A 142,137-nucleotide genomic window follows, 5' to 3' on the forward strand; every position below is an offset into this window, starting at 1 on the left:
TTAAGAATTAAGTGTTCCCTTTGTTCCCTGATAGCATTTATAAATAAATCCCTTGTGAATTTTCTCCTACAATTAAGGGACCCATAATAAACTAATAACATGGTTCATGCAAGCGCACAATAAGAAGATCAATTACGCCTGAATTGGCGGTTAAATACACTGCCTATACGATGAAACCTACATACATTTCGACAATATGCCGGTTCACACCCCCATAATAAAGTAATATGCATTTTAAACAGCATTTTAATCATGTTAATTACAAAACAGTTTAATCACCACGAAGCCAACAACGTAAACAATGGAATGCATTCGATTATCGAGCCGAAGACGTGTGAATTTAGCATAAGATAGTTTGGCTAACGGATAGCAAATAGCAGTGAATTATTTCCTGAAATCCCCAAAATAACCTTGACCCTTCTTCTAGACGTATGATTCACTCACACCCGCGAAGAGTTGTCAACTGCGGAATGCTTATCAAGTGACTTCCTAATCGTAACAGGCAATTAATGCCAGCGGCGACTTAATTAATTTTGCAAAGCTCATCTGCTGGGTGCCTTTATTGTTGCTTTTTGTTTATTTAAACATTTATTGACCTAGTCTGCGGTGCTTTAATTACGAGCCGCTGTTTTTTTTTCGCAGAATATTAATACATATTCAAGCGCAGAAATCGTCGGTCATCTAACCCGCGGCTTTGTTGGGATATTTTGAATTCGAGATTCCAGAAGAAAAAGAGAGTAGTTTAAGTTTAAGTTGTATCTACAAAGCCCACATGACCTGCAACTTGTCTCAATTACCACGGATATGCCACAAAGTGAATGACACTCGAGCCGGCGGCTTACAAATTAGATGTTTTGTATTTTAAATTTACTCGAGCTTTTATTATGATTTTATTATTCTTGTTGTTAGTGCACACGTATGGAGCAGATAGGTTTTGGTCAATGGCTCAAAGACAGCGCTCGGCAGCCAGGCTTTTTTTTTTTTTTGATAGAGATAGAGAAACCCATAGTGCCGGAGATTCGGAGACCCAGACTCAGTTGCGATTTGGACACGCGACGTTTTGGTTGTAGGAAAGTTTCGGTGCCGCGGTTCGAAAGCCGTTTACAGATCGCCCCCAAAGATACAATTGAACCCAATATAAACCGCTGATCCGTCAATTTGCAAAAGTGTTCGCTTGCAATAACTCGAAAATGTGGCTGGTTGTCAAGTTCAAGCAAAAGAGAAATTGAGTGAACGTGTACTAGTGTTTAAATATTTGCGAAGTGTGATATTAGCTAAATACGAATCAAAGAAGAGTGATTAAATAGTTACAAAATAGTGATATTAGCCAGATAAGAAAAAATTGTAAGTTCCAAAAACGCAGGGGTGTATTTCCACTGAAAAAATAAACTTATTTTTAATGAATTCTTACCCCATAAAAGTTAAAGTTATCTAAATATGAGATAGCTGTATCTCATGTATTTCTCTTTTTTTTAATTAATATTAATTTATTTTTCTCATTTTATTCCAAACCATGTATGCATTACAATCTTTCGCAGAAAGACTTTGTTATATGTATATTCCGATTACGGATATGTTTGTGAATTCGTTTTGGGGTTTACGACCAGCTTCGATTTCAAATTCGCTGCCCAGATAAGCCATCAGTTCATAATTTACCCCAGGCATTCTGAGCTTAAAAAAAGTTATAGCCTACTATATTCAAGCTCCATGGTATACATTTATTTTGTTTTGAAACAAAAATATATTTTTTGAAACCCATACAAAGCGTGCATTACAATCTTTCGCAGAAAGTAGCTATTATTTGTGTATTCCGATTACGGGTAGGCTTGTGCACTCATTTTGGGGTTTACGATCGGCTTCGATTTCAATTTCGCTGCCCAGATAAGCCCTCGAATCGCAATTCACTCTCGTTTGTCTTTCGTAGTGATTGAATTTGTTTGTAAACAAATAGCCGCCGTTCAGGGTTCGCACTCTATAGGCAGTGACACAAATTGCGATACCCAGTGCAATTGAATTGAAATTGAAATCCATTATTTTTTATACTTATATTTCGCCACTGCACCGTGGCCGCGCAGCTCAATTAATCAGAGATCTTTGGCGCTTCTTCGACGTGCCGCACCAGATGTTTCTAGTTTAATCGGTTCAATGTCTCTGGGCCCTGGGTTCTGGGTGGGATGAGAAACAAGCACGACCGCCGTTTGGCAATTAAAGATTGCGATAGGGAAATAAAGCCCAGATGTGACCTAATAGATCTTTTAAGCTGGGGTGCAGCAGAGGAAAGTTTTCGGAAGGTCGGCAACATCTTAGGCTTTTAAGAATCCAAATTAAGATCCCTTGAAATGATATGTGGAGTACCATAATGAATACCAAATGATTTATATACTATTTATCTCACTATATCTTTTTTCACAAGACCAAAATGACGGAATTTTTTAAGTGATAATGAAGTTAGATTTAAGATAGAAATAGAATATCTTAATATTTTCCTTCACTTACCATTACAATTTCCTCCCCCTTAGTATTATTAAATCCGGTTCAAAATGGTTGGAGTTGCAGCCGATGCCTCACGGTCGGATCAGCTGTCCTCCGCGAAGAACCCTATGATCAAGTACATGTTGAAGACCCGGGAGAATCATGCTCGTGAGCAGGATCGGGACTACTCGCATGTCTTCCGCCGGAAGACTAGGTTCGAGATGTTCCGTTTGTCCGCCATTGCGATGGCCATTGAGTTTGCCTATGCAGCGGAAACGAGTTTCGTATCCCCGATCCTGTTACAGATCGGTGTGGATCATAAACATATGTCCATGACCTGGGGACTGTCACCTCTGATTGGATTCTTCGTGTCCCCGCTACTGGGAAGTATTAGCGATCGTTGCCATCTTCGTTGGGGTCGCCGACGTCCAATTATTTCGATATTATCCTTTGGCATCATGTGCGGCTTGATCCTGGTGCCCTATGGCAAGGACTTGGGTCTGCTTCTAGGCGATGCTGGATATACCTACGCAGAGCCTGCCTTGAACTTCACCTCCTCTGCGGCAGGATCAGTGGCTGCTTTGGTCTCGGGTGAGAGCGCGACAGGACCCTCTGCTTCCAACTACAAATTCGCAGTGATCCTTACTATATTGGGAATGGTACTTCTCGATTTCGATGCGGACACCTGTCAGACACCTGCCCGCACCTATTTGCTGGACATGTGTGTTCCAGAGGAGCAGCCAAAAGCGATGACAATGTTTGCATTGTTCGCAGGATTCGGAGGAACCATTGGATATGCCATTGGAGGAGTAGATTGGGAGACCACGCACATTGGCAGTTTTATGGGTGGAAATATACCCACTGTATTTACCCTGGTCACCATTATATTCGCGGTGTGCTATCTTATTACGGTGACCACATTCCGCGAGATTCCACTGCCTTTGATCGAGCAGGATGAGCTGTTGAGACCCCTTTCCGAACAGGCCATCAAGAAGGAGTTGAAAAAGAAGAATAATACCATCTATTATATCCAGGAGACCACCCAGTTGGAACTGCAAATGGCCACCGATGATCCGAAGAGGGAGGAGGCATTGCAGGGTAGTTACCAAAATGGATATTCACCGGCCCTGGAAAAGCAAAACAAGGCAATGGATTTGGAGACCCAGTCGGACTACGATGCTCCCGTGTCCCTGAAAGCCTATCTAAAGAGCATATTTATCATGCCCTATTCGATGAGAATGCTGGCTTTAACCAATCTGTTCTGCTGGATGGGCCACGTCACCTATTGTCTTTACTTTACGGACTTTGTGGGCGAGGCAGTCTTCCATGGGGATCCCACAGCTGCTCCCGGTTCCGAGGCCGCCTTGAACTACGAAGCTGGAGTTCGATTTGGATGCTGGGGAATGTCCATATACGCATTTTCCTGCTCCATTTACTCGCTGTCCGTGACCAAGCTGATGAAGTGGTTCGGGTAAGTCCTTAAAATTAATATTATTTAAAAAAATTTTATTGGGTTCCATCCTTTTTCACTAAAAAACGTTTTTCTATGATTTCTTTAATCTTTGTTATAAAAACTGCACTTATTGTCTTATCAACCTTAAATAATGCTGATAAATTTGATAGATAGTCTAAAAATATACTTCAGTCATGATGATTTTTACATAGAAGTAAGGACGATGATAAGCTTTAATATGTTTTCCCCGACTAATAAAAGTTCTGACAATCAGAGTACTTAATATCATTATTTTTTACCATGATTTGTCAAGTCATAGTCTTATCAATCTGGGAAATTTGTTAGACTATCATGACTAGTCAATTTAAATTTATTTTTCCCTTTATCAATTTTAGCACCAGGGCTGTTTACATTAGTGGCATGGTCTACTATGGTATCGGAATGCTGGTGCTCGGCTTGTGGCCCACCAAATGGGGAGTCTTGGTGTTTAGTACATCTGCGGGTATTCTCTATGGAACTATCTTCACGGTGCCTTTCATACTGGTGGCTAGATATCATGCCAAAAATTGTGTAAGTAAAATGAAACTGATTGTTTTTAAGAACAATATCTATTTATTTTGTCTATCTTACAGTTCGGCATTAAAAACGGCGAGACTGTGCCGCTGAAACAGGCTCGAGGTCTGGGTACCGATGTGGCCATCATAAGCAGCATGGTGTTTATTGCCCAGTTAATTGTCTCACTATCCGTGGGTCCACTAGTATCCTGGATGAACACAACCTGTGCCGTGCTATATGCCTCGACGTTCTTGTCCTTTTTGGCGGCCATAGCTGCCATGTTTGTGTTATATGTCTAGGAATAGTTAACTACAGAGATTATACCCCAATCATATTCTACATGAATTTTACATAGCGTAAATGTAGCTGGCCGAGTATCTTTGCCTACCTTCTGGCAGTATCTGCGACTGCACTCACAATGTTGTGGCATACTTTAAGGATGATGCGTATACTGTACTTGTATTCATTTAAAACATTTATTTTTTTTGTAAACTGCATGTGAATGAAATATATGAATTTAATATTATTTGCTTTCTTTTTTATACTCGGTAGACTTCTTCTTGACCTAAGAAAAATCACTTCGTTCAGCAAAACAATGAGCTGAAGGGCGGATATTAGTTTTTACGCTCGTGCGTGGCATTCAAATGCAACTTTTAATTTCCTCAAGTGCAATTTTTTCCCAGATGCTGCCAATTTCCTTAGCAGCTGCACATGCCACTACCCTTCCTTGGCCTCCTTGGGCGTTCTTGTAAGTGTCAGAGACACATTTCCGTTGTCGCCAGAGTGATAAATAGCATTTAATAATTTTCCGTGCGCACAGTTCAGGTTCCACGTCGAATAAAGCAATTAAATTCTGCTTTTCTTTCCTGTGCACATTTCGAATTCTTGGCAGTGGGGAAAAGGTGAGGAAAAAGGCTATGAAAACATAAACAATAATTGAGAAATAAGTAAAAAGTATATGGCTCATCGCATAAGTTATGGGGCGGGTCGTAAAGTCAGCTCTCTTAATAAAACTTAAGGAAATTTCAGGCATAACACACATGCACAAAAACAATCGCAATAGAAAAGACATGAAAAGTGCAAATGGGCGACAAAAAGCGAGGTTCTCATCAAATTGAAAATGAACTCCTCAGGACAAGTTGAGAGCCGCACTAGCGTAAGTATTGGCCTTAAAAACTTTGACAATCAGCAGCGTCTTCGGATGGCAAATCGGGAGTCACAACACGGCGTATGCGTAATGTGAGATCCTGTGAGCACATCGCATGCCAGTTTTTATCCTTCTTTACTACTTCACTACTCCTCCCGCACTTAAGAGCAAACAAATTGAGTTTATCGGCGGCTACAAATCTACAGGAAGCACACAATCATCCATCATAAGACCAAACCAAGGACCATCCATCCATCCTACCCAAACCCCACAGCCACTCGTCCTTTTTCCCACTGAGCACTAAAAAATATTTACATTTGTCTTGAGCTCATTTCGAAATCCGAGCGAGCAATCGCTAGGGGTTTGCCAGCAAATCAACAAGCCACGTTAGTGTCTTGCTTGTATGTTTGTGTGTAATAAGGCAAAATGCAAAAGCCGTCGCAAATCAACAAAGGTAAATTCATTTCAGATTTGATTTGGGGCCCCATGAAAAGGGAAACACGTGCACCATTTATCCACCCGTTTCAGTCCTCTAAAAATATCTGGCTCCTTGACGCTGACGATCTGTGACTTAAGACCGCCATCTCACGCGTGCCGGAAGTGCAGCTCCCCTTCTTCTTTTCCTACCCTCTCTCCAGGAAACGATTCACCCAAAAACCCATCCAAAAGTTCCAGGCCAAAGCACATGCATTAGCATTGTTTACCTGCCGTCGAGGATTGCCGATGAAATGGGAGGCTCTGCCGCTGACAAGTGTGCAGGATATTGCTGCGGCACTACCAAGTCAAATACTCGACGAAAAACCGCGACTTTTGAATGGAATTTTAAGAATTAACATTTAAAATTTATACTCCTAAAATTAGATTGAAAATTTATTTTTAAAAACTCTAATTTCTTAAAAAAAATGTTTATATTTATTAAGCAGAGATTTCTTTGAATGCTTAATTTTTATATCAACAAATTCTTTAAAATTCTTTATATTTGAATCGATATTAAAATAACTAGATTTTAGAAAAATAATTTTTAGCATAAGGTATCAAAAAATGTTCTTTATAACATGAAAGTACCCTTCAAATTCCTCAAATCAATCATAATATGTTTTATATATTTTGTTGATTAAAGATATATTTGTGGGCTTGGTTCACTTTTTCCCGGAAGTGCCAATATCTGAGCTTGCTGAATTTATAGACCTGGAAAACACTTAAAAATGCATTTTAGATTGACATTAGTTTACATAACTTTTAAACTTTTATAAGCCAACAAATCTGTTAAATAAAGATATTAACACACTTTTATTCCAATTTATTTTAAAATATATTTAAGAATTTGTCAAACTTCACTAAGTAAAAATTCGATTCTATATTGAATGTATATTTGATCTTCCTCAAATGATTTTCTAAGTGAAGTTAGCCACTTCTAACCGGGAAATTGTCGGGATATTTATTGCTTTGCTCAGACTGCGGTATTTGAGGGATCCACTAACCTCCAGATGGGCAGCTATCACTATTTATTGGGACCGGGGAAGCGTTAAGACCACTTCCGTGGGGCATCAGTCAACACGCTTGACACCTTTGGCCCCCACGCCTTCAATCATAATTTATATGCAAATTATTTCGGTATAATTTTTTTCCACCAGAGACGCTTAACTTTTAACTCTTTTGGCGATGTGATGCCCTTCTTTGTTGTTGTTGCTGCTGCTGCCGGAAGCGTGCCGCCATTTTATAAACATTTCAGTGAAATAAAAATGGCAGTCCAAGCTGAAGGAGAAGCTGGGCAAAAAAAAAATGTGCCAGAGAAGGGTGCAAAAAATAAATGGTTTAAGGGTTTCCGCTGGTTTCGCCCCACCAAGTGATGGCATGTCAAGTTGGGCGACATGTGCAATAAAAGGGAAATAATATGCAAATGCAATTATAAGCAACTGGCAGCGATATGAGCAAGACATCCGCATCCGCATAGCCATCCGTCGGATCCAGGATCTGGGAACTGGGATCTGGGATCTCAAAATGAAGCTGATACGACGTTGGCTGCCAAGCACGAAAAAACCGCACAAAGTTTTGCATTTTTTGTTTGGCGTACTTTCAGTTAACTTCATTTCATAGCATAAACAAGCAGGATATAAAAACTTTTTGAGAGTAATTTGATTGAAATTTGAATATATGAATTTGCATTGTATTGTTGAGTTGAGGGGTTGTGGGTGTGTGCCGTGTCGATTAATCCTTGTAACAATTACATTTTTAAATTGCAAGTTTGCTGTCTGGCCATATAATGCTTCGATAAACTTTTGCCTGGCAAATCAGAGAAACTAACACGAGCCATAAATTAAGAAGGCGACAGTGTCGCCCGTTCAAACATTTTCAGCAGTGGACCAACCGACCGGTTGATGTGAAACTTTTGCTGACCCAAAAGCCGGACGTGGCCCAAAACCAGGACTCGTTCCAGAAGCAGGAGCAGGACTTTCGCCCCGACTGTCTGCCAGCCGGCCTGATACATGAAATGTAATAAATTTCGTTATCTATGCATTATTTATGTCGTAATTTGGTATTTTAGCCCCCAAAAACAGAAAAATGAAAAGCGTCGAGCCATGGCTGCTGGCAGGACATTCAGCCAGGACATCCAGCCAGGACCAGCCAGGACATCCCTGGCATCGGGTCAACATTACACATTTTCACTCGGCGTGTGTGCGAGTGTGTGAAGACGCATAAATTACACTTGCAGCCTGCCGCACTTCTGATGTGTGCAAAATATATTTTAAATGAAATTTTTCGCCACGTCCAATGAAATTTGTCCAACTCACCCCGTGTCCTGTGGCTAAGCGCTGCCAAATTGGCCTGACCACCATAGTTCGACGCACCCCCCTCAAAAAAAAATAACTACCCCTCAATCAACTTTATGCCCAAAATCTTCAAAATACCCCAACAACATCAAAAGGTTGAATTTTACTACATGTTCAGCGCAAAAAGAAAAATAACAACACACATACATGTTGGGGAATAAATTAAAATTTATTTGAACCGAAATTAAAATTTATTCGTTGTGCCATCAATATGCATAAACTTTATTCGGAAATTTCAAAGCACTCAAAGTTTGTGCATCGATTTGGGAGGCGGGTCAGAGGTTAGGTGAGCCACAATTAATTTGTTGTTTACACCAAAGAGTTCTCTATTTGCTTGTGGCCTTGGCCCAGTCGATGTCCATGGGAAAGGACCATCTCCGAGATGAGTGCACTTCCACATTGGCTGACATTTAGAAAGCCAATTGATTTTGGCACTTTCTTGGCATTGTTTATTTTACTTATTGAGTGTCTTAGATATGCATTTGCCACAAGCACACACACACACACACTTATATACTATGGTTGTGGGCTGGAAAGGCGGCATAAGCCATGAGTTGGCCAAAAGGAAAAGCCCAAGAAGCCAGGGAAAAGGAGAGGGGGCGGGGGGGGCAGAACAGCTCACTCTGCATGTGAAAGCGGTGCAGGGAAAATTGCATGAAAATTTTATTGGAATTTCTAGATGTTTTATATGGCAACGCTTTTACATGACTGCCTGCCACCGCCTGAGCCTGAGCCTCAGCATGTGCATGTGTCTACTGGCAGGGGAGTAGGCGGAACCATAAAAAAGGGGGTTTAATAATTTTATAATAATTTTTATAGGACTTTTAAATACAAAACAATTTTAGTACCTTCAAAAAAATTACTTGGTTCTTGGATCTGTTTATTATAACACTGTCTAGAATGGAAAAAAATTAAAAATATAAAATTACCGAATGTTTTTATTAAATCTCAAATCAAACCCAGTGAATCCTCAACTAAATTTAATTTTTCAGTTGTTTAAAAGTATGCAATATTATATTTACAAGTCAGAAGTACACTGAATTCATTCAGAAAAACGACTTTCCCGTGTTTATTGCAGACTTCTAGGTTCACAAATCACTAGGTTTCTTAATCCCAATTTAAATTTAATTTTGTTTCAGTTCCTAAAAGTATGCAACATTATATTTAAAAGTCAGAAGTAAGCCGAATTCATTCAGAAAAACGACTATCCCTTCTTTATTGCATACTTCTAGGCATTGTTTTTTTTATTATTAAATACTTTTAAAATCAATTATAATATTTTTGGAATGACAGGCCTAGCCCCCCTTAAATCCCCCTTGCCCACACCCCTGCCTACTTCTGTGCCTGCCGTTGTCTTCTTTGCTTGGATGGGGGTGCTAGCAGCAGCTACTTGAATTTCGCCTCAGATGCACTTACGCAATGTTTTTCCAACATAAATTGCATTTTCTACTATTGTCAACGTGGCGTATGAATAACTTTTGCAAATAACAACAACACCAGGCAGAACGGCAGCAGCAGGCGGAGAAAGTCGTTGGGTGGGTGAAAGTCGGTTATTGGAGCCACACATCGGGCCCAAAGACATGCAATCGAAGTGCATAAACACTTGCTGGTATGTGTGGGTGTGTGTGTGTGCTAGGGGTGTTGCTGTGTGTGTGTGTGTGTGTGTGCGTTGTAATTTTAGTAAGTACATGATCTTTAAATATATGTAGAAGTTGGGTCTGCGGCAACATCAAAAGGGCAGATTGCCGCTGCAGATGCAGCTGCTCTTGGCCCCCAACTCACTCATTTTTTTGCTTTTTGTTTGGGATTTTCTTTTCAGTTCTACTACCAAAGTTGTGTGTGTTTGGGCCGAGAGTAGGTACTTCTCAAAATGCATTTAACTCACTTTGTCATAGCCCGTAAATTTGAAATGTCATGGCGACTGTCGACTGGCATACAACCTTGTGGCTTTCATATGACATGGCACACACGCCGGGGGCGGTGGAGATACTTTTATACTGCAAAAGTAAGTCCGATTCTAGCTCCGATTCTCCGCCTGTTGCACTACCTACTTCGCCTTCTTTTTCTCCTGTCTGCTAAGTACACGAGGGGGGCGTGCCCCAAAATCCGACGGAATAAAAAAAAAAAAGTATATGTACACACATATAGAAAAGAAATAAAGCCAAGCTGAAAACGAAAACCGGACAGTCAAAAGTCAGTCAGTGACAGCTATGTTGGGGACATTTAAAAGCCAAAAGGCTGATAAATGAAAAAGTTGAAATGCGAAATGTGAAATGCAATGCGAAATGTGCTTGCCCTTAGACTATTCCTCATTTTTTTCCCGCCCCTTTTTCGGCCACGCAAAATGCTCTTAACGCTCTTTTTAAATCAGAAATGTAATTTAAACTTGCTGCCGGGCAGCACGAGGCAGTGATAAAAAAAAAATTAAAATTATATTCATTGTGGTTAAGGGGCAAGTGCAAGAATTTAAATCGCTGCCCTTTGATGCCAATTGCAAATATAAATACACCATTTAATCTGCCAGTCAGTTGAATCCTTAATTAACCAGGTAATCAAATGGCGGTCTTGAACTCGCGCCCCCTTTTCCATAGTATTCAATTTCGTGTTAGCTCCCGATCAGTTTTTTTTAAATCCTTTGCTCACCTGCCAGCTCACCTGTGTAGCACTGACCGCAAATAAATTATTTCTTATCAAACCGAACTGGCCGCAAAAGTTTTTTGTCCAATCCAACCAAGCGGTCGGTCTGCAGCATTTCCCATCCCATCCATCTGCAGCTCCTTGGCCACGATTCTTTCCTTTTTTGTCACACGATAATTTGTAGAAGACTGTCGTCGTGGCCGTAAATTGTCTTTGGCAGGCGGGCTGCCTGGTTTTCCCCTGGCCGGGGTCAGTCTCAGTCTATGCCAAAAGTTTTAGGGACCCTCGGACGTTGGCCAAAATGCCGAGTGCCTAGTGCGGAGTGCGGAGTGCGGGCTGGGGTCAAATCAACAAGCAATTGTTGCAGATAAAACACGTTCCTTCAGCTCTCCAGTCGGGCTGCGTGGTCGAAGATTTTAGCAGTAGAACTTTTAATTTTATAAAAACAAACTGCAGTCGAACTCAAACAGGGGTTAAAGGTTGCGTAGGGACGGATTAAAGGGCGGGTCTGGCCAGCAAAGATTATAATGATGTACCGCTCAGGCGGATAAAAAGAAGGGGGTAGATGTTTATATAAGCTTAACTTGCTATGAATATCTACGACGGTGAGCCCATACGAAATATTTTAAATGTACCCATGGCTTACTTCAAAGTAAGATGTGTTATTTTATTCATTGATAATTTAAATAGTTCAGTTTATTTTTGTGGAATGGGAAATGGGAAAGAACATAGTGCTAGATGAACTAGATGAAAGATTTGGTTTGCGTATCCATTATCTTTCACTAATTCAAATACCTATCCGTACGCATATTTTCCGTTGATCCTTTAAAAATTGTTTGAGACCTTCTCACCTTTCATTTCTGATATTTCTTCTATTATCCCTTTGCGTCCATCTCTAAAAAAAATACATCATTTTTTAATCAAGGCGCCATGCGTTCTTCCTCTTCCATAGATATGAGGTATGTTTTTTGCGATCCGGTAGCACCATCCACTTTTTTCTCTTTAGCCTCAGTAAAGTAAATTATCTTTTCACAAACGTTTTTAAAACACCTTGGAAAGCACAAAAAAAACCAATAGAGAATCCCACAACCGAATATCCTTAAAAGCTATTATTATCCTAAAAGCTTTTGCTCAATAGTTTGCCAAAGCTACAAGCTTTCTAAGGCAAGCTTCTCCAAAGTTTTTTATTGGATAGGATTTCGGTGAAATGTCCAAGTATTTTCCATTTCCCCATATTTTAACTGCTTTTATAGTGTTGTGAAGAAAGTGGCGAGGGGTTGCTATGCAGAATTTTGGACAAAGAGAAAGAGGAGGTTGGTGCTACCAGATCAGGAAAATTATAACTCATATCCTTGGAAGAGGAAGAACAAATGGCGCCTTGATTCAAAAATTTGAAGATTTGGTCGTGTCTAGAAAGACAATTATGACTTATGTGATGTCCGAGAAGAACAATCGCATTAAAGCTATATTATATATAATATTATTATATATTATATATTTTTATATTAATATAATATTTGCGATCCTTAAAATACTGTTTCTCATCATAACGTGTATAAGTATCACACTCAGTTAAAACTTTTATAGAAATGATTCCAGGGCATTTAGCATGACTGACTGCTCAAGGCGAGTCTTTCAATGCGGAGAACCGCGCTGGAAAATCATTAGACGCGGCAGCCATTTGGTTTTTCACTTTTGCCGCTGCTCGGTGTTGTTTTTGCCACTAATTGAAATGCTTCATTTATCAAGCTGCCATTGATGCCCCATTGCAAAAGCCGCAGTGCTGGTGCTGCAGTGCCGTCTGCTGCATCTGCCAGTCAGCCGCCAGTCGCTCAAAAAGCAAAAGCAGAAGCAGGAACAGAACTCCCATCTCCCCATCTCCCCATCTCGTTTAGCAGTTAGCAGTTTCATTTACTATTTGCTCGCTTTTTGTTTTTTTCTCAATAGCGGGGGCGCGAGGGGCGATTCGCAATTTCCTCTCGGCACACGAGACAAAAGAAAAATTGTAATGAAATTCGAAACTGCAACAGCAAACAGCGACGAAAAGCGGAGAAATAATGGATGAATGGGTGAATGGATGACAGGGTTCGCATAGAAATGTCATCTAAAATTTAAGCGAGTGAATGGCAAAATTGTCAGGAGCTTCCCTTCCATATATATACATGTGTGTATGTGTGTAGCCTTGATTTTTCCATATGCATCAGCAATCCGCATTCGGATCTGTATCTCTGTATCTTTGTATCTGAATCTGTATCGCTCTCAAACCGAAAATGACACCGAAATGCAGTCGCAATTTGCGGTGTATGGTTGAAAAATTTCCATTTCATTTCCATTTTAATGGAGATATTGATGTAACATCCAAGTGGAATCTCTCTCGGTGTCGTTGTGCAAATAAATTTATTTTATTTTTAGCTTTGGCAAAAATGTCATAAATTATCTGACACCAGCATTACACATCATCATTATCACTGGCGACAACCACACTCCATAGGCCAACCGAACCCGTGTGAGTGCTATCATTATAATCGTCAAATATTTGTATACGCTTGAGCAATATCCTGTGAGAATGCAAGGAGCATGAAATTTAAATGGAAAAAGGCAGATGGCTGGTTTGGTTTTCGACTGCCTTTCGACATCGACATCGCCATCGCCAGCAACTGTCAACCTTTGTCACTCAATTTGCTTGTGAAATACTAATCCAGTTAGGGGCATTCTGGCCCCTCGGCTGCCTGGTTTAATCAGTGAAAATGAGCAGAGACAGCCAGCGGAAACGTGTGCGTGTGACTGCAAAATTCCATTTCCGGTTGTCCCATCATAGCACACACACATAGACATACTCATGCAGTCACATACACCATCCTTTCCCGCAATTAACAAAGCTAAGCTGCGCTAAAAAATAACAATAACAATAGCAAATATACGTTTGCCCATGGAGAAGAGGATGTGGCCTCGTGAGTTTATGATGACTACGCAATGAAATGAGGCCAACCAGAAACTCATTCAGCCATCAATCAATCAAAGCGCGCGCCTTCCTTCGCAGCTTGCTTTTATTATCATCGGGGCGGGGTGGGTTCAGGAAGGTCCTGGGAGGGTCCTGGGAGGGTCCTGTTGGGGGGCCTGCTGGGGGTTTCCGAGAAACAGAGACCCTAACCCGACTCGCATCATCATCCCGCATAGGCAAATCCCCGCACGCTCGCAAAAACTTGCCAAAGCAGCGCACAGTTTAATAAAATATTTATAAATTCTTCAAACGTAGCCCACGATATAACAACTCACTAGGGGTTGAGCTGGGTTGGGTCTTGTGTTTTTTTTTTTTGTTTTCTGTTTTTTCTTCTCGCTTTTCCACTTTTCCCGATTTTCCTCCTTTTTTTCCCCATATTTTGTTTGACCGCCGCCTCTTGTTATTAAGCCCGCCTTTGTTGTTAGCGGGCGCTTAGGTGTCCGCCGATATCGGGTGTCGGTTCCCGTCTATTTTTAATATTCCAGCAATGTGTCAGTTTGCCGGGGAGCCTAAGCCAAACCAACGTTGGTCTCCTCTTAATTGAAAGTGATTAAACGCAAATGTATACATTAAGGCGGCTGTGCATTAGGGAAAATTGTTTTTAAAATAGTATTCCATCTACCTCGGTGATTTGAAAAGGGTTTTTAGGTCGATTATAGTTGAAGTGATCAAGGGAAAATAATTCCAGCCTCTTGGGTACAATATTAAAAACTCTGTATATGAATGGCTTGTTTAAGAGTATATAAAATCATTGAAATTCATATAAATAAGGATTTCTAAAGCGTATAAAGTTTTTACTAATTGATGCAGAAAGTAAAAATGACCCATTCATGTTTGAATTAGAGGCTATTACTTCTGTTCTTTTTTTTTTTTAACTGATTGTTGTTTTCAGAACCTGAAAAACAAATCTGATTAAGAGATTAAAATGGTTACATGACCAATTAAACCCGATTTTAAAGTGACTTTTCAACAAAATAAACCTTTTCATGTATATAAATGACGGAATTTATATTTTTCGTTAAAAACAGAATTGAGAAAAAGTGAAATAAAATGTGTGTTTAAACATCTAAAAAAAAAATAAAATTCGAAATACAGTTCAGAGCCTTCAAGGTTGATTTAGGTTGCGGAACTCCCAGGCGAAAACTTTAAGGACTTTCTGGACCGGCATCTGGCAACGCTGTCAACGCCCATAATCTGCAGAAATCCAAACTACCATATAGCACGTGTGTACTGCCGTGTGTTCCTGCGGCACACTCATGATGTGATGCCAGTGGCGGCTGTGGTGGCCTCATCATTTGCTCGTTTTATATTTCAACGCCAGGTCGGGACCCGCTCCCGGACCAGGACCCCGACCCAGCGAAGGACCCGAACCCGGACCAGGCCCATTATGGCATTACGGCGTTACACACACGCCTCCAACGGCATACTAAGCAGCCGCATCATCATTAACACTACGCCAGCGACGCGGCGACATTGGCCAACTATGTAGCTGGCTTACACACCTTACACCTTTGTTGCCTCTGCTGCCAGCGGCATAAATTAATAAAAATTTCATGTGCCAAATAATTACAATTAACATGAGTTCTTAATTAAGAGCTCGACGCAGCCTTTGGTCCCCCTGCTCCCCAGCCATCACCTGATGTTGCTGCTGCTGCTGTTGCTGTTGCTGATGTTGTGGTTGTTGCTTTTGCTGTAATCATTTGCTGTCGTCCTTGTTGCCGTTAATAGGCTCGTTCATTTGCCACCGCCCCCCCCCCTCTGGATACCCCTGTATATATCCCCGTTTTTGCCAGGACCTCTCGTCCTACCTCACCTCACCTTTAATGCAATACAACACACTCGGCTGCGCTCGGTGCGGTTCGTTAAATCGCCTCGGCTGATGTTGTTGTTGCTGCTGCTCCTGCCAGCTGCTTTATGGCCAATGTTGTTCTTGTTGTTGCCAGACATGGGCGTAGCTCGCCGAGGGGTTTCCGGAGGGGGTTAGACTACGGATCACAAAATAATACCAAACAAATAAGATCACATTTGGTACTGTTAAAATGTTTATGTTCGTTTTTTCATGGCACCAGAACATGGTTAGGAACCTACTCTTAGTTTAGCATGAGAATGAGGTATCGGACCTTAAACTGCTAACTAATATATGTGTATATATATATGTGTATATATAAGTGTATCTATTCGTATACCCCATTACAAAATGTTTTGATTTTCTAAATTTATTCCTAAGTAGTATTTTGTATTTCAAACCTTATTGGTTTTCAATGCATTTTTTATTAATTTTTTTTATTAACTTTTTCTTTGCTTAATAACAATGTCAGTATTAAACAACGAACATTAAAATATTTATATTATAAGTCTCAACTTTATCGTTCTTATAAAATCCCCCTCTACGTCTGTGCTTTGTTTTTGCTACTGGCTGCTTAATTTTCTGCCTGCCATCATTTTTTTTTTTGCAAATTAAGTGTCGATATTTTATGCCCTGTTCGTTTAATTAAAAATGCCAAAGGTTAACGCATGCGGCCCTCGACTCGACGCCCTTCTAACCCCTGCCACTGCCCCCATCCCCCTTTCCTACGCCCCTGTGGCGACCCCATCACTCGATGCTGGCGTTTATGAATTTTATTTATTTTAAGCACATAACTTTGCTCGGCTTTGTGGAGTACAATCTTGTTACTGCTCTTGCTTTGGGGATTGGTTGTTGCCTTTGTTGCAGTTTTAAGCAGCTTTGGGAAAAGGGTTAATCAAAGTCAGAGAAAAAACGAGATGCGAGAAAGTGGCACTCTGTAAATTAACCCATCAAAGCTACGGGTATATTTCTTGCTAAGCCCCTCTATAAAAATATGTAAAGGCCGCAAAATTGTTAACTCTTTGGAAGGTTTTTACACAACCGATTCGTGCATTTTTATTTTCATTTAATTTGCCACTTTGGTCAGCAGCGGGTTAATGGACGACAAGCTGAGAGCCACCACAGTGCGGCTACTTGATTTTTAATGCAAAGTGAAAGAACGCTTACCAGCAGGGGAGAGCCCACAAAAGTTGCGTTTTTGAGCAGAGTTCATAAAAGTTTGACACAGGTTTATTAATAGCTGCTGGTCGTTGAGCTATTCAAAGCACCCCGCCCCCCCTTTTGGCGAAACTATTTTTGGGGCTTTCACTCGGCGGCAGCTGGAAATGAGTTTTGACAACTGGCAACTGGTCTGTGTGGCGTAATGAAGCCGGAAGTGACGCTCGTGTATAATAAAGCCGGCGAGCAGAAATCTGTTTTATTAGAGACGAACTCAGAAGTCAGATGTGATGGTGATGGTCGCGGCGGCAGGAAGTCGGGTTCAGGTACATAATAAACTTTTAAGAGCGCACATGCGGGCCTATATAATGCACGTTCGTAATGGCCATGGGCATGTATGTATTCGCCCATAAAACTGTCCATTGCTCGGACGCTAAACCAAAGACAGGAGCTGAAGCTGATGCTAAAGCTGATTCTGGTCCTGATGCTACTATATGCTGGGTGCTGGCTGTTGGATACTGCAGATGGAGCTGCCTCTGACGCTGACGATGATGAAAGATCAGACAACGCCCACACCTAACGCTGCCTGACTGAAGGCTGAAGTGCAGGCTGCAAAATAAAGCTGCCAGACGGGGTGTGAGATGTTCATCGTGATGATGCTGGACACTCAAAGAAAAACTTGCAGTTCTATTTAAATTATTTTTCTAGCTCCCTCAAAAATGTATGAATTAATAATATATGAATTAGATATATAAAAGAAATGTTCGTACCTAAATAAAATAAAATCGAAAAAGTAAATAGGACTTATTAAAATAAAATCTGGACTCTTAAGAAATTGCACCAATAGTATTAAAATTTCAATAAATAAATTAGGAAATTATAAATTTATTAAATGCAAGATGGGTCATTAAACCTATGTATAGTTCTTACCCAAAAAATTGTCCTCTAGCTATTTGAAAAAGACATCTCGTTACCTTTAAACCTTTAGAATAATAATAACAATATGATTAAAAAATATTCCATGTAGTTAAGATCCTTAAACTGCCGATTTTTTTAAGACATTGCTTAATTAAATAAAAATATAAAAGAAATGTTTAATGTTATTATAGAGGATACAATTTATTTGTAAATTATAAATTTAAAATTCCACAACAAAAAATAGCTGATATTAAATTTTCTTATGCTAAAGTATAATCTACTGATTTTTAAAAATCTTCTGAAACAATTTCCAAAATGTGTCTCATATTTTCCCAACGTGTAGGCACCCTGAAGTGAGGTAAAGCAAACACAAAGGACCCAGGACCAACACCAGCCGTAGGAGAAGGAACTAGGAGCAGGAGGAGGATGAGGAGGAGCTGGAGCAGGAGCAGGGCCATCACCATCGCCAGGACCCAGTGAAGACAGCCAGCGGGCGAGAGTGAATGGCAGGCAAACACAGAAAAGGAAAAGCGGCGACTGCGAGATGTGAAATGAAGTGAACTGAAGCCAAAGCCAAAGCCACAGTGGGGAAAAGTGAGATGAAAATGGGAGGTGGTAGTGGAATCACGAGGCTGGAGCTAGGCAACCTAGCGACCAACTGACTGACATAAATATGTAAACAAATGTCAAAACGAGGGACAGAGATGGTGGCACAGGAACCAGCGACAGAGACAGATACAGATACATATACAGATACAGATACTGGAGAGGAGATGGGAGATGGGAGATATTTGAATGGTGGTGGAGCTGTTATTGTTGTTCAAGTGGCGACGTTGACATTTTGTGTGCTCTGCTATGAAAAATGCATGACAAACGGTCCCAAGCACGCATGGCCCAAAAAGTATGCTTAGGTTTTTGCTGCCAAAGTGATAAAATGCCAGGAAATATGAGTAAAAACGCGCAAATAATTCAAGCTCACACACATGCTCAGGTATGGTATGGTATGGCATCCTATAGTATATGCCATAGTATATCCTATATGGTATATCCTATCCTATGTGGGTCTGGCCAACACAAACAGAAACTGGCAGAACCAGCGACGACATCTCACGGATGCCTGGAGGCAGGGTTTCCATTTCGGCCCTGGCCGCCTGCTATTTCATATTTGAACAAGGTGAGGCTGTGCGTTTTAATGACGTCATAACTCAACACACAACATCGCGTGCAAGGGCCGCTAACCTGGCTAACAGAGAGCAAACTCTCTCTGATTTTCTGGCTCTCTCTCTCTCTAGCTATATCTCTCTATTTTGCAGCTATCACTTTAACAAAGCTCCAATCTGATTATCTCGAATCCTGTGCAGACTGCGAGAGAGCATCATCTCTCTCTCTCGCTCTCTCTCCTTTCGCACCTGTACAACAATGCGTATGCTTGATATCTCCCCCGTATCCTGGGTGTAAATGTAGGTGTACGTGTGTTTGTTTACACAGCCATATATTAGTTTTTATTATGAGACACTTTTGATTTTTCACTTGATTTATTAATGAGAATTTATAGCCGACAGGCGGGAAAAGGTCGGATGCATCTAATGAAAGCAGCGCTTTTGCATATTTATAGTATGAATTTCGGGGCGCAAGAATTATGGGGCTATCGCGGGTATAGCTTACGTCTGGCAAGCTGGTTTATAGTTTGCACGGTAAGCGAGATGAATATGAATAGGGTTTAATGCTTTTAATATACAATGTACAATGCTTGGTATTTAAGAAAATGTGGATAGAAGAAATATTTTATAGGGAATTTCTTAACGAATACATGGGGTTATTATCAAGTTCTTAAGTATGGGTGAATAAACAAATCTACAAAATGGATTTCAGTGAAATTAATAGTAGTTATAATAACAATAATAATAATAATAGGAATATTACAACTCAAAATATGTGAAATATTATAATGAAAAACAAGAAAGTAACCAGAAATTATAGAAAATGCAGTCTTATTAAAGAGAGATTTTCCATAAAAGTAATTCAAAACAATTTAAAAAACGTAAAGTAATGAGAACCTATTTATTGATATCTCACAATTAAATATGGCAATAAGAAAAACTGCTAAATAAAATCTAAATACGTAATATACACTCCCCACTAGAATAGCAGATGCCTTTTAATTACAATTCAATAAAAACAAAAGCAAGTTTTTAATTATCCCAAAAATCGTCACAGAAAAATAAACATTGAAATCTGTATCCGAAATAAATCATCAGCATATCTGCAATCCCCCCCCAAAAGAATTTCAATTTCACTTTTTAATTTCGGAAATCCACTCGACGCTTGCGACCAAAAGAGACCGCATTAGACTAATTGAACTGCGGTCGACTCAATCGCAAATCAAAGCTCAAACATTTTGATTTTAATAAATTAAAATGTCCCCCCCCCCCCCCCTCTCAACCGCTCAGCAGACCGGAATAAAGAAAATAAAACCGTTTGCGGTGGCACATCCTGCGGCCCCAACTCACCTGGCCAATTAATTAAGCCAAATGATTAGGCAAATGTGAATGCATATCGTGATTAGGGACGCAAAACCGCAAAATTCATGGGGTAGATGGGTGTTTTTAGGTTTTTCAAAGGGAGCGGTCGGTGTTGATTTTACAAAAGCCAAGACGACGACGCCGCTTTGACAAGAAAAAAAAAATCCATTATGCTAATTTGTATAAGATCTTTGCTGCTGCTGTTGCTGCTTTTTCGGCATTTTCTGCTTTTGCTGTGCTTCAAAGACGTCAGATATACAAAAGCAGATTTTGTGGTTCGCCTGCAATGAGGCGCAAAAAGGAAAACATTATGCTCACACACACACACACACAGGAAAATACTAAAAAAAAAAAAAGAAAAACAGAATACAAAACAGGCGAAACAACAATGCTGATGGCAAGTGAATGTAAAAATGAAAGAAAAGGTCACGCACTGAAAGCTAAGCAGCATATAAAATGAAAATGGCGCATACACACACATATACACACTCCTGCAATAACAGTAAAAATAAAAATGGCAACCACAACAACAACAACACGCAGCCCAACTAACACATGTATTTAACCTCAGATTAAGCGAAAAATGAAAGGGGGTGGGGGTGTGTGTGTGTGGGTGGGTGGGTGTATATATATGTATGTATTTCACGGCTGCCACACGAAAATATAATGTTGCAACAAAAATTAAGTTGAGTGCGTGGTGCGTGGGAAATTGTTTGGTCGTAAGGTGTAAGGAAAATGCACACAACAACAAAGCGAGAGAGATGGAAATCTACAAAGCAAACAGAGAGGGGAAAAGCGAGGGGAAAAGTCGAGGTGATTTCGGGCAGACACAAAAGCGCCAAAACGCACAACAAAGAGAGGAAAACTCGAAGGCGAGAGCCGGGAAAACTCTGCTGTTCTGCAGCATCCTCTCTCTCCCTCTCTCTCTCGCTCTCCCTTAGCTTTTCAGGAAATTCCCGGGGAAAACGCTTGCGCTGTAAGCTCTCGCTGTTTTTCTTGTTGCTTTTGGCCTGCTCAAACATTAATAAGTGTTGCCATTTTCTGTTTTACTTTTTGCCTCTTGGATTTTTACGCTTCTTGCTGTTTTTTATTTTTGCTTATTTTTTTATTTTTGGCTACCTGCGCTTGGGCGCTTCGCAGTTGGCTGCGTTTAAAAATTCATGCAGCACAGACGAAATTATGTATACGACCCCTTGCCCACCGCCCACCGCCAGAAAGAAAGGAGAAAGCCGAAAGTTTGGTCGGCAGCAGCAGCAGCGGGCTAGAGCCAATTTTCACGCTAATGGCTCGTCAGCTGTCCAACAAAAATAAGAGCAGGGCCGCGCCCATAACGCGACTTGGGGATCTGGAATACTTGGCAGTGGCTTTTGGGATCTGGCCACAGGGATTGGGATTGGGTATGGGTATTGGGTATTGGGATCTCTCGCTGTGTCGCGCCAACACTTTAAAAATGCAAAATGGCAGAAAGCGAAACTAGCGGAAAGTTCAGGCGCCATTTTGTATGCTACGTTTTCCCAACAGCCTGTTTGTTTGTGTGTGTGTTTGGGTCACACTAATAATTTAGTAACAGGCAAAAAGGGACGAAACAGGACGAAACATGCGAAAAGCGAAAGAAACATTTGCACTTCCTGCTCCTTTGTAAGCCAACTGCCTGTTTTTCTTTTCTATTTTTTTCATTCCATTTCAGCCACATTGAATATTGCTGGGCGGGTCGGCAGCATCAGGAAAATGTGCCAGCTAAAATGATATTTTTTTTCTCCTTCGTTTTGTTTTGCTCTTTTCGCTCTTATTTTGCCCATCTTTTGCTCCATTGACAAAGTTAAAAAATGTTGTTGTCGCCTACATTCGGTGTGCTATTCTCCATTTTTTTTCTAATTTTTTTTTACCCTGTTTTTTTGTGCTGTGCACATGCATTTTTCACTATGTCCAGCTGCTAAGTGCGCGCAAAGGCGTTCATGTCCTTGCCACGCCCACCCATCAAGAGGCGGCAGCTGGCACTGGCAATGCTGCTGCCGCTGATGATGATGATCGTCATGATGACCATGCTGGGAATGGAACCCCGAATCGGTTTGGGATGGCATGGGATGGTATGGTATGGTATGGCTATGCTATAGCAATGAAACGGGCCATGTCGGAGTTAGGTGTATGGCACATTAAAAGATGGCATAGGACCGGCAGCCAACACATGTTGGATATCTAGGTAAGGGCGGTTGGGGATTGGAAAAGGGAATCGGTATGGGATTGGGAATGGGAATAGGTAGGGACTATGGGGATGGGAAATGGATGCAGAGAGGAAAAACATCCTCTCAACGCCTTCCTATCCCATGCAGAGAGTTGGCACTCACATGGACACAGAGACACATTTATTGCTTATGCTGCACAGTGGACACAAGAGGTAAAAGGAATACAGATTCTTAAAGAAAACATGGATATTTAAAGTAAACCTCAATTTGTGAATACACTTGGTTGAATTTTTCTCTGTAATCTTTAAGTTATATATAAATTTTAAGAGTGTATTAAAATTTTTACTACTTTAACACTATTATAATTTTAAAACATATTCCTATGGTACGATTTTTGTTATTTCCTATATGATTAGATTTTAGCCCCTGATACCGTTGCTCTTGCTTTAAGTTCCTTAAAACTCTACATTTTCTAAAAACCCTTTATAAAATTTTCTTAAACTTTTGATTTTCTTTTTATACTTAAATAAATATATTTATTTTATAAGTATCTATTGTAATGGTATTTTATTTTTAATCCTGAGTAAAGTGCCCTGCCTGTTTCTGTGTTCTTTAGTTTTCAAATCTCTCTTGTACACACTTTTAAACCCATTACTTATTCAATATTCCCTTTAAGTCGCCCAAACTATTTTCACAAGTCTCTTTAGACTTCAGTGAGTCCATTTGAAGGGCTCAATGAGATGTAAATGAAATCCTTGGCAACACTTGCCAAATATTCTCCTAATCAACTCGCTTCATTTTGAGTTAAATAAATTATCTCCATTATGGTATAGTGGCGTGGAAATTTGTATTCCGATCAGCGGTCCACTGTTTTCGTGGCTAACAGTGTCCTGTCGCAGCTCCTGCTCCTCGTTCCTGCTGTTTTACAAATGGAAATATGGCAGGACCCCGCCCCTTTAGCCCATTACCAACACTGTTGCTGTTGCTGTTGGTGTTTTTGTTTCGCTTTTGTTTCGAACATTGTCGTTGCCGTTGTCGTTGTCGTTGTCGTCATTGCCCCTACTGGCCCAGTCCCAGAAAAGGCATTGTTGCGGGGCTGGCCCCGATTGTCGTTCTGCGAACGCCCCGAGCATAGACAACTTTAATGAATTTCCAGCGCTTCTCATGTGGCCTCCCTGCAGAATCCAACCTCGAAGGACCCCCCAACAACCCAACCCAAACCCAAAGTAATCTGGCGCAGCAGTAGCGGCGGCAACGGGGCCAACAGAAGGGTTAAATAAGCGGTTAATTATGTGTTTAAAATTTCTGACATGACGCAGTGCAAATTATTTATTCACATTTTATTTTTAGCGCACTCGCTGCGGCTGCCTTGTTGTTTTTTTTGGTTGTTGTTGGCCATGGCTTGCCAGCGATTTATGGCCATGCAAAATGCTCCATTCTGCTCCACAGCAATTTAGATACATAAATTTAAAAAAGAACAATAACAACAACAGGGAGTAACTGCCTGAACTAGGCGGCATATACGTATACGTAACGTGAACGCAGGCAAAGGCAATCGAGCATCGCGTATACGCAACGTGTGCTGCGCGCCACGTAGAAATGAACAGGCAGGCAAAGCCCTGGCCAGCAAACTTTCGCAAAAGTATTTATCTTTTTGGGTCAAATTTGGTAGCTGGGCATTACGTTTTATTTGTCGATGGCCAATGGCTACGGTCGCGGTCATTTTGTCGGCCAGCTTTTCGACGTTTTTCAACTTTGCCTCTGCCCTCTGCACCGGTGACCACTTAATTTGTCCTTGGGCCGTCGCAGCATCAGCCGCCCCAAACTAGCGGCAAGTGTAATTAATAACTTTGTTTGCATAAGTGACCCCAAAAAAAAAAGAGCAGAACAGCAAAAAATAAAAGAAAAGAACACGCCAGGCCAGAGCAAAGAGAAAATCCGCACTGGCCCCTCAAAAAAGGAGAAGAAAGTCAAATAAAATATAAAAAAGAAATGGAAATGGAAGTCGCAGTGAAAACGGAATGAATTTTCTTCAGGCCGTCCCACTTATAAAGTATTCCCAAAGACATACACAAGTGTATATATATGCAAAGTCAGCCAATTAAGAGTGACATTTTCAGGCGTCGGCGGCTGAGGAAACATTTAATATTTGTTAGCGGCAATAGGTCTTTATCTCTTCGCCGGCCCAATTAGTATGCCATATGGGGGCTTCCGCCCAGAGCCCCTTGCATAAACAATATCTCGGCAGAAGGAAACAATTTTCCCCACCAACTTGGCCATAATTCAGCTGCGGGTCTGAAGTTCCTACTGCTGCTGCTGCGTCGCAATCGTCGATAATACAGATTATGGCCAAAATATGCAAAACAGCACCAAATATCGCTGCGAATGAAAACAAATGCCGAAACGAAATCGCACAGCAGCTCCTTTGGCTGCGAAAAAAAGGCAAAAAAAAAAAGAAAAGCAGAGCAACTAACGCGCAGTATTCGAGGCGCATTCAAATGAGATAAGGCAGCATTTTTTGGCAGCATCATGCATGAGTTCATGTGTGTGTGTGTGCGTGTGTGCCTGGCTTTCGATGTGTGCGTGCCCCATTAGACGGCAGCCAGCAATTGTACGCAGTTACGTTTCTATTAAGCCAAGCAACATTCACATCCCACTTTGCGCCCTGCCACGCCCCCGCCCAGGACCTCTCCTCCCCATCCTTCGCCCCCGCCTTCGTCCTTGTCCAAAAGCCAACATTTTTCGGGCGCATAAAAGCAAATGGAAACAAGCAACAATGCCATCAAACTGCCAAAAATCCAAACTTAAGGGATATTCAGTTGGAAGCAGAAATCGGGGATCTTCGATATAGCTTGGTGGTTTTTAAGATGATTTTGTTCTTGAAATTCATTTTGATTTTGTAATGATTTTTTTTCTTGATATTCATTTTGATTTAGTGATTTGAGGATTATATTTTTCTTGATATTCATTTGGTTTTTGTGATTCTAAGATGATATTGTTCTTGATATTCATTTTGATTTAGTGGTTTTTGAGATCAAATTGTTCTTGATATTCATTTTGATTTTATAATTTTAAAATGCTATTGTTCTTGATATTCCTTTTGAGTTTGTGAGGATTTGTTCTTGATATTCATCTTGATTTTGTGGTTTTAAGATCAAATTGTACTTGATATTCACTTTGATTTTTTGATTTTAAAATGTTATTGTTCTTGATATTCCTTTAAATTTTGTGAGGATTTTGCTGATAAATAATTAAACTATTTTATATTTAAAACAAAACTAATTAAGAAGTTTACCTTATATTGCAACATCAATCTTTAATTTAAGCGAACTTTCAACATTTCAACTCGGTTTTTTTCAAATTCAGTAAAGGACATTCCCTGACCAATATCCCCGGTGATATTAGGATATGCATAATGCATATAGCTTCTGCGAGTCGAGAGTGGAATAACAGCTCACACACACACCCACTTGAGAGCGCGTAAATGGAAATTGTGTGCCTTGGCTGGCATTTTTCGGTTGGCAATATCAACCGGCGTCTTTAAAACGCCATCCATTCCTGTCACAGTCACAGTAAAAGTCGCAGTCGCAGTCACAGTCACACTTACACCCGCATTGAAAACCCACCGAAAGTGACATAAATCGCGGAGCACGCATTTTGTTTGGCTGCCTGACGTTAAGATTTCCGTTTAAATAATTCAAAAATTTGTCGAAATGACAAATTACGCGACTCTGCATGTGTTTCATTAATTTGACGCTGCCTCAGCCTCCGTCACACATACAAACGCACAGGCATAAAGCCCTGATTCCACATACACACACGTGCCAAGCGAATGCGGAAAAGCGGAAGAGCGGAAAACCGGAAAAGCGCTGTGTGGCATTTCATTTTCATAAATTTTGGGACCGCCACGGCGACAAATGACAACGGCAGACTCAATCAATTTGCGCCCCCTTTCGAAGGGCCGGGGGGGCGTGGCAAGTTGGAAGGCGTTAGTACGGTTAGTAGGTTTGCCAGTGTTTGCGAGTGTGTGTGTCTGCGGCTTACCCATATTGCTTTACGTGCCAAAATTTATGCTTATTAAAAAAAATCAGCAGTGCGCATCGAAAAGTCAACTTGGTTGACATCGTCGGCAAAAGGACTCGCACTCGCCTGCTCCCACATCGTTGTCCTGTGTCCTGTGGCCACAAAATGGCCGCCTGGATGTCCATTTGCCAACCGGTTTTGTGTGCTAACTCTGTGTATATAGCCATGTATGAGGTCGAGCCCTGAACGGAACGGAAATGTATTTAATGGCCGGCGATATATATTTTAAAAGCCATTACTGCATATGACAGCGGGAGATACATTGGGATTGCGGATAGCGCGACATTTAAATCTCTCTTTCGGAGCTGGCTTTAATCATTAATTGGCCTACAAATGGATAAAGGGGATCCTTTAACCCATAACAAGTTTTGTTTTCGGCATTACTGTGATTCAGAAATGATATTTTTCAAGTACAATTATTTTACTAAATATATTTATATCTACTTGTAAATGTAGTCTTGTAATTTTATATATTTTAAAGCTCAGATATTAATATGTTATATATAATTTTTGTTATTATAAAATTTAAATATTTTTGATTTGGAAAAAAGATCTTAGTTTCATCTTATATTTAAATTTTTTTGTTAACATAGTATTCATTTTTTTAAATTTTGTATACAAAACATACATTCAACGTGAATAAAGAACTAGATTTATTTGTATCTTAATTAAATAAAAATAAAATGTAGGTACCAAGAAAAAAAAAAAAGTATTTGTTTTAATACTTCTCATATTTAGGGATTACACAAAATAATCGCCCAGACTGGCATTCAAAGAGTTATACTAATGAGCAATTACAGGACGATTTAATTAACGCTGAGCTGGCAATGGGATTATAATTGAATATTTCAATAAGGCCGGATTACACTTGCCAAACATCAAGTTCAATTTCAGGCTAAAATGAAGTTTGCCCAGTCAAAATTTGCTCAGTCATGGGTAAACAGATTTGCCCATCAACTGCATTACGCATACGCCATGAGATCCAGCCACTAGTCACTGCACTCTATGCAAACCAGCCCTGTGCTTGCAGCTCAGCCCTCGTATGTTACTACTAATACAGTCCTTTGGACTCTGTGTATGTGTGTGGGTGTGTTTTTGTGTGTGTTTGTGTACTTGTATCCTGACGATTTAGCTGATTTATGTTGATTTGTGTGCGAGAAAGTTGGCAGTGGGAGGCAAAGCGATTCCCGGTAGTACACAAAGCCCACATATACAGCGAAGCAGTTGCGTGTGCTTAAAGCCTGCACCAACAACAATCCGCACAGATATAAGTGTGTAAGAATATGTATATTTTTGTATATATATATGGGCTATGGCTACAGGAGCAGGGCAACCAACTGAGACCTACAACAACTGTGCCAGCAGTGCGATGCCGAAAAGCTCTCCACTCGCTCGTAATGCGAAACTGTAAAGCCGAGCTCTACATTTCCCAGCCGAGAGAGAGTCCTTGCGGCAGTCGTGTCATCGTGTCCTTTCGGCTCCTTTCGGCCGACCCGGTCGCACCCTGAATTTTCGCGGCTTCGTGATGTAAGTGCCACTGTGCCAGTCGGTCTCGGTCTCCGCAAAAAAATCAAACACGCCCGAGCTGAGTCCGTGAGCGAGTTGAGTCGAGTCGAGTCGAGTCGTTAACGCCGAGCGGATACAAATTTTGTTAAAAAGCCCAGGCATAGATACATTTTCCACCTCTTTTTTGGTAACCATAGTCTGGAATAAATCCTAAATTTAAAACCTCTAAAAATCTTTACAATCAAGTGACCTCGTTCAAAAAAGGCAAAAATCAAATCAAACGCACTTTTGGCAAATGTCGCGAAAAAGGCGTAACTGCTGCAGTATTGGTGTGGGGAGAGCGCGATTGTGTTAGTGTTAGTGTGCATGGAAAATCAAAGCACGGAAAAGCGAGAGAAAACTGCTGGATATATTTTAAAAATACACCAATTGCGCTTTCTGCAGATAAATTATGAAAATTATAATTAAGTAAAGTAGTGCAAAGGCAAAGCGAAAATCAGGAATCAAATCAGTCTGCTGTGAAATACAAGAACCACCAACACGCACGTACGCACTCACACACACACACTAACAAACACACACATGTAAAATTTGGCCGAGTTTGGCTCACACACACACAGCCACACTCAAAGTCAAAGAAAAAAGCAGTAAATAAATACAAAAGGCAACGGCAAAAAGGAGTCTGTTCCTTCTGCTGCTGCAACGTGTGGTATGTATGTATGTGTGTGTGTATGATTGTAGGTGTGAGTATGGGTGAGCGTGGGCATGTGTGGGTGAGCGAATTTCGTAGACGTCTCTGTGTGTGTATTCGCTTGTTTGCTTGTGGTAGGCACTCTGCTTCGTCTTCTTCGTGGGCTTCATCGTCTTGGCAGCTGCCACTCCCCCTCCGCCCCTTTTTAGGGGAGGGGTGAATCCCCCTTTGCACGCCCTTTGCTTTGTTTAATTTTCAAGCAAATTGTTGGGGCGGCCTCGTTGATTAGCCCCAAGGAGGAGGCGTCCTAGCCCGCATATGCTTTTAATTGCCAAAAACGTGCCCAGCCACACATCAACAGGGCGTCAGAGTGAGACAGCACCAGAGGAGTGAAAGAGAGGTAGCAATGGAGGGCACAGGCTGCTGCTGCTGCTGCTGCCGCTTTCACCCCCTCCTCCTACGCCCCTGATGATGACAGCGGCCACGAGGTTAATGGCTTAAAGTCTTAGCCGATTCCAGCCCAGCACATGAATATTTGAATGGCAGTTGACTATGAAATCTGCCACTCGTCTCCGTTAAAAGCACAGAAAGAAAATTTGGAACTTCCTTAAAAGCGAGTTTTAGTATTTAACTGCTTATAAAAGTTATAAGGGCTTTGGAAAAATAGGAAATTAAATATTGAGCATAGAAGAATATATCAAAGACGGCATATCTTTTTAATTAAAGATGGTAAATATATCTTTCTAAATTGTTTATTAATTTTAAAGTTAGGATGAGCATAAACGTAATGATTCAAAGAACCAAAAGGTGTTCAAATAGTAAAACTTCTTGGTTATCACTTTAAACATTTTAAAACAATAGTTTATTATTCGTATAACATGTTTAAACACGCAGCTGTAAAATGGTATTAAATAGTTTTTCATAATGTTCAAAAAAAAAAAGTTGCACTAATAATTTACAAACTAAAAAAAATAAAAATCAAATTAACAACTAAAGACAAAAAAACAATAAAGATTCTTAGCTTTTATATTAAAAAAGAATATAAATAATATTAAAAAAAAAATCATATCAATTTTAGAGATCCTAACTATCCTATTTTTGATCCGTGGATATTTCGCTCAACGTGGTTCAGTTTTATGAATAGCCCAGCGCAGTTTTAAAAGCACTCAAGGATCCATATTTTCCACTCCTGATGAAAGCCGAAATTTTACATTTATTGAGCACTTTGGGCTAACAAACTGAAGACCTCTAGTTTAATTGGCGGATACTTAATCAGTTTTTAGGAAAGTATTTGCAAAGAGGAAGGGAATGCCTGGATTGCCCATGAAAACGTGGCCTGTAAAATCGGATTAAGTAATTAGAAAGTTGCCAACGCATTAAGTATGCAAGTTCAAGTTAGGGACTGCATATTTAAAAGCCCTGTTGTGGGCCATCAAAAATGTAGAAGAGCAAAAGAAAGGGGCGGCGGGAGGGGCAGAGGCCAAAACTCATTAATAACTGTCGTCGTTTTTCGCATACAATATGAAAGTATTTATGCAAGCCAAACAAAAGCCGTTTTAAAAACATCGACGGGGGCACGGCATAAATTTCCCGAGCTGCAAGTGAAATGTAAAATGTCGAATGTGAGCCCCGCACACACGCAACTCTTGCCATTTTAATTAATGTCAAACTCTTATCATTGAATATAAAATATGCACACACACACAAAGGGGAAGGAAAAGGGGAGAAAGCGGAGAAAGCGGCTCACATATGCATATGGAATTTACATACCAGCTCGCTTTTCTTTGTCAAGTTGAACAGGCTGCAGGAAACAATGCTCGGAAAGCCCCCTTTCCAACCCTTCTCCTCATTCGTTGCCTTGACAAATCCTTTCATTTTTTCTCGGTTTGCCGCAAAAAGCAATCAAAGCAAAGGCACAAGAAAATTTCCAGGAAAACGCATGCTTACCAATTAACGAGATATGTGCGAATGTGCAAGAAAGCGCGAGAAATTTAGCAAGAGGACAAAAAGCTTGAAGAGGGAGCCCAAGCCCACAAAAAGTGGCATACAAATCAAATGTGCTTAGGGAAAAACACATGCGAAAAAATTTATAAAAACAAAAAACCAATACAAAGGCAGGCCCACACACACACACACACATAGACTAGGTATAGACTAGGCTGGAAGGGGGAAAGGGAAAAAGGACGACTTTGGAGCCAAGTAGCAAGCGTTTATGCTAAACAGAGTGTAACTGCCGGGGTTGCCAAAGCTGAGAGTGCACGGTGACATTTCTGCAAAAAGCCCCGAAAGGATAACAACAAGGCAACACCAGAGCACACAAAAGGTGCCAGCCAACACACACACACACACACAGGGATAAAAGGTCCTGAGAGAGCAAGAGAGAGTTGCCTCTGCCTCTTTGCAGAAATTGTAGCACACTTTCTCGGGCTCAGGCTCGGGCTATTTTTGGCCGACTCTCTCGCGCTCTCTCTCACTCTCTCTCTCTCGTCCTGCAAGGACCTTTCGGCTCCTAGCTGGCCAACTGACTGCTAGCCAACTGGCTGTCCTGCCAAACGGTTTTCAAACGCTCAGCTGAGAAAATGTAACGGACGAACGCGGCTGGCAAAACTCACAGACGGTACAAGAGAACCAGAAAAAAGGACTCCACAAGAAACGGCAACTCGACAAAATCTATACAAAAGTGTCTGCCTCGACTGTGTGTGTGTGTGTTACTGAGTGAATGCTTATGTATGCGTGTACAAATTAGTTTTAGTGTGTGAGTGTGAGGATGTTCTTTAGCAATAGCGTGAAATTTTCAAGCAAAAAGCGACGCGCCCCGATTCCTGTTTTCGGCACTCAACCAGAATAAAAATAAAATTTAAAAAAAAATTAACAAAAACTGTGAAAATACAAAAAATATTACAAACTATATTGCCAAACCTACATTTTTAAATAAAGTGAGATAAAAACTTGAACAAAATTTACAACAAATTCGGAAAAAATGTAGTTTAAAGGAAAATGCAATATTACATTCGATAATCTCCTAATCTGGATCGCATTTGTGAAACAATCAGCTCAAAAAATTAATATTAAATCAAAGAAACTTAAAAAAAACATAAATTTATAATAATTTCTTTTATTTTACTTGAAACTTTTGCAGTGTTAAAGTCAAAGAACTAAGATAAGACTTTCAGATCTAGCAAATATGTCCCATAGTTCCCCGAGAAGCGTAGCCGCAGTCGTAAGCACTTAACAAACAATGCCCAAAGTTAAGGCGAAAGGAATCGCAAGCAATCGAAACCAATAAAATGAGATCCGTCGCCTGCAACACCAACATCAACATCGGTCACATCGAGCTGGTTGCAGGCACTCAAAGGACAATTACAGCTGGATTAATATCAACATCAACCGAAAACGGAACATCGACAACGATATTGAACGAGCGATGAGCGATGGAGCGTCCGATGGGATGACGATTTCAGGAACTCAGTAAGGGAGCTGCAACTGAAATACTGAAACGGAAACGGAAACACTCGGAATTAGAGGCGACGAAAATAGAAAATCCGTGGAAATCTGACCCAAAAATAAACGGCAGAGGCAGCCATGAACAGTGCGGATATTTTGTAATTATTAATGAGCGCATAGAGCGGGCAGAGTGAGCGGGGTGAAGAAGCAGCGCAGAACAGAGCGATACGTAGCGGGATATCACGATGTACACTCTGCTGGAGCTCGACTAGCACACTGACACACACACTCACCCCGGCCCCAGGACCCCAGGACCCCCCAAAATTCCGACAGATTCCCCACAGGACGAAAGGACGACGGCAGGCGGGCAGGCAGGCACAGGAAGGAAAGGCAACGAAAGGCTCAATTTCAAGGAATTTGCAAAGCGCTCGAAACACCAAACTCACTAACACACACACACACACACATGAGCGGGCATCCCTCTCTCTTTCTCTCGTCAGGATAGAAGTAATTAAAAGTAAATAAAGGAGGCAAGAGAAAGCCGAAAAAAAAAGAAAAGTCCCTTAGAGCTGGAAAGGCAGGAAGTAACCTGATTACGGGCAGAGCAGCAGCAGCAGCAGCAATTAATGCCGCAGGAGGAAGGAACCAGAATCAGAATCAGAATCAGCACCCGAATCAGAGGAATCGCTTCAGGATCTGCTACTGCCACTGGCCTAAGCTCGACTCGATCTCCCATCAGGACGCCACGGGAGGATTGGAGAAAGAAAGAAAGCAGGAGCCGGAGAAAGGAGTTGTCATAAGAGTCGTCTCTCTCTCTTTCTTTAAGCTCTATAAAAAAAACACCCACTCAACCATACACATGCACTGAAGTACTGACTGAATGCCTCGCTGCCTAAACAACCAACTAACTCACTGACTGAGAGACTTCAACAAGCGGAGAAGTACGGAGAAAGCCCTGACTAGAAAGCCCAAGTAGCCGAGCGGAGCAAAAAAAATAAATTAAAAACGGGGGAACCAGCTAGCAACTAAACTAAAGGAGCAACCTTGACTAATAACTGCAACAAACAAGAAGAACAACAACAACTACAACTTACTTTATACGCAACTAAAGAATAACAAAAAAAAAGAAAAGAAAAGAAAAAACCAAAAGCAAGCAACCAAAAAACGAATACTTCAATTTTTAATGCAAAACTACGAAAAGCCACGACAGCCATTTTAAATAAGCAACTCTCGCACCCTCCCGAAATTTCAACTTCCAACACCCGAAACAAACAAACAAAAAAAAAACACACACACAGCACCACCATGAGTGATTCAAGAACGGACAAATTGGCCCGGATGGCGCCCCTGCCCCGCACCCCCCTGCTGACCATCTGGCTGGCCATCAACATGGCCCTGATCGCCCAGGAAACGGGCCACAAACGGATCCACACAGTGCAAGCGGCGTAAGTATCATTCCCCTAAAGATATAAGTTAAGATCAAAAGTTCTCAATTTAAGAATTCGCGTTCTTACATTTTCGAGAAGAAACGTTCTTGAAATCAGGCATTATTTACCCAGAAACATTGAGATCGAAGAAACAAGATGATATGATCTCAATTTGAGAATCCGTCTACTCACATGTTCAAGCAGAAACGTTCTTGAATTCAAGAAGAAAGTATTCTTGATGTTGTTTTTAAAACTATTCAACTGAATTTTAGGAAATTCAGATTAAATCACTGCCGAAATCAAATGAACAGTTTTTTATTTTTTTAAATGCTCTGTAAATGTATGTATATGTAATTATGCAAAATCATAGCTAGAAGGGGCGTGTACTATTAACGGTGCCGTATTCAATGGCATTTACTCAATTAGTGACATTTACAACTATCAATTAGGCTAATAACATCATAGAGGGCCGAGCTCGCCTCTAATTCGCATTAAATTATGGCCAAATAATGGTTAGCATGGCCAGCACATGGCACCTCCCCATTTTCGGAACATTTGGGGACGGAGGCGAACAAAGAAAAACTACAGTTGTGGCAGTAGTTATAATAACAATAAATTTGCTTTCGGGCGCTCTGACACTTTGCTGCAGTGACCAGCCCCCCAGGCGACAGGTGCGTGATATGCGTGTGTTTGTGGCGCCCAACGTGGGGCCCATAATTCATGGTAATTTATGATTATTCAAATCATTTTGCTGCAAAATGCGCTTGAAAAACTTTTTGCTAGCCCGGCGCTAATTAGGCTGAATGACAGCCAGCTTGACCTGGCAGTGAATAAATGTTGAATTGCTCGGGCAGTTGGACTAAGTGCACGGTCATTTATTAGGCCACTCCACAGTCCGAAGTACGAGTTCGTATCTACATCGTCATTGTCACATTTGCATGTGGCAGTCATTAAAATAGCAGGCAGGCAGCGACTGAAAAATGACAACTGCCACTCGATGGTCTTGTAATTACTCACCCGTCAACGTTGGCGGGGCAGCGCTGTTTATGTTTGTTTTTGGAAACCCTTGTGCAAGGATTCGAAAGCCCTCTCCCCCCCCACACACACAAACTCATACCCAACTGACAGTTGTCAGCTGTCAACGGGGCAGCCGCTGAACCAATACACCCGCTGTTACCCTGGGGAGATCCGTGGACAGGAAACCCACCGCAACCGCACACAACACATTCGGACAACGCAAAGAAATTGCCGCAATTGTGGCATTAGTTGTCAGCTACTGTGGCGTTCTGTCAACTTAATCACACAAATTATGCAGAGCCCGAGCTCTGGTTGGCACTGACTGCCACCCATTTCTCTATTCCCCCTTTTTTTTTTTGCCTTTTTTTCCCTTTTGGGTTAGCGCTCATTAGTAAATATTTAGGCGCTACACAGAGGAGCCACAAACATTTGCATAACATGGCAACCTGGCAAATTAGGCAAATCAAATGGGGGCCACGACGAGAAACTCTGTAACCGAATCCTATTCCGAATCCGAATCCAAATCCGAATCCGAATGCGACTGAGACTCGAGTACAAATGCACGTTTACAGGATTACACGATCGCGTGCTGGGCACGCAGACGAGGACACGGAGATACACGCGACGTGGCATGATGTGACTTATACTTTATACTTTATACGTTATATGGGCTTATATAGCGTAACAAGAAGTCCAAAATCGAAAATGTCGTGGCGTTAAGAGAGACGGCAAAAGTCAAGCGACTCCAAGGCACAGTTGTGCCTGTGTGTGTCCTTTATTTGGGCCAAAACAGCAAATGGCAAAGGAAAAGGCACACATTCAGTGGAGCAAAGTTTACGCTACTTTTTCATGCAACATTGCACAGGCGCCGCCACAAAGTATGCAACACAAAATGACAGCCTTGCCGAGTCAAAGTCCCAGGGCCTCCAAGCCTCCTTGCCGCCAAGCCGCCTAGCCTCCTTGCCTCCTTGCCTCCTAGCCTCCTTGCCCCAATCCTCCAGTCCAATCCCAGGCCCAGGCAAAAGGTTAAAGGCCAGAGCGACACAGTTTGCTCACTTTACACGCTGCCACTTCCTGTGCGGCATGGGCTGCTGGGTTGCTGGGTTGCTGGGCTGCCCCCCCGTTGGGCTTCCCCGTTGTGCTCCACTTGCCACACAAGTGCCCACTTCACTGGGAATTTATTGATAGCAGATAATGCCAAAGTGGCAGCGACAAAGGCAGGACCACCCGGGTTCGCGTCCAACAAGGAGACCCACTATTTGAGCTTGCCAGCTGCATCATTCGGGGGCATGCGGCATGGGGCATGTGGCATGGGGCATGGGGCATGAGGCAGTGGCAGGCAGCGTCAACAGCTCGCCGTCGAGTGTCATTGAGCGTAAATTGTTGTTCCTTCACATTTTGAGTATGATTGAAAATATCTACAAACGGCAGGCAGGCCAGCCTCCTTCTGTCTGTGTGCCTTTTCCGAGCTTGTGTTTTGCCAATCGCCATTCCATTCCACTACCACTGCCACTCCTGCCTCCATCTGCTTTTCAAATATTTAATAAAGCCCCGACAAGGCAGGTCTAATTTTTTTCACATTTGCCCCGGCAAATACAATTCGGTGCCGGCAACTATTTTTATTGGCCCGCCTGGAGGCGAGAGATATTCTTAGCCATCGCCATCGCCATCGCCTGTTCATTTTGCAAAATGTCAAGGACTCTCGCCAATGCAATTCAATTTTTTATGCATTTACCTCACCTCGTCCGCTCAGCTGGCGCATAAGCTCGAATTTGGTACGGGGATTGGGTTTAATTTAATCAAAAGGCCAAACGATCTTTCCAAGCAAACCGAGTGCAAATTCGAAGAAAAAGGGTATTGAAAAAATGCCCATTTATACTTGCATCTAAATGGAATAAAAAGCTTTTGTTGGCAGATGTCAACATGTTCCTAAAATATTTTCCAAATAATGTATTGGATTGCTGCTGAAATAGTACGGGTTTAAAATTTTTAAAATATAGATATACTGGGGAGCCACAAAAATCGCTAGGAGTTTTAAAGAACTTTTAAACGTATCATTAAGTGTCTAAAAGTATGCATAATTTATTTTAAATTTGGGAGTACGATGATTTCAAAACCCGAGTGTATCACGTTCATAATAAAGGCATAATGTAGGTATACATATACTCAAAGTTATATCTAAAACAACCATATGCCATAGCAAAAATTTAGATAAACATTTAAATTAAAGCACTTACATTTATATACTTTTTTAACCAAGCTAAAATCAAAATTAAATTTTGTTATAAACGTTGTGATTTAAAAGAAGATCTTCAACAAAAAATTCTTTTAGAATCTGGACCGAAGTATCTACATAGGTGCATAAAATCGGCCTTAAGTGTTTGGTGACTTACAAAATACCTCCGATCATAACGTATAAAATATATGGGCCAATCCCCAACTATGACCCATTGTGGGTATACTTAAGCTATTCCCAGTGTGTCTGAAATTGGCTTTAGCAAGTCCATAAAGTGGGGCGTGGCCCAACTGCTGGGATAGCTCATAATAGTTAATGTTTCCATGTCCGAGCGGCTTTCCTGTGTGTCCCGGGAGCTGGCTGGCTTATTAAGCGGATGTGTTTATTTTTAGCGACTGTCAGGCGGCTGTCAGGCATCAAGTTATCACTTTATTAAAAAACGCTTACTCACACTCGCCCTCGAGAAAAAGGGGGGGCTAAAATCTGGATGGATGGAGAATGGAGGCTGGGCGACCCATAGACATTTTGCCAGAGTGTTTTACTGCGCAGCAGAAAGGCCTAAACCAACTTTTGCTTATCTCGGCGTAGGCGTTTGCCTCAGTCCCTGCAGCTGTCAGGACGAGAGGTCCTGAGGATGGTAAGCAGGGAAACCGGGGAAACCGGGGAAATGGGGAAAAACGGAGACAGCGGAGATGAAGACAAAGACTGCGAAAACGCTAAAAGAAAGATAATATTTGCTAGTAGTTTTCGCATTTCCGCTTTGTTTTAACGTTTCACTTGAATTTATGCAATGGCGCGTGTCCAACGCAGCGTATACGTAATGGCTGGCACTCAAAGTGCCACTAAAAACGACAGCGACAGCGAGAACGACAACAAACAATAACGACAATATTTCCCACAGCTTGGCGAGAGCACACACACACACACACACACACACTGCCGCACTGACCAGCCACACCCACCCACACATATATTTATGTACATATATATATATACCTCACCATATACCTATATATACATGTGGCAAACGTGCAGTGCCTCAAGATAAGGCAACAAACTGTGGCCAGCGATAAGATGGCGTGGCACTTGAGGCGACACGTTTTGGGCCTGGCTGTCGTGCGCATGACTTTGCATTTTGGTTTTGTTACCGTTACGGTTAGGGTTCTGGTTGTGGTTGTGGTCCTGTTTCTGGTCCTGCTCCTTCAGCTGCTTCCTCCAGTTGTTGCTCCTTTATTGCCCAAGTCACTCGGCCGCCTCGAGAGCTGGCTGGAAAAACAGAAATTGTTACCCACTTACGTGCAAGCGGCTAATTGCAAGCTGCACAAATGTGCACTTACACAGTGCAAATGCATCGGCAATTGGGTAATTTAGCTAACATGAATATTTTAAGGATTACAGATGTTAGATTTGTAACTTCTAAGAAAATTACATAGCTTACTTAACATGAATATTTAAAGGATTACAGATGTTAGATTTGTAACTTCTAAGAATTTTATATAAATAACAACAAAAAATTCCACAAATACCACTAGCAATATGAAATCCTTTAACCGATTACGCCTAAAAGTTTGCTACAAATAATAAAACATCAGCATTCGTCATCTTATAAATGTGATTTTGTTTATCAAAAAATATTGTTGCATACTTTTAGAAACATTTTCAAATGATTTTAAATTTAAAGTCTTTTATTGGAGGGCGACAAAGAAATTTATTATTGTTTTTTTATTTTCTCTCTGCTACTAAACCATTTTAGAAAGTTCTAAGTCAATCTCAGCATTGTCTCTAAGAATATTGAAGTCTAAGTAGTTGCATTCTTTGAGGTTCCGATACAAGTTACTCTAAAAAAGAACTTATTTCGATGTAATAAATTCGTTAACATTCAAACGAAAATAACATAACTAGCCTGTGTACTAATCTGGCCAGATATCTTTATAAATTACATTTTATAATATTCATTGGCAACTATTATGATTTTACCAAATATGACAGGCCCTCCAGGAACTATATAAGCTTATCTTCCTGTGTATCCTTTTGTGCGGCGGCACTTCTGGCGACTGCCAACTCGAGACGGGGCTCCTCTCGTATTTTTGTGCTCTTTAGTTGCCCTCGATCAATAGGCAAATATTTGACGCCTCAAGTACGACCTATTGACATTTTCTAGTGCACTTAACGACAAGCATGCCACACACACACACACACACACTCATATACTCACCAACTGGGGCTGCATAAATTATTTGACAATACGTGGGGCATAATATTAGTTTCACTTAGCCGTGGCAGGAGCACATTTGCATATTACGTATACGCCACGTTCCGCCTTGGGAGCGGCATAAGCGAAGTAATCGGAAAGTTTTTGGCGCGTCCTTCAAGTAATTTTTATTGCAGCCTGTCAAAAACTTATTGACAGCACCTGCCAGCAAAAGTAGCAGCAGTGCATAAATTAAACTTTAATGGCCAACGCGGCGAGAGGCGGAAAGTGTTGGAAGCCAGTAACCGTAACCCGTAACCCGAAACTCGAAACCTTTAACAATGAACATTGCGCATACGCAGCATTGTACACACACACACATACGAACCCAATCAAAAACTCAAATCAAATAGCAATCAAAACTTTTTCATTATCAACATCAGACAAGGGGCCCCGAAAAGTAAAACCGCATAGAACGGGGAAAAGCGAGTGTGGGTATTTTCATACGTATATTTATAAATAGGCTGCCATTTTTGCCGTCGGCTTTCGCTTTGATGCCCACGCTGCGTATACACAATGGCCCGCCATCGACTTGGGTTAAAGCTCAAGTGAAGCCAGAGAGGAAATCAGGGAAAGGACGAGAGAAATGGGGAGAGAAATGGCGAGAGAAAGTGTGGGCCACGGCACGCCCAGGCTTGATTACAAAAATTATGTTCAACTTTTGGGAGCTGCAAAATTAAAATCGCATCAAATCAACAAATCAGCCACAACAATTGACTTGCGAATGTGCAAATTGGATGAAATACTCCCCATATACATATATATAGATATATATATATATTCCAATCCCGATACAAATGGATGGCAAACAGGATATATGAAAGCCAAAAAAGAGACAGTGAGACCCCCGGAAAACGCGCAGGCGCACATCGGGAGACAAAAGTCGGGTTTTCTGTTTATTTGCAGGCGCAACTTTTATTAAATTGTGATTTTGCTCACCAGCACGCACACACATCGCTCTGGGGACCCCGGGTTCCTGAGACCCGGGTCCTGAGTTCCGAGTTCCGAGTGCTGTGTATCCAATGGCTTTCGCAGAGTTGGAATAACAACAAACGCGCTTTAATAGCACAGTTTAGCGTAGAATAGACGCAAATAAACAGGCATTGAAGTGCCTGGCGACTGGCAACTGGCAACTGGCGTATGTTTGTGCCTTCATTGCCAGGCACATGCAATAAATATTACATACAAACGCTCGTGTTGGGGCGCACTTGATGCCGCATAAAGCGAAAGTGGCACACCCACACAGAGTGCCACATGAACACTTAACCTGCAACGACCGCCGAGTCGCAATGTCTGTGTCGTCTGTCAGCCGCTTTTCCAGGAAACGCTGAACGCTCCATATGGAAATGATGCACAGCAACAAATGCCCCCAGCAAATAGGCACTCGCCCTCAATACAGTTGAACTAGGTTTATCAATAACTCCTTTGGCCACGAGATACGAACCAACTTTGAAAGAATATGTATGCAAAATATGATTGACGTAGAAACATGAATGAAGGCTGTCTTTTAAACTTATGCCAGAACTATGTTGTCTTTTAATTAAAAGTTTCCTCTGCTTGAGTGTAATTCCTAAGGCTTAGATAATAATGTTTTTTAAAAATGTTTATTAATAACCGTACATCGTTTCGGTTTGATTCGTGATGATTTTCGATAAATTGAAGAGATTTACTCCTATTTGAAATCTCTTGTATTAACAAAATGCCTTGTTCCCTTGAATATTAGAATATTTTGATGTTTTTTTTTTGCTTTGTTGGAGAGACTTAGCTTACCATTTTAAGATACTAACCCATTTTTAAAAATAATTATTTTGACCCGGCATCATATGCTAGCATTTAAGAAGAATAACTGATTTTGATGTAAAGACCTCTTTTTTGGTAGACCCAATTATTATTTAAAATCAAACTAATAACAAAATACCTATACTCTTTTTACAGAACTGGCGGTGGCAGCATGCTGGGTGACGTAAACATATCCGCTATACTCGACTCCTTTAGTGTTAGTTACGACAAAAGAGTAAGACCCAATTATGGTGGTAAGTAGACCAATATCCGGACACCCCATTTATCTAGCTACACTTACCCAGCTAAAGAGCAAACCCAAAACGCAACGCGACTTGAACGAAATGCAAATGGGGGCACAGCCCGGTATCCAAAATGTATCCAAAATATATATATATATAGGGAGGTTGAGGCGCAGTGGGATCTAGGATCTGGGATCCGAGAACTATAACACTAGACTAACCCTTTATACCTAACCGTACTATGTAGCTATGTAACACCTACTATAACATAACGTGTTTGCAGGACCTCCTGTCGAAGTCGGAGTCACCATGTATGTGCTATCGATCAGCTCGCTCTCAGAAGTGAAAATGGTACAAACTAATTGAACTTTGTACCTTTCTATTATCGTTAAGCGCTCTCTCGCATTCTATCTCTACTTATCTATCTACTCCTAACTCTATCTCTCTGTCTTTGGTCTTTGTTGTTGGAGTTTTCTTTCGAGTTTTCATTTCCTTATCGTACCACTAAACGCATTAGTTTGTTGCTCTCACACACACACACAAATGTCTTTATTTCCTGATTTCCATGGTACTACCAACTACCAACTGTTTCAACTGTTTTGCTTTGTATGAACTATCTCTCCGAACACTCTTTGATATAGATAGAACAATCTATTATTTCTAACCGTTGACCAAAGTACACCAGTTGAAAGCGTTATTTGCGAATCTTATCCACACCCGTACCTCTTGTGTTTCCTTCTATTTATATTGTATTATTTCCTTATCAGTTACCCTTTTGGTACCAAATCTCTCAAGCTCTAACTCTTCCGAATGTTTAGTTTCGTTTTATAGCCGCTGTGTTTTAGTGTTTCTTTCCAACAATTTCGCATTAATTTCCTGAAATGAATACTTTAGCCAAGGTCTGTGTTAGGAGCTGACGAGCCATACGAACCCAGAAACCCAAGAATTTTTTAGGGCCAAAAGTTATAGTACTTGCCACGATATTTTTCTCACATCGTCAACACATTGTAAACCAAATGTCAACTCTCAAAAACCATCAAATCCAACGATTGGCAAAAGCTTTTTATGTTCCTTAAGCTCTACAAAATGACTTTCTTCTGTGCTCACCGTTACTTTTACCTCTGTGTGTGTTTGTGTATGTCTAATTGGCCAAGCACATCGAAATTACCCGAAAATAAAGAAAACCTCACACACACACACACACACAACAACAGCCACAGTAACCAACAATCCATCAACATTTCAACCCTTCCGGATCTTGAAAAACCCCTCACATTCCAAAAGCAAAACTCTTGCCTCTCACTTCATGCGTATTGTTTTTTGTCTTCTTCTTCTTTTTCGTAGGCCCACATAAAACTCATAACAAGCTTCAAGATAAATTTCCTAACCTAACTGCTGCCAAATCGCAAAAACCCACAAACAAATCAATCAATCTTTCTAAATAAGCAATGCAAACGAAAAATGGTGTGTGAATCCGCTATTCAAAACCAAATAGTCCACTAGTTTAAAAAATAAATATTTATTTAATAGGCGCCTTTGTTTTTGAAATACTTGTTTTTTTTCCTTTGAGCTACTGCAACTCTTTTTCGTATAGCTGAAAATACATAATACAAAAGATACAACATCGAGTAGTCAACTGATTTGGTTTTCATTCGGCGCGTGCAATAAACAGAAGCAACAGCAAAAGCAAAAGCATCAAACACAAATTTAGTTAACAAACAAATAGATAGCCAAAAATACAACAGCAAAGCAATGCACACCGCTTGCCAATTTAAGTGTTAACCGTACCTTATATATTTAATTTTGCTAATGGAAATTAAACAGCACCCGACGAGCCCAAGGAAAAGGGTAGCCGGTAGTAGGCAGCGAAACGCGAAATATATGTCAACGTACTGCGTCCATTAACAATTACTAGTTACTCTTACCGTACCGCTGTGTGTGTGTTTCAGTTCTCATATAATATTTTGGGTTTTAGCCACATCTAACATGTACAACTACAACAACAACAACAACAACTACAGTATAACCATACCAAACGCAAAATGAAAATTCCATCAATCCGTGTGTGTGTATATGTTGCAGGTCCCCCTGTGGAGGTTGGCGTCACAATGTATGTCCTCAGTATCAGTTCGGTTTCGGAAGTTCTCATGGTACATACGTAAAAATATATGCCAAAAATACAAATAAAAATAAAAATACAACAACAACAAAAAAATACAATTTACCACAGATACAAAACAAATGTTCCTTCTATTTTTTTTTGGTAAAAGCAAACAAAAAAAATTCATAAATCTACTCGTATACTTCTTAATTTCTCTCAGTCTCTACCTCTTACCTGTAACTATCTCTCGCTCTCTCTCTATCTCTCTCTATAAATATCTCTGTCTCTTTTACTATATATGTTTATCTCTTTCTCTATGTCTGTCTCTGTTGCTTAAAGCTCATTTTGTGTCCTAGCATTTGTTATCCTTTTAATTTCGCTAATTGGCTAAAGACATACAAATTCATTACGATTACTTTGATTCACTTAAGATTGTGTTTGTTTCGACCATTGAAAAGCCAACTGCAAACCAATATCTATATACATATACCAATATAAATATACAAAGTTCTGCCAATTAAATGTTGTGTGAAACGAATCGTTATTGCAATGCCAACTATTGCCAACTATTAAAGTCCAATGTTGCATATTCGTTTTGTGTTTATCGTTTCAATGTTAAGCAATAGGCCATAATGTTCGCAAATTGTTTGTTGTTCCATTCCAAAAAAAACAAAAGCTTCTCGGCCAGAACAATGCAAACCGAAAAATATACGTACTTACATTGAAATTACCCCAAAATTCTACACATTTTGATGCTACTCTTTGAGTCCAGACCAAGTGCTGCTCTCTCTTTCGCCCACACTCTCGCTATCTCTATCTACTTCTCAACTTTTGACGCTTTGAAATGCCATTTCCATTTGTTCAGCTTCAGTTTTTTTTGCCCTCCATTTCGGAATTTTCATGGAAAGCAGTAACTGCGATAAAGTCAATCAATCTAATTGCTGTATAAATCTTTATTTATCGCCCCATCGAGTACATGGCCAAAGTTCATCCATTCCACACCCACATACACACTGACACTATGATGGGCCTCCCCCAAAACCCCGCCCCCCGCCCTCAGAGAAACGAGAGATATTTATGCCATATTCATATATCAACCCTATACCTATACTCCCATTATAACCGTCATTCTGTTTGTTGTGATCTGGTCAAATGCAAAATATTAAAATCAAATTAATCACAGCGGCCGCATTGACAAAGGCTGCGCGCATGCGTATTTGTTAACAAGATGAATATGAATGAATATCATAATCCACACAGCATATATAGCATATAATCAAGCTCGGTGTCGGTGTGTTCGTCAAACGATATATGGACTTAGCCTACTCGTACAAGGGACTACTCATTTATGCCTGTTTCTGTGTTTTCGTTTTCCTTGATTTTACTCTTTCAGAAAGATAATAATCAGAAATCCTAATTAATTTTCATTGTATTCTAAAGTTTCTTCTATAAAATAATATTGGATTTTAATATATTTCCCAAAAATAACTATAAAATTATCCATTCTCTGTACGCCGCACGTTCTTATTGGTTATGTTTTTAATTAAATTTTAAAGAGCTTTTCAAAATCATTTAATAAACTTATAGCCTCGGGGTTAAATTTGCATACATAAAAATATAAAATTGTAGGACTATGGATATACTCATTATTTTTATTTAATTTTGGTCATTTTTTATTCATTTTTATCGTCTGACTTTCATATACCTATAGTATCATTGAGTGTGACAAAAAGAGAGCATCTGACAGAAGGAAGATTATCACCTCAATTGGCGCACACGAAAATTACCAAGAACTCTAAAGATTTCGTTGAAAAAGTTGCAAAAACTGCACTTAATGGGAATTCACTTACACAAACACACGAATTTTGCTGCACTTTTGCTGCATACACATTTAAAAAAACACACTCTCACCGTTTTTACCTTAAGGAAATATTCGTATGACACAGTACAACCAACACAATCGCACCGTTTGGCTTTGGCAATCAATTTATGCGAAAATAACATGCCCAACACGAACGTAAACACGAACATACTGCCGTAAACAATGCAGCAAAGAAAACACGTTAACAAGGATATAAGCAACAAGAGCAACAACAACATGTCCATTTTCAGCCCGATCATGACAATTTTTCATTTCCACATTTTGCGACCCGGTAAAATAACAGAATTGCTACGCTGCTAATGAAAATAATTCAAAAACAAGGAAGAACGCTATAGTCGAGTACCTCGACTATCAGATACCCGTTACTCAGCTAAATGGAGATATGCAAGCAGCAAAGCGAGATTAAAATGCGACACCTACCGGCGGTATACAGATTTAAGCGTTATGGGCGTTAGAGTGGGCGTGGCAAATTTTTTGGATCAATCGATAGATATTGACGAGACCAATACATTTCAGTTAAAATTTTTTATCTAGCATGAAAATTGTGGGCGTCACAGGTTTTTGCGGTTTGTGGGCGTTAAAGTGGGCGTGGCAAACTTTTTTTTGAGTCAATCGATAGGTAATGACGAGACGAATACATTTCAGTTACAATTTTTTATCTAGCATAAAAATTGTGGGCGTCACAGGCTTTCGCGGTTTGTGGGCGTTAAAGTGGGCGTGGCAAACTTTTTTTTAGGTCAATCGATAGGTATTGATGAGAACATTACATTTCAGTTAAAATTTTTATTCTAGCATCAAAACTGTAGGAGCCACAGTTTTGGGCGGTTTGTGGGCGTTAGAGTGGGCGTGGCACTCTACTGAAACAAACTTGCGCTGCGCAGGAATCTCAGGAATCTGCGTGCCTAATCCCAGTATTGTAACTCTCATAGTTTCCGAGATCTCAGCGTTCATACGGACAGACGGACAGACGGACAGACGGACAGACGGACAGACGGACAGACGGACAGACGGACATGGCTAGATCGACTCGGCTAGTGATCCTGATCAAGAATATATATACTTTATGGGGTCGGAAACGCTTCCTTCTGCCTGTTACATACTTTCCGACGAATCTAGTATACCCTTTTACTCTACGAGTAACGGGTATAATAAACTGAGCCAATGCCAAACCGAAACAAGAACAACAACACGCGTACACACACATAGACACGGTAGCAGATACCAGTACACTGAGAAAAAAAAATCTAGGAAGAAATTTATCTATTGATATCATGACTGATAGTAAGCATTATTGAACTAGGAACATTGAGAACAAATAAATGTTTTTAAATAAAGTAGTATACCTATTAAAAAAATATTTTCATTAAAAATTTTAGGCTATCTTTAAAAAAACTGTATATAGACCCTTTCTACCATTTTTAAATTTTTAGACCAACCATGCCTTGTATAATTTTTAGGTGAAATTCAAGAACAAAACCTTCTTAATTGATAAACTTTAATATTTATAAAGTAAAGTAAAGTAAAGTATAACTATTAAATAAATAGTTCCATTATTAATTTTAAAATAACTTTAACAAATTTTAATCGTTTTTTTAATAAAATTTATAAATCAACCATGCTTAATATAATTCATAGGTAAAATTCAAGAACAAAACCTTCTTAAATGACATACTTTTATACTTAATTTTGTTTCCCTGCATAAACTGTAACAAAATTACAAGAGACAACCCGTCCAATTCAATCCAATCCAAACTCAGCCGAGCAGCGAGGCAGTTAAAATCAACATGACATGAGGTTACAAACAGAAAGCCAGTGAAAAAAAAAATGGTAACAAGGAACAAATATACATATACACCATACACACACATATCTATACATATGTAAATTGTAAATGGTATACTATCAAGAGATATATAAAAATAAAACAAACAACTCGATTGAACCGCTCACGTTTGGGGTTAATTGTGAACTATCTATAAATACCGTCATGCACATAAGTATTCGTATTTAGAGTTGGTTTTGTGTGTGTGCCAAGAATATAAAAATACCAAAAAATCCAGGTTGACCCCCAGAAACCCTTTTTGCAAAGCCAAAAACCCCACTAACCCAAAAAAAAAAGAGTTATGAAAATTGCATAGTCCACACAATATTTTATTTCCGTTTTTCGATTACGCTTGAGTTTTGATTCGTTCTTAAGTCCAGTCTTGTGTTTGAGTTTTTGTGTTTTGGGCGTGCCAGAAACCGAGTGGAAACCAAATCTGCTAGAATAAAGCCAGGAGAAGATTGCAGGCAACCCACGAGAACCGTGTGCAATTTTCGCATTATAAATAAAACACATAGCCATATAGAAAATACGTATACGCCATGTAGACACACATATGTACCAGCTAGCACCTCTCAGCGTGCGTTAAAGTACTGGCAAAGTACCCAAAAAGCAAGCAGTGAGCGCCCTATAAATATTTATAACTACTTACAAATGTTATTACCTGCTACTACTACAGCTACAACAACAACAACAACTACTATTATTATTACATTTGCATTTGCATTTACCTTTAACATTTACATTTACATGCTTTTCCGTTTAATTTTTGGTTCCTTGTCGGCCACGTGACGCGCTTGAAGATAATGATATGCAAGACTGAGAGAAACAACTCGAGTAGTTGTCCTTATCCGCCCCCAAAAAAAAAACAATACCCATACACACACACAATCCGCCACCCATACCCACAAACAGATACACACACAGATACAGAGCAAACACAAGCAAATTGTTTGTCGTTTTACAAACCAATCCAATCCCCCAATCGACTCCGATTCTAAACAATCCAATCGTAGCCCAAAACGCTTAGCTTCGAGGCACAAAAAGCAGAACAAGAACAGCTGAAACAAAAGAGCCTAGCCAAGCCAAAAAGCCAACTGTATACTGTATACTGTATAAAGCGTACAAATAACAACCTGCCAGCCTGTTGCCATAGATGCCGTAGTAGTCTAGTAATAATAACCCAACAACCCCTGTTAGTAGCCAGAAAAATGCCAAGCTACTTCACAATCACAGCAACGAATCCATACGAATATTTGTGAGAGGTTTCTGTACTACTTAAATGCTTACCCGAGATCCCGAGACCCCTTCTTCTATATTGCTAATGTAAATAAGCTTAGTGATTTCATTTAATTCAGTTACTTTTCGTTTATTCTGGAGATCTCATTACCGTCCCCACATCCCAAAAAACGCTGTATAAAGTTTCAATTCGATGTTTTTGCATGTTGTCTGGAGACCCCCCCTCTTTAAGTCCCATCTTTCCTATCCTGTATAAATTGATAATACAAAATGAAATTGTTGCACGTTATGAATTTTCCTTGGTTTCCATTTGACGCAAGTTTCTTTCTTTGTGTGTTTGTTAAGTGTATCTGTTGTGCCCAAAAGAAAATATAACTTTCCACCTAGTTTTCACAAATTCTCTCTATCGATTTCTCTATGAATTTTTTTTAGTTCATCAAAATAAATTTTGAAAAACACACAAAACTTTTAGTTACTAGTCCTTTAGTTAACTAGTTACGTAAGTGCTCACTGCCGATGTTTACTAATATGAATAACCTCTCAATCTCTTTCTGCTACCTTTCCCCCAATTTACCGAAAACCGTATCGAATCGAATCGAATTGAATCGAATTGTGAATTGAATAGGACTTCACATTGGATTTTTACTTTCGTCAATTTTGGACCGATCCTCGTTTAGCGTATAGAAAACGACCTGGTGTAGAAACACTATCGGTTGGATCAGAGTTCATTAAGAATATTTGGGTACCTGACACCTTTTTTGTAAATGAAAAACAATCATATTTTCACATTGCAACAACCAGTAATGAATTCATACGAGTGCATCATTCTGGATCGATAACAAGAAGTATTAGGTAAAAACCAACTCAACTACTGCAACTCCCAAACTCTACGCTCTCAATGAAAGCGAACATTAACATTTTTAATTGTCTGTATATGTGTATGTGTATTTACTATTTTACAACTAACCCTACAACCAAAACAAACCCTAACAAAACCAACCTAAACCAAAAACCAACAACCTACAACCAAAAAAGAAATATACTTCAAACATTCTACTCTATCGTTAACATTATCGTTTTGGCCCTTTTTGCAACTAACTTTTTTTCTGTGTGTGTAAAAATCGATGTTGTAATTTACTAAATCTAATTGAAAATGGAAAATTTCTACAGAACGAAAACGAGTTTTCTTCCAAGCGATTAAAACTAATCAAGTGAGTTCAATTGGCAAGTGAAAGTGAAAGAAAGTTGGCAAATTTCGAGCGATGCAGCTTCTAATGATTTGTACATTTCATGAAAGTCATCGGTTAGAGGTGCAAACTGTGCGATTGTACTATCGGTGCTATCGATTGTATCGATTTTTAAATGTATATCGTTATGAAATTGTATTTTAAGTTTTACTTTATGATGGTAACAATATTTGTGGCCACATTCAAACCCGATTGGCTGATGAAAACATAAATCATTTCATACCATCGATAGGATGGAACTATACTATCCATCACTTCGACATCCCCAATTGTGTGGCTCATGAAAGATACAAACGCATTTCCCCCCACAACAACCACAAGAATCAAATATCAAATATCAAGATCAAGAATCGTTAGACGACAACCAAAACCATCGAAAAGCAGGGATCGCATGACTATCGAAGGTACCTTCTGTCTTACGTGTTTTTGACACCGCAAAAAGGTTTGACTGGCCGAAGTAGCTCGGCTACTGGGCGCTCTTTTTTCTACTACCTTTAAACAAGAATCTGTCCAAAATCGCCACAAAACCCAGCAGACAATAAGCAACAGCCACCAAATAAGTATGAGTAGCGTTTAGTTTTCGTAGCTATAAGCAACTAAATAATTAAACCAACGACAAAATAAGTAAGCCAAATAATGTTAAACCCTGCGTAAGAGCCAATCGCCTCACTATCTACAACTAAACTGCCACTCAAAGTATCTCTCACTTACCAAACAGCAGCAAAAATATATATAACAAATAGCTCATATCCAATTGAACTCGCTCTGTATATGTAATGACTTGAATAACCCCCAGCCCCCAAACAACCCTTCGTAAATGTTGTGTGTATATAATATAGAATGTAATTTTTTTGAACCCTCTGCTCGTTTGTTTGTTGATGTACACCTGGTTACCCATGAATTCGCCACTAATCGTATAATCTCTCTTTCCCCCATAACCAAAAACCGAAAAAAATGTGAAATAATCCACTTAGATTGACTATTACCGCATCGTGTCCGATGAATCTACAATATTTCCCCATGGATCGCCAGCTGTGCCACATTGAAATCGAAAGCTGTAAGTACATTGAACTGACTAACTACTGAATTTTAGCCAAATAATTATAACAAAATATGATGATCATGATAAAATTGTGAAAATTGTCAATGAACCATGTGATCAAAGCAATATGTGAAACAAGAAATCAACTCATTCAGAATGTCGGCAGGGGAGTGGCCAAAATAAAGTGTTTTTTGGCCCAGAAAATTGCTCAATTATACAGTGTTGTCGAGTGCTTTGCAAATACCTGTTATTTTAGCCAGTAGCCTGCACCTTTTGGCCAACATCTGCACTCGGTTTTGGCCACTCCAAAAATGCCGAGCTCAACTCTCAAGCAAAGGCCGTGCGCTGTTTGTTCGGTGTGGGCAGAAAATCGAAAACAAGCTTATGTGAAAGAAACCAAACCAAACCAAACCAAACCGAAACAATTAAAATGCAAGCAAGTAAATTTTAAGTGCCACAGATACAAAACACACACACACATAGACAAATTCGATTGAGGAAAAAGCAATTAAGTCGCCTTTGATATGAACAATTGCGAACAGAGCAATTATGCTGCCACAAATAGCAGGAAATCGAATTGAATTTACGTCAATTAAATTGTCTTCAGGCAGAGGTTAGGCGACAAGGAATTTGTGTGCAATCTTAGCTCTCGATAGATTTAATTTTTATTTCGAATATCCCTCTTAAGTTCATTGTGCATTTTTTGTTCAATCAAAATTTGTCCCCACGCCCCACCAACCAACTCATTCAATTACTCAAATAGTTCAAGCCTCTCCACCTCAGAAATTTTAAGTCATTTACGTTTGTTTTTTGAAACCACCCGAAATAAAAGTTCAAGTGTCACATGTAAACCCAGTTCATGTGCATTATTATCTGCATCTACCCGAATGTTTTACCCAACAGCTATCAACCAGTATCAGTAATAATAAAATATCACTATCAACAGTTCACAATATCATGGCGCTGAAATCATGCAGAAGATTGGTTGGTTTTCGGTCGCCTTCTCAATTTCAGCAACCGCAGAAGGCTCCACCCCATGAATAGTATACGATGATCCTTGTGAAACCGAAAAAGATACTTCCATAATTTTCTGCCTCTGTCTTTCACTCGAATTATTCCCTTGAAAACCCGAACTAGCTTAAGTTTATTATTATACTACTCTACTGTAAGTCAAAACCCATACACAGCACGCTTTTGCTTAAGATCTATATATTGTATATACGTTCGATATGAATATCATTTACGTTTAGAATTTCTTTGTCAAAAAACTTGTCACAGAAATCGGTTCCAAGAAATGCCACACAGTCACACTCGCCCTATTTATAAGAATCTTTTATATTCCAAGACCAACATCGAGTGTGTGAGTCAAGTATTCTGTGTATAAGTCCCAGAAACCAACAAACACCAAACCCAAAACAGAACAAACAAACAATAACATCAATTAATTAACTACTGAACCCCCTTTTTGCAACAACAACAACAACTACTACTACTACAACTACTACTCAACAACTACAACAATCCAACAACAATGATCTTCAACAACATGAAGTCGGTTACACGATGCGAGATATCCGATATTTCTGGAGAGATGGACTGAGTAGTGTTGGCATGAGCAGTGAGGTCGAACTACCGCAGTTCCGAGTTTTGGGACACAGGCAGAGGGCGACCGAAATAAACCTAACCACAGGTACCCCCATACATTAAAAAATCATAACAAACCAAAAAAAAAAATATATCTATATATGCAAAAAAAATAAGTAACATCAATATAATCACATTACCATTTCCTTTGTTTTTGACAAGCATTTTTCAATGAACTTTTATCCGTTTTGCGTTTGTCATAATGGATTTTCGTAATCGTATTTTGATTTTGTGTTTCCAAAAAGGGTTAGCGCATATCCAAGTACCGAAACACGCACCTCTAACCAACCAAAGTTTTTCGTTCTTTTCCGTCTACTTCTACTTCTCCTTCACCAATATATACATATATTTGCCTATAACTCTTTTTATCGAGTGCTAACCGTAACTTGTGCTACTAACCAGATACAATCAAAACCAACCTCCCATCTAAACCACATATAAACATATATATATTGTGTTTGAAGTGTCCTCTACTAACCTCTGTTGTGACTACTCGTTGATTTGTTGTTTATTCTCTATTCTTCTATTTCTTTACCTTTACGTTTCTTTCGTTTAATTAACCGATCAGTAAAGCAGCAGTTAGTGACGTAGTGAGCGTTAGTTAGGTCCAGCGATTATGATTACTGGTTGCTCCATTTCCGTTTCCGTTCCAGTTTCAGTTCGTTTCGAGTCGCAAGAGAGTCCAGTTTCGTTTGCTTGGGTAGGCAAAAGCGACTAAAACGCTAATTAAAACTAAGAAACTACTTAGGTTAAGGCCCGAGAACAATGTAAAAGCCTTAACCTTTAAACAGAAGACACAAGAGCACCCATTTCTGACACCGAAACAATTAGATATGCTATAATATATAAGTTTTCTAGTCTTAAGCATACCCTACTACTGCCAATAAGAACAAACAGTAGCTGTAAGTCAACCAGAGCGTGCCTACTGAAAGCTCCTCAATCTTTAACCTAGTTTACGCTTTGCCAATGGAAATCTAACTAATATAATGCATTTTTAGCGCAATTGTAATATACGAACAACCATTAATAATCTTAGAGTTTCTTCTTGATGGAATAAATCAAAAAATATATTTTTGAACAACACTTAAAGCGACAAGTTCTGAATGAGACTATTAATGCAACAAACCGAATCGACAATGTTTAACCAAAAATGAAACAAAATATTATAACAAATAAAAAGAAAACACACGACGAATGAATTGTATTTAATTGTTTATGAAATTTTCTATTATAGAATAGAACTTATTAATAGTCTCACGAAATGTATTTTTTGTTTTATGCATATTTTTCGTCTACAACAACGACAACCTCACCACCGAACTGTGCCAACAACAACTACAACAACAACAACAACAACTGTAATATAAACTCGCCTAACAAAACTAAACCAAAAACCCCCAAAAAACCGAAAACCAAACACCAAACTGTACAAATTGCAACTTGCAAACATAACAACAACTACAACGAATACAACAATACCAACTATAACTACAACCCAACTATATACACCATATATAGTCGGCTACACGATGCGTGACATCCGCTATAAATGGAACGAAGGCCCCAACTCGGTCGGTGTCTCGAGTGAGGTTTCGCTGCCCCAATTTAAGGTCTTGGGTCATCGCCAAAGAGCTATGGAAATCAGTCTTACCACAGGTACCTGTAGACGGTTACCGGTTTTCTTTAAAAACTTTACTTTTACCTATATATATTTACGATAATACCGCTGATGACTTATCTATATATAACTACAATATATAAATATATCGTTTTGATCTTACGTTTTCGATTCAATTCTAATCTTCAGGTTCTTTATTTCGTTGATTTCTTTCCTCTTTTCGTTTCTCAAATTCGAAATAATTTTCAAGCAGCATTTTGTACAAAGTTCTCCAAATTCAATCAAACAGGCTTGCCAAATAACTTGGGCTAAGTATCGGTGAAATTGAAAAGCCTCCTTCAAGCACCATCTGATTGGATCAATCAGAGAGATTGTGCTTGAAGCAGACTCAATCGCCGATATGGAAAATGCATGCTAAGCATCTTAAGATTTTTACCTAATTTACTTTCCTTTTAGCTAGCGTTTGTTTCATCAACTAATCTAATCCATAGCATACCGAATACCAAAAGCAATAACGTTAACAATTAAAATAACTATAATATTAACAAAAGCATTCAACATTAGCCCACTTCATAGTCTAGACTCTAGACAGCCTGATATGGACTGAGACCAAGTCTCAGTCTTTTCCCACTTTTACTCGTACTCGAACCTACCGGATACTGTTCATATATCTTTAAACGCAAATTCAACGCATGTTACAAGCTAGCAACAATTTTCCAATTTAGTTCGTTCATCAAATGATTTTCCTTTCTGCTTACTTTTATTTTACAAATCTCAGTTGATTCCGCCTTGATTTCAACGCTCATAAGTTCATACTTTACAGCGAACCATGACAAGTACAGAAACCTAAAAAAATAAACGAAGCAAACAAACCCAATTTTTATCATTGGCAATGCCAAGCAAAAAACGACAAAAGTCAAACCAAATCAAAAAGAAATCAATATGAGATTGAAAAACAATTCACCTAGCGACCTTTGTATTATAAAACCAAATAAGCAAAGTGAAAATAATCTTATGCAAAAAAAAAACGAGAATATAAAGTAATCGATATAGCAAATATGAATATGGCTTTTCCTTAGTAAATCATGCTTTTGATTTATGCCTGACATTATTACAACATAATCAACCAATTTTTTAAGCTGCCAAAACACCCACACTCATACTCACACTCACACACGGAACACATAATTTTATTAACTAGTCACCGAAATTAGTTTTTACTACCAACAACATCAGCTATCTACAAACGTATTTACCAGTAATTTAAAACGCTATCGAAACTCATTAGCATAATCAAACAACAACTAAAAACAATCAACACCGAACCTTCTGTATTGTAAATCAAGAACAACAACTGCAAACAAAAGCATTAATTTTAAAATCCAAAATCGAAAAAGTTATGCAACATAAATTAATTAATTCCAATCAACTCTCCCATACGCAAAAAGAATTAAATCATTTGCAAAATTAATGAACGAAAGACAACGAAAAGTTCAATACCATTTATACATACTAAATATATATATATATTTATATATAACAAGTTAAAAATATCCAACAAAAAATATATATACATATATATCGAAAATACAAAACGCCCTCCCAAGCATGCTCTCATCTTATAAAGTTTCTTTTACAAAATCCTTAAAAAAAATAAATATAACTATAGACAAATAGCCACAAATTGCAGGCAATTCAAATGCTCCTTTTTAGGTCTTAGACTAGCTGCCTCTACTCATATTTCTTATCGTTTTATTTACCTCTTTTCTTGAGATTTGCGGTCAGTTTTAGTTACTCTAATGCAAGCCACTTCTGTTCCTCAAGTATTTGTGACTAACCATCTAATAAAACATTACTTCATTTTTTAATAACAACGATAATTTGCTTCGGTTTAGTCGAAGCGAAGGCATCCTTGCAGAATGCTTGGTAAATTAAGTAAAATTTATCTATAAAACTCGTTTATCATATTTCTCAGCTTACAATAAATTGGACCTTCTGCAAGGATAAATGTGGAATGCCTAGATTATTTTCTCAAGTTTAGTTTTTGACCTTAGCTTTGACTTGAAAACATGCCATTTCGTTTATAGCCCATATTTAAGTACATGAATATATGTTTATTGAAGTATTGCCTGCCTGATAACGAAGCGTCGTATAGTTCGAAACTAACAATATTTTCAGGAAGGTGCCAGCCAATCATAATTTCACATAAAAATGCGCTCATACTTAATTTATTTATTCTATTCTTAGAGTTTCTGTTACGTTTACTTTTGAAGTTCTAAGTTTAGTTTTGTGTATTTATTTTTGGTGATGAATACCTATTATCAGAGATGGCAAAACATCGAGGTTTAAATTAATAATCCGTAAGATTCAACATAAACTTCCATCAATTTGGAATAACAATCGATGATTTGCCAACTCTGCCAGCAATATTGTTTGTAAATATTTGCAAAACTAAATACATTTTAGCGAACTAAGTACTAATAATATTTTTGTATCTTTCTCTACTCTCTCTCTCTCCCTCTTTTCAAAAACACGCTGAACAAACCAAAAACTATAATTCGAAATAACTAACTAAAAAAAAAATCAAATAATCGCAATTGGCGCGGGCAGGCAACTATTCGCGTTTAGCCTGCGAAATTCAGTTCGTGCGTTCGATGGGCTACTACCTTATACAAATCTACATACCCTCTGGACTGATCGTTATTATATCATGGGTATCATTTTGGCTCAATCGCAATGCAACGCCGGCGCGTGTGGCGCTCGGTGTGACAACCGTGTTGACAATGACCACTTTGATGTCGTCAACAAATGCAGCGCTGCCAAAGATTTCGTACGTCAAGTCGATTGACGTCTATCTGGGAACATGCTTCGTTATGGTCTTTGCCAGTCTACTGGGTAAACAAACAACTACCGAAACTACCAAAACTACTACCCCCCCTAAAAAAAAACCAAAAAAACCGATTCCAAACAACCATTAGCAAAACGATTTTCCCCATATAACTCTCTCTATCTCTATCACACCAAAAACACACACACTCTCACACTCACAGGCAGTGGATCTGTATGGATTCCGAATTTATGATTTCGTTACCCTTTTCATTTCAATAATACTGGCCAAGTTGCGTGTCAGCTTTCAGTTTTACGTTACTTAACCCACACTTTTGCCAGCTTTCCGTGCCACGCTTAGCGTTGTGCAAAACAATCTTGCAGATACATCCAAAAAGAAAATATAATACACACTAGTTTCCTTGGCAAAACGATCTGCGTCTTGAGAAATTACTTACTGAATTTATATATATCTAATCTGGCCTATTAAAAACGCAGCTATGTTTTGCCCCAATCCACAGTAGTTTAATATCTATTTAAACTTAAACTTAAAAATATTTCACATTTCTTATGGAGCCAAAGGACCAGAAAAAGTCTATCCATAGGGAAATGCTGAAATGCACTGCACCTGTGGCACTGTAAAAGGGGTCGGGCACCTGAGTAAAGTAAAAGAAGTTTGATATATGCTTTTCTTATAATACATATTCGGTAGCTAACTCTCTCTTTTGAATAATCAGAATTTTCCAAAATTATCCCTACATATATATCTCAAGCTTCGGTGCTGACCCCGCCGTAATGCTAACTTTAACTTTCTCTCTAACTATCTAACAACTAAAACAATTCTCAAGCAACAACTTACACCCACAACTACAACAACAACTCCAACAAACAGCAACAACAACAGCAAGAAAAGAAAAAAAGAAAAGAATAAGAAAGAAAAGAAAAGAAAAGAAACTGCAAAGAAACCCAAAAGAAAACAAATCTCTTTTTTCGTATTTGTATGTTCTTGTTAATTTTTCAATACAAAGAAAAACTGTCATCCAAAGAAAATGTATGCAAATTCATAGATACGCGCCTGTGAATCGAGCGTAAAGGCACGAAAATTGAACCCCCAACGTCCCACCTGTCCCCCCAAAAAAAACTGTTTTGCACCTCGCACCTAGAATCGAAGCATGCTTCAGCCAAAAATGACAAAAAGAAACCAAATACCATCCTCCAAAAGCCTCTCCATATGTACGAGCTCTCGTACATATGCCCATCATCTCTATCTATTATAATAGCCGACTCAGGTTGAGTTTGTGTTCGAGCACCCGAGACGAGCAATTCGAACACACTTCAACCTGAAATGGTACCCAGATATCAATATACGCCCAGCTTCCGCCAAAATGCAAAACTGCAAGCTGCAAAAATCGCAAACCGAAAAAAATATGTACAAATCAAAAAAAAACAACGCACCTAAATCAAATCAAAATCAAACCAGGGTACGAGTAGAACGATCAAAAAAAAAATCTATTATCAAATAAATAAAAAGAGGGAGCGCATCAAAAACAATCAAAAAACGAAACCAGCATGCCCTGCGCCACACCTGGCTTGACTCGCGATTGAATTGAATCAAAAAACAAGTACGAAAAAATAAGAACAGACACAAAACACTGTAAATATGGTTCAACAAGTCGTCGATCAACAGCCAGAAGACGCAGCCCCCCACGAAGATTCTTCGAGACAACAGAGCCCCGATAGCAAAAAAAAACAGAATCGAAGAAAGTGCGTCAAAAAAACATAAAAGTATCTGAGAGATACAAGTGAGTTTCTGCGACTTGGAGCCCTCAAGTTTGGGTCATTTAAAGGGGTGACCCAGACATGAAGGCTGCCAAGTTGCCAAAAAATTATATATACTTAAAAAATCGCACTCGATAGTAACCCATCCGAGGTTAGGTAAGATATCATTCGTAGTCTGCTTTCTGTTTTGTTCTATTGGCTATTTGCAGCGATTGGTTACCTAGCTTGTTCCTGGTAAGTACTCTCGTTACTAGTTACTCGTTACTCGTTTCTGTTCCGCCCCTGTTCTATCCACCTTCATTGGCGAGTATGCGATTTCAAAGACCCCCTTTGTTATAAAAACCCCTTTCTGATAAACCTCCCCCCACAAAAACACCGCTCAATTGAAATCCGAACCCGTAACATAACCAAGGATAATAACATATATAATATGACAACTCTAGAGGCTGAAATCCTGGAACAAAGCAGCTAAAAACGCTGGAAATTTTCGTGTCCTTTATAACGGGCGACCCTGTTCAATGAATTTGCATTTAAGGCACGCACATGAACATTTTCCTTGAATGATGGTCTCAACTGCAGGAATAAATGTGTACATAAATCGTTTGGCTTACAAATGACTTTTTCCACTCATTTCACAAAAACAACAAAACAACTACAACAGGAACAACAACAACAACAACCTTAAACACGGACACTCACACTCACATTCACTTTCATTTAGAGACACACACACACACAGCCATACAAACACACACACAGACACACACTCCAATTGCTCTGTCTCCTTCTCTGTCTCTCTAGAATATTGCTAACTCACTCACACACACACAAGACTTGCTTTATTCGAATTTTCCTTTGCCTGGCTAAAATGGAGATACGAAAATAAATTCACCTTAATTTTTGATTTCACTTACCCCAAAAACCCAGAAACACTGCAATATTTGCCCCCAAACGACTCTAAATGTTACTTATAGTCTATATAGCCCCCGGAAAAACCAACCCCCCTTCCTGAGCTCCCCCCTTTCTCTATCTATTTCCCCCTCCCCCGCTCACCTCTTATAGACGTTGTGCATAAAATGAACTGAAATTGATGACAAAATTCTTCATGGAAATTAAATTTCTTTTGTTTTTCTATTTGTCTTTCCTTGTATCCGAAATTAAATCGAAACCGAAACCGATACCCACCCGCACCAAATTACCAAAAACTATACTATGCTACAATATATCCAACTATATATCTGACAACTACTACTACAACAACAAAAAAATATCATCCGAACATCATGCGGCAATCGACCACGACCACAAAATTCTTGAATTCTTGAACTGCATCCGCATATCAACCCCTCAAAAACCCCCCAAAAAAAATAAAACCACCAAACCGTATGCCAAACCGTCCATCAACAATCGAAAACAATCTATCCATCGACTAAATTCCAAAATGTGCACGCCCAAAATCTGTGTGTGCGAAAATTCGAATTGCAATCTGTTCAATCAAAAATCAAAAATCGAATATCAAAATCAAAATCAAAACCAAAATCGTTATCGTATCGTATCGCAATCAATAGAATACGCCACGGTCGGCTACATGGCAAAACGAATTCAAATGCGAAAACAAAGATTTATGGCGATCCAAAAGATAGCCGAGCAGAAAAAGCAACAGCTCGATGGGGCGAACCAGCAGCAGGCGAATCCGAATCCCAATGCGAATGTGGGCGTTGGAGGCGTTGGCGTTGGACCCGGCGGAGTTGGACCCGGCGGACCCGGCGGCGGCGGCGGCGGCGGTGGGGTCAATGTGGGCGTGGGCGTGGGCATGGGCATGGGACCGGAACATGGCCACGGGCATGGACACCACGCCCACAGCCATGGTCATCCGCATGCGCCCAAGCAAACAGTGAGTAACCGCCCAATCGGCTTTTCCAATATCCAACAAAACGTTGGTACGCGCGGTTGCTCGATAGTGGGACCCTTGTTCCAGGAGGTGAGATTCAAGGTCCACGACCCGAAGGCCCATTCCAAGGGTGGAACCCTGGAGAATACGGTGAATGGCGGACGCGGTGGTCCGCAATCGCATGGACCGGGTCCCGGTCAGGGCGGCGGACCGCCAGGAGGTGGAGGAGGCGGTGGCGGCGGGGGCGGACCGCCCGAGGGCGGCGGCGATCCGGAGGCAGCGGTCCCAGCCCATCTACTGCATCCGGGAAAAGTAAAAAAGGTAAAGGTAAAGATCGTACATGATGCGGCGATTCTAAAATGGTTTATCAAGTCTAGAATCCGTAACTAATCTATTTTTATTCACCCACTATCCTGGAACCTTAATACCTGATCCTTGATCCTTGATCCCCGAAATACAGGACATCAACAAGCTGCTGGGCATCACGCCCTCCGACATCGACAAGTACTCGCGCATCGTATTCCCCGTGTGCTTTGTGTGCTTCAACCTGATGTACTGGATCATCTACCTGCATGTCAGCGACGTGGTCGCCGATGATCTGGTGCTCCTTGGCGAGGAGTAGGGCGTCGTCCTCAAGCGACGCAGGCGAGGATTCGAGGGCGTGGCCCAAGGACACAGGAGTGAACAGCGCACGAGAGAGTCAAACTGTGCAGGGCGCTGTAAAACCACAAAAAACGGAAAAAATACCAGAAACCCAAAAAAAAAATACTGAAAAATACACACAAAAAAATAAGTGGAAACAAAACTAATTTTAACTAGCGATATGAAAATGCAGAGGCAACAGTTTATTGTTTAATACCAAAAGGATACACACACACACACACACATATTACAAGGTCGAAAGCAAAGAATATTGTTAAATAGATTTACACAGAATAAATGAAAAATGGGATAAAACCAACATTAGAATTAACAACCAAATGAGTATAAATGAATGAAGAATAATCAAAAGCAACAGATTAGCAAATTGTAGTGAAAATTATATAACGAAAGGCGTAAGTGAAAGTGTTTAGGAGAAATACGAACCGAATAAAAAACCCATTTAAAAACCACAAATATAACGATCAAAAATCATACGCAACATAGGCATTAAACGAAAACGATGGATGACTATGAGAAACCCTCGAAATAGCGCAGTCGAAAAGTTGATTTCAACACACCTAACAAATAGATGGTTAAATAATTTCCATTATCTTTGCGGCGTTCTGAGTTTAAGTTTAAGAAACGAAAGACCTTTGCTTCCCACTTCAAAAGCAAAACACCCGGAGAGTCTTCCTCTAATTTAAGTGCGTTCCCCCTCCTTTCAGCTGCACGCTCCCAGAAATCGATAACCAGATCTTACCCGGAACTTAAACAGAACTTACTATGTTGATCCATTGATAGCCCATTCAGTTGGTTGATTTGTTTATTCAGAACTGACTTAGCGCTTCCAAGTGAAATGGCCAAATTTTTTAGAAATCAAAACGTAGTGCAAGGAACATTTTCGAGAATAGCGAATCAGTTTGGCGAATGATTTCGTTAAGTTATATTTAAATGTAAATCGAAGACGACGACGAGACGGACACGTAAGATCGAGAGGTTTTTAATCATTTGCACACCACTCACACTCACGCCACATGATTCACAATAAACTCGTTACGGATATTATGAATTACTTTGGAGCGCACCTTTTATAAGCAAGCATCGGAGATAAGTCATACAAATAGTTAGTGCAATTGACATAGCGAAATAATAATATGAACGATAACGATTCATTTTAGTTACACCAATTTTTATATCAACTTTAAACTAACAAACAAATTATTCAAACTGCACTCACTCACTCACGAATACACAAGAATCAAACTGAAACAAAAATAAAAACAAAACCAAAAACTTTTCGAAGACAACTTTGCGGCACCGTAAGAAAACAATCTAAACTCTAAGTGAAATTTTCAAACGCAAGTAAGCCCAATAAATACCAGTAAATTAAAAAAAAACGAATACAAATAGAACATAGAACATAAAGTACACAAGTATGAATGAAACTGCCTAAGAAAAATAGCGTATAAGTCTAACAAATAGTTGCTAAAAGAAAAAAGAGTTAAACGAAGACAATTGATTTTCAATTTGTAAATACAAACAGAAGACACTCGGAACATTCTCAAAGCAAAGTAGGAGCAAAACTTCGCAATTAAACTTAGTTAATGTAATCGAATCTGGTTAAGCGATTAACTCGGATGCGTTCAAGCAGTCAATAAAGCGATAAACAAACAAAAGATACTTACGATGCACCGTCTTAAGTTAGCCTAATGACACACAGATACACACCAACACACACACAGATACCGACTGACACATACGGACAGACAGACAGACGAAAATGACACACAGATACTCGACGTATATATACATATATATTTGAATTTTCGCTCAAGTTCCTCGATGAATCACAGACACAAAGAGAAAGAAACAAAAGAGTTAAGTTAATTATAAACACATAATTAAAGGCAAGTGAGTTTAACTTTAAACGTAAAATAAAGAAATTAAAATACAATTTAGCACAATGGAGATAACTAAGCAAGCCATACCAAAATATCATCAATGAATTTTAATTTAGTGTTTATGATTAGTGCAAGGGCAGATCGTAAGGCTAAAGAATTTTGTACAGTTAGCTAAAGTTAAAGCTAGGATTTAGTTAAGAGCCATAATATGGCCAAAACAATAACAAACACACACACACAACCACACTTATATGTACATAGAGTATGGCTTAAGGCGACACAAGTATATGAGATATATATTCATATAACGTATTTAGGCACCTACGTATATGTAGCACGAGTTTTTTATATGTAAACCAAACAAAATTGAACCCTAATCCGAAAAACAAAAAATAAAAACACAAAAACAATTAACTGTATATACGAAAAGTACTTATGAATGGAACACTGGCAGTGTAGGCGGCGGAGGACGTTGGTGGTGACCCTTAATGGATCGGCCACGTAACCCTAGGCATACTTAAGGCAAAACCTTTAACCCTTCTCAAGGTCTACCTAACCAATTCAGCAGAATGACTACAGAAGAGACCCCAAGGAAAATTACTTTATTAACGATCTAGACAGACACAACACACACACTTACACAAGCAAAAAGTTGAAATAATGAAGAACGGAGAGTCGATCGTCGACTATTTGATACCCTTTAGCCAAAAAAAACTCTATCGTCTGTCTGCTCTATCGAAAAAACCCCCCAAAAAGTCCCTAACCATTTTTTACCATACGTTGGCTAAAGAGTATCCCAAATCTTAACTAGGATTCTGAGCGAAAAGAAAGCAATATAAGGTTTACCAAAAGGATAATTGATTTACTGATTAACCTATAATTTATTGAGCCAAGTGAAAAGGATTTGAAGCAAACTGCAATTGATCTACCAGCCATACAGAACATTCCCCAAGAAAATAGTTATAACCCGAGACTCGGCAACATAAAAGTGAAATCGGTGATAAAGAACATAATAGATTATATATATCTGCTTATAACAAATGGAAAAACACTCACACACATATATATAGATATATTTTGTAGCTATACAAGTGTCAGAAATCAATTATGTTACCGAAGACAGAAATCAAAATGTTTACAAATGGCTGAGGTTCGTTTCGTAAAAATGCTATATAATAATATCCCCTAAATGAGGTCAAATACATTTTTGATGCGACAACAACAACAACAAATAGCTGCTCAACGGTTTCGGAGCGTATTTCCAAAGAACGTAAATTAATGAAAAAAACATTTTAGTTGTAAACAATGCAAAGGCGAAATAGTTGACAAAAACATTTTAAGAGACAAAAAAGCAAAAAAACACTTAATGGCAAATTGATGCGTTTAATTTTTCATATGGAATTTTTTACTCTACAACCTAGTTTACGATATAATTTGTGGAAGAGAAAAACCGAGAAAAAAATAAATTTAGTTGCCCATAGTGAGGAGGACTTTTTTATAAAAACAAATTAAACGATGCAAGACGATGAAAATGCATATGTACGTGCTGCATATGCGAGAGCATTTAGGACAACAACAAAAAAAACAATGAGGGAGGAGCATTAAAAAAGCGATGAAAATATGTAAAATGTTAAATTATACACACAATGAAATGTTTGAAGCATTTTTGGTGCCGCTGTTTAGACGGCGACACCAACACCAACGTTTTATAAAGCAACCGAAAGGGAGAAATAAATAAGTAAATTATATGAGAGGATCGTCGATACATACGTGAGGCGATGTAATAATTACGTATGTATGTATATGATGTATATTTAATTATATATTATATGTATATGTATGGTGGTCTCAAAAACAAACAAGCAAAACCAAAAATGAAATTCTAAAGTATTTAGATAAGCAAACCAACAAGTTGAGAACCCTAGCGATTAAGTTGAACCACACAATACACAGATACAGAAACAGAAACAGATACAGATCAGTACAGCTACAGATACAGATACACTGATCAAAACCGGATCCCAGTTCATGCAGATTGCACCGAAAACGTAATAAAAACATTTTTAAAATGAATTCAAAGTTAATGCAAGTGAATATTATTATTGAGAAATAGTCTATAACCCTAGGCAGCAAGACGCGATATTGATTGAACCATGAATTGTTAGAATGATAAAGAAACACACTATTCACACACCACACACACACACACACTTACGGTTGTACGTTGCATACTCTTAGTTTGTTATTACGGAGCATTATTTTGAAACAAGCCCCCGAAATCATTATTTGTTAAACCCCTTTGCTCAAGCAAATTAAAAAAAAGCGAAAATTTGTTATTACATTTTAAGATTAGGGAACCCAGCACCCTCAGTTTCCCAACCCCCTTATAAAAAAAGAACTTCCCCGCGGGCCCTGGCTACCGAAATATATATGTGTGTATGATTTGTCAGCCATCAAATTACCAGGTTCAAGTCTCATGCCATCGTAAAGCAGCAACAGCTATATAATCTAGGATCATCTAGGATGAGTGTGTTGTCTATATAATTTTTGGTTTTATCCGTCCATCAAAAAGAGTTCCTAAATGCAATAAATGAACATGTTTTATGATTACCAGCCAGCCGGCCTGCAATCTGTTAGCCCTACCCCCATACCAGTTCACATTGGTCTGCTGTCAATTATTGGTTCCACAGCCCCTCAGACGATTATTTCCGAACACCCCCCATCCCCCCAGAATTTCGGTTGCTCAACCCATCAGCCTCAGAGATCCAAAAAGAACACCCACATAAGTATATAAGCAAGCATATGTTTGAGGAGCCTCGGGAAGGGAGGCAAAAACCCCCGGAGGAATAATTTAAAACGTAATGCGTATGTAATGATTGATCACTGATCACAAATTTTGACTGTGTTAATTTCGTTATATAAAATGAAAAACCAAATTAAAAATATAAAAAAAAAACTGAAATGAGAATAATTATCTATAGCATATAAAAAATAAACACACACATAACAAAATAATTAAAAGGGAAAATAATAAGAGATGAATGTTACAAGAAAGTAAATGATAAAACCCAAGAAGGAACCTATATTATTAAGTTAAATACTAAAACTAAAAAACATCCAAAGGGAAAAAATGCAAACCAAGAAGGAATATTATAATATTGCAATGAAGTGAATATAAATAAAGATATGTAAAAAAATTACAATCAAATGAGTTTTGAATGGGGGTACCCAAAGAAAATGCAGCTTCGTTTTTCTTGCTTTAAAGTGGAAATTTATTTTTGTTAGTTGTTCGAACAGAAGGTTTTTCAAACTATGACATAAAACTTTGATTAACTCACTGGGCGGGTTCAAAAAGTACATACAATTCAGTTTGCGGCTTACTTATATTTGGTTTTATCATTGTTATCTATGTTCTGTAATATCGGTTATGTGAATATGACAAGTTATCCAATTGGTGAGTTATGAACTTTAATATTTGAGTATCGCAAACAAAGTCTCGCATTGAGTAGGCTTTTCACTAATTTCAAATATCTTCTTTCTGGCATCCAACATTAACTTAGACCATTTAACTAGACACGGAAAACATTTAACTAATTAGGCTAGTGTTTTGCATACAATTACAACAATATATATCTGCCGGATCCGCTCTTTACGTTTCGAATACATTTCGCAATCGGCTTCGATTAATTTACTATAATGTGCAGAGATCCTAGGACTAAGTGGAGCGAACAGAAGCGAAAAACAAAACCAACTGAATTGACTTTGAAGTTGATTGGCTTTTGTTGGCGGCATATTTAAGCGAATGTCTAACTTAATGCTGCTAAACCGGACACTCTAATTTACTTAGATATATATACATATTATTGCTCGATTAGTTGTGGATGCTGATATTCGAAGACCCGTGTCTGAGTGCTACATAAGTAATTGTCTTTCAAAACGTTACAATATTCCATTTATAATATATCAATGTATTCCATACGCGTCTGAGGGTATAACACATTACAAACTAACATAATTATGTATATATTTATATATAGTAATATATATCGTATGGTGGTTTTGTTTATGAAGGCCCAGTTGATGTCTAACTATAACCCCAGAGGCAGTCAGAAGAAGTATTCAAATGGATGTACACAATTTGAGCGCTGTACGTGAAGTGGGTAGAGGGATCCCGACCTCATATATAAGTACAAATATTCTATATCCTGCTATTGTGTCGTTGTATGTGTGAATCGGGCAGCCAAAATAAACTATTTACTTATTTATGGCGAAATCCATATTGCTACAATCTATTTCCGCCACCCGATCGATAAGTTGCTAGTCCGTCTGAGTCTGGCTATATATCATCTGTGTGTTTGGATCTGTAGGATAGGTTGTGGGATGTGGTTTGTGAGATCAAAATGCTTTCAAGTGTTGTGGGGTTTTTGGTTGTGGGTTGTGGTTGTGGCTGTGGTGTTCCGCTGATCCGCTCTATAACTGTCCGTGGCTATAGTCTATATAGTATATATCATGCTCATGGTCGTGTGCCTAAAAGAACAAAAGAAACAACATTGAAGTGCCGACCAAGAGGAGGAGACCGGAGTGCTGAATCTAAGCGTTCGACTCCTTTAGATTTTGCAAACGTGCCAATTGATTTGAGTCCAATTCCTCGGGTATGCTAGCTCGCCCACCGACCACCTGTTTGGGTGCCTCAATATCCTCCTCGCCAGCCGCCGATCCTGTTCCTGATCCCGATTCTCCTGCTGCCTCTCCATTGATATCCAAATCGCTGGACTGCTCCCCACCGCCCCCACCTCCTCCACCGGATCCACCTCCGCTTCCGGCGAAGGCATCATCAAAATTGGCATCGAAGTTCGCCTCAAAGTTGGCCTCAAATCCCGATTCGCCGGCAGACTCGCCCTTGGTCTTCTCGTTGAACGGATCCTCGGCATCCTGCAGCGCCGGCACATCGGCCACCGAGGCCGAGTCGGAATCCTTCTCCGAGAAGGACTGTTGGTCCTCTGCATCACAGGATGGATACTCGGTCAGTGTAATGCTCACCACGGGCCTCACTCCAGCATTACCTTCTTTGGCCGCTGTTGCGGGAGGTGCCGCCACCTTGGTCAGCGGCTTTGGGGCAATATCTGGCTTCTTGGCCACCTCCGCCGGCTGCTCCTTGGACGCCTGCTCCTTCGGCTGCGCATCGCCCTCGCCTACTGGTGGGAAAGATTTATCGGCACCGTCTTCAACCATGGGGGTTGCAGCGGTAACAATTATTTGTGCCATACCTAAGTTCAGCGTGTTGGCCCCGCCGGCCGCCGCACCCTTTTCAACCTTGACCCCAGATCCTGGAGCGGATCCGCCCGCCTTCGTCAGCTGGGGCGGCGGCAATGACGGCGGCGGCTGCCCATCGTCACTGAGATCGTCCTGAAATAGGGATAAAATCATTAGCTAAAGTAAGATTATATGGTCAAAATTAAAGAAATTTACTTTAAGTAACAGTCAATTATTATAAAAAAAGTTGTGTCAGAATATGGGAAAAAATGTTTAAAGCTTTTTAATTTACAAAATAGTTACATATCATAGCTCCCTATCTTTAAGTTTGGTGATGTCTTTCTGAATATTCTCCAAACATATTTTATAGGCATTTTACATTTTGACCAATTCGCTTAAAAAATTTTGTAAAAACAAATTCTCGAATAATTTTTAAAATTTCAAAAAATTTAAATAGATTGGTTGAAGTCTGTTTTTCAAGTACAACAGATTTTGTAAGTACAACAACATTAACCTTTTTCTAATATTTATAATATTATTTTAATATTTTCCAAAAAATGTAAAAATCAAAAACTGTTTAGAATATGTAAGTTAATATTTTACCTCCATGCCAGGCTCTTGGATGAGTACTGAGTATGCGTTAAAAATAAATGAGAAAATATTCATTGGCTTAGTCAATAATCATATTTTCGGTAATATATATATTATGTTATTACAATTTATCGATCAAAATGTTATAGAGCGGTGAGGAAGAAACTAAAACTGCTGATTATCAAGTCAAGGCAGCCTTGGAACAAAAACTCTCTAAATACACGATTAGGTTTGGCAAGATGAAAATAAAAAAAATTAAAAGGTTTAGCAAAAGTAAAATTGCTAGGTACATTTATTCAGATCCGAGGCTGACAATCATGCGGGAGGTTGGTAGAACTCTAGGGTATTATATATAAATATCTTTGGTTTCCCAATTCAGTCTGGTAATAGCCGAACTACAAATGGAAATCGATAGGGTTATACATAAATATATACAAAGAATGGACCTTTTCTTTATTGGAGAGTATATATATTTATATTTTAAAATTGTGGAAAATATTTAGTTACAAATGGGTGAGACAAAAACCTCATACTGAACATATATAAAGTTCCTATATACCAAGAAGAAAGACTGAGTTTGTAGTTTTAACAAAGGTTAAAAGGGGTTTTTAGACATGCTCTCAAGCAGTGGAATGGAAAAAGATTTTCCTACACTAAGAATTACGGAATGAAGTAAAGTTTCGGGTATAAGATAGTTTTGATAAAAGAGCATATTATTAAATTACCCTTCTTGGCAGTGGTTTGGCTTTGGTTCTGGCCTTAAATGACACAAAGACACAATTACACTGAGAGAAAAACAATCAATGCAAAACGGCAATAAAAGAAAGAACGTGACAAATTAATATCCAATCAAAGCAATAAATGCAATTCAATTTAAATATCAGTGCCACACATATATATCACAGATATATCTTTAGATAATATAGATAAAGAGAAGCTGCAAAAAGAAATAAATCGAAGATGGAGAAATAACGATAACACAGCACGACACTTTCTGACAAGCAGCCTAAGAATAACACTGTAAAAAATCGTAGGGCATTTCATCGGTTGATTTCGTCTCTGCTGCGGAGACTTGCGAAGACTTTTGGAGACGAGAGACAAAATAGCACATTAACGGAGAGTAGTGGAGAGTAGTTACAGTGATAAATGGTGGTAACTGGTGTTAATTTTGTGGTGGTTTAGTGGTGGATTGGTGGTGGTAGTAGTGGTACGTAAGTGGTTAGTAGTTAGACGAGCTGCACTTTGGAGAATAGGTTTACCTCTAGAGAATATAGAAGCAGGTATAACAGTACTTTTGATCGGAAATGTTTTCGTTTTTTTATATAGTGGAGAGTTAAAAATTATACAAATGTTCGGTACTAGAGGAATTGATATCGAGTGACAGATATTGTATAGTATAAAAATAGATAGATAGATATAGGGGAAACGAAAGACCAGGTGGTAAGGAGGGGCGTGACATTTACCTGGCGGAGGAATACTCGGGGCAGCAGCGCCGTTGGGTATATAGCCGCTGTCCTCGTCTGTTAATGAATGCAGATTTATTATAACTCAGAAAATATTTCATATTTATAGTAACACACGGGCTATTTAGAAATTAAAGTACTTATAAAAAAAATTTTTTAATTAATGTTTAAATAATGTAAATTTTTAATTTAAATGCCCTTAAAACGAAAAAAGAACTGATAAATTCCTTCTATTCTCATAACTCAAAACCAAAAAAAAAAAATTTAAGATTCTTAGTAAGAAATTAGAACTACCATTATTAAAAAAAAAATTTCTCATCATTGGGAAAAATATTTAAAAAATATGTTAACAACTTTTCCTAAATAACAAATAATACCAGTCATCAATTTGAAGTCCGATCAGATACGCTTTAAAAGCCCCATTAGTATTTTTGTTCATCCCAGAAAACATTCTTCTCCTAGTTTTAGAAAAAGAGCTCAAGGATCGCTTACCTGCCGTGTCCTGGGAGCCGAACATGTCCTCCGTGAGCTCCAGTTCCAGCTCGTGGGCGTACTCTGGGGGTAGGGCCGGAGCGGGGGGCAGTGCAAAGCTGGGCGCCGCGGTGGGCGGAGGTGATTCGTCGCCGCCCTCGCTGAGCGGTTCGCCCATCTCGTCGCACTCCTCGACGACCAGCGAGGGGAAGTTGCCAAACTTGCCGTCCAGTTCGCCCTCCCACCAACCGTCGTCCACCCCGTGAGCGGTCTTGGTGATGATCTTGATCTTGTCACCCTCCTCGAAGGTCAGCTCATCCTCGGCGGTGGCGTCGTAGTCGTAGAGCGCAATGCACCATTCCACGTCCGACTTGACCCGCTTCTGGGGCGCCATGATGACCGACACCTGGTCGGGCGATTGCATCGAGTCCACCGTCTGATCTTCATTGTCAACGGTATAATCGACAGATGAGAATGAGATTTGAGAGCGCAATTGATTGCCGGATGTACCATTAAAGGCGCCGCCCGCTGTCTCCTGGTCGATGTCCAGATAGTTGTGTGGCACGTAGCCCTCCTCGCCGCGATAGTTGCGGGCCCTCAGCCACCCATCGCCATCGCCCTCGCCAACCACCTCGAGTTGTTCGTTCTCGACGATACTGAGCTCATCGGGATTCTGGGCCTGTAAGGAGGGAATATATCAAATGAGATTATAGAATAAAGAACTCATAAACGAGGTGCCACAGAATTCTCAGAAGATTTGAAATCACCTATAAAGGTTAAGGCAAGTTATAACTACATTTGTATTACCCATCAACAATTGTCAAGCTATACAGAAACTCGGGCAAAACTGTTCCCAATATCTTTCTTTCGATCTCAAAAACCGTTTGCAAGATGGCTTTCTTTTCAATTTAATTTTAAAATCTTTTCTGAACTCGATTCATTGGAAGAACTTTAAGAGCACTTTCGTCTTGATATCAAGAATGTTTCTTTTTAAATAAGTGAGAAGCCAAAGTTTTAAGCTGAGGACATTTGATTTTGACTATTTTCCCTTCCTATTTTTTCTATCTGAATGAATGTTTCTATGTGTTTTCAAATCCTTGTCGTTTTCGGTGGTTCCTCCTATAATAACTCCCTTACCGTATAGCTGTAGAGCGCAGTGCACTTAAAGATAGCCTCTTTGGGCTCTGGGACTATTGGTTCGTCCTTGTCCTCCTCCTCCTCGCCAGCTCCCCAGTTGACCTCAGTGGGATCATCCCAGCCACCGGCGCTACTGGCCATTACGGATGAGGATGCAGCGGCTGCCGAAGAAGTGGCCGCCACCGATGGACGCACCTCGGGCTCTTCGTCACTATCGCTAAAGGTGCGATCCCTGGAGAGCTGCTGCTCCGGCTTGGCCTTCGTCTGGGCAGATGCCTGAGCTTGGGTCTCCTCCTTGTCGCTGTCGTAGAAGGAATCCGAGCTGGGATTCTCCCCCTGTCCGGAGGCATCCGTGCGCATCGAAATGGAACTGGCCGAACGCGTCAGCTCCTGTACGCCCATAATCTCGGCCTCCTGCACCCACTCATCCACGTTGATGCCACCATCCCGCAGACACTGCAAACAAGCCTCCGCCTTGGTCTTCTCCGTCTCGGATCGACGGATTTGATCACGGAATTCCTCGATCTTTGTGTCCAGATCCGGTCCATTTGGATCGTTGGGATCGGTGCGCTGGCCAGAATCCCGCAGTGACTGGCACAGGGCCAACTTCTTGGCATTCTCCCGGATCGAGGCATTCTCCTTGACCACCCTTCCGGCCAGATTCTTGGCCTCCTTGGTCAGGGTCTCGGCGGCGGACTCGTGCTCCGCGGTAACCTTGCGCACCGGATCATTGTCACATGCCTCGAAGTCGTACTGGATGTGCTGCTTGAGCACCGGATAAAACAGGTAGCAGCACTGCAGGTTGTATTCCCGGGTCAACTGCTGCGCCTGGTCACGGATTTTACCGAAGCTATTCTGAGTAGCCGAGCAAGTCAACAGCTCTGTGCGTCTGGAAAAAACAATCGTAAAATGGTGATTCATTTCTATTATAATACTAAACATGTATACAAAAATTCAATAGTTAGGATCAATGCATAGCATTTTTTATAATAAGTATATTATTCATTCTTAACAACTCAAACATTAAAACGAAGGAATTTAGGTCTCGTAAAATTAAAATTTCCCATATCATACAACTATAGTTAACTTTGATCAAGTTAGGCTTGTGTAGACAAATATGATAGTTATCTGAAAGAGCTAGCCATGTAAGCGACGCCAATTATTATCAGAATGCAATTGCCGACACAACTAACCGATGATTAAGAAATAGTTTTGGACTAGTAATATTGATTATTGATTTTCATCAATACACTTTAATTTTAAAAAAACATACTTAATTTTATATATCCAAGTTCCACTAGACTTACCCCATTAGCATCAGGTACTCGGCGACCCGCTCAAAGACATAGTTCTCCATGGTGGTCATCGTGGTCTGCAAATCCACTGTGAAGTAGCGATTCTGATGGGCGTTGGCCGCTGCCAAGCTGAGTACATAGTCATTCCGTGCCCCTGATGACTTCTCCTCGAGCAATTCCTTGCGAGAGGTAACCCGGGCGCTGTTCTTCTGCAGCGAAGTGATTGACTGAAAGAAGGAGCCCTTCTTTTTCTTAAGCTTCTCCTCGATATCGCGGGCCTTATCCCGGACATCATGGGCACAGTGCTCCTCGTCAAAGTAGGATTTCTTGGTCTTGTCCACGTCACCCACACTCAAGTGGAGTTCTTTCTGTACGTTGACAATTCCGGAGAGCGAGCGCTTTGCTATGGCCAACTTATAATCCCGAAGGACCTTAGCCTCGTCTGCGATTTGCTGTTGGAAAACCTCTATAGCGGCCAATCGAGCCCGGGCCAACTTTTCGTTCTCCTCGAGAACCGTGCGCCAAACGCTCCACATGTTCCTGTAAGAAACGATATAAATATTTTAAAAGTTAAGATAGTTAAAATTTTTTAGGATATTATAGATTTCTTTGGAACCTTTGAACTTCAAATAAAGCTAAGAACGCATACCCACCATCGCTCTTCCATGCCATCCATCTTTATATCTGGTATATTGGGTATCTTCTTGTTGAGATACTGCGATGAGATCTTAAGCAGTGACTCGCTGTACGACTTCTCGACAGCCGAGCGCTTGATGGTAAACTGGCGAATGTCCTCCAACAGGTCGCACTCATGTTGGTTCTTCAGCTGCAGCTTGGCCACCTGCTCCGTGTGCAAATTCTTCAGGAATTTCACATAGTTTCCCTGGGTGATTAGAAGGTATACAATTATTGGGGAACTGCATTTTGTCATTTGAATTTTTTTCAAGCTTTACCTTACGCGGCGGCGGCTGCATCTTGGGGCTTTTTCTACGGCAATCGGGTCACTCTACGATTTGTTTTTTTTCTTTTCGAGCTCCGAAAAATGGCGTTACATTACCTCTAGCAACTGCAAAAAGTAGGATGATATGAATGCGATGTTTGGGATATAATAATACAATTTTAGCGAAGAATTCGACCATTACTGATCATCTTACATTCTATGGATATTATAGTGTTTATTATTCAAATGATTTTATTTTAATAATTTTAATTTATTTTCTTTCAAATGCTTTTTTATCCAGGAAATTATTATAACCAAAAATAAAGATTAGATATATTGGCTCTATTTGCATATGAATATTTTATCATATTATTTTTGTCTGTGTAACTGGGTGGTATATGTGGGTGGTTGTGTGGTTTTCTTAAGCCGTTAATGGATTGGCTACGCAGCAACTGTTCTCAAAACTTATGTAACGAAAATGCAATGAAAACTAGCATAGAAACTTTTAAGAATACTATGGATTTCTTCAAGCTAAAATTTGTGCTATTTTTAGCAGGACATTTTCACTGGAGTAGCCCACGCAGAAGCCCCTGTTTTCGGGTATCGTATCGATTTCTTAGCCCCCAGACTAGCTTATTATTTTCTCCAACTACGGTATTCAAAACACTTGGCTAACACTTTTTTTGGACATGGCCGGGTTGGATAGTTGTTTTTCAGCTGGATTAGTACTTTTTGGGGGTCTTATCGCTGGGTTTTTCACTGAAATTATTAGACTTTCTGGGCAGCTAAAATCCGTTGCTTACTTATCGATTTCGATTTTCACGACGTTTGTGAGGGGACTTTTTTCACATGCACCGTTAACTGCTGCTGCGCTGCTGCTGCGCAGGAAGAGAGCGCCAAAGAGAGCAGTGAGAGAAAGTTTGGGGGAGAGAGAGAGAAAGTAGCCGCGTTTCATTCATGGCGTCAAGTGTCTTGAGGGATGGGTTTTTTGTTTTTACCCCGTCAGCTGCTTGATAACACTTCGAGTGTAACGGCACTTCAGCGGAATTATAAAAAAACTAACGAATATACTACCTTGGAATCGATTCCAATATGATCTTGACACCTGGCGTACTACGACTGTTTCCAAAAATATGCGCCCGCATGGTAATACACATATGCTGGGGCAATCAAAAATGGTTTAATTGATAACTTCTGATATAGGCCGAGGCATATGATAAGATTTTTCCAGTCGCGCCCAAAAGTATGCTTCAAAATTTCATAACGTCACGGAATTTTTAGAACCTTTCTGTAAAATATTCGCTAGAGCTGCCAACTTGGCTATTAAAAGTCGTTTCCGATCATAATTTTTAGTCAATCCTTTGTACCTTAAGCTTTTTATAAGTCAAAAACAAGAGTAAAGTTTTCACTAGATTTATTAAAAATATAATCCTGACTTTTAAGTTTGTACATTTTTAATCTTTTTTGAAATTTGTTATAACTTTTATTTTCTTGGAACTAGCGACATTTTAAAAATATTTTGGCATCACTGCTCGTGACTAGCTATCGATAGAACACAATCGCCGGGGGAATGTGACCAGAGGGCGATAGTGTCATTCTTGGTATTTTAAAATCACTTAGCAATTTGTACTTTGTTGTTTTCATGTTTTCCCCTCGGAAATGGCCACGAAGCTAAATGTAAATATCCGGACCCTGCTGGCCAACTGCGAGGACCTGGCCAAGAGCGAGCAGAACTTCTGGCGCCTGCAGAAGTTCATCAAGTCCCTGGACACAATGCTCGCCGAGTTGGAGGCGATGGATGATCCGCAGAGTGCCACCCGTATCCCGGGCTATAAGGAGCGCCTGAAGGCCCTGAAACTATCCACGGGATTTACGGAAGCCCCCAGCTCCTCAACAAATACTTCCTCGCAACCTTCTTCAGTCAGCGAAGCCGGGGAAAATGCACTGAAAGAAATGAGGCAGCTGCAGAACAGCAAACATCACAACGAACTGCGAAAGGAGCTGCTGCAGGGTAATGAAGGTTCCAGAAGGCCGTTAGAAATAATGTTAATCTATATTAATTTATATTGTAACCTTAGCTATACGAAATCTATACAAATTTTTTTCTAATTTTGATAAAAATCCTTATTTTTACCATTTATATTTGTTAATTGGTGAGTAACTAAAGAGAAAACGCATCAAGATAGTAACCACTTCTATAGATCGGTAAAAGTAGAACAAATAGATCTTTAAAAGTATGCTTCAGTAGTTTGTAAATTAAGTAGTTCCTAAATGCTTTTAAGTAGTTTGTCCCTGATTTACAATCAACAAATTTTTAAAATTGTTCAATCCTTTTTAGATGGAGATGCCCTGCGTAGGCGTCGAGTTATAGAGGATTCGTCTGCTAGTCCCAGTGGTACCACCGTACAGACAACTTCTGGCGATAATATGAACGAAGCTGCCAAGTATTATACAAATGCCCAGGAAAAGATCACCGAGCACATGCTCTCGCTGACCAGGAATTTGAAGGAGCAGACGGAGACTGCTAACCGTATTATCCGGAGGGATACCGAGGTTGTGTCTCGATCCACCGGAATGGCTGATCGCAATATCAATTCCCTGGGAAAAGAGGCTGAGAAACTGGAGCAGCATTCAAAAAAAGCCTACAAGTGCTGGCTGTGGCTGATGATTGTCTTTGTAATTGTCACTTTCATAGGTGAGTCATGAAAAAATTCAGATTGGGATCTCAAGAAATAAATCCCCCTTTCGTAAATTCAACTTTGTATCTACCAAACTATATATTTTATTTTTATTTTAAATAGTTTCCTAGTTTCCAAGTCTAATGGCTTACTTTTAGTTTTCCGATATATAAAATCAAAGTTGAGCTTTTTTACTTAAACTATAAGTAGAAGAACGAAAAATTGTAACACTGAATTACATAAATATTTATTACCTAGCCAGTTAAATTTAAAAATAAAATCGAGTAAAAAAGCTTTTTTTTTGCATATATCAGAAAAACACGTTTTTAATGACTCAGCTTAAAAGCAAATTGTTTTAATTGAATCGATTTATTGCAGATTGACTGTTGCTTAATCATACTAATGAGTTTGTTCCCCTTATATTTTGCAGGTATGGTGTTGTTTATGAAGATTATGAAGAAAAAGAAGACGTAGGAACAGGATTGTACTCTAAGTAAGCTCTAAACGCTGGTTCCGCTCCCGAGTTCAAAGGTTATCCCCCAAGCAACGTGTAAACAGACCCACATTAAACGATCGAAAGCCGCCCAGCGATTTATTTATGAATAGTTTATGTACAAGCTAAAGCATTTAGAATATGTTTTTTGAGCATTTTGGTTCTTTCAATAAGTGGATCCGTATCTTTGTCTTCAGACCTATTCGGCGGCTATGAGCTCTGTTACGCCATTCTTCGTGATCAGCTGCAGCAGAGATCCAGTTTTGGGCCTCTCCTGAGCTTGAGTCCACTTGAGGAAGAGGCCGGCCACCTCGGTTAGAGGAGTCCAGGTGCCAAAGTCTGCGTTCGGCATCCATTTGCGGTTCATGGGAGTATCTAGGGTTACGGGAAGAATGGACACGGCCAGGGAGCCCGCTGGAAGACCGGATTTCTCAGCGCCCAGAGATCGGGTGAGCTGGTGGACAGCTGCCTTGGCCATTCCGTAACCAATCATGCCGGGAGTGCCCTCCAGAGCGGGCTTAGCTCCAGTCAGGGCCAGCAGTCCTCCCTCCTTGAGATGCTGGGCCGCCACAGCTGCGGAAATGGCCGAGGTCCAGACGCTCTGCTTCCACATGAGATCAGCATTCTTGGCCAGATCCTTCTTGGCATTGCCACCGGCCCAGCCGCCAGCCACGCAGATCACGGCATCCAGTTTCTCGCCGGCCAGGGATTCGCCCACCTTGGACACGACCGTTTCCTCCTGCTCCGACCAAACAGCATCGCGTGGCACCACGATGCTAACGTCTGCCTTCTCGTTCTCCGACAGGTCGATGCTGCCCACCCACTGGACGGGATTATCCAGGTGAAGGTCGAAGGGGAAAACAATAGTTAATGAGGCATTATTTTTGCTTATAATTATTTACACTTAAGTGAAAGGTAACTCACATAATTGTTGGCTTTGAAGTGATCGACACAGGCCGAGCCCAAGGCTCCCTTGCCGCCGTAAATAAACACTCGACCTGCGGACATGATGCGTGCTGCCAGTTTTAAAGCTTGGTTTCAACTAAATGCAAAGAAACACGAGAATTCCGACTTCAGTGAGTCAAAATCGGGCGGGAGCTTTGAACGCAGCTGGGGTTTTTAACCGCGAGACCAGTTCTACCGGAACTAATCGGAAGAATAAATTTGAAGTCGAGTTTAAGCTTGAGCTTCGGCCTGTAGCTTTTAATTTGTTTCGGGGCTCCGTGGAAAAATCAGACAACAGCAGCAACAAGTGGAAAATCAATAATATGGGCAAAGAACGGCTGGCAAGGTCACACTGGCGCGAAAAGGCGTTATTTTGGTATTTTTTTCCAGTATCCAACAGCTGTTCGATCACCCGTCTCACTCTCGCGCTGCTCGCTGCTCTTTTTTGAAAAGGGAAATGCGTGAAATTCGTGCGCCGCATTTCCACCAGACCAGAGTTACGCGCCGTAGCTGTGTTTTTCACTCAGTCCCACCAGTCGCCGTCGCGTTACGTCACGAGAGCAGTTGTAGAATTGTATATCGCCAAACGGTAAATATTGAAGGGAGTTTTCTTTGGCTTCGCCTGGGTTTTCCTTTGAAACTGCCCCCCCCATACCACCAACACCACCCGCGCTGAATTTTCCTTGGCCACCAATTAATTGGAGAAATAAAAATAAAAACACATGTGTCTCGCTCTGTGTTTTGTTTTTTCGGCTGCCCAAGTAGACGGCGCGTAGTTTTTCACTTTGACGGGAGTTTTCCTTTCGGTCATCGCCTCACACTCATTTCTAATTGTGATTCGTAGGAAGTAAGTTCTCTAGTGCAAAATAAATATTCAAGTAAAATAGTTATAAATCGGAACACAACAATAAATACAAGCAAACACCACCAAGTATCGAAAATAGAAAAATAAATTTATAAAAAAAAAAGAAAACAAGAAAATATCCAACTTAAACTCGTCGCTCCCAACGTCTTTTGGTCTTCTTGTTCTTGTTCAACGTCCGTTAAAAACCACGCATCAAGATTGAATAATATTATATGTGGATATCTCGAGATATATAACTATATATCCCATGACAAGCGTATGCAAGAGATATAGATGATAAGGCAGCAGCGTTCCGAGAAAGCCACTTGCAACTGTAACTGTAAACTGTGTCCCCTCACGTAAGACGCTACGTAACGACCACGCAGCCTGAGAATAACGTATTGGAAGCAATCGGAAATCTAACGGTGAGTTTTTCCTATAAAAGAAGAAGAGGGTTTCGGGGGGTGTACCTCCTATTGGGGAATGTCACTCGCAGGGAAAATGAAAAATGCCAGGCGAAAATTCTTGGCCATGCAACTCGTTTTGCCGCTCTCCCTCTTTCGCGCAATACTGCCTACGTGTGTGTTAGTGTGTGTGTGTTTATGCAGTGGAAAACGTGTATTCTTGAGGAAAACCAGAAAATCGAAGACCCGGAATTGGGTCAGTGTGTCATTCGCCGTCCCGCTCGCACCGATTCCAATTCCGATTCCGATTCGAGCTGCTAGTCTGGCTAAAAACTCTGGCTAAAACGTGTTTCGTGCTTAGTCAATTTGTTCTTTTTATCTAGTCGCAGCTGCCTCTGCCTCTGCCGCTGCCGCAGTCGACGTCGCTGCTCTGCCACTTGTCTAAAGAGGCCTAAACAGCATCGCCTCCAGATCCAGAATGCCTAAAAAAAAACAATCTTTACCACTACAAATGCACGTGTGCGAGCGAGAGGGCCGCGGAAGGTGGGAGGGAGACAGGGACAGAGTGTCTGATTGTCACCGGTGCGGCCAACTTAAATACCCTGTCCCTAGAGTGGGATTTGATGGAATTATCTATGGTTGAAGATCTGTTACAACCTTTAATGAAGCTTGTTGTTCAGCTTAAAGTTATCTAAATTTCAATCTTTTGTATTAGAGAAGTAATGTGAATCGTATTCTTTATGCAATTTTTAAAATGTAAAACCTCTGGCGAGCAGAAATAGGTTTATAGATTTATGTAATACTATTTCAACATGAAAGTTTGATTGTTTACAAATTCCCAAAGATTGGGATTAAAACCATGATTATTAAGGGGCATATATTTTCTTCTATGTAAATGTAATATGATTAAATATGCTGCTATGTTTCATATTACTAGTGAAATGATGTAGCTTTTAATAGAGTTCCTTAATAACCTCTTGGAATCTCTGAAAACCTCTTCAGCAGTATCTTAACCATACTACCTAAATCTCAAACTCCAGGCTATCTAGTTCAAGTAAACTTGCCTTTCGGAATGTATTTATAGAACTAAAGTACTTTTATGTGACTTCTGTTTAGTTATGGTAACTTCTACCAAGTATCTCCCAGTCGATAGCTTATCTTTTATAATGTAAAATGATAAATGGCTTGCTCTCTGGCTTTCGTAGTTGGCTCTCTAGTTTTTTTTCGGCCACTCGCTTCTCTTGATCTTGCACTCGGATTTCGACCGAAGGTGCAGTCGACGGCGCTGCTGGCGTCGGCAGCGACTGCGACTGCGGCGCTTTTACCTTGAGCCGCCTGCACTTGTCGCAACCCCTCCCCCTTACACCTTCCACATACCGCCCACCCCGCCCCACTCACCACTCACCGTTTGAATTTGAACTTCTGAAAAAAGCCAACACCTTTCGAAATTGTAGCCGCTTTTATTTCTGTTATTTCTTTTGCCACCGACCAGCGGCATTTTTTTTTATATTTCTGATGTTTGCTAATAAAATTATTACGACTTGGCCGACAGCGGCTGCTAATGCGTTTTAAGGTCGCCGCCGCCAGCGCCGCTGCTCTTGTTGATTTTGACCCAATAAAAGATCTGATGATGCCCCCGCTTACATTTCCCGGTCCATTTAACATGTGTCCATTGGGCCAGGATCCGATTTGATTTATTTCAAAGTTATTTATTATACAACCGGGCGCGAAACAAAACAAACAACATAAAATGGGGAAATCGAATGAGAATGGCAGACAGCTGGTGCTCATTTTCCGGGATGCAAAAAAAAGGGATCAAATTGGGAAGTGCGCAACAAGAAAAGGTCGAGAAAGGGTTAGAAATTAGAACATTAAAGTAGTCCCTAAAAATTATGGTATTCTAAACAAGTGTTACACTCGCAAGTAATCTTTGATACAATCTTATCAAAGCTGTACTTTTATTTGTACCTTATAAGATATCTAAAAGATTTATATGATATCAAATGTTTTATAACACTACATATTAGCTTTATAAAATTAAATTATTTTATTACAAGAACTAGAATTTCTAAAGGTTATCTAAAAAGAATAAAAAATAAGGTCGTCAGGTTAAAATATTGTTTATGCTAGGGGAAAACATTTCTTATCCCTATAGACAATTTATTTCACGCAAGGTAAAATAAGTATCCAAAAACGGTTCCCTTGACAATCCATCGTTACATCATAACGATTGCGAATTCATGACTAATGGTTGATCATTTTTCTCTCTGTGGGGAATACGGGGGATAGGCTAGGGATAACAACGCGGAAGAGGCTCCATTATAGGTTGCTGGTTTACTAGTTAACTGGGCCCAAACCGAGAGAGCGAAAGGGAAAGGTGGCGAAAGAAAGAGAGAGAGAGAGACGGCGAGGGGGGGTGGTGACACTGACAGTGGAGCGCACCTTCGTCATCGTCAAGCATTCGGACTGTATAAGAGCAATAAATAATGCACACGAAGAGCCAGTGATGAGAGCCAAAGATATGGCAAGATATCGGGGGAGAGATTCGCGAGAGTGATTTGAGAGAAATTCTAGAGAGGGAGAGAGCAGCTCCGCCGCTTTGGGGGGTTGCTTCTGTTTGATTTTTGCACTTAAGAGCGCAAAAAGTGGCTTTGATTTTCCGCCTGCCCTTCTCGCGGAGTTTGGGGCATGCACACTTTGACGGCCGATTTGGCCAACCCCCAGAAGGGAATTCCCAACTTGCCTCATTAAATTGATAACGTTAAGTATTCCTAATTTAATTTGGATTTTGATGGACGAAAATAACTTTGCGTTATTATAATACACAAATGAAAGGAAAGTGAAGACAAGGTTTATTTAAGGTATTAGTTATACGTTCATAGGTCAAGTTTCCTTATTTATAAGAAATATTTTAATGCTATGATTGTAAATCAGAGGTTTGCTTATTATAGGAGAAACATATTTTAAGAACATTACTTAAAGCGCAGTGTTGATTTTTTTTGTATACCAAAATATTTTTTATTTTTAGTATTTTGTCAGCTCATTAATCTATTCCATCTTTATGATATATTTAGAAGTGATCCGTTGAATGCGTTATAGATTTATTTTCTTTTACAATGTTTGGTTTTTATGGTTCGAAAAGTATACTTATATATACAATTTTAGCTGTTTTTATGTATGTAAAAATAATACATAGAAATAAGTGGTAATTTTTCGTAGTGCTTATACTTTTCCCAGCTAGTATCCACTGAAAAATATTTCCTCTTCTTTGGCAACATTGTTGTTGGCGGTGGGCGGAAAAGTGGGTGTTGCGTGGGCAGTCGTCCCACATTTTCATGCCCCCAACACGAACACGGCACACATTTTCTGGGTTCTCTGCGCTTCTCACGCGTCTCTCTCTACATTTCTCTCTCGCTCTTTCTCTGGATGCCGAGTATATAGCCCGAGTTCCAATTGGGATAGGGATGCGAAGGCTACTAGTGCTAACCTATATAATTTTTTTGTTCCGCTTCTAACAACAAGCACATCCTCTGCAAACCGAAAAAGGAAGCAAATCAAAACGCCTGGCAGTTGAAGGTTCTTTTTTTTACGATTTTAAAGCAGTTGCTGATTTTTATATGCTTTTTTTCCGACGTTGACTGAGAGGTAGCAGCGCAGCAGCAGCAGATTTTTTTTGCTTTGCTTCTGGCTTTGAATTTAATGTTAAGTATACGCATCAGTGAACTCAATTTAATTATCATGATTGTTTTGTCCGCTGTCTTTGCTTTCGCTTTGGCTTGCCGTTGATGAAATTCAAATTTTCCAACTTCACAAACAGACGCTCTCACATTCACAGAGCCATTTTCCAACGTGTTTTCCGCTTTTTTTCAGCTTATGTAAGTGAAACGCTGAGAGCTGATAAAACAAAAAAAAAATGGAATAAAAAGCTGGCTAGCTAGCTGGTTGGCCATAATTACGAGCTTTAGATTCGCTGGCCGCCCTTCGCCCATTTTTTATCAGTGGCGTTATTTATGCGTCCTCCCACAATGACAAAGTTCCATGGAGTGGGGAGCACTTTTTGATAGACAACAATTGAGCATTTGAAGTGCAGCGTAGCGCAAAGTTCTCTCAAAAGTGGCAGCTATACTGGAAAAACCCACTGGGATTGACTGACTGCTGCTGCTGTTCTCGTCGCTACCAAAAGCCCAAACGAAAAGCAATTAAGTTTAGAGGTTTACGCCGATGGTTTCAGCAGCGGCGGCGGCGTAGAGTTCTAAATTACCCAGCGGCGGCGGCGTAGCCGTTAGAAAGAACCGGCGGCGGCGGCGGGTACGCCGCCGGTGAAATTGTCGGCGGCTGGCGGCGTAAGCATTTAATAAACTGATTTTTTTTCCTTTTATTAATAAGTGAGTCAAGCAAAATAACAAATTAAACTAAAACTAAATAAGAGCCTTTTCTTGACTTGATAATTAATAAGTAAGTTAAGCGAAATAACAAATTAAACTGAAATTATTGACTTCATAATTAATAAGTAAGTAAAGCGAAATAACAACTTAAACTAAAATTAAAACAAAATAACAGTCTCTTCTTGATTTGACAGTTTTGAGATTCATTGTCTTTTCTTGACTTGACAGTTTTGAGATTTATTGAAATTGATTGAAATTGAAATTCATTGTCTTCATTATTAAACTATTAAAAAAAATTCTTAAGAAAAACTTTCCTTACATTTAATCGATAACTGAAAGCGATTATTGTCGAAATTTTTTTTAGGATATATTAATAATAACCTTTTTTATTTATAAAATGAATAAAAATTTGTATGACGCCGAACGCCGCCGCCGCCGCCGCCGCGCCGGTTTTTACGTGACTCGGCGGCGGCGCGTCAAAAAAGCAAAAAATCGGCGGCGGCGGCGGCGTGGCTCGGCGGCGTATATGTCTAATTAAGTTGCCTCGGATCATTGCACAATAAGTAAAGAATCAAAAAACTCGAAACATAACTGTGTTTGCCCGCCCAGCCAAAACCGTCGCTGTCGATGGCGACTGCGCTGCCAGCGGCGCACACTGCTTTCGGGCCCATATGAATGACAATGGGGCTACTTTGTCGGCCAGAACAGAACCCACCGAATACGGTTAATTAGTCTATGTTTGTAGAATGTAGAGCCCCAAAAAGTGAGGTGTCGGTGACCACGCCTCATTGACCTGGAATTTAAATAAACGCGGGATTAGCCCACAGTAGTCGCTCCCAAATCCAAATTGTATTGTCTAAAATGTTACCAGGTTGTATCTTATAAATTGCTTTTATGTAGAAATATCTTTCAGTATGAATGTAGGCAATATAATAATTTCGATTTCAAGTTTTGCTATTTAAATTAAATTAAACACCTTGTATGAATTTCCATAAGAAAAATAGATTAAAAAAAAACTATTTTTTATAATACCCATCAGTATAAATTCATGGTTATTATCCGAATTTTTAATAAATATTACCAATTGATTATAATGTTTCTTTAATTATTATCAATCGTTTATCTTCATATAATCATAAATTAATATGAATATTATTTTCTTCATAAGGTTCAAATTCCCTTCAATGTGTAAAGCAACTAGGATATAAGAATGATATAGGGATAGTATTTGTCATTTTTTATTCCAAATCCCTAGAAAGTACCTAATTCTAGTGCATTTGCATTTGCCGCTTTGTTTCCAGTTGGATTTGTGCCGCCTCGCATTTCCAATTGGCATTTGCCAATAAAGGCGCACAGTTCCAATCAGATAATCGCAACCTTAACCGTTATTAGATCACTGTACAGCTGCGTCGCAGTCGCCGTCTCTTTCTTTTAAGCGACAACAACAAACTCTAATCGGAACGGGAGATTGTGTGATTGAGAGAGCGGGTTGTGGTGGGTGGTGGGCGTTGGGCGGTTGACAGTGGGAGGTGTGTTTAATAAATAGGCCAAATATGTAATATTGCTAAAATGTGTTTATTGTAATCTTTTTCACACACACACACACACCCACACACTTGAAACAACGCACGTGCATCATTGCATCCCTCGAATTTCGCTCAAAGAGAGCAAGCGCGGCCATAAAGAGAGCGGGGGAGAGCCAATAGCACTCTCTTTGCTGCCGCAGTCGCAGTCGCTGTCGCTGCTGCTCTGTCTCTGCCTCTGCCAGCGTCGACTGCGCAGCTGGGGGCCCCCAAATCGGGAAACTATATTCGTTCCACTCTGAGTCGTTGTTCTACCGTCGCTGAGATTGCAACACTTCTCGATTTCGGGTTTTCGGAATTGGAATTCACAAAATAACAGAAAACCGCCGTCGCCATTGCCGCTCTCCGCTTCTTTTCGGCCAAAATATAAAAACTCTCGCGTCGCACGTAAAGTAAAAAAAAAAGCAATAAGAGTTCTACATTTTATAACGCTGTATGTGTGTGTTTGTGTGTGTGTGTGTGCCAGTTTTTCATGCGTTTTCTGCCGCTGCAACAACAATTAACAACAATAACGACAACAAACAGTTACCACATCGCCCTCCATCTCTTTCTCTCTTTTAAACGTTTCTACTACAGACTTTTAAACTACGTTTTTTTCGCCAAAAAACCCATAAAAAATATAAAAACCAAAACAAGAGGGAAAAAATAAAAAGTCTGATTTTTAAGTGCTGGCCGCGGACAAAAGTCAACGACTACTATTTTGGCCCGAAACAAGGCAAAAGTTGATGTGCGAGCCACAATAAAAGATGCATATATACAAACATATATATATGTATATATAGAAGTACATATGTAGGGGGAAAATCGTGTGAGAACGTACTTGATTTTGGGCTCACAGGCGGCAGTTTGGATTTTTCGCCAGAAAAACAAATTATGGCCAGAAGGAGGAGCGTTAGTTGTGCTTGGCCTGAAGGGGAGAATGTGTTTTTTATGCGTGACACACTCGGGTTCCTGCTGTTGTTGTTGTTTATTGTTCTTTATTGTTGTTATTGTTACTGGCTTGTTCTTGTTTTTGGCCAGTATTTCTGTGTATACCCAAGCATTGGCAAAAATCCGCCCACTTCTTTGCAGCCTGGCCCTTTATAATCGCTGCCCTTTTCCCTTTTGCCACCTTCAAAAAAAAAAAAAAATGAAAATAGTCACAACCATATCAACGAATCTTCTCTCTCTTGCTCGTTTTCTACCCCCTCCCCTAGCAGTTTTTCCGCCCCCAAACCTTGTTTTGCCTTTTTCGCACACGTTGCGTATACGTAATGGCCATAAACAACAACAAAAACGGCAGCAGCCGCACTAGCTGGAAAACTCGCATAGTTACAACCCTTCGCCCACATTTCCCAACCTCCAACCCCCAACCCCTCACCCCTTACAGAAACCATCCCCACACATATTTTTGCCCCATTCACATGCAGAGAAAGCTAGAGAATTTGTTTATTCAAATTTTTCCTGGCTGGCCTTTTTTTGACTGCCATTTGATGAGTGGCTAAACGTTGGACCAAATAACATCTCCCCCACCCAAAAAAAAAAAAGAAATACCATGCAGTCCAAATCTAAATCCCAGTTTTATTTGCCCTACAGTCGCACATCTGAAAAACCAGAGAGTCAAATCATCGAAAAGTGATAAAAACCTAATTATTATGCAAAATAATTGTTGAAATCTTAGAGCGCAAACGTTCCACAACAAAACAGGTGCTAATTTATATCTTTAAAGATCCAAATGTTAAGTTTGAACAACAAAAAGCAATAGAAAACCAGCCAATAAGTGAATCAAAGTCAAAAAAAAAAATAGAGAAAAATCACATCGAGCGGAAAGTTTTAAACGAGGAACAAGGAAAACAAAGAAAAAAGGTAAAATACTGTATGCCTTAATATATGTGTGTAATGTATTTTTAGTTGCATTCTGTGATGAAATGCTCGGGAATCAAAAAGTCGCATAAAGAACTGTGAAAAATGCCAACCGTTTCGAAATAACCCACGCCGCGAATTTTCCTCGCGAGCATCTTTAGACAAATCTAATAAGTTGTCGAGAGCGGGGAAAAACAGGGAAAGCGACTAAGAAAAAATAACAGAACCAATGGGAAGTGTCGCCTGGGAATAGAGACTTTTCCTCACACATTCGGCATAGAGGGTGCCAAACCATCCCGATTGATTTGTGAACGGAAAAACATTTCAATCGGGAATGGCAAAGGAATTTCTTTAGAATTAAATCTGGGTAGCAGAGATGTTTTTAAGATGTTCGGATTGACTGAAAACATAATCATTACATCATTATCCTGTGAACAATATGGTATAATTTTAAAGACATGGACAATATTTAATATTAATCAAATTAATCTACTTTGATAGAGACATAATTAATCAAAAATCTATAAAAATTAAAAACCTTTAGACAATTAAACGATGATAGATATTCCCGTTACAGGAATTAGATATTTCCCATAACTTTCATAGATTGTTATCAAGTTAAAATATAATGGTAACACAGGGAAAGTGTATTTATTAAATAAGATATTTGACTAGGCGACATTTTTGGCATAACAAACAGTGTGAGGTCTTGTGGGAGTTGCCTGATTCCCTGATCCAGCTTTCAGCCCTCGAGCACTGCTTAAAGCTTTCAATGCCGTAATTCTTATTTTGGCAGCCCGCCTGCCTTTTGGGCTTACATAAATATAAATAAGTATTCCCTCCGGCTGGCACGCTGACTTTCACATCATCCTCTCTCATCCCCGACCAGAGTTCCCAACTCTGGGACACCCTGTACATAAATCTAAAATTATAATGCGCTCCGCTCTTCAATATTCATTCTTACCCGACCCCCGTCGCCGTCTTTTCCCCTACTTTTTTTTCTGTCGCCTAGGCTACAAGTGAATCCTCCGCTTGTTACTCGAGAGATTTTTCTTTATAAGCGACAACACACGCATGCCAAAAGAGCTAAAGTACTTTTGCCTATATAGTATGTTTTCGTTTAATTTTCTCGCTAAAGATACAAAAATGGCGAAAAGTCTTTGCTATTCCGCCATCATTGGCGACAGCTGTTTCAAGGAGAAAAGCGAAGGGGGCGGCGACACGCCCCTTTCCGACGGCGGCTGCCGTTGGCAATAAAAATATATAATATGCCCGCCAGGCTATGTTATCGAAACGATTCGCTGGATATCGCTATAGCTATGCGACTTGGCTAACAGCCTGGCGAGAAACTCGTAAACGACGTCAAAGTTCAAGACTAAAAAAGGGGGGGGGGCCTTGGAGGTTTGGGGATATATATGTGTGGCTTTTCGGTCGGTGGTGGGTTAAGACCATAAAGAAAATCTGTGTCAAAAGGAAACCAGGCGAGGAAATGCCTTTAAGCTTTGACTTTTCACGAATCAAACTAATCCCCCGCCATGCGTGATGCCAACTTTTACACACTCAAAAAAAAAATTATCATAAGATTTCGAGATACAAAAGAGATGTGTTTTTGATGGATCGTTCTTTTTTGGCCTTATATTCCAAAGTAGTCGTAATTATAAAACAAGAGATGTGGTGTTTATAGATCCTAACTAGTGGCTTATAATTAAGTGTTGCCCTGCCGCATGAAAATTAAGTTTATTTTGTTCTCAATTATTCGTGTAGAAAGTATAGAAATATATTAGGCAATGAAAGTATGAAAGATTATGGATACTACCTCCGTTCTAATGTTTTTAATAAAATTATTTGTTCTTGAAAGAATACAATTAATAAAATTCTTGTTCTTGAAAAAATAAGAATAAGAATTTCTAAAATTTTCATACAATAAACCTAGTAATTATAAAGCCTTATTTCTTTCTCTGTAATGGGGTGATTTTAGGGTTCAGGTTTTGGGTTCGATGCGTTAGCCCACATGCAAAATGGTCACCAAACGGTAACCGAACTTGCACTCTACCGTGGCGCGCTGGCCATTTGGACCGCAACGCAGGCCACAAAATCAGAATACAGACCAGTAGAGAGTACGGGCATTGGTATACAACTATAGCTTTACAGATACAGATGCTACGGATTCAGATACAGATACAAAGGTAGGGGCAGAGATACAGCTACGGACACACCCACCTGAATAATCTATATGCTAAGAGGGCCGAGGCCCCCAACCCGTCAGCATGTGTGGGTCAACTGCGTGCGGCTTTTATGGCCGCCATTCGTTGGGGATTTGAAAAGTGTGGCCATAAATAGAAGCAGACTGCTGCACGCACTGCTCCCAATTTTCGTTTGTACTCTCCAACTCGACGGGTCTCTAACAGAGCAATTATTTTAGCTTTTTTGCATACTCTACGCTCCGGGGTTCGAACTCACTGGAGCTGCATTGAAGCGAGTCGTGGGTCTAGTTCTCTCCCCATTCATTCATTCATCTAACGAGCTAACTTTTTTTTTACAACTATTCCGTTTCCACGCTTCATTCATGCATTCGAACAAAAAGTTAATATTAGTTATCTGCATATTTTCACGGTTCTCAAATCGCTTGCGCTGCCCACCAGCGGATGCTCACACACACACGTCAAGACTCAGATAGATAGCGAGATTCCGATTCAGATACAGAAACAGATGCATAGTGCATATGGAAATTGAGTTTGCGCCACCTGACAAAAGTTTCCACTTGGCTAATGTGAGAACTTTGCGGGCTCCCCAGCAATTTGCCATCGATTCCATAGACAAAGTTTTCAATTTTACCTTGGCGTTAAACGTTATTCTAAGCATATACTTTAAAGTAGAATATTAGATAATTCAACACGTAAAAAATTTGACCATCGCTTAATAAAAAAGTTATGGAGAATTCAACCATAAATTTAAAGAGGTATCCCACGTCTAAATCGGAATACAATAACTCAAGTTATGGAATCTCGAAGTATAGTTTTGGATTCCCATTCTGAAAGCCTTTGGAAATACGGAAAAATTGAACATGAAAATGGGTTAAAATTTGGACCCTCATATAACGAAAATATTTAAATGCAGATTATTAGAGAGTTCCACCACAAATTCATAGAGGTATCCCACTTTAAAATCGGGATCCATTTACCAAAGTTATGAAAGTTAGAAGATCCGTTTTTTGGGTTCCCATTCTGAAAGCCTTTGGAAATGCGGAAAAATCAAACATGAAAATGGGTTAAAATTTTGATCCTCGTATAACGAAAATATTTAAATGCAGATTATTAGAGAATTCCACCACAAGTTCGTAGAGGTATCCCACTTTAAAATCGGGATACATTTACCAAAGTTATGAAAGTTAGAATTACCGTTTTTTGGGTTCCCATTCTGAAAGCCTTTGGAAATACGGAAAAATGGAACATGAAAATGGGTTAAAATTTGAACCCTCGTATAACGAAAATATTTAAATGCAGATTATTAGAGAATTCCACCACAAATTCATAAAGGTATCACACTTTAAAATCGGGATCCATTTACCAAAGTTATGAAAGTTAGAGGTCCATTTTTGGGGTCCCACTCTGAAAGACTTTGGAAATACGGAAAAATCGAACATGAAAATGGGTTACAATTTGGACCCTCGTATAACGAAAATATTTAAATGCAGATTATTAGAGAATTCCACCACAAATTCATAGAGGTATCCCACTTTAAAATCGGGATCCATTTACCAAAGTTATGAAAGTTAGAAGATCCGTTTTTTGGGTTCCCATTCTGAAAGCCTTTGGAAATGCGGAAAAATCAAACATGAAAATGGGTTAAAATTTTGATCCTCGTATAATGAAAATATTTAAATGCAGATTATTAGAGAATTCCACCACAAGTTCGTAGAGGTATCCCACTTTAAAATCGGGATACATTTACCAAAGTTATGAAAGTTAGAATTACCGTTTTTTGGGTTCCCATTCTGAAAGCCTTTGGAAATACGGAAAAATTGAACATGAAAATGGGTTAAAATTTGAACCCTCGTATAACGAAAATATTTAAATGCAGATTATTAGAGAATTCCACCACAAATTCATAAAGGTATCACACTTTAAAATCGGAATCCATTTACCAAAGTTATGAAAGTTAGAGGTCCATTTTTGGGGTCCCACTCTGAAAGACTTTGGAAATATGGAAAAATCGAACATGAAAATGGGTTAAAATTTGGACCCTCGTATAACGAAAATATTTAAATGCAGATTATTAGAGAATTCCACCACAAATTCATAAAGGTATCCCACTTTAAAATCGGGATCCATTTACCAAAGTTATGAAAGTTAGAAGTGCCGTTTTTTGAGTTCCCATTCTGAAAGCCTTTGGAAATACGGAAAAATTGAACATGAAAATGGGTTAAAATTTGGACCCTCGTATAACGAAAATATTTAAATGCAGATTATTAGAGAATTCCACCACAAATTCATAAAGGTATCCCACTTTAAAATCGGGATCCATTTACCAAAGTTATGAAAGTTAGAAGTGCCGTTTTTTGAGTTCCCATTCTGAAAGCCTTTGGAAATACGGAAAAATTGAACATGAAAATGGGTTAAAATTTGGACCCTTGTATAACGAAAATATTTGAATGCAGATTATTAGAATATTCCACCACAAATTCATAAAGGTATCACACTTTAAAATCGGGATCCATTTACCAATGTTATGAAAGTTAGAAGTGCCGTTTTTTGAGTTCCCATTCTGAAAGCCTTTGGAAATACGGAAAAATTGAACATGAAAATGGGTTAAAATTTGGACCCTCGTATAACGAAAATATTTAAATGCAGATTATTAGAGAATTCCACCACAAATTCATAGAGGTATCCCACTTTAAAATCGGGATCCATTTACCAATGTTATGAAAGTTAGAAGTGCCGTTTTTTGAGTTCCCATTCTGAAAGCCTTTGGAAATACGGAAAAATTGAACATGAAAATGGGTTAAAATTTGGACCCTTGTATAGCGAAAATATTTGAATGTAGATTAATAGAGAATTCCACCACAAATTTATAGAGGTATCCCATTTTAAAATCGGGATTAATTTACCCAAGTTCTGAAAGTTAGAAGTCCATTCTTGGGTTCCCCTTCTGAAAGCCTTTGGAAATACGGAAAAATCGAACATGAAAATGGGCTAAAATTTTGACCGTCGTATAACAAAAATATTTGAATGTAGATTATTAGAGAATTCCACAACGAACTCATAGAGGCATCCCACGTCAAAATCGAAATTCAATAACTCGAGTTATGGAATATAGAATTGCTGTTTAGGGTTCCCAATCTGAAAGCCGTAGGAAATATGGAAAAGTCGAAGCCTAGCAATGCTAAAAAATAGTACTTTAAATGTCTCGCCAGCTTTTAATTTGCTACATTTATTTATCGATTAGACAGCCATCAAATAATAATAATTTCAGTAGCACCCGGGAATTTTAAGTGGGGGAAAAGTGATTAAGAAAGATTTGTTTACTCACCATTTCACTCGTTCATTCATTGAATGGGTTTCCTGCTCTCAAAAGGCTAATTGGGTGTTTCGCTTATTTTGTTTACAACTTGATGATATTAGGCGGCTGCTAATCGAGTAAATTTCACGCTGTTCGCAATGATGATTGTTATTCCCCGGGTGAGACTTTCATGGCTTTGTCGCCTTGTTTGAAATTCTTGGCCAGGCACAAAGCAGTTAAGCCAAAAATATCTAATAGGCACGGCAACTACAATGGCACACACTTAGCGCGCGTCGAGATATATATGCAAATGTGTAAATGCAGATGCAGATACAAATACAGATATAGATACAGATACGCTTACAGATACACAGCCATCAGTTTTATGCGAGTTGGCAACTTGAAATATTTCATTAACTTGAGAGGAAATGCACACATTTACATTTGTGCGGGTGAAAATGCCAATGGTTGTAAGTATGTTGTGCATCCCTCGGATATTTAGAAATTCTCGTATCTAAACAGCATTTCGTGTGCGAATCTCGTTTGCATAACTCTATATAAATTAAAATTTCTCATCTGATTTAGAACCCTTAACTGGGTCGCCAGACGTAGCTTAACTGCAACGAATTTAAGGCGCAATTTTGGCCAAAAGCGTTGCCAAAAAGAAAAAATAAAAATTAAGAGAAAGAACGGCATAAAGGGGCGCGCTGCAGCTAAAAACAAAAGCGAAAAATGTTGGTCGCGCGTTTTTGCGAGCTGAGAGACAGCTGCAGATGCAGATACATTCGGGTAGTTTTGCAGATGCAGGTACATAGTATTCGCATGCATATGCATATGGATGGGTGTTCTCAAACGAAATGATTGAAGTGAGGCAAGACCAACAAAAAGCAGAAGCCTGGAGGAGCACGCTGCCTTTGAGGATGACGTGCTCAGCTGCGCTTTTTCACTTTTACACACAAATACACTCGCTAGCAGTCGCGTAGATACGCGTTTTGCACAGGGGAAAATTATAATAGACTTCCTATCAGTAAATATTATATCTTTGGAGGGAAAATGTAGTCTCTCAATATTAGGTTAGGTTTTATCTGACTGCTGAGGGCTTTTAATCAGCGGAAATGTTCTAGTTGAACTTGTCGGAGAAAAAACGACGGGTTATAACCAACTATGTAAAGATTTGTTGCTTGAAATATTACATCACATTTGAGAACTATTTTAACCTTCTGACAAATAATAAAGTATTACTTTAACATGACATTAAGAAATTGGTACTCACCAGATTAAAGTGGTACAATTTACACAGTATTAAGAATTTTATGAAGTTTGTTACCACTGATACCATCTGGATTTTTTTTAGTAAACCCCAGCTACAAATTCAGAGTTATACAGACTTGCGGTTTATAAAATGTTTAACAAATAACTAAGTTTATTTTTAATCATAACCTTTTAAAAACAAAATGTATGCACCGAATGGCGGAGCAACTATTTATTTTTTTTCAAATGCCTTTCAAATTATTTTTTGCAATGGGTAATTCTTGAGAACGGCCCTTGTTAACCATAGTCGACTCTTTAGGTCGACCCATTGTCTGCATTTTCGCATTTTAATTTTATGCTTTTGGCCTAGGCAAAAGATGGCAACAAAGGAGGCAGCAGCAGCAGCAGCGGCGGCACATTCAGCTGCGTCTACAGAAATAGTTGGCAACCTCTTCACGCCCCCACCTACACACACAAACACCCCCACACACACACACTCGGACCCCCCTTTTGTAAACCCCCCTCGCAGACCCCCATCTTTTGAGTCACACTTTTACGTCATTTCTTTTCACTTTTTTCTTATTTGTTGGCCGCCTTTGGCTTTTTACATTTCCTTTGGCTCTTCTCTTGCTTTTTGTGTGATTGCATTTTTATGGCCGTCTCCAGTTGGAAAATGCCGAATTTGCATATTTATTTTTTTGGCAGTTCCACCTGCTTCTTTTGGGTTATGGTGGATTGCGTATACGCCCCGTGGCCGATTCAAAAATTGTTTTTTAATGACTTAATTTGGCGTAGCATTTAATGGATAGCTTCGTTTCGGCTTTCCGTACTATACGTCCTTGCCTGTATCCTGCGGCTGTATCAAATTCCGCTTAAATCCTTTGTCAGCATAGACAATAATCCGCCCTGCGAGGGAGGACATCAGCCATCGCTCATACGCAACGTTGTCGGTCTCCCGCAGCTGAAGTGGCAATAAATCATCCAAACGAAACTTTTTCCACACCACACACACACACACACACACACACATAGACACACAAGGACATGGGGATGAGTTAGATGGATTTGTGTATATATTTGCTTGAAATTAATTCCAACAGACTTAAAGTTACTGCGACTCGAGGGCAAATATTGGACAAGGGCCAGAAATAAAACTAACACAAATACAAGAAGTTGGACACTGGCAGCACAAGCAGAAAAGTTTCATTGTTTCGAACAAGTTTTTGGCTTAGCAAATATATATATAGAGAGGGATATATGTATATATGTATATAGGAACGATATGTGTGTGGAAAACATATGTGTGAGTCGATTTACTGACACAGTGGCAATTTGTGCTCGCGCTTTAGTAGTTTGGCGTTTCCCTTTTGCTGCTGCTGCTGCTTTTGGCTGCTCCTTCAGCTTCTGCCGAGGATTATGGATTTTTCTGTGCCACATATACATACGATTGGGGGGTGGTAACTGGGTTTTCTGGGCTTGGGTGGGTGGGAAAACGTTGATGTGGGATGGATACCCCGATGGCAGGCCATCAATTTAGCTGCTGAGGCCGCCGAGCCTGCGATGATGATGATGATGATGATGATGTTTGTCTGTTGGTTTGTCTGGCCCAACCTCTTCGGCTTTGCTCCTCTGGCCATTTTCCATACCCCCAACCTTTTTCCCTTCACCCTACTTTCTGGTGTGCTACAATTTCCTTTCACTTGACTGACACCCAAAAGCTTCGTCCTCGCTCTCGCCGCACTCAAGGATTGTATAACATGTAGGCGAAAGGCAGCCAGCAGTTTTCCTTCTACATTTTTTGTTGTTCTTGTTTTTTATTTTCCTCAGGTGAGGGAAGGGAGGGGGTGGGCGGTGCGCGGGGGCTGCACTTCCACTTCCGGCGCACTGTCAGTCAGTCAGTGCATCCTTGGCTGTATGTGTGTGTGTTTGAATTTGAGCCTGTTTTGCGCTTTCCCGCTTTCCACTTGACTCGGCTCCTCTGACTCTTGCTCTTTCGACGCCTTCTCAAAGTTTTAGCACCGCAACTTCAATTGACCTTTGCTTTTCCCACAGCCCACAGACCACCACCCACTTGCCACCCATCCATCCATTTTCCATTTCCCTCTTCCCTCTCCTGAGTTCATCTTCACCCAGTGACTTTCTTTCGTTTTATGTTATTCACCAACACGTACGCTTTAACGTCATCGTCATGCCTCAGCCATCAACATGATTTCCTCGCCCGCTTTTCGCTTTTCCAACTCCCCCTGCCCCGCTCCTAATTTCCCCCGTCCACCTTCAGTGGGTTTATCCCCCCCCGTCGGCAGTTATGCCCTCCTCAACTCTTTGAGCCTGGGCTGGCTAATTGTCCTTATGTGACTTGGCTACGCTTATCTGGCCAACTGAGGATACGGGAGTCGGTCGTCGGTCGTCTGCTGCCCTAGTCATCCCCACCTGGCGACCTAAAGGATTTGTCCTGCATCCCTTTTTTCCAACAACTTTGGTACTGGAAAAAATATATTATAATGTTGGATCTTAAAGTAACTTTTTTGTATCTGTGGAATTATTTTTCATGAAATTGTGGATACTTTTTGCTTTAAAATATAGTGATTGTAATAATATATGATTATTAATATATCTGCTATTAAGTTCCATTAAGACATCTGTTTCTATTAGGTGTAAGTTGTATTTTGTTCCCCTAGCTGTATCCTATGAATTTGAGTATCTAATGGCTAAATGCTTTAGTGTTTTCAATCGATATCCTTTGGTTTTTTCGGTGTACGCTTCATATTTTGTGTAGCATACTGCCTGGCGCATTTGGTCCTGTTTCGCCGAGGTTTCCTCTGCGCTTTCCCTGTGTCAGCGTTTATCGCTCGCCTTGGGGTCTGCTCTTTATTGTTTTTTGGCAAGGACGCTTACTTAGACGCACACACACACACAAGGATGCAGGTGTGCATATGCAGGCTATAAAAAGATACAGTGAAGGCCCGGTAGCAGAACTCGTTTCATTCTTATCTATAGGGTTTTGGTTTCAAGGGGGCAGTTTGTGTTTCCAATAGTGCTCATGCCCTTTTTTGGGGGTTCTATCTCCGCACTCCTTCCTTCCGGTTTCAGTTCCCGTTTCGGTTTCTACCACTTACCTGCCCTTTTCCCTTTAATTTCCTTTCCTTTTTCCCACAGCTCTTCGTTTTCCTTTCCTTTTCGCAGCTGTAAGTTAGCTTCATTTCCCTTTTTTTTGGACTCGCTACTTGCAACTGCTTTTCGTATCTGTGCCAAGTGAAGCGCGCCCACGTTGCCATTTTATAGGTCAAACTTGCACTCTCTTCAGCAACTACTCTGCGTCGACTTTCCCACTGCCCCGCCCACTTTTTCACTCTCTCCCACCGCCGCCCCCTTTTCCCCTTTTTCCCTATTTTCCCACAACTACAAACTGCTACTGGCTACGCAGTCTGGTTATTCAATAGTTTGGCGCTCACTAATTGCATTGCCCTAATTGCCCAAGTTACGCTTGAAATGTGCCAAAAAATGGACGTAAAGGGGAAAAAACTCAACCAGCTAACAGAATGTTTTTTTAATCCCTGCGATATCAAGTATTGAACGGCAAATTGTTAGCGAATTGGGGATTAATTCTCCATTTACTGTGTAAGGGAAGTGAGTCAGCCTTGGGGACTTTCGTTTTGTGCGGGTCCCTTTTTTTAATGGATTGTCTACAAATTTATATTTCTATTTTCCCAAATGCTGCTCTGGCAATATTTACAAATTATTTGAAGGTTTTTTTTAAATCCCATTGTTGAGTTAACTAAACTAATTTATTTGTTCTCATATTTTTTCAATTGCATAACCGTGGTTTACACATTAATCATAATCTCCAAATTCTTTTCTTTTTTCAAATGTTTTCCTTTGTCAACATAATCCCCTAGTTTTTCCCTTCATTATATCAAAATTCTTCAGCTGTGTGCCCTCGTATTTGTGGTTTATTTTTCGCCAACATGGTTGTGGTTTTAACAAAATTTCGTAATTATACGCGCGTATTTCAACCCTCAGGGGTATGAAATTCTGTCGTTTTTTTTTTACTGCTTTGCTTTTCCCTATTGTTCAGATCATATCTCGCCATAATCGCGGACGTTCAACAGACGTATCTGTGGCACGAACTCTTTCCCGCTTTTGGCAATATAAAATAAAATTCTTTGACGGTTCCCGTTTCCATTGGCATTACTCGCGCAATTTTCGCACGTGGAATTTTGCAATATTGCTGAGCACCTCAACTGACTAACTGACTGAATGAGTGACTGACTAACTGACAGCTTTGTGGGTGGATGGGTGGATGGAATGGTTGTTTGGATGGGTAGGGGATAGATGTGATGTGGGTGGGGATTGTGTGAGAGTTTTGAGCTGCTGGCTGCTGTTGATTAAATTCCATTGATATCGCTGGCGCTGTCATGCTGCGAACACACAACAGTAGCTTCACTCCGGACCTCCTGACTCCGTGATTTTCCGGCTGACCTCAGTGGCTGTCGCTTTTCCTCGTACTGATACACTCGTTGCCATGGCCTGAAGTAATGAACATTTTAATAATTCAGCTGCTGGCATTGCTCCGTATTCCTTCTTTGTCGCCATTTTACTATCCAACCATCATCAATTCTGCTAATGCCAAGGCATAAAGTTCTCAAAAATAATTTCATAATATTGTAAATAATTAAGAGCCGCACATAAATCATGAGCAGCAGCAGCAGCCCTGTGTGCCCATCATCTCCTAGCTCATCATGAATCATGTCAGGGGCACTTAGGCATCGGCAAATCAGCTTTCGCCTCACCCACTTTATGCTGGCCACATCCGCTCGAGGAGTCTAGAAAATCTATGGCAAAGCTTTTAGTTTTTCACAATTTTGCGTTGGCCAAAACCAATATAGCATGTACGTATATATATAGGATATATATTGGGCAGACGAAGCAGATTTAAATTCTCCTATTTTCCTAATGCCAACGTCACTTGATTTTGTTTTTCTCATTTCTAAATATATATTTCGATTATATTTCTTTTTTAATTGTGACGCGTTTTAATGAGCGGAAGATATATCTGTTATTTGGTTTTGCATTTATGCATATGTACATGTACGGGTTTAGTTTTAATTGCGCCTAAGAGAATTTATTGCCTTGATTTATACAAGCACTTATATTTCGTTAATTTATTTGTTTGAGATACGGAAAATGGGTCGAAATAGAGCCGTATAATCACGTGTTGCCAACAGCTTTCCCACACAGTCCATTAAATTGATATCTCATACGTGCATCCGACTTTCTGTGTATATATACATATACAATATGTGTATACCTTCATATGTACTATATATCTTTAAATCGATCGGGTCGTCCGACGTACAATTGAAATGCCTGGCATAGCACAACTTCAGCGGGAACGCCAACAATTTTGACATTTTCATTGTTAATGAAAATTTAATTATGTTTTCATTGCTGCGTGTGTGCGCCAATCGAATCCAGCCGTACACACTCAGATTGTCCGACTGACGGAATACTTTTCGAACGCCGGACATTCAGTACAGAGATAAATAGCCAGCGATAAGCGAACAGCGACCAGCAGCGTTGCCCATCATCGATGAGACAGATACGGATACTTCGGATTGAGATACAAATGCCGATATGGCCAGGGAGATACCTACATGCTACTCAAACTGCTCAATATGGATCATTAAGCGCTGGTTTGGGGGGCGGAGGGGGGGTCAGCAAACATGCGACGCCCAGAACATGCAAACATCATCTACAAAACCATCTACATACTTCCAAATGAAATGTTTGACGAAGGCTGCGAATGTATTCCGACTCGAACTCAAATTAGTGCATGTTGGAGTTTCCTCGATCGGAATTATAATGGGCATCTGCAGCTCATAGCAACACGTATGATTTCTAGATGCACTGGGAAAAACTTTGGTCATCTAAATGGTATTTGTTTGTATAGGTGAATTTGATTTTATTTGTTTTTAAAAATGTCCCTTGTATACCACTTAAAATAATATTTTAAAGATCATTAATACCTTAAATAGGTTTAGACAAACAATGGAAAGTATCTTAAGATCCAAAACATCTTTAGAATGGTTTTTAATAGTTAGGTATGTTTGGAATCGTATATATGGCTTAAATTGTTGTGTATTATACAAAGATATAGGGTTCTTATAGAGTTCTCGGTTGCAATACGAAAACCAAATAAATTCGATGTACTTTAGAGATTAATTAGAAATATCTAGAGAGGGCTTTAAGGAACTATTGTAACATTTTCCTATGTGCATTTGCCTCTCGTGTGGCCCAAAAACTTTTTCAAACCGTGTTGTTGACAAGGCAAGTTTATTGTTGCTGCTGCTGCTGTGATGTTGCCTCTGCTGCTGCTGCTGCTACTGCTGCTTTCCGTTGCTGCTGTTAAAATTAAACTCTCTGTGCTATTTAGTTGTCTCGCCGCCGCTTCTGAAGGTGAATTTATGGTGCACACATGGTGCCCGACTACCTCTAGTTTTCCCTGAGAGTGTGTTGGTGCGTATCTGTGAGCCTGCCTGCGCTGAGTTTTCCTCGTGTGACATATGTCGACTGTGCCAGAAATAGATTCGTTTCGAAATGTAGGGGGCATTTCTTTAGTTTTTTTTCTTCTTTTTTCCCCGAGATTCAAATGTTCTCCGCTCTCGCGCACTCTCTCTCTTTTGTTTTGCTGGCCATGTGGCTGATTATTTTAATGGTTTATTAATGAGCTCGACTAATTTTGTGATTAATTATGGGCTTCTTCTTTTACAGATTTCAAGTATCCGCCAGGCAGCAAGGAGCACATCAAACTGTATACATGCGTGCTACAACTAAAACAGTGGAAACCATCTCGATAGTACCAGCCGCCGCATAAACGCCATCCAATTCGATCCGCTTCGATAAAGTCCAATCTCAGCCAGAAAAAAAAAATAGAAAACTAACCGAGCCGCTCGAACCAACGAACGGCAGCGAGAAGAACCTCTTTGGCCAGCGCGCACCCCCACTCTCCAGCAACAGCCTCAACATTCTGCCCTTCGGAGCCCCCAACTTTCGTCTGGAGACGACACCCGCAGAGATGCACAAGATCGCGGCAGCGCCGCCTCCGACGGCAGCGCCCGGCGGAGGACTGGAGACTCCCCTGGCGGCGCCCAAATACGGCACACTCATACCCAACCGCATCTTTGTGGGCGGCATCAGGTGAGTTTGACCTTTGGTCACTTAGCCCAGGGACCTTTAGAAATCTCCAGGAATTTAGTAATCATTATTGGATCATTTTTCCAGAAACACATTCCCTTTGAAATGTTTCTTGGAATATAAATGTACTAATTAAAAAGCTTACATTTTTTTATAGTATAGTATCGTAGAATTCTGTAGATAACTTTTCGTACTAGAACCACTTTTGCAGACCAACATTCTTTAAAGTAATCACTTACCCCAGGAATCTTTAGAAATCGATTTAATAGAATCCTGGAATTCTGTGGATCATAATGGGATCATTTTTCGCTTTGAAATGTTTCTTGGAACATATATAAAATAATTAAAATGCTTTCGAGCACCAAAATTCAATGAAATGTATTAAATTATTCCTACTGGGACTATTTTTTCAGACCAAATTTCTTCTTCTTTCAATGAAGTGTTAAATAACTAAATATATAATAATGCATGTTTAAGTGCGTTAAAGGAATTTTAGAATCGAAACTTAATTATACAATTAAAGGTTCATACATAAAAAGTAAGACCTTAATTATTATAGTATTATCTCCATAATCATTCTGTATTTAATCTTACGAGACTAGATATTCCAGTTCTTAAAAGCTTAAGCCTATAAATATGATTTTCCTAGGGTTTCTTAAGTACTCCCAGGCTTTTATGTACGTAAATAAAACCACTTTATATCTCCCTATCCCAGCGGCGATACCACCGAGGCCGATCTGACCCGCGTCTTCAGCGCCTACGGCACGGTAAAGAGCACCAAGATCATCGTGGATCGGGCTGGCGTGAGCAAGGGCTACGGATTTGTCACCTTCGAGACGGAGCAGGAGGCGCAAAGACTGCAAGCGGATGTGAGTACCACTCCTTTGACCTGTTGCTAATGTCGCCTGTTAAACGTTTACCATACAAAGAAAAAAAGAAAATAAGAAACTGCCAGTATTATGATTTTCATACCGATGAAGCGATCGTGAACATCACCAACAAACTACAAACGATTGAACGAACGAACCTTACAACTCTTTTAGAGCTTTTTCAATTGTCGCGTTACGAAAAGATATAAACAAATCTCACACTCCAACACAACTTAAAATTGTGCTCCGATCTTTTAGGGCATTACCTGACCCATCACACACAAGTACTACTACTATGAGACGTCGGTTCCTCCTACTACTGATACTACTACTACTACCACTACTACCAACACTCCCCGCGGGGGGGGTCCCACATAAGAAATACCTCATATGATTGTCGCCATTGTGCGATATATGATATATGATGATCAGATGTACCGCCTTAGGTACGGACGGCACTTTGTTCTTTTATAAATTTCTTCTTATTGCGTTTTTGTTGAGTTTACGTTTCCGAGTTACGTTACATTTCCGTTGCGTTGCCATTCCGTTACGTTACATTCGATTCCGTTGCGTTCCTTATATCGTTTCATTGCCAGAAACAACAAAAACCCAAAAACAACCACACATTTTTTACAACACACAATCAACACTCACCCAGTTATATAACCCACATTACTACTCTCCCCAGCGTAGGCAGCCTTACTTTTCCTTCTATATTTCTTTGATCCCACACCACCCACACACCACGTATCCAAACCTATTGATATATCGAAGTTTGCCCGTTAAGCTAAAAACAAAAAACAAAAAAACCAAAATCAAATGCAAATGCAAAACAATGTTGAGTTCGTTGCACCGTTTTTAATGCTCATTTTATGCAATCAATTAAACAATTAGCGATTTTGCTCTTTTGGAAAGCGGTCTCCATAGACTTTATAGACTAGACTATATAGACAATACCTTAGTGCGTTGCCTTGTTGCCTTAATTCGTTTGATCCAGTCTTGAGTTCCGTTTTTGAGTTATTCTTTCGTGTAAAGTTGCATTGTTGGCACATCTTTTCCGTTTTGCCTAATTTGCTGATTACAAATTGAAACGATTGTGTATTGCACATTTTTCCAATTGTGGAATAATTAACGATCCAACGGCAGCAGTAACAATAATAATAATCCAATTCCAACCCCCAGCAAGTAAGTGCGCGCCGTAAAAGTTCCTGGGGAATGTTATATATATATATATATCTTTTGAACCCAAAGTTAGCAGTGCAATCATCTGCTCTCCAGGGCAACCCACGTTCTATCCCAACAGAACCAAACTACACTGGAAAAGCTAATAGTAAGGCAATTGAACTTTTTATTTAAGAGGTGTAATATATCTTGCAATATAATATAGGTATATATTAAAAACAAAAGATTTAACTAATGATATTATAAGGTTCTTAAGCTCAGATCTGTATATGTTGATTTCTGACCGTGTAGCTTGTTGCTACTTGTTTCCTGACTATATAGAGTCAAGATCTGGGCTAGGTTCAGTTCGGTCCATAAAAAGTTCAGCCTCCAGGTGGCTCATTACAAAATGAACTTGTCTGCCATATTTTGTTTTGGCATACTAATTGATTATAATTATTGCATAAGCACACTGGCCTGCCCGAGTGATGCAACTTTTACCCATTTCAGGGAAAATTCCCTTACCCATTTTTACTTTTTTTTTTCCACCGCTCGATTCTGATGACGATGTGATGTTCAGAGGCTGAAGCTGCTGAGGCTTCCGCCGTGCTCTGTGGCATATTAAGTGAAAAACTTTTGCCGCTCGTCATTAATATGCATTGTTGTCGTTCTGGTTGTTGTTCCAACTCTTGTTGTTGCTGACTCTACTGGTTGGTAGTGCTGCCCGAGTCTGGGACACGAGTGTCCTTGTGAAAGCAAAGGGAAAGCAGAAAGCAGAAAGCAGAGAGCATAATGCCCGGCGGCAGAACAAGGATAACAACGACCACACTCTATGCAAAAGGCAAAAGCTGAAACGGGCACGTCAACAACAATAAAAACAAGTCCTGGCAACGTTTAACCAAGTTTTATAATTTACACACACCACCACCATCAGCAACCCAAACAGAGTGTAGACAGTATAACACACATTACACTAATTAAATTTCATTTAGAAAAGTTTAGCATTTAGTTCGAGTAGTTTTTTTTTCGACCACTTGTACTCATCAAAAGCCACAGCATCCAGCAAAACTGGGGGTTACGCTTTTTGTTTAGTGTTCTCCGGTGACCACAATCCCAAAACCATATAGGAGTATATATCATATCGGTCCACTCAAAACCAAAGAGACCCTTTCACCACCCCACCCCCACCCACTGCGTATACTAATTTTTGTGTATATGTGTTCTATAATGGCAAACTAATCCCTACCAAAAACCCATTGTCACCTCATACATGCATAATTACGCAACACAAATACATACATATAGATTAGAGCCAAATTTGGGTTCGGTAAAATAAACTCGAAACGCACATTTCGAATGTATGAGATTTGCCTACTTCAACAGGAGGGAAGGCTCTTCAATTTTAAATCATTTTAGAGTGTAGAGCAACGGGGCTTTGTTGTCCTTTTTGTAGGCTTGAAACAAAAGGGCACCACCGTAAAAGCCAGCCACCAAAAGGATTCTTAATTAAATTCAGCCAAGACAAGAAGTGGTTAAATGGATGATGGGGGAAAGTGGGGCTGTACCAGGGGTTCCAGGGCCTCCTTTACGCCATACGTTTCATCTTTAGTTTACTTTCTCAACTGTTGGCCCTTTGTTAAGGCCCTTATCCTTATGTCGCTGGCCGAGGACGATGGCTCGAGGGCGGCCAACTCGAACATAAATGAAAAGAATGTTTGCCCGGCGGCGGTCAGAAAAGGATACGCGGTGGCAGCGGCGGCGTCGGCGGCTCAGGTTTTCCGTGCCTCGTCCTCGCTTTTCTTTTCATTTCATTTTCCACATTTTCTCCGCTTTATTTTTTTTTTAACGACAAAGTAGCATCTCCTGGGCCCGCAAACATTTGCTTAGGTTAATGGTTATTACCGCTGCCAAGAGGGGTCACCACTCAACCAAGCGACTCCCTCAAGGAGTCTGGGCTTATCTCTTTGTGGAGCGGTGTCCTTTTCATGCATTTCATGCGCAAATCACAAGGGTATCAGCCGGTACTAATTGGCAATTAAAGACGAGCTGGCAGGCCTGCCTATCTGCCTATCAGCGTTGTTAGTTTTGCCGGAGGAAAAGGTATTAAATGTAAATTGGCTGATTTATTGGGTCGAAGAGATGCTAAATGCATTTTTAAAATGGGATTACTTTCAGCCAAAAGGAACTTGTTGAAAAGGCTTTGTGAAAGAGGTTTATATACACACGAAGATTTAAAACTGCCCCTTTATATATATATATTTCTCGGGCTATATATTTACATCTTTAACTTGGTGTTGGTGCTATAATTGGTTTTACATTTGTATTATCGTTTGTTTTTTGTATTATATTTAATTGATTTAATTATTATTATTGTTATCCAAGTTGGCAAACACGAGTCGAGAGAAGAAACGTTACAAAAAGCAAGCTTTGTTTTCCAAATTGAATTTTGTTCTTTAAATGCTTTTGTGCCTTTTCAGTTTATATACATTTTTAAATGAGTTTATTATTCTGGTTAATTAATTTTTTGTGTTTATGTATGTTGATTAAAATAAACATGATGTTGTAATTTTGTGCCGCGAAAATTGAAAATGAAAATTACGAAACAAAGAGAACAATATAAGTTGGCGATTCGATTTGCTTTTTGAAGCCAAATTAAACAACACAGCAAAAAACAGCGCAAATCTATTTATGCAACATATGTACATGACATTTTGTAATAAACCTTACTTAATTTAAACACACAACACACACCACCACACACACCCCACAGTATAAACATTTACACCTATATATTTTATATATATATATAACTTTGGTAATGGTATTTTTTGCCTTGGCACGTGTTTCTCTCTCTCTTAGCCATGGCCGTGCCATAAAAAGCAAAAAATGAACAGAAGATTAAAAAACCAAAAAAAAAAGACACAAAATAAAACCAAAAGCGTTGCGCATTAATTTTTAACTATTTTTTGAGAACTTTTGATGCTGCTGCGTTCGATTTGAATTTGAATTTCTTCGTTCGGCTTGTGTGTTGATAATGCAATAGATTTGATATTAATGCTCCTCCATTTATGCTTTCTCCCTCTGTCTCTCTCTTCCATCTCTGTCTGGTCGAAAAAATACAGGGTGAGTGCGTGGTACTACGTGATCGCAAACTGAACATTGCACCGGCCATCAAAAAGCAGGTGGGTAAAGCTAAATTTTTCAAAAATATTCTTCAGATAATAAAATCAATTTGTATCTCAATCTTAGCCCAATCCTCTGCAGTCAATTGTGGCCACGAATGGAGCTGTCTACTATACCACCACGCCGCCGGCACCGATCAGCAACATACCCATGGATCAGTTTGCAGCCGCTGTATATCCGCCAGGTGAGATACAGATCGTTCTGGGCGACTTCAAATCCGATAATCTATTGTAATCTATCTGCGTTGATGGGTCGTCATCGTTTCTCTAAGTTTCACTTGGTTTTGATTGACATTTGTTTTTCTTTTCTTTGTATTTCATTACTCTCTCTCTATTCGACAAAAAAAAAAATGTACACTTCATCAACACCACCAACAACTACAACCAAAAACACCAACACCATCAATTGGGAAACAATTAACCAAACCTAGTTACTGACTTTACAGCCGCTGGAGTGCCAGCCATCTACCCACCTTCAGCCATGCAATATCAGCCATTCTATCAGTACTACAGTGTGCCAATGGTGAGTGCGATTGAAAAGAGTGCAGATAAGGTCAGAATAATAGCGCGGGAGATAGTGGTTTTGGTTCGATTTGAGGGCCAAAATATTTGTTTACTAGTTTTTGGCTAATAGCCTTTTAAAGATAATTGTTATAGCCTCAAAGTATTTAAGTTTCATATCTATAAAATAAGTTTAGAAAAAGTTTTATCAAACTTAAAAAAATAATGGTCATATTATAGGTCAATTTATTTGTTTATTAGTTTATGACTTATAACCTAGTAAAGGTGATGGTTATAGAACTAAACTATCTAAATTTCATATTTTTAAAACAAATTTGAAAAATATTTCTTTGAAGTTCTTAAAATATTTGGTCATATTGAAGGTTACTATAACTAAATAAATAATAAATTTGAGTTGCTATCTATCGTTTGATTGCTGAAAAATACATTTTTCTACACCGACTTACCTTAAAATATATTTAAATCTCAGTGCTATTATTCTCACCACAACTGTATAAGCAAAAAAGACTTATATAATCATTCTTAAATTTTCCCTTGCAGAATGTACCCACCATTTGGCCTCAGAATTACCAAGGTGAGTCGCATTGAGCCAGCTTCACAGTATTTAGTATCTCTCGCTGGTCGTTTTGCCGTTTATCGTAGCCTACACATATCGGTATTTGCTTTCTTTTCTTTCATTTTTTCTTGGCGCACCACCACCACCAACTACAACAACAACAACTACTACAACCACCAAAAAATCAACCACCACAAAATAGGTTAAATCCAAAAAAAAAAAAGAAACATAAAGTAAACAAATTTTCGTAGTCGCCAATTTTTCGTTGAGAGCTGCCCTGAATAATAAAACCATACCAACAACTAAAACTACAACTGCAACGACAACTACAACAACAACAACAACAATCTGCGACAACAACAGCAACTACTACAAGAACAACAATACCACGCTATATGCTATATATATATATGCCCCTCAACTCTGATCGAACTGCAGCAGCAGCCGCACTCTTAGTTTATAATTTTAGTTGTTTACGATTATGTTAAAAAATGCCTATGATTTAATTTAATTTATGCTAAGTTTGGAGCTTTAGTTTTGGCCACACACACTAAAAAAAAAAATATGTACATGTAATGTAAATTAGTTGAATGCCATAGCAAGGGAAATACTAGCTATATTTTTCTGTATATCTTCGATTTCTTTCGATTGGTTTCCCATTTTTTTCGGTTTTGCTTGCTGTAAATAGCAGAGAATGAATGTAAATAGTAGTAGTCGGCACAATCACTTTGCTTCTATATCAATATATATTATAAAAAAATACCGATATAAACCATATAAATTCCTAGATATATGAAGTTTTTGCCAATTTTTTTTCCAAATATTTTGTAGGAATTTATCCATGTTAACTTTGAGGATGCAGCAACAGCAACAATAGTGATGCTACTACTACTACAACAACAACAAAAACAACAACAACAAAGCCACAACAACAAAAGTAAACTAAAAAGCATAAATAGAATTTATATAAACTCACCTACACAAATACGCACCACACCTGCAATTTCGGAAATGTTTAGTCAAAGGAAATCATATATTGAAGGTAGAAAACAGAAGCTCTGGAAGGACACTCACCCACACCAGCAGACACGCACACACACACACACATAGGGAAAGCAAGGAAACCATTGCAAAATGCTGTAAAGTAAGCTGCTTATGTTATTAGAGATGTGGCGGTGTGCTAGTGTGAGTGATGAGTGATGGGGGATAACATTTTGGTAGAGGAAACATTTATGATGTGCAATTAGCGGTGGAACAGGGGAGGGAAAAAGGGGGCTATAACCATACGGAACGTTGACAAAACTGCAGTGTGTGTGTGTGTGTGGTAAGTCAGCAAGTGAAAGACAGAAAAATATATATGATGTAGAGGCAGCGGGGAGGGGGAGAACTTAAAACCATATTTAAACTATACTATATAGGAAACATCATGCTAAATACACACAACTGGATTATACAGAGGCAGCAAATGTGGAGAGCACTCACTAAAACCAATACACCGCAAGCACACACACACACACAGACGCACTCACAGGACACTCACGAACAGGACAAACACACTTATATGTATGCTATATAGGGAATAACTGAGTAAAGTGCATAACACACACACGCATACATTTACTATATATGGTAGCTAAGAAAGCGGGGCAGCGATCGAAGATTAAAGACATAATATTATGCATAAATTAATTTATATACATATATACAATACATATAAAGCGTAAAGTAATTGTAACTCGTAACTGTAACTGTCCTACACAGACACATACAGCAATACAAAGCAAAAAGATGAATAAGCAAAGGAGACGACAAAGTCAAGCAGCAAAGCGAACACACACACACTAAAACACAAGCACACGCACACTCACTCACACACGCACACGCACACACTAACGAGTCCTGAACAGAGGGTCAAGGATATTTTATAAGAACTGCCCTTAACTCTCCGATCAGAATTCGTTCGAGAAGAAAAACCTAACTTGTAAGCCAAGCAAAAGAAAACTGAACGAAATTTTAGTCTAAACGAAAATACTAAAGGGAGGACAAAGTAAAGATCATAAAATCTAGCCACATAAGCCAAGCAAAAAGTGAACTAAATACAAAAAAAAAAAAACAAAAAACTACAATAAAGATATTCAAAATATGCTAGCTAAAAAAAAATGCGAAAAACATACACATAACTCCCGGCCAGTATAAACGGGAGGCATATATTAGAGAGACTATTAAAGGAAAGCTAAACTCAAAGCTCTAGCGACAAGGAAAATAGATAAAAAAAACTCAAGCAATACATAGACACTCATAGGTGTGTGTTACACAAGAATATATAGTTAAATATATACAAAAAGCAAGCAAACGTAAAATAATATAAATAATTTAATAAACTAATGTACAAGTGTGGAATCAAGCAAAACACAAACTCTGCGAAAATGTTGATTTTTATCAATTCTGTTTTTCTACCACTCACTTAAGATTCTGTTGTATCTATTGTTATGATGATGGCATCAAACTAATCAAAAACACGGAACGGAGAAAGCGAGATGTGTTAACCAAAATTATTTAAAGTAATGCAAAACGCGTTGGCCAACAATTTGCGGGGGCAGCCGGCGACCTGGGAGCGAATTCCATTCAAAATTGGTGCATAATTTGGCTGAAAATGATGAATACCTTAGCGGAAAATTCGAAATGAATATTTACATACATTAACGTATATGCCTTATTGAACGAAACTAAATTATTTGCCCACTAAATACTGTTATCGTATTGTGACGAACGTAATAAACCAACCCAGAGGTTTCAAAAATACCTGCTAAAAACAGATGTCGCCGAGGTCGCCCCCAAAATCTAAAAACTTGAGACTCGCTGCCACCGCAAATGGTCAGCGCCGTGAAGTTGTTGACAAATTTTTACTAAATTGTTAAATAGTTAAATACAAAAAACATTTTTAAATCGAATTGTAACAATAATTAGAAATCACTCTTTGTTGAAACGAAGCAAAACACAAAATGTAATGAAATGGAAAGCAATAATTCACTTAGGCATGCTCTAGTTAAAAACTAAAAACTGAAATCAAGTCGAAGAAGCAACATAGAAACCACCAACCAAGAGTACTTACATGTATGTCAGTCAATAGGGATTTTATTTAGTTCGAAGGCACGGGTTCGAATCCTGGGCACACACGCCCGGGGAATCCAAATTGCTGGGCGGGGGGAAAAGTGTGGGGTAGAAATTGAAGAGACGGCCTAATTTCGAAATGAGTTCAATTCACTCTTTTTATCCAGCCATCCCAGCAATTTTATCTTCCGCAGACTAATCAGATAACGATCAGATCATAACTAATAAATCCAAGGCATAACTTAAGTATATACGTGATATTTTGAAATGCGAAAATTCATAAATAAATTGTTTAGGTTTAAAACAATATTAAATATATTATACAGATATATACATACATACATATATACATTATAAAGATAATGCCGAGGCATAATTAAAACCATAACGATTAATTAATTAAAAGTAATGAATGAACATTTTTGCTGACAAAACAAACAAAACAAAAACAAAAACCGAAGAGACGAGTAAAATGTTTGTAAACTCAATTTATTGTACGACTTGAATGAAGGAGAGCGAAAAGAAGTTCTTAAGTTTTTACTGAACAGCAGCAAAGAGCAGAGAGCAGATTGTCCCATCGTAAAAATCTATTTAGTTTATATATAGTGAATATTTATATTATATATACATATATATTAAATGAACAAATGGCAAGTAACAAACAAACCAACAAAAAGAAATAGCAATTAGACGAAAGTAAAAGGAAAGTGAAAAATTATATATATATACAATACATATATATCATAGCGCAAAGAATAATATATATTTTAATGAAGGAACATCAACTGATTAAGTGCAGCTCAACTAAGAGCACAAAAATGTTTTTAGACTAAGTACCTACCTACCTAAATGAATTCAGCAATTACATAATATACAAGAGATAGACGAGAACGCTGAAAAAACGCGCAGGCCCAGAAGGCAGATTAGTTTCTACTTCTATGGAGTCTAATTTGTATAATTATATATACGTGCATATTACGAGGATAATGCCCCATGATCATCACAAAAAAAGAGAAAGTAAAACGAAACATATTTAACCACATACACACCCACAAACACACACACTATACTACCTATAAATATAGAAATGAGAAAGAAGAAAAGAACGCATAAATAGCAATAACAATAAAGCAACAGCTACTTAATAATTTTAGCAAAATGCAAAACACAAAAATACGAGATGAAAAAAATGAATAGCAAAATATTTGGTTTGCGTTTATTTGATTTTTTCCCCTCTTCGCTTTTCGTTTGGTCATATTATACTTGGATTTTTACCACGTTTATTGAATCTCGAGTGAGTTTTTTTGAAACCACCACTGGCACTACTTCCCCTCTCCCTTTCCCCTCTCAGATTTGTAATTCAGGGCACCATATATATATATTTTATACAGAGAACCACTCACCAATGCTGCACCCGACGCCCACGAACCCACATCAAACGCATCCCCAGTCGCACCCACAAACGCCCTGCTGGAGTATCGAGGATCTGAGAGATACCATGCCCAGGGTATAGCTTCCGATGGATGATGGGTTATCGACGGTAGAAGTTGCAGAAGAGGGGGTTACGGCAAAGGAGACACAAAGAACTCGGGACAGAAGACCAAATTCTCCAGAAAAAATCAAAATCGGAAAATATCAAGGAGGAGGAGTAGGGGACTGGAGAACGGGAAAAAGAATATGGTGTCTGAGGGTAGAGAACCTGAGAAGAATGGTCTCGAAGCGAATACGAACCGAAACCTTGGCCATAGGAAGTGGGATCCTGACGAAAATGGCGACGCCCCATAAAAGCCCCTCGGTTTCTAGTTACTTTCTTGTTTTTTTTTTTTTAATTTCGAAACTTGCCCCACCAACCCAAAAAAAACTTCACGCTTACCACCCCATCGGGGACCTCGTTACTTGTTCCCAAGTTGAGATTGTTCTATTCGTTTTTCGTTACGTTTTGTTTTCCAGTTTTTCGTTTTCGGGCAGCAAAGGGGTATGTGAGCGAATGAGCAAAATGTGAGGGCGAGTATATAGAAAAGGGAAAGGATTAGCAAGCGGGTTAACATCATCATCATCAACGTCGTTTCCCATCACATGTGACAACACCATAGCCATTCTGAAGCACAACCGAAGCATATCCTAAACTTCTTCAAAATTGGACGCCCCAAGTGACTATACAACAGCCAATCATACGAACCGCCAAACCCGAAGCTATATCACCCGATCTGAGCTCTCGACCGACCCCCAAGCAATCCTCTTGACTGATGGACCCGCGCCTTATAAGCATAGCAATCTGAAAAAACGTTTCGGGTTCTGATGCCTCTTCAGGGTATTCCGATAAATAATATCCCTGTGTTCTTTTGAGTTATATTTTCAAAATTTATCCAGTTTCATCTTTAATCTTGGTTCTTACTTGATTTTTCGGACCTAATGTATTATCCAAAATTCGTTTTAGTTTCTGTGTGTATAGAATTTATTCCAAATTATAATTGAAAGTGTTAATTTTCCGATTTAGATTCTGATTATCGCATGTCATTCCTTAAAGCTAATAAAAAAAGAACCCGAAACAAAAGCTACCCTTGGTTTATTTTCTTATCTTGTTTGGTTTCTTATATTTTCTTTTCAGTTCTTCCTGATCAAGTGTAGCATACTTTCCAGGTGCTGCGAAATACAAAAAGCAACGAATCTTTCAGTAGCATGACAGTCGAAAAGCAAATCGTTAGGCAAACGATATGATAAAATAGTTGAATTAAACGGTTGTGTCAAATTAGCTCTAATCTCAATGTGGAAAATCAAGAAAATCGAAGGCAATTTATTAGGACTAAACTTGTCTAAACTCTAAATGTAGTTCAATTACGATTGGTTTGCTAAGCTCGCTCGTCTTTAACTCCTATCTCTCACTACCGTGTGTAAACTTTAATCTTCCCGAATGCGATCAACCAAAGTAATTATAATCTATACGAGGCATACTAAAACAAAATACACTTAGGCGATGGTTAGTATATGCGAAAATATATACATATATTGAAATGTACAAGAACAATATCTCAATGGCGTCTCAAACACAAGAAAAAAAGAATAGGCGGTAATCGGATACCAAATTATAATATTTACGAATGGGTCAGATAAGAAATGGAAAAGCCGAACATTTTTACATAAGAAAAATGCATTTTTTAACAAACGTCTACGTGTGAATTGAATAAACCTTATATGTGTATACACGCATATATTATATATACATTTTATTAAATATATATATATATATATGTATATGAGCAGCAATTTTTTATAACAAGAAGCGGCCCGAGGGGAGCGAGATGATGGATTCAAGAAAGCAGCAGAAACACCCTGCCCAGTGGGCGTTCGTGCTACGAGGCTTCACTGTGCTCCGTGTGTGCGCGTTAAAACGTTTTTTGAAGTAAAATTTAATTTACACAAGACTGACGCTAAAAAATAACTAAGAATATTAAAAGTGTACTAACCGTTTACGAATTTTTCAAATGCCACACACGGAGTGGGTGGAGGTCAGAGGTCAAGAGGCGCACGGAGGATGCAGATTGGAGAGCTTGCTGTGGGCGCCGCTTTGTATATGGTTATATTATATTGTACTTAATAAACGGAAAACCTGAGATATATATTATATATATTTATATTTACAATAAAGAAAAAAACCAAGCGTAAAACTAAAACCCAAGAACTACAAAGGCATAATTTATGAACAATTAAAAGAAGCGAAATGAAATTAATGGTAAATAACAAAATATACAGTGTTATTTTTATTTTTATGATATTGTACTTACATTAGTAACTAACAAACGTAACGGCGCAGCAATAATAAATAAATTAATTAGCAACCAGAACTAGGCAAAAAAAAACAAAATAAAAGAAAACCCCACAAGAAAATGTGATGAATATTGTATAAAAAATAATTGAAAAGTCCCATCATCCGGAAGACACGAAAATCTGAGTTTTGGTAGATCATTATTTGGCAGAGTAGTAGAATCGCTGGATCGGACGAGCCTAAGAATACAATAAACGTGCAACGAAGTCTTTTTAGATTTATCAAGGATTAACCTTAACCACACATAGGTGCATTACGTAGTTCTCGAACCGAGGCGCATATGGCGCTTAAATGTGTTTGGATTATTGTTGTATTTAGTGATCCGTTGGGTCCTTAGCCACAATTACACCCGCATTATGATATCTGTTTTGGATCGTTGTTGTCAGCAAAAGTATCTTTTTTAAATTACGATTTCTAACATATACAGAGCAATTTCTAGAGCGAGATCTCGATGTAGAGGCAAAACATGGCAAATGGTGAAAAGCAAAACGACAACAAGAACAAAACAAAGCGGTTTTTCTATCAATGTTGAAAGCGAAATGTGTAGGAAATATTTAACCATATATACAACAAATATAAATTGTAGCTAAAATGGTTTCATGTAAACGAAATTGTTGAGTATTTTTAGTCACGAGAGAGAATCGAAGTAAACGGAAACAACAGACACCCCAAAAAAAAACAGATGCAGATAAAACGAAGAATTTACAAACAAATTTTATGCAATTTTCTTGGATTTCCCTTTCGGTAGATTTATTAGTCGACCTTGCTTCCACAAATATTTGCACAGAATTTCGTTTATTGCCTTCTGCTGACAAAACTGTCCACTCATTTGATTTACATACCCCCTACCATTATCCTGCCTTCCGAAATGCCGAAATTCTGTTGCAAAATATATAGAAGTATTAAAATTAAATCGAAGTGCATGTTGCACATTGTGAGAATCTGTGCTGAAGCCGATGCAGGATAAATAAAAATACACTTGTAGAAAAAACCGAAAAATACCGACGCCGCGATACAGATACCGATACACCTATGTTAAGCCAATTAAAGCGCCCAATGAATGTGCTATAAACCGAGAGATAGGATTACCAAAAAACGAAAATACATAGCAAAGATTAGCTGAAGAGTAATGAAAATACTAGACAAATTATACTTTTAGCTAAAATCAAGTGGAACTAAGAAAATGTATCCAAATTCTTCCGTAAAAGAAACACATTTCTAGCAAACAATTTACCGTACATAAGAGTCTAATATACATACACTATACTGAGCAGCATAAAAAAAAGTAGAGTCAAGGAAATACGTAAATCAGACGACACACACATATAGACACTCCCGAGAATCCAGAGAATCCAGAGAAGTTACAGATCAAGCAATTGCAGCCCACTACGGAAATGATATCAGCATGGCGAGGGGAGATTTGAGGGGGCATAGAAGGAGTACGGAGTAGGATTAGCGATAGCAGAGGGGACAATTATAGAGAAAAACCCAACTGATCTCTACTGTGTTCTATGCTTTAGAGGGGACATACATAAGTAAAGTAAAAGTATAAAAGTAAATTAATTAAAGTTGAAAAACCAAAGTATTACAATTTTGAGCTGCAATATTTTTTAATCAAAAACCGAATGGAAAATGGATTTAATAAAAGTAAATTACAAAGATAATAATTAATATATATTTTTCTCTTTTGAGATAAACCAAACGAAAACTGTTTTGATGTGAATTGAGTTAGGCAACAAATAAACGAGGTCATAAAATAACATAACATATTCCAAGAAGTATCAAAACGGAAACCAAAGCTAGCTAAGAAAATGCACAAAGTTTTGTGTGTATTTTTTCGGTTTTTATTCATGTGTGTAAATCTTCCGTGTGCAAAAAAAAAAAATAAATGATGGAAAATGAGGAATACCAGAACTACACTACACTACAAAAGCAAAGCAAGACACTAAGCCCAACTGAAATTGTCAAATATGAATTAATATATATGAGGTCTATATGAGTATATATATTTAGATAACAATTATATTATATATATACATATATATATACATACATGTGTGCAAATTATTCAGATCCATCAAAATACGATGCGGAAAGGAAAAAGTCTCTATATATATTTAGTAAAATTATAACGAAAGAAAAAATGAATACGTAGTACAACGGCAAGCGAAATAAAAAGTATAAAGCAAAACATATAAGAGAACTCAAAATTCGAGAAAACGGAAAAGCAAAAAAAAGGAATAGCGTAAAAAAATAATTATTTATAAAGGCTGTAATTTTAAGTAAAAAGATCAACCCGATAAACATAAAAAGGCGCAAAAATTAAACCAAAAAAAAAAAGAAAACCAAACCAAAAATTTAACGTCAACATATTTCACCCACAAAGCAAATTAAATTAACTAAAACCAAAAGAAAAAAACTGAGAATATACTATAAAAACTAAGTAAGAACGATATCTAAAAACGAAATTATAAAGCTAAATGAAAAATTATATGAAATAATTACATACAACAAAGAAACTAAAGCATAAACATAAAACCCAAAAAAATATATATACGAGAACTCAATGTATGTAATAAATATAAAACTAAATAAATAAAATCTTAAAAAAGGAATAAACCGAAGGAATGCTTAGACTTTTTATTATAACAGATCATCTGATCATCTGAGATTTATGTCATTGCCTTTGGAGGTGATGACGCATTTTGTAGACCCCTGACAGACTTCGATCGAGAAAAACGACAAGTAGTATTCTCTTATCTATGCGCTAGAATGCATTTATTTAATCGTTGTTTGTTTTTTTTTTATATAATGCCAAGGTACATGAAAAGACGTAGCGCCAGTTTGATTTAGATTCGATTAACTCTTATTGCCTTACAGAATACTCCGTTGAATAAATACAAAGGGCCCAAAAAAAATTATGTCTATTGCGACATTAGGAACATGTCAAGGTCGGAACTACAACTATTAAAATTCTCCATTAATCCCGGATGTAGCTGCGGTTGTAGTTCTGCAGCCGGACACTTTGTGGGGCCTTTTGGCTGCGATCGAAGTTCTGCGACTTGTTGGTTTTCAACATCCGGGGATTGGGTCCCGCAGAGGTACGCCAGTAGACCGTCTGCACCGCATTCCGTCCGGCGATATAACGCGTGGTAGCGCCGATCAAGTGGTTCACCTTATTAGCCGAAGACATCTTGGGATTGAGTGTTGTTAGATGTTCGTTTGGTATCACAGTTGGATTGCTTTCGCTATAGAGTGGGACTCTATATTTTGGTTTTATTTTAATGGATCCGTCCGATCATTGGCGCGCTCGTTTCGTTTCTGTGGCCTCAGTTTGCTCCGGATCCGGTATTTATAGCGATGCCTTATCAGCACTTTTGTACTGGCGTATGTATGGTCATTATCTTCCAAGTAGTTGGGGCTTATCAGGTGTTGCTCAAAAGGGTTGCCAATTGATTAGCCAACGACCAGGCCATTATTTGCAGGCCATGCAACCGAATGCAATGCGAAATGCGACGCACTTTCGGCCCAAGTTTGTTGTTTGTTTTTTCAAACTGTTTCTGTTTACCCTCAGAGGATAGTGTCTAGACTTGTATCCGTAACCAGAAGGAGAAATTGCCTTCATTACACTTCCCAAGTGCAGCTCAAAGTCCAAAGGCTGATCTCTACAGCTGTGCTAATATTGCACAATTAAATACATACTCCTCGGGCGATGACGTAAATCGTCATTAAAAGTATGTACAGTCGAACATCTGCAGACCGATCTGACCTAATTAAAAAATGTTGACCCATTTGCTTAGGCTCCGAGCAAACTAAGATTGTTAGTTGAACTTTGTTGAACCTTATGAAAAATGCTAATAACATTTTCAGACCTGCCAGTATTTTAAAAATGTTTTAATTACCTTTAGTGGTATAATATACTTGCAATATAAAGTATCTTGGAAATATCTATAAATACTAAATAGTAAAATTCCCAAAATATTAGAAATGTACTTTCATCTTCTTTAACCAAAGTTAATCTTAGTCTGAGATATCTGTATCTAATAGATAACATCCTAGACTATTTGCTGTCTTAAGTTATCTGAGAGGTAAAGAAAAGTGTTGTAGGTCAAGAGTTCTGCGTTAGAGGGGTTCATCTGTAAATGAAACGATTCCAAGACAAATTTAGCTGCCTCATGCCACGACAAGGGTCAGATTAACCTATATTAGACACATCCTCCCCGGCTGATTGTGCCTCCGGACCGGGGTCTAAGATATGCTCCATCTACTTAATTCTCGATTCTTTTGTGTAGTAATACTATCATGAGCCCTCTACGTGTGCGGCGAGCTCTTATCAGTTCGTGAGTCGCCGGCAGCCTGTGAAATATTATTTTCAAAACAAAACGTCAAGCAGGCACACGGTCTATGACTGCAATCAGGCGTTGTAAAATCCGGCAGAAAGTGTGCGGGTGAAGAATCGTTAAGTATATGTCAACAATAACAAAAAAATACAATAACCTATGATCGCACACCAAGTTCAAGTGCGATTCAGTCTCAGCGGGGGCTGAGCAATATCAATTCAAGCCCTTATCTAACCCTGGCACGTTGTCTGGTAGTGCTTGAGGAACCAATGCATTCTGCTTTTGGAAAGCAAATTAATCATCGCGATCATTGGGAATATTTTAGTGCCAAAACTTTTCCACACAACCAGGGAGAGCTTGTTTACCTTTTTACGAGTGTGTCCAGACTTTTTAGAGTTTGCCCTAGGTTTTTTTGGACTGATAACAAAATGGGTCCCCATCTATGCCAAAAACCTTATCAACAAAGAAACAAGAAATAAGCATTGTTTATAAAAATAGCAATCGCCAGACTTTTGCACTTCGGCAAGCTCTCATTCGGAGATCCCAGGTAAATCGCGTGAATTGCAAAGGCTATCGACCAGATTGTATGGCTTCGATTCCAGGGGGCCTTAACACTTTTTTATTCGGAATAAAATCCCCTGATTATATGATTTAGCAGATGCCCGTTGCCTAGGCCTGATAAGAATCATCTGCGCTTTTTTTTCGGTAACTGCTGATAGTGTAAAAAACGAAAAGCTAACAAGGCAATCAGAGCGGCAAGTGGCATTGGCTTTGATGTGTGTGACTGTGTCACCACGGCGTATGAGTAATATGTATATATCAAATTTAGGCAGTACATTTCCGTTGTCTACTTTTGGGGTCTGGCAATCTATAAAAAAAGGAAAAGAGAGCGAAAAACCCCTTATAGGGTAAGAACCGAATTAGTTCCGGCATTAGTGATACCAAAATTCCAATGAGCGGGTGGAGATCCCAGCTAATTGAATTAAGCAAACACTTAACGCCTACAACTAGCCAACGGCTAATGCCCACTTAAGTCAGCCCCGTCTCCGTCGTAATTGAATTTAATTGACAAGACGACCAATTAAAACGGAAGCAATGTGAGTTAGTTTTCGACGATCTCGGTACTGTATTGCTTAAGTAATTTATACATCAATTAACGTAATATGGCTGGAATCATTAAACACGCCGGCTGAAGATCGGCGTTTTGGCGATCCCCCTCCAGCTCACTGGCCACGCCCCCAGGCAAAGCGGACGACCAGGAGAAGGGCGAAGAGGGCGAAGAGACTACCGCCCAGCTGCCCACATCCGTTGCAGACCTTGCGAATGGTCTCCGTGTAGAGACCACGGCGGGAAAGCAGATTCCTTATGCTGCGCAGCTCCTGAAAAATAAGGAAAAACAGTAAATTAATTGGTATTCCGGAAGACATTTCTAAAGTTTCTTATCATTTACTAGTTTATATGCAACACGCAATCAAGTAAACTTTGGTAACCTCTTGATATACAATTGTTTTCCATATAATTTCCTTATCAGTCAATACCTTTCACTAAAAATGTATTTGCAATTCAAGGAAATAAATAACAACTCGACGTAGTTTCTTTAATCATAAAAAATATTTGTAATAAGTTTTTGTTTTTATAACGCGGGTGTTTTTTTTTTTTTTTTTCTTTTAAGGCATATATTGATAATGTAAAGTGTAGAAAATCTATCATTATATTAATAAGCAGAACCTGTTTAAAAAATAGTCGGCCTGTTTGAATTGTTACTTTCGAGAAATTTTGTGGAATTCTTTCGGTCAATATTGTTATATCATCTGAACCGGTCTAAAGTTAAGATAACTTATTAAATCCTTTTCCTAAGTTTCAACTAAAACTTCTTAGTCCCAATCACAATATCAATGAAAATAATCAAATATCAAATATAATCAAAGTTACTCACATCTGAACTTAGTCCAAGGCGATTGCGGGTAAGGACCACCGTGTAAATAGAGCTCTTCACATCGTTGCCGCAGAAGGTGAGTACCAGATGATCGTTGACGGCTTTTACCACCTGGACGGTTCCCGTGAACTGGGTGTACGTGTTCAGGGCGACCAAGGATCCTCGCTGATCCCCGATATTGGACCACTGACCTGGCTGAGAGGTTGTGTAGTTGAAGGTGTACTCCAGATTGCTGTCCCGCTCGCTCCACACCAAACGCAAATACTTCTGCTGGCCCTGATGGGATCTCAATGGGTACTCATCGCTGTCCTGATATGAGGATTGAGTTGTGGTGGTGCGTCCATAGTTGTTCTGATTCCTGTTGTAATCCTGGGTTCCATAGCCATAGCCGCGATTTGCCTGGCTCTGACGGATCTATGATATATTCAATATGTTTAGTGAGCTGGAAATAGGTTTTCTGAGGTTTAAGGAAGCTCACCTGTTCGGTAACATCGGCCAGATGGATTATCACACACGAATCGTACTCGTAGGTCCCAGGAAAGTCTTGAGTATGCACGATGATCTCGCTGCCGTACCAGAGGCCCATTATCTACATATGCAGAGAGGCTGGGCATTATTACACACTCGTATGAAAGCGAATGGGGGTCATTTGTGCGATTTGCATGCCACTCGCTGTGCGTTCAATTAAATGCCCACAATGAAAAAATAAATGAGCAGGGCTCAGAGCTGTACAGCATTGACATTGGGCGCACTCTGGGCGCAAAGGGTTAATTAGAACAAATCGACCATAATTGCATTAGCCAGCAATGAGTGTTTCGTATTTAAATGAGCCTATATAAAGAAGCTGGCTATATTAGAAGCTAATAGTTCCTAATTTTTTAGAATAATTGTATTGTATTGTAGCTTATAGCCCTTTCACCTGTTCCAAATCCACAGAGTTCTGCGGATTGATGTTCATGCAGCGCAATTCCGCGTTACTACGTTCCGTGGTGGAAAGTCCCGAACCACCGTATAACCCATACTGATCCACTGCCATTGAGCCCCAAAAGAGACCGAAGATCACTAAGGAAGCCAAGGATTTGGTAAACATTTCGGAAAATTGTACTCTTGCTACTGATAAGCCACCGAATCCGATCTGTTCCAGATGAAATCTCACAATCAACTAACAGAGAGATCCAACGTGTTGATCGCTCAGTCCGCAGACCGCACTCAGAGAGAGATGAGATACCCCTAGGAACCGCCCGAGCGCACTCTTTCGCTCAAAAAAAGCATTATTAAAAAACAACCAGTCTCGTTTTCCACACAGATAAATAAATTATATTTTCTTATGGCTTTCAGAATTTTTGAATATTAAAAATCTTTTTTTCAATTAAGAAGATCTTTTCAAAAATATGATATATCTTTCATTTTTGGGAAGAACGATTTTCCTTTTTTCATGATAGAAACACAGTGTCCAATAAATATGAAATCTGTTTCTAAGGCGTATTCGATTTTTTATGTTAACAGCTTATAAATATAATACTATTTGGAGTACTCAAGTTTATATAATTATGTTCTTTGATATGACCTAGATCATTCTTCATACAATATCTTTTCAGAACATTTTTGTTTCTTTTTTTCTCAGTGCATTGTGGCAAATTGTTGTATTAATTAAGTTAATTGTAGCGCTTTCCAAGCCGATCATCCAATCGCGCGTGCAACGCCCGCACAATGCGAGTAAATGCGCGTAAACAGCTCGGGAACCCCGGTCTCCACGACCCCTTCTTCTCCGTAACGCCGGGTGCTCCCCTTTGACCGCTCGTTTCTGGTGTCAATTGAGTGCCTGTTCCGCTCCTCCGGTTGGGCCAATTGATCAAAAAAGTGGAACGGAGCAGCCAGGAGAAGAACTCGGTGAGAACCGAGTGAATCCAGTAGAGATCTCTCTGCTGAATGGGGGATGAGTCAAAAAACATTGCAGACTTGTGAATTAAATCATTGTCGTCGATGTTGTTTGTTGTGCGTACGATTGTTGTATTCCCGGCTAAAATTCGTCTTGTTGTTGTGCGTTTTATTAGCATTGATTATGGATTTAATTTATTTTTCTGTGTGAGTAAATAAATGACGAGTACGGATTTGCAGTCGCTAATGGGTAGATGTAAGTTTACACGATTGAATAAACATTGCTGGAGTTTCTAAATATCCAATACACTCCAAGCTAAGAATTCCAACATAATAATGGGTTAGATAAAGAATTTAGATCTTATACACTTAACCGGAGGGTTTCTTTTTCATTTACAGAAATTCCTTAACAAAGCTTCCAAAAAAAGTTGACTTAGGATCATAGAATTGGTTCCTCTACTTGGGAATTTCTGTCGAAATTTTAAGTAAGTTAAAAAAATGAAAGTCCCACCTACTAGGTATATAATGTAAAGGTAAAATGTATAATACACAAAGTTTTAAAACTTATTTTCTAAATAGTTTGCTTTATTTGTAAACTCACTACAAAATTCTTATACAACAATAGTCATGTAACAAGCTGGATTAAAATGCTGGAAAATATTTTCCCTTAAAAGCGTTTCAAGCTCTCATTAATTTTCTCGTAGATCCAATCGATATAGTGATTGACACGGACATAGACACCCGGCCTGTTCTTAAAGCCGCAGTGCTGACCCCACGAAATAAGGCCGTACAAAGTCTCGCCATCTGGAAATTTACATTAAAAAACAAATAGTTAATGTCTCAGAACAAATAAAACCTGTTCATACCGTCATCGGAGCAGACAAGCGGGCCGCCTGAGTCACCTTCGCAAGCATCCACACTCTCATCCATGGAGCCCGCACAGAACATGCCTGAAATAATATATAGTATGGGGGTTGTTATTTCCTGCACAAACTAGTTCTGCCCATTAAATGGTTCAGTAATCATTAAATAGTATAAGTGCTACACACCTTCCGCCATGGCCGATCCATATACATTCGATTGCTTGCAGACATTATCCGCTAGAATGGGAAGCTCAGCCGATCCTAAAACTTGAGCAGGGGCTAAAGAAAAATCAAAAACAATATTATTTATTAAGGATCAGGAAACAAGAAATTATAAACCACTTACTGGATACTCCCGATTTGATAGAGCCCCAACCGGAAATGGTGCACTTGCGGTCCTGGACAAGCTCAGCCTTCTTATCGGGCAGACAAATGGGCTGGACGTAGTCACTGAACTTTAGGGGAGTCTTTAGCACTACCACTGCAATATCATTATTCATGTGGGTTCCCTTGCGGAACTCCTCGTGTATGTACCAGTTCTCAATGAACGTATCCACCTCGGAGGACTCGGCTATATTGGCATAGTGATCTCCGACGCGGACAAAATAGGCTCCCTTAGAAGTTCCATAGAGACAGTGGGCGGCAGTGAGGAGATGTCGCTTGGAAATCACCACTGCTCCACACCAATGGCTAAAGATACCGCCACGTCCACGGATTCTCAAGGTGGCCTGCCAGGGATGACGACCCCGCTGAGCCACATTTCCCCTGACCACGCGCTCCTCTCGATGGGCATACTCATCGGTCAGGTCGTCCTTGAAGATTCCGCAGCGACGGGGAGTATGGAGGGCCTTACTAGATCGCTCCCACAGGCCTATTTGAGAATAGCTTCTGGCTGCGGCTTCCTCTGCAACCGTCCTACCACCTTTCAGTTGGCTCTGGGAAAATCTTTGACTGCGAGGTGGTGGCCCAGCCGTGCATCGCAGCGCCACATCTTCGGTATGGTTGCAGTTACTTTCACCCCAATTCCAGTGGTTACACATGTCGATGGAGCTCTCGTTTCCGAAACACATCACCTGATCTAGCCAAACGGGTCCGTTGCCAATGCCATAGATGTTTTTCTCAATTTTCTAGGGAATACAGGAAAGAGGTTACGATAACTGAATTAAAAAGGGAGGTATTGTAATACCGCTGGTCCATAGAAACCCATGGAGTTGCAGGCAACTTGGGCAGCCTTCAGGTTGAAGTCATCATCGCAAACACTGCCCCATACACCATGGTGTTTAACTTCCAGGCGTCCTTCGTTGGCATTGCGTCCTCCCTCCAAACGGTACTGAGGGGGAGCCTAGGAATATGATATATATTATATTATATGATAATCTAGAATTTGTGAAAATATGTGATTCACACACCTGACAGATGGCTGCGCTTTCGTCCGACTTATCCGGACAGTCGTTCATATTGTCGCACACAAAGGAGGTTGGAATGCAATCCTTGGAAGATTGGCATAGCCAGTAGTTATTGGGGCACTTCATCACGGGAACCTTGCAGACCACTCCCGCAACTTCATCAACTCCGCAGTTGTGCACGCCCCAACCTTTGAAGGCACAATCTTTCAGCTTGGTTTCATTGCCATGGCATTCGACCTCGTCGATTAGATAGTTAAAGTCCTGATTAGGGGGAGCATAAAAAGAGCTACCACGGACTTCTTGGGCACCCATCTGGTAGCCAATTTCGCGGCATACGATATCAGCATCCTTAAGACCGAACTTGTCATCACACACATAGCCCCATTGGCCATTAGCTAAAGGAGGGTAATAAATAGATTAGGTATAATTGGGTATACAACGTTTTAAAAGCCACTCACCCTTGACCTCGATGCGACCCGCATGTGGGCCTTCGCCTCCTGTTAAACGCACCTCATAGTCCGAGGGCGGGCAGTTAAACTCGTCCTTTCCATTACCGCAGTTTTTCTGACCATTACAGACCTGCTCCTTCTTCAGACATTTGCCATTACCGCAATCGAAATCGCATTGATGATCGAAACTCGAACGGGACGCTAGCTTTGGAGTCACTTCCTCAGCATTGGGATTGGCCAGCAGCTCATAGTCTTCATCCAGCACCTCCTGCTGTTGGTTATTGTCATCCTTTGGTGGAAAGGGATTTGGTAGCTCCGGATGACGACGATGGAAGTCGGCACTATGTTCATGGTGTTTGTGTTCATGGGGGTGGCGGTGGTGTTGGTGGTTATGGTGGGGAGAAGGATTGGGATGGTGCTCGGAGAACGGATCGGGTAGATTTGGATGACGTCGGTGATAGTCACGATTGTGACCAGACGCAAGCCAATTATTTCTGATTGTGGTTGTGGTTGGGGTTGGGGTTTTCGGGTCTAACTCCGCCCTGCGGGTGCTCCTTTGAAAGTCAGTCGAGGTGTACGTGGTACTGGGATCTAGGGTCTGCTCGGTTCGGGATATCTCCCTGGCATCTGGAAAAACATAGTCGTCGTCAACGGAATCTAGGCTTTCCTGTTCACCCGCTTTAATCAGTTCGGCGTCAGAGTCAAGGTCTGTTTTAGGTGTCGTAGAAGTAGTCGTCGTGGTCTTTTGCGTAGTTGAAGAAGTGGGAGGTTTACTAATCACAGGCACTATGGCTGTTTCAGTCAGCTTGGCTTGTTTCTCTTGGGCGTTCCCACTATGATTGAAATAGGGACGCAGCATTAGCTTGAGAGCCTCTTTCATGGCCACCTGGGAGTTGGGATCAAAGCCAGATCTATCCTTACTAATAACACCAATCTGCGACTGGGGACTATAGAACTTATGATCAAAAGGAGGTGGCACCAAAGCCTGCCTCACTGTTGTGGTCGTGAAGTCATCATCGTCATAGAATGGTTCATCCATTTCAGGATTAAAGGGATCGGGATCTTGGGGTGGAGTTGTACTTGTCACAGGGACTTTTGCCCAAGAGGCATTGCGAGAATGGGCAATTCCTGCATATGAAGGACTATAGTGGGGGTTTTGGTGGGGGGTTTGATCACCAATAGGTGGATAAACGGGAAATGTGTTTAGTCGGTTAGCCAATTGCGGCGTTGGCGTCTGGGAAGCTGAAGGATTCGGTGGAGGAGTAGGTCTTGGATTAGCCGAGGGATCTGGTTTGGGAGGTAAGAGACCGCCATAAAGATTGGATTCATTATACAAAGGCAAGCCAGGGTTGGGGTTATGTCTCGGCGGATCATTTGATCCCTGAAGGCTATTGTGAGGATCTAAGGGCCTTTGCTGGTCTGGCAAATTACCTGAGTCATGGTGCAAGTCAACTGGTTGCTGTCTACCAATCGGCTTTGAGCCACTGGGCAATTGATCTGGATAGAAACGGGGTGGCGATCCCGGAAGGGGTTGAAGTTCGTTATAGGGATCTTCGGGTTTTTGTTGGTCATCATAGTCCAAGTCAATGGGCTTCTGTCCGAGCAGAGGATCTTGGGGTTGGGGCTGGAGTTGGTGTTGAGGTTCCCTGGCACCAGGAGAATGGGGTGTGTAGTCTAGATTTAATGGTTTTTGTCCACCAGTTGGAGGCGGTGGTGGCATGGGCTTCCAGCCATTGCCAGGTGAACCATGATCAATTCTGCGACTATAGCCTTGTCGCGATGGAACTGTACTTTCGTGCTCTGGTTTCTTGTCCTCAACAGGCTGGCTGGGTACCATGGGAGCCAACGGAGTATTATAGGTAGGATAATTACGGTTCGGCTGCAGTGATCCCTCCACATATATAGTGTTCTGGGAAGGTTGACGCTGAACGTAGGACGTCTCCTGGCCAGACCAGCCCGAGTTATATCCCTGATGATGAGGAAGGGGGTTTTGTTCCAGTCCAACACCTGATGGTCGCTGCATGTTCATATCCGACCAGCGGTCTCCAATCACCCGGGTTGTGGTTGTCGTCCTGGTTGTATATCGGTTACCAAACTGGTCCGTGCCAGTAGTCTGATAAGATTTGGCTTGGCGATTGTCTGGAATCAGATAGAGGAAACTTAAAAAGAGCGAGACTTATACCAAATGTTAGTAACCATTAGAGGGAATAATCCAACTGGAAGATGAACCCCGAACTATATAATCGGTGCGATCGTCACTGGGAACTTGTTCATCCAGGACGCACACTCTTCGGGATACGCTGAAAATGTGGTGAGCCGGGCAGTCGTACATTTCGGCCTGGCTTGGTCCACATCGAAGGTATTTTCTGGGCAACCTAGGATGCGGCAGAGTACCAGTTATTCCCTCGGGACAAACAGTAACCGCGCCCTCAATTTTCATCCGCTGGGTCCACTCGTATATTATGTGCAATTCACTGAGCGTATACAACCGGTCTTCACGTAGCACCTGATCAACGGGCTTGCAAATTCCAAGCGAGACACTATAATGCTGTTGTCCCGGACAACTCCGTAGTTCCATCCCGTTGGAACCGCAGCTCAGGTACTTCGAACAGTCAAAGGGATACACAAAGAAGCCCAAAGAACCTCTAGGACACGCCAAAGCTGCAAGGAAGAGGTCGAGGTCAGGGATCTTTTTTAGCTGAGTTTCCTGAGTTTCATCACTCACGATTATCCTGATCGGTTTGCCTTCTTTCAAATGGGACGCGATCCGCTTTAGCGACAAGCTGCTCTGGCAAGCAGTACCCTTGAGAAACGCTGAACACATCAAGGGGCTGGCATTGCCTAGTTAACGTGTGACCTTCCAGGCAGGTCAGATAGCCAGTAGCGTCAAATGGATTCGGAAAGAGGCCACTAACCTTTTCAGGGCACATCAAAGGACTTGGTGAGGCAGAGGGCTCTGCACCCCCTGGATACTGGGGTACACCACTAATTGGTGGCCGGTAACCTTCATCGGTTGGGAAATGTGGCTGGTAATTTCCGTTTGTTTGCAAAGGTTGTTGGTAATCTCCACTACCTTGATAGGGCGGCTGGTAATTCAAATCATTAGGTGTTTGATAGCTTCCAGGTGAAAAAGATTCTCCTCCAGGCGACAGTCCATTGCCCTGCTCTGGTTGCTTCTGTTCCTCATCCGCTTCCGGGCTCAATTCGTGCTGAGTGTCCCCAACATACTCCACTCGATCGTAAGGTTCGGTTATCTTATCCCGTACGACACACTTTTGCTGGGATATGCTGAATACTTCGCCTTGCTTACAGCTTCCTACATGGGTTTGTTTTGACGAGCAGATCAGATACTTTGTGCAATCGAAAGGATGTAAGTAATAGCCCTCAGCTTGCGGAGGACAAGCCAGCGTTGTAAGGTCCTGAATAAGGTCAGCTGCGAATAGGAAGGGTCACCTAGTATTCATTTTAGGGTTAAGGGTTGTAAGAAAGAGCTTACTCGAGAGTTCATCAATGTTCAAGGTATAATACACGTAATCATGGATGGAGAGGAACTGACGGGCAACACACTGGCGATGGGGTAAACTGTAAAAATCTGTTTGGGGACAACGCTCAATCTGCAAACGTCCATTTTGGCACTTTACAAAGAGGCCAGCGTGGAAGGGATAGGGGTAGTTCCCCTGCAGCGAGGGTGGGCAACCCCTTAGTGGGAACTGATAGGTCTGAATGTCCTGAGTGGTATGAGTTATCTCCTCCCAGAACTTGACACGATCTTCCTTTGATACCAGGCGACTTGGTCGGCAAGCTCGCTGGTACAAACTGAAGGCCATTTGCTCTCCGCAACTTTCAATAGACATCTTGCCGCCATCAGAACAACGCATATATTTGCCAGCATCGTAGGGGTAAAGATGAAGGCCGTCGGTGCCACCCGGGCAAGCAGAGAGCATCATAGCTGATGGATTTAAATGTTATAAAATAAACTTACGGGGTACGGAGTCAATGAGCCACAGACTTACTCTGCTCGATGCTTATTACAGAGACTTTATAGGTCACATAGTCGCTGTAGACCAACTGGGTCTTGAGCTGACAGCTACTCCTGGATATGCTGAATACATAGCCTGGCTGGCAGCTTTGAACCGCCAGTTTACCAGACTGACACAGGAGAAACTTTGTTTGGTCGAAGGGGTGGATAAATTGACCCTGCACTCCAGATGGACACAAAAGGTCTGTGAGGTGCTCGGCAGGTGGGTAAGAGGGGTCTAAAAAGGCGGTTTATCATTAGGTCTTAGTCTAACAGACTATCAGAGAATGGTTGGCAAAATGGTAAAACAAAACCCAAATGAAAAAGCAGGTGAATAAAGCGAAGAAGTCAAGGAAATCTTCAGAGTCCGACTTACTGGACGACTGTGGTGGTGGACGAGTATCCGATGGTTTTGTTGGGTAGCTAGGTACTTGGTTAGTTGGTGAATCTGGATTCTGACCGGGTAAAGAGTTTCTTCCATTGCAGTCCACCTTATTGGCAAAGTCACAACTGTTAATGACAGTGCTGAAAGCAGTTCCCGGTCCACATTTCTGTACGAAAGTCTGTCCATTTGCACATTCTAAGAACTTTGTGCAATCAAATGGATGGGCGTGAAGTCCAGAGGATCCAGGTGGGCAGGTAATATTTTCACTTATATCCAAGCTCTTTTGGGAATCTGGTCCATCGATGAAATATTCAACATGATCGCTGGGACCCTTACATTGGTCCTTGGGAACGCATTTCTGATTGGAGAAGCTGAAGATTTCTCCCGGGGTGCAGCTTTCAATAAAGGTCTGCTGATTCCAGCACCTGACATATTTCGTGCAATCAAAGGGATGCAGATAGTATCCTTGGGTTTGGGGAGGACAAGTTAGAGTTGATCGGTCAAGGATAAATTCAGCTGTGAAGGAAGAAGCACTGTGAAGTCAAGTCAATCCCTAAAAAGTTTTTATAGTGAGCTTACTTGAAAATTCCGAACTGATATAGGAGTAATCCAAGTAGTCATGGGCAGTGAGAAGGTAACGGGTCACACACTGTCGCTGGGATAGGCTGTAAACCGTTCCACTAGGACAACTGACAATCTCTAATACTCCATACTGGCATTTTACATAGTGGCCAGCATGGAATGGATAGGGGTAGTTCTTCAAGACGTTGGGTGGGCATGCTCTGAGAGAAGACAGTTGGCCTTGGAGCAGACCTGACGGACTACTTTGGGAAGTTAACGTAGTCTGAACTTGGATTTCCTCCCAGAACTTCACACGATCGGAACTGTGCACTTGAGCACGAGGAAGACAAGACCTTTGGGATACACTGAAGGCCATCTGTGGGCCACAGCTTAGGATGGACATCTTACCACCAGGCGAGCACTGGACATACTTCTCAGCATCGTAGGGATACAAAAAGATGCCGTTGGCACTTCCAGGGCAATTACTTAATACCAATGCTAATGGAATTTTGTTATGAATGTTCAATGTTCAATAAAAAGTCAATCAACTTACAATACCCATAGGAGACTTCGGAGATAATTAAAGTCACATAGTCGTTAAAGGCCAACTGTGCTTTTAATTGACAGTAGCCCCTTGATATGCTGAACACATAGTTAGGCTGGCAGCTTTGAACCGTCACCTTACCAGTCTGACACAGGAGAAACTTAGTTTGGTCGAAGGGATGGACAAATTGACCCTGCACTCCAGATGGACAGAAAAGGTCTGTGAGGTGCTCGGCAGGTGGGTAAGAGGGGTCTAAAAAGGCGGTTAAGAGTTAGGTCTTAGTCTACAAGACTAGCAGAGAATGGTTTGCAAAATGGTAAAACAAAACTCAAATGAAAAAGCAGGTGAATAAAGCGAAGATAACAAGAAAATCCTTGAGGTCCGACTTACTGGATGCCTGTGGTGGTGAACGAGTATCCGATGGTTTTGTTGAGTAGCTAGGTACTTGGTTAGTTGGTGAATCTGGATTCGTACCGGGTAGAGACTTTCTTCCATTGCAGTCCACCTTATTGGCAAAATCACAACTGTTAATGACAGTGCTGAAAGCAGTTCCCGGCCCACAATTCTGTACGAAAGTCTGTCCATTTGCACATTCCAAGAACTTTGTGCAATCAAATGGATGGGCCTGAAGTCCAGAGGATCCAGGTGGGCAGGTAATTTCTTCACTTATATCCAAGCTCCTTTGGGAACCTGGTCCATCGATTAAATATTCCACATGATCGTTTGGACCCTTGCATTGATCCTTTGGAACGCATTTCTGATTGGATAAGCTGAAGATTTCTCCCGTGGTGCAGCTCTCAATAAAGGTCTGCTGATTCCAGCACCTGACATATTTCGTGCAATCAAAGGGATGCAGATAGTATCCTTGGATTTGGGGAGGACAAGTTAGAGTTGATCGGTCAAGCATAAATTCAGCTGTGAAGGAAGAAGCACTGTGAAGTCAAGTCAATCCCTGAGAAGTTATTATAGTGAGCTTACTTGAACCTTCAGAACTGATATATGAGTAATCCAAATAGTCATGGGCAGTGAGAAGGTAACGGGTCACACACTGTCGCTGGGACAGGCTGTAAACCGTTCCAGAAGGACAACTGACAATGTGTAACACTCCATTCTGGCACTTTACAAAGTGGCCAGCATGGAATGGATAGGGGTAGTTCTTCTGGACACTGGATGGGCACGATCTAAGTGAAGACAGCTGACCTTGAAGCTGCCCTGACTGACTGCTTTGGGAAGTGAACGTAGTCTGAACTTGGACTTCCTCCCAGAACTTGACACGATCGGTACTATGCACTTGACCACGAGAAAGACAAGACTTTTGGGAGACACTGAAGGCCATCTGTGGGCCACAGCTTAGGATGGACATCCTACCACCAGGCGAGCACTGGACATACTTTTTAGCATCATAGGGATACAAAAAGTTGCCGTTGATATTTCCAGGACATTCATGTAAGATCAATGCTAATGGAGTTTTGTGATGAATTTTAAAGTACATCAACGCTTAGTAAACTTACAATACTCATAGGTGACTTCAGAAATAATTAAAGTCACATAGTCGCTGAAGGACAACTGTGCTTTCAGCTGGCAGTAGCCCCTCGATATGCTGAACACATAATTGGGCTGGCAGCTTTGCACAGCCACCTTACCATCCTTACAACTAAGGAACTTGGTCTGATCGAAGGGGTGAACAAACAGGCCAACTGCTCCCACTGGACATAGGAGATAGTTGACCTGAATCTCAGCAGAGGTAAAGGAGGAAGCTGTTTCAATTTAAAAGGATTATAATTATAGCAGAGTAAAAAGCCAATAAGCAAGCAAAGCATGAGCCGCATAATGTGAGATAAGTAACCCAAATGTAAAAGCAGATGAACCAAGCGGGGCCAAGCAGTAAGGATAAGGATAACGAATGAAGTCAAACTTACTGGAGGTCCGAGAGGAGTCAGAAAAGACACATACCAAAGTGGAGCCTTGAAAGATCATTCCCTGCGGACACTGTTCCACCTGAGGATTAACACCAATGCCGCATCGCAAGTACTTGTGCAGGTCGCGGGGATGTGGTCGAAGGCCACGAAAGCCGGATGGACAACCCAAGTCGTCCAAAGGCAGCGCAGGATAGCCTAACCCATGTGTTAGTTAGGGTTAATAAAGATTAATTGCTCATACGTACCGTGGCCAGAGGGTCCTTCTCCAGCTCCAGTTTCAGCTTGAGCTCCAGTTCCACATTTAGCAATATCCTTGTGCACGCAAACGAGCGATGCTACACTAAAGGCAGTTCCTGGCGCGCAGTCCATCACGAAGGCCTGACCATTGGCACAGTTCAGGAACTTGGTGCAATCCGTCGGATGCGGTTGCAATCCATTCATTCCGGCTTGACACTTCGGTTTGCTATCGAACTGGCTCAGACGTCCTAGGCGAGTTGATTCTGGTTGCGGTGAAGGGCAAACCACATTGCTGGGATGATCGCAGACCAGGGTTCTGCCATTGAACAGCGTTCCAGGTGAGCATGTCTGAATGGTGGGGCTGCCACCGTAGCAGTTCACATAGCGATGACAGTCGTGCGGATACGCAACCAGACCCGTAAAATCCGGCGGACACGGCGAATCCCGCTGATAAATGGGCTGCTGTTGGTCGCTGCCGTAATTTGAGTGCCCCGCTGATAAGCCGACTGGTTCCGACTGCTCGCTCCGGTAGCCGCTGCCTGATCGATAAGCTATAACCCCGGGTCGCTGTCAAAAGCGTAATTAAGAAATGTTATTGAAGAACTGAACTAATTAAGAGCGGTATTTAGCTAATAGCTTATAATTAAGAACAATTTTATGCTATAAAGCCTTTAAATGTACGATTGATTCTCTAGTTGAAATTCGAAATCAGGATGTTATCCTTTTTTAGACTTTGTCTTAACACAAAAACTCTGTATACTAACATCCACTAGCAGGATTGCAAGCCAGAGGCCCAGGAGCCACTTGACCATCTTCGATTTTCGTATTTTATTTTAATTTTAATATATATTCTTTATTGCACCGATGCTGATAGCAACTACTTAATTATGTTTCTCGAATCGCGCTTAAAAATTTTCGTTGTGATCCCGTTCGACTTCCAGGCTCGACTGACTCAACCAGATCGCATTTCAATTCAATTGGACTCGGGATGAATCTCTATCTCTGCCGCCGCTGATAGATGCTCGTATGTCGTCGAGACCAATTGAGTGGACCCACTATCTGGGCTAGTAATCTCAATCTTTCTCTCGGCCTTATCACATTGTTTTGTTTGCATTTCTTTTGGGGGTTTTCACTCGTTTATTTGCTTCTGGGAAATCGAGATGATGGTGCATGATGATGATGACTTACAGTGGCGCAGTCGCATTTAAGGGTTGACTATATTTATATAAACCATAAAACAAACTCAACGTCTTACCTAAATTAGACTATGTATTTATGACTAAGGGTCTGGATCATTTGACAGCCGGCTTATCAGCCGGTGACCTTTCGACAAGTCTTAGCCTCTGCTGAGTTTTTAGCCAGAGCAGATCGTATGGCTGGCTGAGTTCTGTTTGCGTCTTGGGAATTCCCACAGATCGTCGCACTTCCGGCGACAGCATCAGCAAATTTTGAGCAAGGCCAAAACTGCTAGACGCTACCCAGTAAACACATAAAGCTGAGGGCACGGTACAGGCCACTGGAACCATCACAACACTCAGGCCGCGAAACACATTGTTGGCTATGCTCTGCAATCGAGTGGGAGGACGTGTTCTCGACATGGCCTGCACTTCGATGATGGCCAAATTGATGAGCCCTAAGGTTACAGGCAGGATGTATGAGTTGTCAACCACGGTGAGATTGGGTATCCAACCGAATCCGCCAATGGTCATTTCGGTGGTCACAATTTGAGCTTCAATGGACATGGGATCCGGCAGCATGTAGACCAAGTTGCGCAGAGCCACTGATTGGAAGATCCACAGGGGAATCTGACCCCAGAGCACAATCATGGTCTTCATGGGATGACAGTTGTCCCGGACTATCAGGTTCTGCCATTGCTTCTTGATCTAAAAGGAAATAAGGATTAGGTGAGCTTCGAAACGCTGGTTTCTTTGAACAGACCGAACGCCGGTAGACGATCTGCGTCTGCTTGTCGCTCCACTTGAACTTCTGCTTGGCCATGGCCGCCTCCTTCTTCAGCTCCTCCACTATGGCGGGCATTTCCAAGGCAATCTTCTCGATCCTGGCGGTGATCTTGTGCTGGTAAATGGTCAGTGGCAGGGTGACAACGCTCCGGAAGAGGAATGTGGACAGCACGATGGATGCCCACCAGGGCAGTCCGCTGTAGTCGTGGATCTTGATGAGGACATCCTGCATGTAGGCCACAGGCGTGCTATTGGACAAAGTCTGCCAGAAGCCCACCAATCCACCGGCATTGGCCAGTTGGACACTTGCTGCTGCGGCCGCCGCATCTGTGGAAGCCAGGCGATGGTTGTACGTGCTATGGGCAGTCGTTAATCCTGGATACGTGTAGTTATAGGTGCTAACTATCCTTGGCCTACTGCAGGCTCGCAGGAGCAGCAAAGCTGCCATTTAAAATAATAAATAAATAATAACAAATCGCGGTAAACAACTAAAAGGAACTTGCAGAGGCTCTGTTATGCATAACAGAACAGCTGATTGTTAACATAACTTGCTGTGATAGTGTGACCATGGCTCAAGCAGACAGGATTTTAGCCAGCATTAACCCTTAAGTGATCCATGCAAATTGATAAATAATTATTCAAAGTACGTTAAAAGTACAATATGTGTGACAATAAATTCTCAATTCACTGAGCCAAGCAAACTAACTTCTTCTGTAGATAACACTTGTGTAACATTTTACCGATTTGACATTTGTAATTGCTTTTCTTTTTTAATCACTTTTTAATTTTTATAAAGCCTATTTAGCCTCAGCTTAACTAAAATGTCTAGACATAATTTCGCTTTTTAATAGATGTATTTCTTCAGAACATAAAATTAGATTCGCATTATTATTATTGCCCAAACGCTTGGCATATTGGCCACATCGCGCTGCGTTCACTCTAATTTGGCATTTTAGAACCGTGCAGCATACTCGGCTGCACTTGCAACTTTTCATTGTTTGAAACGCAATTAATATTTAATTCGAGTAATGAGTTTTAGCCAACGCCAACCAGAATGGCACACAATACCAGCGGTGGCGCTCAATCACATATTCGACTATCTGGATCCACGGGATCGTCTGAACTCAGCGAGTGTTTGTTGTTCCTGGAGACTTTCCTTCTTTCAAAAACGGTAAGTTGTGGCCTGTGCCTGTGTGGGTGTGTACATACGCGCTTATGTGTGTGGGTGGCAGTGTATGTGGCTAAAATGTTTAATTTCGGTTCTTATTGGGTATATTTCCTTTGTTTTTACCCCTTATATTATATAGCAGCGGGTTAATCAAGCACAGAAGAACATCTGTGCTAGCATGGGCATTCAAAGACCCCACGATTATTGGATGTTTTGTATTCGACGCATTTGGCAGCGCTTCAATGTGTGGGGCGTTTGTTTATGTTAGTGTTGAAAAAAGGGGAAAGTCCACGATAAGAGGAATTCCCCCTGCCAATAAGTGCAATTAATTAAACTTATTGATCCGATCAGCACAATCTGTATAATCCGATCGTAACGATTGCGAAAAATACATATAATTTTATTACCTACATATATGTATGTAGTGTTCTCTTCTGTTTCATTTCATTTATTTATAACTATATGATTTAAAATCCAAAGACATTTTGGAACTTCTATTTATTTCTTCAGAACCATATTGGAATTCTAATAAATAGTCTAAATCGCTGTTTTATAAGACAATACTTGAGCTTATCTATTATAGAAGTTTTTAATATTTTTTTAAATAGAAAAAAATATAATTAATAAATATTCTTTTTAAACAGCTACTTTAGAAACTTCCGCTTTCATTTGGATGTGGCCCGCGATGATCAGTTGGCCTTCTTCCATCGATCCATGGCCAACTTGGCCAAGGAACTGATTGTAATCTTCGACCTTCAAAATGCATTTCACATCCAGAAAATGCGACGACTTCTATACAAGTACGCTTTCTTCGAACAAAACTCTTACAATATCATAAACTAATATCCGTTCCTCCCACAGAGTGGCACGCTGTGATAATATCCAGAAATTGCGTTTCCAAACCCACAATGTGGGCCTTGTTGCCATCGGAAATATGCACAGCGATCACTGGGCGGCCATCGAACAGTATGTACTACTTTAGATCTGTAACTTTAAAAGTTAAATAACCCAACAACGCTTACAGGTGCTTTGTAGAGCCGCTGAAGTTGCTTCTGAGCCGCAAGCGTCAGCCCTGTCAAATTTTAGACCTTGGGGCCATCGAGGCACTCTCATACTATGGCCACGACTTCCTAAAGGCCATGGGCAAGCCCCAGGAACTGCTGCAGCTGACACTGGCCAGCATCAAGTGCGATCCTAGTCACTATCCCATCCTCACACTGGACGCGACTCTGTTGCAGAAGTGCGCCGCCCTGCAGGTGCTCTCCCTGGACTACGACACCCTCTCCGACGAACTGCTGCACACCATACAAGTGCTACCGCTGCGGAAACTGCTCATCGCAGTGCACGGCCTGGACAGCGAGGAACATCCCGACGTGTCGGAGACGGCCTGGTCCAACTTCTCGGACCACTTTTCAAGCATTGAGCTGGTGCTGACCCTTGTGTACGCCTATGAGGCCATCGAACTGTTGCAGCAGCGCGTCCTGCGTATAAACATGCCGGTCACTCATGTGCGACTGCTATTCTGCGAGCAGATGAACGCCGAAGCCCTAGACTGGATGTCGGTGCACCACAGCGAAACGCTGCGCAGCATCCACTATGTGGACTCGGCGTACAAGCATTCCAACCGCATGGACTACGCTCGCCACGGCTACCTGCGCCAGGACCCATTCGTCATGATGGCCTGGCGCTGCAAGCAGCTGGAGGAGATCGTGGTGCACGGCTATTTGATGGATCCGCACAATCTCGTGGGCATCGCCCGGCTTCGGGGTCGGCAGCTAAAGCGTCTAGAGGTCTCCATGATCGACTGGTCCGGCGCAGCTTCAATGAATGCCTACAATGAGGTAAGTTATTATGTATTTCTTCAATTATCCATGTGAATACAACCCTCTTTGCTTCTGCCTCAGGAAATAAGCACCCTACTGGGACAACAGTGGTCGCCCATCAACCCGGACAAGATGCCGCCAACGCTGGCCTTCGACTACGAGTCACGCGATCAGTTCGTGTACGAAATGCTGCGCCAGGATCTCAGCCAGTAAGTGGTCGAAGTAGGGACTCACTAAAAATAACCAAAAATTGAAGCAAAGTCATCAAGTGAACGAAAGAAAAGCAAACATGACACGTGATCAACTCGAGCGCATAGAAATTAATTTAAAAATTGCAAAACCTAATTACGTAGCTAAAACTAAACCCTAAAAGAGATATGTAAGCAAAAAGCAAATTCAACCGTTATACTAAGTTATCAAAATTTATATATATGTAAACCAAACCTTTTGATTGGCAAGCATTTTATAGAAGTTAAATTTCCTAAGTTCATAGTCTTTGTAATTAAAATCGCGATTTGCCCTTGTTTGTTAGTCGAAAAGCGGGAGATTATGAGCAACAGGAATGTTAGGAGCAAAGCAAAAGACTTGAGCACTTCACAAATTTATGTAATTATGAATGTAACAACGGGGCGAAATGGGTTTGTTGAAATCTGCTAGAGAAACATCATTTTATAAGCAACAACAACTGTGATCCAAACGAAATGCAAAAGCGAGTGCAGATGCAGATGCATCTGCAAGTGCAAGCCAGTGTGAGCAATTGCGACACCAACTCTCATACAAAACAAAACAAAAAACGACAACAACAAATTGTTAAGCGAATTGTCTAGTTAGCTAAGTTTAAAAGTAACAAAAAGAAACGTGTTGAAAAATGTTTGTAAAACCAAAACTACGACCAATGTCAAATTGATTGCTCAAAACTCAATTGGCACAAATTGTTAACCTTTGTAGTAGTGTGAATAAGTATGGAATCCGGCGCTCAATTGTGATAAACCAACAAACAACAACAAAAGCAAATGTAACAACAACGAGAGCTCGATCCTCGTTCGCTAAGCGCCGCCATTTGTGTAGTTTAAAGTGATATTACCAGCAACAACCAAGCAAATTGTAAGCAAATACAAGAACACCACACAGATATATATGTATTGTAATAGCCAAAAGGAGCTAAATGTTAGTCGTGTGTCGTGTGTGGTACATGCGTTGTGGCCAGATAAACGGGCCAGCTAGCCAGGCGATTGTAAGACCCAAAATCAACTTTTAAGTATTTCGTAGCACAGGCATTAATTTATACAACTATGTACTATATTTAACCTATGTTTGCACAAAAACAGCAGCGTCTTCTCACGATCCGCGGCTCATCCTCCCCAGAGTTGCTTGCCGACCAACAAGTACAACCGCAACAATGACAACATCAACAACAACAACAACAACAACAATGGTACCTGAAGATCATGCTGAGCATTTAGATAACAACCGAACAACAACAACCACAAAGTACTTGCTCAAATCTAACAATCTAAACAAACAAAAAATCTATTGAAACAGAAGACTGAACGATAAAGAAAATCGCGATGAGGGTGTTGACTTCGTTGTCAGAGCAACGCGGAGGATGGCACTGGGTTTACTGGGACAAGCGGACGCAAACCGAATGCGATCTCAAGACAACTCTTACAACTATCCAATCGACCATCTATATTTGTATGTATCTATATATGTAACCAATGCATGTAATAATTTTTGTTATGAACTGCAATAGCGAATATTAATTTGTAAAAGCGAGTGCAATTGAAGAATGTATGTCAAAAACAGCTAAGCAGCAATTGTAACACGGCCACAGAAATATGTAAATCGAAAACAGCGTCGGGGTATGCAATAGATTCGAAATCCGCGCCCTTAAATTTGTTATCAGACCTGTTTTTATGTGGCTGCACATTTAATTTAAGTCTAGTACGTACCAACACAACAACCAACACCAACAACAAATGTGATAAAAGTGTCATGCTGCTTCCAAGAACAACAGCCCGTGCAAAATGCGACCTAAGATGGTGCACGATTGAAGCAATGAAAACGCGGTAGTAAGCATTGGAAAGTCAGGGCCCGATTAATGTGGGCTATAGGTGATAAAAGCTCTGTTCTATAGCTATCTTTCATACGATAAAGTGTCCTGTACAACTTATAGTCTTCTTAATTCTTTTTGTTCCTTAGTATCTGAACCTAGATCAAAACATCTATACCTCAAAGCGCAATACAAAATTTTAGTGTCATATAGCTATAGAATAGAGCATAGTCTCTTAGATCGTTAGCTCCAATAACCAGCCTTCATTAATCGCCAAGGGTCGTCAATCAATGTATTCATTCAATTACAATCAACGTAATGAAAAAAAGTATTAAGTTTTTCTGTTATACTAGAGTCACTTCCAACGCTGCTGTATATGAGTAACGTTCTTTTTGTATACTTACTACAAAAAAATATATATATTTTATATGCCATTTATTGTATTTAAATTCGAAGAGACCGAAACCAATTTTGTAAACCATTCCACAAACAACAACAAGAAACCAATGCGATTTATGCTAACGTATCTACTAAACCAGTAGCAACACTGCAAAAAAAGGGACAACAACCAAGTTTAAGATAAGTGTTGATCGAGAACAACAACCAGAAGCCAGCGTGTTAATATATGTATGTAGAGTATAGCCCGATGTCGATATTCAGGGGAACAACAAGTGCAGTGACAGGGGCGTTGAAGAGGGGTATAGAAGAAAAGATAAGATACAGCCGTGCATTAACAACAATGTTTATATATGTATATGCAAGTTATGCTTAAAAGTTATAAGAGCAAAAGTGAAGAAAGCTGTGATATATCAAAATCCAAGAAAAAGGCAAACAACAACCGACAACAACACACAAACGATAACACCGACACATAAAACTACAGAACTACAGACAAGCCAATTCGAAACGTGTGCGACCAACAGAAGAATGTTAACAACCTTTCCAAAACCGAGAGCCAGGGGAAATGGAGAATGACCATCGGCAAAGGCCAATGATAAGAATTCGAAGCGAATTGTATAAGATCGAATCAGATCCACTAGTAGTTAGCTTAGCGGGATTACGAAGGATGAAGATGGGGAACCAAAGTTTTGAACCGAAGTATTCGAGTGAAGCAAACAGCATGCGGAATATCTGATATATGGTATTCCGATCAGGAAGAAATCTGAAGAGAAAGAGAGAAATCAAATGTTAAATTATATATCAATATGTAGTAAAACACACAATTAAGAAAAAAAAGTGCACATAGCTTTAAATATATGAAAGCAAACCTTTTATTTAAAGTCAATTTCCATTTGATTTGCCATGTTTATGATTTGTGCAAGATTTTAAAGCTTAAATATAAAACAAAACAGAGGCCAACGACCGTTTGTGTGGCATATGCAATATCATTACAATTTAAGACAACCAAGAAATATAAACCAATTAAAGCGTAGCAAACAAAATGCATTCAATTGAAAAAAAAACCAATAAAATCGTTTGAGATTTAAAATAAAAAGGTTTTAAGGGGTTTTAATTATATAAGAGAGGGGGTGGATTATTTTCGCTGCATACTTTGTGGGTGGTGTTATACAACAGGCCAATGGATGCCGATTAAAAGTACATAATTAAAAATAATAAAAGCGCAATGTCAACAAAAACAGACCACCCACGCTCGCAGGAACTTCCGCTGAGCAACGCAAGCGCTTCAGGATGCTGGGAGCTTTTCTCAGTCCTTGAACTTTTGACCTTGTTTTCTCGCCATCGCGGTTATGTAAGCAGCTGCACGTATCCGCGTTGTTATGCAACTTGTCCATGGATTCTGGGCGCGTGCCATTGCATTTTACCCCTAGCCAGTGGCTCTCAAACTGAAGCGGTTCCGTCGAGCGATAAGAGCCAATTAAGTGGGATTTGCAGAAAAGATAGCGTTGTTGAATGAATGACTGGACGGTACGTTCTTTTTTTTGTTATCTGCATTTGCTTTTCTACGACAGACAACCGGCGAAAGGCGACAGCAGCCCTTGTGTCCACAAAATGTGATAGTTTTGGCCAGGTCCAAACGCTGCAGTCAGCCATAAATATGGCTGATTAAGCC

General features: G+C 40.1%; 11 protein-coding genes across 56 annotated transcripts in view; 5 read left to right on the top strand and 6 right to left on the bottom strand.

Moving 5' to 3' along the window:
* Slc45-1 (Solute carrier family 45 member 1) overlaps positions 1 to 5,006 on the top strand; it is a 6,512-nt gene extending 1,506 nt beyond the window's left edge. Inside the window, exons 1-4 of one of the 2 annotated variants that reach the window (XM_036815596.3) lie at positions 1,054 to 1,344; positions 2,520 to 3,943; positions 4,321 to 4,495; positions 4,558 to 5,006. In XM_036815596.3, the coding sequence (XP_036671491.3) occupies positions 2,541 to 3,943; positions 4,321 to 4,495; positions 4,558 to 4,779 (1,800 nt within the window). In that variant the 5' untranslated portion in view covers positions 1,054 to 1,344; positions 2,520 to 2,540 and the 3' untranslated portion in view covers positions 4,780 to 5,006. Of the gene's footprint in view, positions 1 to 1,053; positions 1,345 to 2,519; positions 3,944 to 4,320; positions 4,496 to 4,557 lie in introns of those variants that run through there. The other variant, XM_017079537.4, reaches the window with a different exon arrangement.
* Positions 5,007 to 28,350: 23,344 nt separating this feature from the next.
* Rdl (Resistant to dieldrin) lies at positions 28,351 to 63,780 on the top strand. Of its 8 annotated transcripts, none has more exons than XM_065864982.2 (11): positions 28,351 to 28,499; positions 32,143 to 33,892; positions 41,314 to 41,411; positions 41,683 to 41,750; positions 49,069 to 49,295; positions 50,665 to 50,747; positions 52,285 to 52,422; positions 56,605 to 56,889; positions 60,168 to 60,493; positions 60,581 to 60,817; positions 60,951 to 63,780. In XM_065864982.2, the coding sequence occupies exons 2-11, from the start codon at positions 33,753 to 33,755 to the stop codon at positions 61,110 to 61,112; spliced, it is 1,764 nt and encodes a 587-aa protein (XP_065721054.1). In that variant the 5' UTR covers positions 28,351 to 28,499; positions 32,143 to 33,752; the 3' UTR covers positions 61,113 to 63,780. The 8 variants fall into 8 exon arrangements, with proteins under 8 accessions (XP_065721054.1, XP_036670910.2, XP_065721049.1 ...); XM_036815015.3 differs by lacking the exon at positions 52,285 to 52,422 and adding an exon at positions 53,895 to 54,032 and having other exon boundaries at positions 60,581 to 60,811; XM_065864977.2 differs by having other exon boundaries at positions 60,168 to 60,817.
* Positions 63,781 to 66,281: 2,501 nt separating this feature from the next.
* nwk (nervous wreck) lies at positions 66,282 to 75,275 on the bottom strand. Of its 20 annotated transcripts, none has more exons than XM_065864975.2 (13): positions 74,987 to 75,068; positions 74,197 to 74,309; positions 73,897 to 74,126; positions 73,256 to 73,783; positions 71,949 to 72,837; positions 70,833 to 71,490; positions 70,341 to 70,397; positions 69,603 to 69,635; positions 68,890 to 68,915; positions 68,301 to 68,439; positions 68,097 to 68,228; positions 67,660 to 68,033; positions 66,282 to 67,560 (listed from the first exon to the last, which is right to left on the bottom strand). In XM_065864975.2, exons 2-13 carry the CDS (start codon positions 74,215 to 74,217, stop codon positions 67,504 to 67,506), a joined length of 3,144 nt encoding a protein of 1,047 aa, XP_065721047.2. In that variant the 5' UTR covers positions 74,218 to 74,309; positions 74,987 to 75,068; the 3' UTR covers positions 66,282 to 67,503. The 20 variants fall into 20 exon arrangements, 18 of the variants coding, with proteins under 18 accessions (XP_065721047.2, XP_065721048.2, XP_016934570.3 ...); XM_065864976.2 differs by having other exon boundaries at positions 68,097 to 68,225; positions 74,987 to 75,067; XM_017079081.4 differs by lacking the exon at positions 69,603 to 69,635 and having other exon boundaries at positions 68,097 to 68,225; positions 70,833 to 71,252; positions 71,322 to 71,490; positions 74,987 to 75,066.
* Positions 75,276 to 75,776: 501 nt separating this feature from the next.
* Positions 75,777 to 77,509, top strand: Use1 (Vesicle transport protein Use1). Its single transcript, XM_017077736.4, has 3 exons — positions 75,777 to 76,194; positions 76,522 to 76,878; positions 77,292 to 77,509. The coding sequence occupies exons 1-3, from the start codon at positions 75,843 to 75,845 to the stop codon at positions 77,333 to 77,335; spliced, it is 753 nt and encodes a 250-aa protein (XP_016933225.3). The 5' UTR covers positions 75,777 to 75,842; the 3' UTR covers positions 77,336 to 77,509.
* Positions 77,427 to 78,567, bottom strand: Dhpr (dihydropteridine reductase). The gene is made up of 2 exons (XM_017077737.4): positions 78,279 to 78,567; positions 77,427 to 78,177 (listed from the first exon to the last, which is right to left on the bottom strand). The coding sequence occupies exons 1-2, from the start codon at positions 78,360 to 78,362 to the stop codon at positions 77,554 to 77,556; spliced, it is 708 nt and encodes a 235-aa protein (XP_016933226.2). The 5' UTR covers positions 78,363 to 78,567; the 3' UTR covers positions 77,427 to 77,553.
* Positions 78,568 to 78,750: 183 nt separating this feature from the next.
* Positions 78,751 to 113,224, top strand: bol (boule homolog, RNA binding protein). 12 transcript variants are annotated; one of them, XM_017078569.4, is made up of 9 exons: positions 78,751 to 78,888; positions 79,144 to 79,568; positions 100,879 to 101,304; positions 102,017 to 102,170; positions 106,454 to 106,513; positions 106,581 to 106,698; positions 106,945 to 107,036; positions 107,576 to 107,609; positions 112,094 to 113,224. In XM_017078569.4, the coding sequence occupies exons 3-9, from the start codon at positions 101,183 to 101,185 to the stop codon at positions 112,213 to 112,215; spliced, it is 702 nt and encodes a 233-aa protein (XP_016934058.1). In that variant the 5' UTR covers positions 78,751 to 78,888; positions 79,144 to 79,568; positions 100,879 to 101,182; the 3' UTR covers positions 112,216 to 113,224. The 12 variants fall into 12 exon arrangements, 11 of the variants coding, with proteins under 11 accessions (XP_016934058.1, XP_036671637.1, XP_016934059.1 ...); XM_036815742.3 differs by lacking the exons at positions 78,751 to 78,888; positions 79,144 to 79,568 and adding exons at positions 85,748 to 85,907; positions 87,091 to 87,360; XM_017078570.4 differs by lacking the exons at positions 78,751 to 78,888; positions 79,144 to 79,568 and adding exons at positions 85,748 to 85,907; positions 87,091 to 87,360 and having other exon boundaries at positions 106,960 to 107,036.
* A 4,052-nt stretch (positions 113,225 to 117,276) lies between these two features.
* LOC108012995 (uncharacterized) lies at positions 117,277 to 117,858 on the bottom strand. The gene has a single exon (XM_017078568.4). It carries the CDS (start codon positions 117,716 to 117,718, stop codon positions 117,506 to 117,508), a length of 213 nt encoding a protein of 70 aa, XP_016934057.1. The 5' UTR covers positions 117,719 to 117,858; the 3' UTR covers positions 117,277 to 117,505.
* Positions 117,859 to 119,971: 2,113 nt separating this feature from the next.
* On the bottom strand, positions 119,972 to 121,984 carry LOC108012954 (uncharacterized). Its single transcript, XM_017078496.4, has 4 exons — positions 121,721 to 121,984; positions 121,280 to 121,390; positions 120,802 to 121,215; positions 119,972 to 120,244 (listed from the first exon to the last, which is right to left on the bottom strand). The coding sequence occupies exons 1-4, from the start codon at positions 121,889 to 121,891 to the stop codon at positions 120,089 to 120,091; spliced, it is 852 nt and encodes a 283-aa protein (XP_016933985.2). The 5' UTR covers positions 121,892 to 121,984; the 3' UTR covers positions 119,972 to 120,088.
* Positions 121,985 to 123,243: 1,259 nt separating this feature from the next.
* teq (Tequila) lies at positions 123,244 to 134,027 on the bottom strand. Of its 7 annotated transcripts, none has more exons than XM_070997058.1 (21): positions 133,826 to 134,027; positions 133,070 to 133,628; positions 132,825 to 133,019; positions 132,417 to 132,662; positions 131,884 to 132,363; positions 131,296 to 131,820; positions 130,915 to 131,157; positions 130,380 to 130,859; positions 129,792 to 130,316; positions 129,411 to 129,653; positions 128,894 to 129,346; positions 128,471 to 128,830; positions 128,123 to 128,401; positions 127,594 to 128,058; positions 125,407 to 127,536; positions 124,952 to 125,343; positions 124,729 to 124,884; positions 123,889 to 124,669; positions 123,729 to 123,821; positions 123,546 to 123,629; positions 123,244 to 123,483 (listed from the first exon to the last, which is right to left on the bottom strand). In XM_070997058.1, exons 1-21 carry the CDS (start codon positions 133,871 to 133,873, stop codon positions 123,347 to 123,349), a joined length of 8,874 nt encoding a protein of 2,957 aa, XP_070853159.1. In that variant the 5' UTR covers positions 133,874 to 134,027; the 3' UTR covers positions 123,244 to 123,346. The 7 variants fall into 7 exon arrangements, with proteins under 7 accessions (XP_070853159.1, XP_065721044.2, XP_065721043.2 ...); XM_065864972.2 differs by having other exon boundaries at positions 125,407 to 126,024; positions 127,270 to 127,536; positions 128,123 to 128,830; XM_065864971.2 differs by having other exon boundaries at positions 125,407 to 126,024; positions 126,829 to 127,536; positions 128,123 to 128,830.
* A 147-nt stretch (positions 134,028 to 134,174) lies between these two features.
* LOC108012953 (cytochrome c oxidase assembly protein COX18, mitochondrial) lies at positions 134,175 to 135,551 on the bottom strand. 2 transcript variants are annotated; one of them, XM_070997066.1, is made up of 3 exons: positions 135,000 to 135,551; positions 134,317 to 134,944; positions 134,175 to 134,208 (listed from the first exon to the last, which is right to left on the bottom strand). In XM_070997066.1, exons 1-2 carry the CDS (start codon positions 135,468 to 135,470, stop codon positions 134,354 to 134,356), a joined length of 1,062 nt encoding a protein of 353 aa, XP_070853167.1. In that variant the 5' UTR covers positions 135,471 to 135,551; the 3' UTR covers positions 134,175 to 134,208; positions 134,317 to 134,353. The 2 variants fall into 2 exon arrangements, with proteins under 2 accessions (XP_070853167.1, XP_016933984.2); XM_017078495.4 differs by lacking the exon at positions 134,175 to 134,208 and having other exon boundaries at positions 134,260 to 134,944.
* A 386-nt stretch (positions 135,552 to 135,937) lies between these two features.
* On the top strand, positions 135,938 to 139,147 carry LOC108013283 (F-box only protein 33). Its single transcript, XM_017079056.4, has 5 exons — positions 135,938 to 136,193; positions 136,835 to 136,990; positions 137,052 to 137,156; positions 137,215 to 138,031; positions 138,095 to 139,147. Exons 1-5 carry the CDS (start codon positions 136,051 to 136,053, stop codon positions 138,224 to 138,226), a joined length of 1,353 nt encoding a protein of 450 aa, XP_016934545.2. The 5' UTR covers positions 135,938 to 136,050; the 3' UTR covers positions 138,227 to 139,147.
* Positions 139,148 to 142,137: the final 2,990 nt, after the last annotated feature.

Source organism: Drosophila suzukii, chromosome 3, assembly GCF_043229965.1.
Source record: "Drosophila suzukii chromosome 3, CBGP_Dsuzu_IsoJpt1.0, whole genome shotgun sequence".
Lineage (NCBI taxonomy): Eukaryota > Metazoa > Arthropoda > Insecta > Diptera > Drosophilidae > Drosophila > Drosophila suzukii.

What these genes read in the sequence shown, in the direction of transcription:
- Rdl (XM_065864977.2), top strand. Translation starts at nt 33,753, where the DNA reads ATGAGTGATTCAAGAACGGACAAATTGGCCCGGATGGCGCCCCTGCCC. An exon ending in CGCTCTCAGAAGTGAAAATG is followed by an intron (nt 41,751 to 49,068) that starts GTACAAACTAAT and finishes TGAATTGAATAG; the next exon opens with GACTTCACATTGGATTTTTA. An exon ending in GGTCTTTGCCAGTCTACTGG is followed by an intron (nt 56,890 to 60,167) that starts GTAAACAAACAA and finishes CGCAATCAATAG; the next exon opens with AATACGCCACGGTCGGCTAC.
- nwk (XM_070997059.1), bottom strand. Translation starts at nt 74,217, where the DNA reads ATGCAGCCGCCGCCGCGTAAG. An exon ending in GATGGCATGGAAGAGCGATG is followed by an intron (nt 73,784 to 73,896) that starts GTGGGTATGCGT and finishes CGTTTCTTACAG; the next exon opens with GAACATGTGGAGCGTTTGGC. An exon ending in CCAAACCACTGCCAAGAAGG is followed by an intron (nt 68,916 to 69,602) that starts GTAATTTAATAA and finishes ACGCATACTCAG; the next exon opens with TACTCATCCAAGAGCCTGGC.
- Use1 (XM_017077736.4), top strand. Translation starts at nt 75,843, where the DNA reads ATGGCCACGAAGCTAAATGTAAATATCCGGACCCTGCTGGCCAACTGC. An exon ending in GCGAAAGGAGCTGCTGCAGG is followed by an intron (nt 76,195 to 76,521) that starts GTAATGAAGGTT and finishes AATCCTTTTTAG; the next exon opens with ATGGAGATGCCCTGCGTAGG. An exon ending in TGTAATTGTCACTTTCATAG is followed by an intron (nt 76,879 to 77,291) that starts GTGAGTCATGAA and finishes TATATTTTGCAG; the next exon opens with GTATGGTGTTGTTTATGAAG.
- Dhpr (XM_017077737.4), bottom strand. Translation starts at nt 78,362, where the DNA reads ATGTCCGCAGGTCGAGTGTTTATTTACGGCGGCAAGGGAGCCTTGGGC. An exon ending in ACTTCAAAGCCAACAATTAT is followed by an intron (nt 78,178 to 78,278) that starts GTGAGTTACCTT and finishes AATCCCGTCCAG; the next exon opens with TGGGTGGGCAGCATCGACCT.
- bol (XM_017078569.4), top strand. Translation starts at nt 101,183, where the DNA reads ATGCACAAGATCGCGGCAGCGCCGCCTCCGACGGCAGCGCCCGGCGGA. An exon ending in CACCGGCCATCAAAAAGCAG is followed by an intron (nt 106,514 to 106,580) that starts GTGGGTAAAGCT and finishes TCTCAATCTTAG; the next exon opens with CCCAATCCTCTGCAGTCAAT. An exon ending in AGTACTACAGTGTGCCAATG is followed by an intron (nt 107,037 to 107,575) that starts GTGAGTGCGATT and finishes TTTCCCTTGCAG; the next exon opens with AATGTACCCACCATTTGGCC.
- LOC108012995 (XM_017078568.4), bottom strand. Translation starts at nt 117,718, where the DNA reads ATGTCTTCGGCTAATAAGGTGAACCACTTGATCGGCGCTACCACGCGT.
- LOC108012954 (XM_017078496.4), bottom strand. Translation starts at nt 121,891, where the DNA reads ATGTTTACCAAATCCTTGGCTTCCTTAGTGATCTTCGGTCTCTTTTGG. An exon ending in ACTCTGTGGATTTGGAACAG is followed by an intron (nt 121,391 to 121,720) that starts GTGAAAGGGCTA and finishes CTGCATATGTAG; the next exon opens with ATAATGGGCCTCTGGTACGG. An exon ending in TGGCCGATGTTACCGAACAG is followed by an intron (nt 121,216 to 121,279) that starts GTGAGCTTCCTT and finishes AATATATCATAG; the next exon opens with ATCCGTCAGAGCCAGGCAAA.
- teq (XM_017078489.4), bottom strand. Translation starts at nt 133,873, where the DNA reads ATGGTCAAGTGGCTCCTGGGCCTCTGGCTTGCAATCCTGCTAGTGGAT. An exon ending in TTGCAATCCTGCTAGTGGAT is followed by an intron (nt 133,629 to 133,825) that starts GTTAGTATACAG and finishes CGCTTTTGACAG; the next exon opens with CGACCCGGGGTTATAGCTTA. An exon ending in GAACATTGATGAACTCTCGA is followed by an intron (nt 128,831 to 128,893) that starts GTAAGCTCTTTC and finishes TCCTATTCGCAG; the next exon opens with CTGACCTTATTCAGGACCTT.
- LOC108012953 (XM_070997066.1), bottom strand. Translation starts at nt 135,470, where the DNA reads ATGGCAGCTTTGCTGCTCCTGCGAGCCTGCAGTAGGCCAAGGATAGTT. An exon ending in AGATCGTCTACCGGCGTTCG is followed by an intron (nt 134,945 to 134,999) that starts GTCTGTTCAAAG and finishes ATTTCCTTTTAG; the next exon opens with ATCAAGAAGCAATGGCAGAA.
- LOC108013283 (XM_017079056.4), top strand. Translation starts at nt 136,051, where the DNA reads ATGAGTTTTAGCCAACGCCAACCAGAATGGCACACAATACCAGCGGTG. An exon ending in CTTTCCTTCTTTCAAAAACG is followed by an intron (nt 136,194 to 136,834) that starts GTAAGTTGTGGC and finishes CTTTTTAAACAG; the next exon opens with CTACTTTAGAAACTTCCGCT. An exon ending in CAATGAATGCCTACAATGAG is followed by an intron (nt 138,032 to 138,094) that starts GTAAGTTATTAT and finishes CTTCTGCCTCAG; the next exon opens with GAAATAAGCACCCTACTGGG.